Source organism: Cotesia glomerata, linkage group LG6 (assembly GCF_020080835.1).
Source record: "Cotesia glomerata isolate CgM1 linkage group LG6, MPM_Cglom_v2.3, whole genome shotgun sequence".
NCBI classification, from domain to species: Eukaryota; Metazoa; Arthropoda; class Insecta; order Hymenoptera; family Braconidae; genus Cotesia; species Cotesia glomerata.
In genome coordinates, this window is record NC_058163.1 from 18,585,191 (window position 1) to 18,692,807 (window position 107,617).

The 107,617-nt window shown below is 34.1% G+C and overlaps 4 protein-coding genes and 1 long non-coding RNA gene across 8 annotated transcripts; 1 reads left to right on the top strand and 4 right to left on the bottom strand.

The window, feature by feature from the left end:
- The first annotated feature begins 10,779 nt into the window (after positions 1–10,779).
- On the top strand, positions 10,780–13,181 carry LOC123268044. The gene is made up of 3 exons (XM_044732924.1): positions 10,780–10,858; positions 12,035–12,631; positions 12,952–13,181. Exons 1-3 carry the CDS (start codon positions 10,780–10,782, stop codon positions 13,179–13,181), a joined length of 906 nt encoding a protein of 301 aa, XP_044588859.1.
- A 3,852-nt stretch (positions 13,182–17,033) lies between these two features.
- LOC123266699 (putative odorant receptor 92a) lies at positions 17,034–51,731 on the bottom strand. Of its 4 annotated transcripts, XM_044731070.1 has the most exons (7): positions 29,354–29,794; positions 23,768–24,057; positions 20,518–21,158; positions 17,720–17,824; positions 17,477–17,635; positions 17,321–17,410; positions 17,034–17,220 (listed from the first exon to the last, which is right to left on the bottom strand). In XM_044731070.1, the coding sequence occupies exons 1-6, from the start codon at positions 29,392–29,394 to the stop codon at positions 17,354–17,356; spliced, it is 1,293 nt and encodes a 430-aa protein (XP_044587005.1). In that variant the 5' UTR covers positions 29,395–29,794; the 3' UTR covers positions 17,034–17,220; positions 17,321–17,353. The 4 variants fall into 4 exon arrangements, with proteins under 4 accessions (XP_044587005.1, XP_044587006.1, XP_044587004.1 ...); XM_044731071.1 differs by lacking the exon at positions 29,354–29,794 and adding an exon at positions 51,669–51,731 and having other exon boundaries at positions 17,034–17,410; XM_044731069.1 differs by having other exon boundaries at positions 17,034–17,410.
- Positions 45,790–47,718, bottom strand: LOC123266702. Its single transcript, XM_044731078.1, has 6 exons — positions 47,413–47,718; positions 47,177–47,329; positions 46,872–47,067; positions 46,716–46,792; positions 46,198–46,367; positions 45,790–46,043 (listed from the first exon to the last, which is right to left on the bottom strand). Exons 2-5 carry the CDS (start codon positions 47,324–47,326, stop codon positions 46,206–46,208), a joined length of 585 nt encoding a protein of 194 aa, XP_044587013.1. The 5' UTR covers positions 47,327–47,329; positions 47,413–47,718; the 3' UTR covers positions 45,790–46,043; positions 46,198–46,205.
- A 10,393-nt stretch (positions 51,732–62,124) lies between the features above and the next one.
- Positions 62,125–63,354, bottom strand: LOC123268045 (intracellular protein transport protein USO1-like). Its single transcript, XM_044732927.1, has one exon. The coding sequence runs from the start codon at positions 63,352–63,354 to the stop codon at positions 62,125–62,127; it is 1,230 nt and encodes a 409-aa protein (XP_044588862.1).
- A 9,861-nt stretch (positions 63,355–73,215) lies between these two features.
- On the bottom strand, positions 73,216–99,217 carry LOC123266703. The gene is made up of 3 exons (XR_006509840.1): positions 98,689–99,217; positions 76,867–76,872; positions 73,216–73,228 (listed from the first exon to the last, which is right to left on the bottom strand). It is a non-coding gene; the product is annotated as an uncharacterized LOC123266703 (long non-coding RNA).
- Positions 99,218–107,617: the final 8,400 nt, after the last annotated feature.

Genomic DNA, 107,617 nt, shown 5'->3' on the forward strand with positions numbered 1-107,617 from the left:
CAAGAGCTAAAGCGACAGAAGAAAGAGATGCTCTCAAAACAGACGTCAAAGGAGCCCCGACCTGAACCCAAGCGAAAGAAACCGCGGAAATGGATCAGATCGGATGCCCTCATCATTCGGCTGACAGAGAAAGCAAAGTACGCCGAGATCCTGCGTCGAATAAAACAGGACGTCCCTGACGACCAGGTCCGCAGTACGGTAGAGAAGATCCATAAGACCAATGCTGGAGATATGCTGATAACTCTTTCAAGGAAGAGCACCGACAAAGGCCAAACATTGAGAAAGACCATCGCAGACATTCTGAAAGAAGACGCAAAAGTAACCTGCAAAGGATCACAGGAGGTAATTGAGATCCGAGACGTCGATGATGACACAACTAAGGATCACATCCAGGGTGCCCTACAGGAGGAAGCTGGAGATGGCTGTGAGATACCACTAGAGGCAATCAAGATCCGTAAGGCCTATAGAGGTACTCAAATTGCCACAGTAATTCTACCAGCAGCAACAGCACAGAAACTACTGGATGGAAGTAGCAAAATCCGGATTGGTTGGGTTAATTGCCGAATAAGGACAACGAAGAGACCTATTCAATGCTTTAAATGCTGGAATTTCGGACATCATGGATCCCAGTGCAAAAGCAAGGTAGACCGGTCGAAGCTTTGCATCAGGTGCGGACAAGAAGGGCACAAGATTGCTGATTGTAAAAATCCCGCCAAATGTGCATTATGTGCTGAGATTGAAAGTGCAGAGAATGTTGCCCACCATGCCGGTACCCATAAGTGCCCGTTATTTCAGGATGCACTCCAGAAGTTGACGAACAAACAAGCATGAGGATACTGCAGCTCAATCTCAACCATTGTGAGGCAGTGCATGACCTGCTCATGTTATCCGTGCGAGAACTAGAGCTTGACTTGGTACTGATAGCAGAGCCATATAAACACCTGAGTACCCAACCCTGGGAATCTGACAGCATATCCAAAACTGTCATCTGGTCATGTGGCAAGCTCCCTTTCCAAAATGCAGTCGACAACAGCAATGCCGGCTTTGTAGCAGTATCAGTAGAGGGCATCCGCTTCTATAGCTGTTACGCACCACCTAGCCTCTCTACTGTCGAATTCACCGCATTTCTGGATCGACTTACCGAGGACGCGAAGCATTACCACCCAGTGGAAATAGCTGGGGACTTCAACGCCTGGGCAGTAGACTGGGGTAGCAAGAATACAAACGCGCGAGGAAAGGAATTACTAGAAGCCTTTTCTACATTAGATGTAGTACTGCTCAACAATGGTGACACACCAACCTACACCAAAGGAGACACAAGTTCTATTGTAGATCTCATTTTCGTCAGTGGCAGCCTCACCAGAGGTAATATCAACTGGAAGGTGATGGATACCTACACAGCCAGCGACCACAACGCGATTCTCTGGAAAATATTAAACGCCCAGAGCCCGAGAAGATCTAAAAAGCAACTTAACACCATTGGTTGGAAGGTAAAAACTCTTGACCCAAGGGCATTGTTAGTAGCTCTCAATAGTGACCAGATTATCGCGGGCTGCGCAGAAGAGAAGACCAAGGACCTGATGAAAAGAGTGACCCAGGCGTGTGACGCCAGTATGTCTCGTAGACGTGGCATAAACACAAGACCTTCCGTTCACTGGTGGAACGACCACATCAGCGCCCTTCGTAAAGAGTGTCATCAGAAGAGAAGAATATCTCAGCGTGGCTACCGACGACCTAACTCTGTGGAGCTGGTCGCAGAGTACAAAAAAGCCCGTCGATCCCTGAACAAAGCCATCAAAGATAGCAAAAGAAAATGCTGGAAGGAGCTCATCAACGAGGTGGACAGAGATCTGTGGGGTAGGCCGTATAAGGTGGTCATGACCCATCTTAAAAACCAGCTAATGCCATCACCCACGTGTCCTCAACTCCTACAGAAGATCGTAAACGCGTTGTTCCCCGAACAAAGCAAGTTTAACTACCTATTAGCGCAGAATGAAATGGATGACATTCCATCTGTCACGGAGGGAGAACTGATGGAGGCTTGTAATCGTGTAGGGGACAATAAAGCGCCGGGATTGGACGGGGTCCCCAATATTGCTTTAAAAACAACTATAAAAGCAGTGCCATCATTGTTCCTGGACGTCTACGACACATGCCTCAAGGAAGGGATTTTCCCTCGGAAGTGGAAGCAGCAACGACTAGTACTACTTCCAAAAGGGAAAAAGCCACCAGAAGAACCGTCATCTTATCGACCACTTTGTATGTTAGACACGGCAGGTAAGATACTTGAGCGTATAATCCACCAAAGAATAGAAGCAGTCGTCGATCCACTCCTGGCAGATAACCAGTATGGTTTTCGGAAAGGACGATCAACCCTGGACGCAATCAACTTGTTGCAACGGCCAAGGAGGCAATCGAAGGGATCAGATGGAAGGGAGGAGCGAAGAAGTACTGCCTGGTGGCCACTCTGGACATCAAAAATGCCTTCAACTCCGCCAACTGGGACTGCATTATGCAAGCTTTGGAAGAGGAAAACGTACCAGGATACCTACGTAGGATAGTGGCTAGCTACTTCACGGACAGAATCCTGAGATACGACACGAAAAATGGTCCAAAAGAGTACGGTATTACCGGAGGTGTACCCCAGGGTTCTGTTCCGGGTCCACTTCTGTGGAATGTCATGTATGATGGCCTGCTGAGACTGACTCTTCCAAGAAGTGTCAAGCTTGTTGCATATGCAGACGATGTAGCTGTCGTAATCGTTGTGAAACACCTAGATGAGATAAACCACATGTTCGGTATCACCTTTGAGAAAGTTAACCGGTGGATGGATTCAATGAATCTACAACTGGCTAAACAGAAGACTGAGGCTGTGCTTATTACCAGCAGAAAAGTGATAGAGACCATAAAACTGAAAGTCGGAGAACAAGAAATCACATCACAACCATATATCCGATATCTGGGAGTGATGCTTGATGCCCGACTCAACTTTAAGCAGCAAGTCGAACACGTGAGTGCAAAAGCATCAGCAGTGGTAGCTAGCTTAGCACGACTGATGCCAAACGTCGGAGGCCCAAAGCAGAGCAGAAGACTACTACTATCATCTGTAGTCACATCAGTGCTCACTTACGGAATATCTATCTGGGCGGACGCACTAGAAAAGCAAGAATCATGGAGAAAGGCTGGACCAGTCTACCGTCTGAGTGCCTTAAGAGTAGCAAGTGCCTTCCGCACAATATCTATGGAAGCAGTGTGTGTCATTTCCGGAACTTTGCCTCTCAGAGTCTTAGCTGAGGAAAGACGGATCCTTTACCAACGAAAGAAGTCGACCACACTAAGCGCTGAGGAGCTTGGAACAGAAGAGCGGCAGAGGAGCATAAGTAGATGGCAACTACAGTGGGATGCCACAGTGAAGGGTAGGTGGACGCATCGTCTCATACCAAGGATCAACGTTTGGCTAAACCGGAGTCACGGTGAGGTCAACTATTATCTTACACAGATGTTATCAGGACACGGCTGTTTCCGGGCATATCTCCACCGCTTCAAGCATGATGATTCCCCGGAGTGCCCGTCCTGCTCAGGAGTCAATGAAGATGCAGAGCACGTTTTCTTTGAGTGCCCACGTTTTTACCCACAGCGAGATGAGCTGGAGAATATCCTGAAGAGGAAAATCCAACCAGAGACAATAGTAGCAGCAATGCTGTCATCAGAAGCTGCCTGGAACGCCACAAGCACTTTTGCTACAAAAGTGCTTACCGAGTTGCGATCCATTGAGAGGAAAAGAGCGAAAGACAGAATCTAGAAGGAAGAAATAACATCTTAGCCAGCAGAAGGAAGAGCGGCAGCTAATTCCTCCCCCCGCGAAGAAATGCCTTACGGCGGTACCATGGGGGATCAGAGGATAGAAGAGAAAGGGGTTTTAGGGTTTAGTGGGTAGGGGCGTCAGCGTCGAGTTTTAGTATGACGCTGCGTCGAGTCACCACATATCCAGGCCAAACAGCTACGCCTGGAATCCGTAAAAAGGATTCCCCCCCCCCTAAAGAGAAAAACACACACACACACACACACACACACACACACACACACACACACGTGGCCGGATATCTCGGCGGGAATAGTCAGAATGGCTTCCTGGGACTTCAAAACTTCGTGGAAATCCGATGAAAACTTACCTCGTGTCAGGTTTGCTGGGTCCCACATCGGGCGCCTCCCCAGGTGGCGTATAGGGGAATGCCCGACATATCTGCCCGGCAGATATGTCGGGTACTGAGAAAATAGGGTACTCGGGGTGGACCAAAACCTAGCAAACAACGATATGGAAATGTTAGGACAATTTCAAACATCGTTTACCGCACAGGGGAGGGATACCACAGTGCCGGCGAGGGAAGACGTGCAAACGGGCCTGAACTCGTGGTCATCAAGCGATCGTTTGGACAGCGGGGTGGCCCCCATGGCTCTGCTGTCTAGTAATGCTACAGGGAGTAAGAAAACAGCCCAGATGGAAGTAGACGGGCAGTCAACAAACGTTCCTCCAGAAAGTGGAGGACCTACTGCTTCCATCACCACGTATGCTTACCGAGGAAGGATCAACTCTCTACCGACCGTCGCTAGCCAACAATCGCCAATGGAGCGGATTGGTAATAAAATCGAAGAGTTAGCCGACTTCATAAAAGACAAGAAGAATCTCCATCATGAGATCAGAAAATTGGTTACGTCCATTACTACGGCATATAGACTGGCCAACAAATCACCAGGCATGTCGGTGTCAGCGACCCAAACAACTCCGAGTCTGATCAAGAAACCACAGCCACTTTTGGTTACTCCAACCAAACCACCACGGCAAGAAAAGGACTACAGGAAGAGACAGCTGTTCTTGCCCAGCCCTTCTTCAGCAAACGACAAGCCAAAAAAGAAGAGGAAGGAAACAGAACAGGAGCCAGCGGCTCAATCTACTAAAGCTGAAAACCATCCAAGTAAGGGTGGCTCTAAGAAACCGAGCAGGAAGAAGATAATAACTAAGGTTGTTCTTGTCCAACCAGTAGAAGGCCAAACATATGCAAATATCCTGAAGAAAATCAAAGCCAAGGTAAACCTTGTCGAGACTGGCGTAGACATAAAGTCTATTAAAAAGACGAAACATGGAAGCGTTCTCCTTGAAATGACTCGAAAGCCGAAGACAGCAGGGCTTTCACCGACGCGGTAAAGTCAGCCACTGCTTATATTGGTACGGTCAAGACGCTCACACCAATAACAACGATCGAGATCCTCGACCTGGATGGAGTCTCCACAGAGGGTGACGTCCGTGAAGCACTCAAACGTGATTTCACCAACAGCCTGGAGATCAAACGCGTGAATTTGACAAAACCTACACCACAAGACAATCGGGCAGCCTTCTGCGAGATAGACGAGGCTAGCGCGATTAAGATCCTTGACAAGGCCCGTATAAAGATCGGATGGATTAACTGTCGCATACGCCCAGTTGCGAAAGTAACCTGTTGCTTTAAATGCCTTGGTTTTGGGCACTAAACGTGTTGCTGTACGGGACTCGATAGAGGCAAGTGTTGCTATAAATGTGGCGGAGAGAACCACACTGGGGCTTGTAAGGCATTCCGCGCTGTACTTGCCGAAGCTACGAGAAGGCAGAAATGACGCGCATACTACAAGGAAACCTGAATAGGTGTGCGTTGACGCAAAACTTACTCTGCCAGCGAGTCTTTGAAGAGAAAATCGACGTTTGCTTCATCTGCGAGCAGCATCTCAACCTCCAAGATAGAACATGGTTCGCAGACGAAACTGGCACGGCAGTGATTTGGATTGTGAACACAAAGAACGTTACCGCCAACAACAGCGGAAGTGGAGCAGGTTTTGTCTGGATTCAAACCCCCACAACCTACTTCATGAGCGTCTATCTCTTTCCTAACGAAGGGATTAATGTGTTCCGTCAGAAATTGGCAAAAATAGAAAATGCTATTACTAAGTTCAACGGTGAAGTCATCGTAGCTGGTGACTTTAACGCTAAATCGGCTGAACTTATCGCAACTAGACTCATAGTGTTGAATACCGGGAGCATCACGACCTTTAGAAGACCGGGGTATCAAGAATCCATCCTCGACATTTCGTTGGCGACTCCAAGGATTGCCAACATGATCGAAGACTGGATTGTATCAGAAGAATACAGTGGCAGTGATCACCAGTTTGCGACATTCAGCGTTGGACTGGCATCTGCTCCGGTTCCACAAAGCGAACTTTCTAAGAGGAAGTGAAACGCCAGAAAGCTTGACCTAGAGGCACTGCGAACGTCCTTAACACGAAGCTGGTCTACTCTACAGAACAACTTGATTCCAAATACCCGCAGCGAGACTGAAAAAACAGTACTAAATACGATGAAAGAAATTGCTGCCTCCTGTGACGCCTGTATGCCGCGGCTGAAAAATCGGGGTTTTCACAGGCCGGCGTACTGGTGGTCATCAGACATAGCAGAACTTCGCAAAAGATGCCATGAGCTACGTCGCCGCGCAACGAGAGCTGCGAAACGCTCCCTAAACCAAGACTTATATTCAAACGAGTACAAACAGGTGAAAAAGACGTTAAATCGTGCCATCAAAGCAAGTAAAGCGACGTTATGAAAAGAGATCTGTAATGATCTCGACAAGGACATCTGGGGTAAGTCTACCAAATTGTCACTAAACGACTCGGAAAGGCATCACCAGAAGCGCCAAAGTCTCCTGCCTTAACGAACAGCATCGTAGCGGAACTGTTCCCCCAACATCCGCCGCGGGAGAAAAAGCACTATGCTAAAAACGGCGCAGAAACACTCTTTACAACCAAATAACTATAAGACGCGGCTAAGACCCTCAAGACAGGAAAAGCACCTGGACCTGATGGCATCCCGACATCGGTGATCAAGATTATAGCCTTGGAATATCCAGATTTACTCCTGAACCCTTATAATGTATGCCTGAAAACTGGCACGTTCCCCACAGTCTGGAAGCGGCAGAGATTGGTCCTTTTAGACAAAGGCAAAGGAAACCCTGTAACACCTTCGTTTTTAAGACCACTCTACATGTTGGACATTGCTGGAAAACTGCTCGAGAAGCTCATACAAGGAAGAATTCGCAACGACATCGATCGTGCCGGAGGCTTTGCCACTAACCAATATGATTTTCGGAAAGAACGATCCACAGTCAGTGCGATCCAAAAAGTTATAGAGACAGCAACAGAAGCATGCTCTGGTAGCCTCAAAGCTCGCAAGGTGTGTTTCCTCCTCACACTAGATATCAAAAACGCTTTTAACAGCGCAAATTGGGGAGATATTTTAGATGCCCTGGAGCACAAATTTGACACAAAATCAGAAAATCTGGCAATAATCGATAACTATCTCGACGAAAGGACGTTGATCACAGAAACCACGAAAGGTCTACTGGAACACGTAATAACAGCGGGCGTTCCGCAAGGTTCAATTATGGGACCTGACCTATGGAACGCAGACTACGACGAGCTCCTAGAAATCCCGTTGCCGAAACAAGTAGAGCTCACGGGCTTTGCTGATGACTCGTTGCCACCATAGTAGTAGACAGCGCTAAGGAGGCAGAACTATTGGTTCGGGAAACTATTGATGCCGTCGAAACTTGGCTTGATAAACACCATCTGAAAGTCGCCAAGCACAAAACCGAGATGGTCGTTCTGACACGTCAAAAATGGTTCCCAAAATCATTCGCTGTGGACATGGAAGGAACAACACTGACGTCAACAAGGACCCTGCGCTACCTAGGGGTAATGATAGACGAGAAACTATCTTTCCGTGAACATTTCGATAGTGCATGCAGGAAAGCTAGCAAGATGGTATCTAGTCTATCAAGGGTCATGGCCAACACGATGGGACCACGAACCAAAAAGAAATATTCACTGCTTTATGAAATAGAGAAATGGGCAGACATATTAAAGCAGAAGACCTACCGGCAGAAAATGGCAGTAGTGTAGCGGCGAGGCGATCTCAGGGTTGCCTGCGCCTACCGTATGGTTTCCGAAGTGGCCGAATACCGAAGTGGCTATATTGGTCATTGCGGGAGCTGCGCCCATCGACCTACTAGCGTTCGAGAGAGCAAAACTCTATGATGCTAAAACCAGTGGCGAAAACATGAAGGAGGCAAGAACGAAGATAAAGGCGGAAATGCAGCAAGAGTGGCAGGACCGATGGACATCGGGAGAGACGTGCAGATGGACAGCGCGCCTGATCCTAAACATCAACGTATGGCTTTCTCGGAAGCACGGGGACACGTACTTCTTTCTCACCCAGCTATTGACAGGACACGGACAGTTCAAAGCCTATCTTTTTAAGATGGGACTGCAACTTACGACAACGTGCGAATACTGACCGGATTAAACAGACGACGCCAAACACACGTTCTTCGAGTGTGTACAGTGGAAGGACCACGAAAGCAGCACCGAAGAAACTATTGGCACCACGCTCTCCCCTGAGAGCTTGGTAACTTGCATGCTCAAAAAAGAAGATAACTGGTCAGTTGTCGCAGCCTACGCGCAGCGCCTTTTAAAAGGAAAAACCGCAGAAAGGGACCAGTAACCAGGAGTGGGCGTCGTTAGACGCAGCACGGACTGGATTGAAGTAATGCTAACGCGGTTCCGATCCTGTCTTCCTCATAACATCTATGGGGAAAGGAGAGAGAAGGTTTTTAGTAGATTTCATAGAAATCTAACTATTGCATTGGTCCTCATGACGGAACTTTTGAAAAATTTTGCTATACTTCGACTCAGCTTGTCAAGCTGATTCAGAAAATACATATGGTTCAAAAGTTTATATATATATATATATATATATATATATATATATATATATATATATATATATATATATATATATATACATATATATACTAGACTGGGCCAAAAACTGACTATTTTTTCTATCGATACTGTGAAAATATCATTCATGATGATAAAAAAAAAATTATTGTGCAAGTTTGAGTCCTTAATAATAATATTAAGGGGTGTATCGTTACGACTATTGATTTTTCAACAGTAATCGCATTTTTTACTCAAAATTCGTTAATTATCAATCTGAAAAATTTTAGCGATATGTATTCTTATAGGAAATTAAATTTCCTAAAAAAAAGTTATCTTTGTAAATTACTGTAAAACAAGCCGTTTCCTTGTAATCATGCCTTAAACAAAGATTTATTTTTTCAATTTTGCGTTTCAATTTTGGATTTTTGTAGCTACCAGAAATATCAATATTTTTACAATTTAAAATACTTATTTTCAAAGGAAATTTAATGCTCTACAAAAAAAGTCTTCTAACATTTTTGATTAAATTCACTCCTTTCAAAGTTATTCGACGTTGAAGTTAAATTCAAAAATAATTTATCGTTTTTTTCGCGTTACACATGATTTTTTCCTTTTGATTGAAAAATTTATGACTTTAATATTGAGAATAATTTTTTTTTTGTTGGAAGACTAAATTTTTTTATAAAATCATAATTTACCAATGTATTATTTTGCTTTTTAACGATTAATTATCGACATAAATTCATTTTACTGTATTTAACTAACTCCAATAGTAAAATAAATTCGGTCCCTTTATTATAAATTATTTATTTGTATAGGGATATATTTTTTCTATAAACTTACACTTTTAAACTTCCGTTTTAGCCCTCTTGTTGTTTTGTCCTTTTAATGTCAACGAGAATTTAATTTTACTCTCCCTCCACGATTACATTTGTAAGTGTTTATTAGCGAAGTCGACCACCTGAAAATGACCTTGAAAGTTTCACGTTACAGCGCTGCGAGTTATCGTGAGCTTTTCCGTAATCTGTTACCGAAGCTGAAAACATAGCCTTCCTTTCTCCCACCACCTTGCTTCTATTATTGCGCTTTTCAAAAAAGGGAATACTATCCGTGTATAATAACTTTGATTTCCTTTGATCGGAAAATGACCTTGATTGTTATACGCTACAGCGCTGCCTTTCTTCACGCCAAAGCGCTGCGAGGTATCGTGAGCTTTTCCGTAATCTATTACTGAAGCTGAAAATATAGCCTTTCTTCACTCCCACCCCTGCTTTTTATCATTGCATTGTTCAAAAATGAATACTCTTTGTGCATAATTACTTTGATTCTATTCTTCATTGTGCAAAAGTAACTTAAACGTTGTCAACGCAAATTTGAGTTTTCATTAAGTATTTATTTATTGTTTGGTATATAATTTTCTTCTTTATTTCTTTAGATTGTTTAATTGTAATTGATAGTTTGAATTTATTTATGGTATCTAATTGTTTCAGTATTACAAATTAAGCGTTTAGTTAATTCTGTGTTTGTGAATTGTTTCATTACGTTACTTTGTAACGTTTAAGTTCGATTTGATAAAAAACTCGCCACTATGTCATTGGAGAAAACTTATTTAATCGGTGTTCCTATTGAGAAAATTAATAACCGTAAGCTTCCGACTGTCAAAGAAGTTTTATCATTATTTTTATCAACATAAAGTTCTCAAATTAAAAATTTATGATAGTGCTTCAAAAACTGCTAGTGCCGTTCTAGTCTGCTGTAATAATTTGCAGATTTCCACTACTGGTTTTGCAACATTGTAAAGAAAATAATTAGTATTTTCAAAAGTGGAAATATTTACTGTGCAATCGCAAAAAATCACGTGCTCAAAAACAAAGAGAAAATAGCTTTGAAAAAAAACTCGAACAATTATTTGACATCGCTGGGAAGAATAGTTTAAAAGGTTTCGATAGAAATAATAATATTGATTTTCAACTTCCAATGTCTTCAAATCTGCAAGAAAATAATAATAATATCTCAGACGAAAAACACGAAGAAATAATGGAAATAGAGGCGATAGGTACGTATTCATTAATAATAGTTTAATAAAGTCAAAATAACTATTTTGTACCGTGCTAATAATAAGTTACTATGTTCTAATGAATAAATACTTATCTAAATTATTATATTCAATAAATTTTTAAGTTTTACACAAAGTAAGAAAAAAATTCTTCAATAAAGAATCAATTTTCTCAACTGATGAAAATATATCTAAGAAAACTAAAATAATTTGATTCAAATCGAATTGTTTTAGGCCAATGAAATTATTTCACGCTCGAAAAATCTCAGATTTTCCTAAAATTTATATGGCTGATGATATAATCTTTTTTTCTGTACAATTAACTTAAATTATGTTAAGATTGACAATTTTTATAACTTATTTTTTGCATATTTTCAACACAAAAATAATATTTTAGTAGTTAATTGCCTTGCAAACTTACACAATTGTGTAATTTTTATCATACTCTTACAAAAATTAAGGAAGTAAGAAAGAAATCCAAGTATTCGGAGGATTTCCAACAGGCTGTAACTTGTGAAAAAATTATCGTACAGTAAATAAAAAAAAAGGAAATTGCAGCAAATTTTGATTAGGCAATTGATTTTTTAAAAAACTACGAAAAGCCCTTTTTTGTTGCTTTTTAAATTCATGTAATGATTAAAAAAAAATTTTTTTTCAAAAAATCAATGGCTAATTCTTGTAGAAAATTCATCCAAGTTTTCAAAACCCATCTTGAATTTTCTTTACGATCATTGGTTGCTGAGGTATTGATAATCAAAGACAGAATGGTCTTTTTTCATTAAAACGCCGATATCTCAGCGAGAAATGCTCAAATCGAGGTTTTCAAACTAACAAATCGAAGCTCAATGAGCAAGATATCCAGTCCATATAGAGATTAAATCAAAAAAATTTTTTCCAAATCCATAAGCTAAGAATAAAAACCAAAAAAAATTTCAAAAATTTTTATCTCGGTAGATTTCTTAAGATTAGGAATAAAAAAATTTTTGGAACTCAGATCCAAAAATAAAATACTGAGAGCTGCAATTTGCTTTTGTTTTATTTGTTCTACGATAGTTTTTTTATAAGTTACAGACTGTTGAAAATACCCCAAATATTTTGATTTTTTTCTTGCTCCCTTATTTTTTGTAAGAAGTGTATTTTCTATTTAACAATGTCAAAATAATTTATATTTTTCAGAAAACACCTCTCGTGATTATAACAGTAATGATGATTGTGATGCTACAACATCTAGTCAGGAGTTGCAATCAAAGTCAGATTCATTTATGAGTCAAAATTCAAATGTGTCTAACTTTGAAACAGATTTTTTAACAGCAAAACGGACACCAAAAATTAATATTATGACGCCAGAATTAGCTGCTGCACTGGATCGTGGTAATGTAAGTAGCCGAAGCGCCACATATGTTTTGGCAGCTACTTTAAAAAGTGTGGGATTCGATACTCGGAATGTAAATTTGAGTTATAAAACTATTCAACGACAGCGTATAATTCATCGGAAAGAAATTGCTAAAGGCTTAAAAGAAGACTTAAAATTCAATGACAATTATGTGGTCCATTGGGATGGTAAACTGCTAAGTGATATTGTTGGGACAGAAACAGTAGATAGGCTTCCGGTGCTTTTAACATCGTCTGGCAGTGAACAGCTATTGGGTATTCCAAAAATGAATTCAGGATCTGGGATTGAGCAAGCTTTAGCTGTATACTCAACTATGGAGCAATGGGGTGTCAGTAATTACATAAAAGCGATATGCTTTGATACTGCAGCAACCAATACGGGTAAATTTTAATTATTAGTCTTATTTACTTGAAAAAAGCTCAGATTTGAAAAAGTAGAGAAAAATTATACTTAAGATCTTTTCACAATTATTTTTCAATATTCCAATTAAAAACCTCTAAAAACCGACAAGTTGATTTTTTTGCCAAAAATAAAGTTTTCTGTGGTCAGATGATAATATTTAAAAATAAACTTTATTACAAAAATTAACTCCACTGATTGTTATATTTTCAGAATTTATGGAAGTAATATAGTTCAAAATAAAAATCACTTGATTTGCCATTCATGTTTCTAATCAAATCTTTATCTTTCTAATCTATAGGAATTCATCATGGCGCTGGCGTAGAGCTTGAGAAAATTCTGAAACGAAAGCTTATATGGTTACCCTGTCGTCATCATGTAATTGAACTTGTCATAAAAGGCGTTTTTGAAGCTTACTGGCCAGTACAATCAGGTCCGAACGTTCCATTTTTTAATCGATTTAAAATCGGTTGGAATAAAATCAACACATCCAAATATAACGCTGGCATCAACGATAAGATGAGTGGCTAATATACTATTAAACAAAAAGATGAACTATTAAGTTTTATCGATAATTATTCGCAGGTATATTTTGAGTTGTTATTTGAGTTGTAAAAGTACACAGAAAAAACTTTTTGGTCAAAGAAAATTTTCATTTTAGGCAAGATAGTGTTCTTTTTAATAATTTTCTTAATTCAAGTTGACCACGTTTTGTGTACACAATTTAAAATCTCCAGTTCTCATGTAAAGATATTACCTTTCAATAATAACAGAAATGATCATATTTTTTTGCAGAAATTTCTTCCAAGAAATGACTATCGAGAATTTTTGGAGTTATCATCTATTTTCTTGGGAGCTACGCCAAAGGATAATTACACTTTTAAATGTCCGGGAGCAATGAGTCATGCTCGTTGGATGTCGAAGGCGATTTATTGTTTGAAAATATTTATTTTTCGAACAGAGTTTAAGATTACACCTAAAGAGTTAAATAATCTTCGTCATATTTGTATTTTCATAGTTACAACTTATATAAAAGCTTGGTTTACTTCATCCTCGGCAATTTTGGCTCCAAATAATGATTTGACTTTGATGCAACAATTGATATTATATAACAAAATAAACTCGACTGTATCGCAAGCTGCTCTCAAGAAAATGGTGAGACATTTATGGTATTTGAGTGATCAATTAGCCATAATGTCTCTATTTGATGATTCTATTGACCTGACTGTGAAGAAAAAAATGATTGAAAATCTAATAAATAATAAATCATCAAATACTAAAACCAGAAAATATGAAGTAGCAAGCGATTCAGATGAATTGCTAGAAAAAGATATCAGTGACTTCATTTCTGTAGAATCGCTCACCATATTCAAAAGAATTTGATTTGCCGTATGATTTTATCGATGAAGACATAAGCAATTGGTCCAATAATGATAGTTTTCAAGAGTGTAAGGAATTTTTTGGAAAATTAGCTGTCGTCAATGATGTTGCAGAACGTGGTGTATCATTAATTGAAGATTACAATAAGTGTCTCACTAAAAACGAAGAACAACTTCAGTATTTGTTGTTAGCCGTTAGTGAACACCGGAAAAAATACCCAAATTGTAATAAAAGTAATTTGATTGAATAATTATTTTTCAACTGATCATTTGCCATGATTTGATAACAATTAAAGAATTTTTTTTGTAAAATATAAATTATAAGTGAAAATAAAATGATTTTTTATCTCTTTTATTGATTTAATTTGTTTTGACTTATTATTCAATTTTTTTTCTGTAAGTAAAAGTATGTCACTAGGCAAATAAATAATTTATAATAAAGGGACCGAATTTATTTTACTATTGGAGTTAGTTAAATACAGTAAAAATGAATTTATGTCGATAATTAATCGTTAAAAAGCAAAATAATACATTGGTAAATTATGATTTTATAAAAAAAATTTAGTCTTCCAACAAAAAAAAATTATTCTCAATATTAAAGTCATAAATTTTTCAATCAAAAGGAAAAAATCATGTGTAACGCGAAAAAAACGATAAATTATTTTTGAATTTAACTTCAACGTCGAATAACTTTGAAAGGAGTGAATTTAATCAAAAATGTTAGAAGACTTTTTTTGTAGAGCATTAAATTTCCTTTGAAAATAAGTATTTTAAATTGTAAAAATATTGATATTTCTGGTAGCTACAAAAATCCAAAATTGAAACGCAAAATTGAAAAAATAAATCTTTGTTTAAGGCATGATTACAAGGAAACGGCTTGTTTTACAGTAATTTACAAAGATAACTTTTTTTTAGGAAATTTAATTTCCTATAAGAATACATATCGCTAAAATTTTTCAGATTGATAATTAACGAATTTTGAGTAAAAAATGCGATTACTGTTGAAAAATCAATAGTCGTAACGATACACCCCTTAATATTATTATTAAGGACTCAAACTTGCACAATAATTTTTTTTTATCATCATGAATGATATTTTCACAGTATCGATAGAAAAAAAAAATAGTCAGTTTTTTTGGCCCAGTCTAATATATACGATATAACCGGCCTTGTCTCTTCTCTAACTCCCGCAATTCTGTACGGATCTTAATAAAACGTAACATACTTATTCTTAGGACTATTTTCGAGGTTAAGTTCGAAGATGAGCGAAATCGGTCGATTAGTTTAAAAATGGGAGCGATTCAAAAATTTTCAAAAATTACAAAAATTTCCACTTTTACCGTATTTTCGTGCAATAACAATTAAATGAGATATCATATTTAATTTCTGCGAATTGCATCTGAAAGCTTATTAAGTAAGCTTTCATTTGCATACCTCATTATCAGTCTAGTCCAAAAATTACCTACTTTCTCAGACAGATTTAATGAAATTTTACTTTTGCATTTGTTTTGATGTCATTGTTTTTTTAACTTCCCGCTAAGAAAATCGAAGATTTTCAAAAATCGGGAAGTTATTGTTTTCACCCCGTTTTGCAGAAATCGAGTTTTCATCAGATCTCGACGTTTGAAGGTCACAGGAAGCTTCCCTGACTATCCCCGCGAGGTTGTCACGGTGTCTGTGTGTGTGTGTGTGTGTGTGTGTATGTGTGTGTGTGTGTGTGTGTGTGTGTGTGTGTGTGTGTGTGTGTGTGTGTGTGTGTGTGTGTGTGTGAACCGCTTATAACTTTTGAACGGCTCGATCGATTTCATCGCGGTTGGTGCCATTCAAAAGGGCTTGACTAAACTTAGATTTTGAAAACTATTTGGACCGATTCAGATCAATAGATTTTGAGAAATCTTAAAAAAACTGGAAAAAAAAATTTTTTCAAATGTGGTTTTTTTGGAATAACTTTTAAACGGCTTGATGGTTCAATTCCAAAAAATAATCAGCTTTTAACCTCAGAAAACCACGTCGATCGCCACCAGTCCGGTCAAAATTGGTTGATTCGTTCGAGACATATCGTGAACGAAAGAAAACCGAAAAAAGTGTTTTTTCGGAATAACTCCAAAATTCCTAGCGCGATCAATTCAAAATTTAAGATTCTTTGTGAAGCTTAAAAAACTGCGTCGAATGCTTCTAACCGCGTAAAAATCGGTTGATTAATTCAAAAGTTATTGCGGTTTAAAAATTCAAAAAATAGTGTCTTATCAAATCTCTATCAGACTTTTGAGCTCGAAGAGCTCAAAAGCATAGGAAAGCAATCTCTTTGAGCTCGGAGAGCTCAAAATAACCCATAAATTGTATTTTAGAGCTCGAAGAGCTCAAAAACGTCATTGGTGCAATTTTAAGCGCCTAAGTATGGAATTGGCGGGAAGTTGCAGGGATAGCCTTCCGGGTCAACCGTTTTCCTAATTTTTTTTGTATACCATCCTGCTAGTTTTTTTTATATTAATTATGAAGTCTACTTCCATTTCGGCTGCCGAATGGCCTTTTTTTTAGTCAGTATTGACATCTGAGTCCAACATACCAAGGCCGAACATCTAGCCCTGGCATACGTAAATGTATTTTTTCTAACCTCTATAAAACACACACACACACACACACACACACACACACACACACACACACACACACATACGCGCGCGCGCGCGCGCACACACACACATGCATGCATGCATGCATACAGGCATAGTGACAAAATCGCGGGGGTAGTCAGGGAAGCTTCCTGTGACCTTAAAACGTTGAGATCTGATTGAAACTCAATTTTCATAGGGGAAAGATTAAAATAGATATGATCTTGACTTAAATTTTAATTCAAAAGTAAATTTTGTTTTTGATTCGGGTTGATTCACTTGGGTGATAAGTGATTAATCATACATGAACAATATCAAATTGATATACCTAAAAAAATAAGTATCAAGGGAATTAGCACTATAGGGTACAAGGATTTTAAAAATGACAGAAAAATAAGCGTATATTGCTTCTGTTATAAATATTATTTCTTCATCCTACAAGCTATTAGTAATTTAAAACTACACCTGAATGGAAATATATTTATGCGAAAAATGTATGCGACATCTATGTGACATGTATAGTATAATATGTTAGCAAAAAAATACATGCAGCATCTTTGTGGCATCTAAGTGACATACCTATATAACATTTATATGGGGCTATAGAAGTTACAATATATTTTGTGCAAAAAAAATAAATGTCAACATATATGTTCGGATATGTTTTGAGCATATATACTTTTCCATGCGGGCAATTATTGCTTGAGTTCAATCAGTTTTCAACTACAGTGAGTAAAAGTATTAACACCGAGTATGACGTTTTCATAGCCTGTAAAAAAAAATATTTTTAATAAATAATCCAAAATTATGAATTTTGTTTGATAAATTTTTATACCGAAACAAATGTTTGCAGCGATAAAGGAACCAGGCCCATAGCTCGTAGTTCTAGTGATCGCAGTGATAGAATCATAGATGTAGTTACGGAATTGCTCACACCTCGTTTGAATTCATTTTCCCAACCGCACATCCATTGATTGTAAGTGAGTGCATCTGCCTAATTAACCATTGAATTGCAGTTTTATTGTAGCAGAATTATTTTACTCAAATTATTGTCTTTATTGATGAAAATAAAACTTACTACGGTGCTCATATTGTTTCCATACCAGCACCAGAAAAATAGTTGCAGTAAAACTATAAATATAGCCATAATTCGTCTTAAAAATAAATGAGTATCATTGTTAGCCTGTAGAATTTCAACAAAGATTTAGTTTAGTTTATTAACAATTATGCCAAGGCTAATGCCGAATGGCAAAGAGAAAATATATATAAGAATTTTTTACATTATTGTGCAGTTTAAACTACAAACATTTAGAATGTTTTACATAAGAATATTTTAGGATAGATAATATTGAATTTATATAAAATTATGAGTGAGTATAAAAATACTATTGTAATGAATTAACCAACAAATTTAAGAATCTTTGATGTAACGATAAAGACAGATAAGAAAATTTGAATTAGCTTTATTTTCTATCATTTTTATTATTATTAAAGTATGTTGAGGTTGGTTTTACTTGTATCACTGTAGAGTGTTTTACAAGGGAGCGTGGGGAATTATTGTCTCTCCACTTTTTTCTCCGCATTATAATCTCTCAACCCCGGCATTATAACTCTCAACCTTCTTTTTTCGTCCCCACTCCCCTGCATGTCGGGATTTTTTTCTTTCATGCCCGACACACATGTGCTGCGACTGTGGCCGACTTACGCGTTATAATCAGTACCCAGGTAGGGTTTGCCAATGCTGACAAATGGCCCAGCCTTGGACCATTTGTTACTTTGCCAAGCCTTGGTAAGTTACCAGTGGCCCAGGCCTGGCCCGAGGCTTGGCCCAATGGTTCAATATTTTGGAACCAAGCCTTGGGAGATCACGACTGGCCGAAGACTGGTCCGAGGCTCAGCCCAATGTTTCGACATTTTCAAGTCGAGCCTTGGGGTACACCACTGGCCCAAGCCTGGCCCGAAGCTTGGCCCAATAGTTCAATATTTTGGAACCAAGCTTTGGGAGATTACAACTGGCCGAGGCCTGCTCCGATGCTTGGCCCAATGTCTCGATACATTTCAACCAAGCCTTGAAAAATCACCACGGACTTAAACCCGGTTCGATACTTGGCCCAATGCTTCGAACACTGATAGAAGAATTTAATAAATGACTTGTCAACAAAAAAATTTTAATAAATATAGTTATTAATCGTTGACCAATTATTTCTAACTATCATTTCTTTGTTGCTGAAAAATGTATAAAACTCTCGAAGCTGCTCAAAAAATAGTTTTCATGTGAATAAAAAATGATAAATTAAATACTGATACATATTGTGAATATTTTAAAAATGTTTATTTTTCTCCACAAAAAAAATATTGAAAAAAATTGTTAACAAGTAAGTTTGCTTATCACTCTCTTACACATATAACAAATTACTTCTAATACAAATATATCTATCAGTGAAACTATAGTTTTGGGAAGTCACTGACACCCGAGGCTTGGCCCGGGTCTAGCTTGAGACTTGGCTCAATGGTTCGATATTTCCAAATTGAGCCTTGGGAAGTTATTACTATCGGACCAAATATAAATTCAGAACTAGCTTGGTGCTTTAATTGAATCATAGAAAAATTTTTTCAATGATAAAAAATATTAATTTTTTATGAAGAAAATCTAACGCTAAAAAATGCTTCAATTATTCATTATTTATAGTCACATTATCTTAAATAATAGTAAGAACATTTCGTAAAAAAAAATTATTGAATGAAATTATACTAAGTAGTTACTTTTCTATAAATTAAAAGTGACAATTTCTTAATTTAGATGTACTCAATTATGATCATGTATTTATTTTTGGTAATAGAAAATTTAATTATTTCGTTGAAATCAAATGAATTAAAAAAAAAACATTTCATAACTGTATTCTGTCAACAAATTATATTATCTGAACTATACAAAATTTTTAGCAGTTATAAGTTCAATTTTAATTATGGAACATCATGTAATAAAGCAAAATGACTGAGTGATGTTTAACTTAACTAAAACTAATCTGTTAGTGTTACTACGAAGTGCAGCGAAGTCAGTTCGAGACTTCAACGCGGGTGACCCAGGTTCGATTCCCATCGTGAGCAAAGATTTTTTCAAGGTAATCTGGTGTAATCGCGAGATACGATAATGTAAAGCTGATAATAAACCGTAAAATCGCGAATACAATTAAAATCAAATTTAATTTTTTAATAATGTTTGCATTTTTTTTAGTCCTGGTAAATTAGTTCCCCAAGGCTTGGTCCGAGCCCTGGGCCATTTGTTTCCCAAGACTCGGCCCAAGCCTTGTGTTTTTGTTTCCCAAGGCTTGGAACATGGCCATCATCCAAGGCTCGGACCATTGTCCGCCCAGTGGTCAGCCGAGGCTCACCCTAGCCTCATGCCAAGGCTTGGAACACTGGCATGACGGCTGGCCAAGATCTGGTCCAGGCCTTGCCCAATGGTTCCCTCCAACCAGGGTACCTGAATTTGCATTACGGCCTTAAATAATAACTATATGAGAAAACCACAGAAAACCCGGCCGGTACAGAGGCTGGCAACGTAACGCACATATTCTTTATTTATAATCACTGAAAAATATTGGTGCGTTCCGGAATCGAACCCTGGTCCCACTCTTTCGAAACGCAGGTACCGAGCCGATTAGGCTATTGCCAGCCTTATTAAAGTATGTTTTATTCTTTAAAAAAATTTCTTATAGTTAATTTATTAGCAAATTTAATAAAAAAGTTTGGAATATTTTCAAAGTGGACGCCTCATAACGGTCATTTAATTTTTACTAAAAATGAATTTTATAATGCATGAGGTATGAGGCGTGCAATTATCAAAAAAATTACAAGTTAAATATTATTACTTACTAACAAAATTTGAAATCCGTTCAGACATATTAATATAGTACTAGCCATAATTTGAATAACAACACAAAAACTGAAGCAGTCGTTAAGAATTGTCGTCATCTTTACTATTTTCTGATGATGCATGATGCATTGCTTCAATCTCCAATCGAAACTATTTATTTTATTTACATCTTCATTGTTAAGTTTAAAAAATACAAAGTTTTCAATATCTTCTTTTTGATCATCATCGTCTTCATTATTTGCATGCGTTATTGCGTCATATTTTCCAATCACTTTTAGGTCGGACGATAAATTGCCATCGATAGTTTCGATTGGTTTAACGTGGCAGTGTCTGTAATTAGCTAACAATATTTTCAAATGGAAGGTTAAGTACCTCATTATCACAACGATTACCATGTCGAATGCAAACAAAGAAAAGTCTATAAAAATAACACCGTAGGATACTGCAAGGTACAGTAATTGATAACGGGGGGATGTAGATGAGTCAAATGGAAAATAAGCACGGACTGGAAATTGTTTGGTTGTTCGGTCAGCGCCAAAAATACGAGCTATTACTAACAAAGTAACGAGACCAATCAATATAGAAGCTTGTTTGATTTCAAATCGGGCTAAGCTGTTAATTTGTGTCATCACTTCTAGATCTGTAAAAAATAAAATTACTCATGTTTAACAACATTTTACAAGCATTAATGTCACAATTATTTGAAAATGTCAAGTAAATATTTATAAATTAGTAACTTGCAGTCATTATGTGACTGCCGAAAATTACGAATTATGAATAAATACTCCTGAAAAGCATATAAAACGCCTTATATTTTTTAGTAGATTTCATAGAAATCTAACTATTGCATTTGTCCTCATGGCGCAACTTTTGAAAAATTTTGTTATTTTCTGACTCAATTCGTTAAGCTGGTTCAAAAAATACCATTAGTTCAAAAGTTTATATATGTATGTATGTATGTATGTATATATATATATATATATATATATATATATATATATATATATATATATATATATATATATATAGAGCAGTTGGCGCGATACCAAAAGATCCAGGTTCGATTCCTGGTCTGAGCATTTTCTGAGTTATTATTTTTTCGGTGGCCGAAAAAAGTCTCACTGAGTAAAGAATGTAACATCTTTGCTTAATCTTAAATTAAAAATAAAGATTTTTAATTGTTAGATATATTCACCCAAGGATGGTATGAGTGCTCATACCGACAATAATGTGTGGAAATAAATAATAAGTAAAAATTAAAATTTAAAGAATTTAATAAATAAAAATTTAATGTAAAAAATTAAAAATTAGTCTAACTTTTTAGACGAATACCAAGGCCAAGTTCAAAGATGAGCTTATAAGTTCAAAGATGAGATTATAATCGGTCAAGCAGTTCAGAAATTGCAAGGTTTCAAAATTTTCAAAATCATAAAAATTTATTTTTTGGCAGATTCTTTCGCGCATAACTTTTGAATGAAATAACTTATCGAATTTTTGTAAATTGCATTTTTAGCCCATTAAATGAGCTTCAATTTTCATACCATTTTATTCTCCTAAATTTAAAATAACCTATTCGTCTGTAGGTTTTCAATGAAATTTTACTCTTGCAGTCGTTTTTTTGATTAATTTGTCCAACATGTCTCATAAAAATCTATTTATATTTTTATCCTCATTCTCAATGATTTTTTTTTGTATACAATTTTAGTAGTTTTTTTTTTTTATTCATTATGAAATCTACTTCCATTTCGGCTGCCGAATGGCCTTTTTATAATTTATATATTTTGACTTTAGTCAAAATAGCAACATAATTTAATGTGAGTACCAAGTATTTCAATAATTCAAATTTTGTACCCTGAGACTTACAGGCTATTCCAATCACAAATTTTAAATTATTTGAAAAACCTATAAATTTATTGAAAAATTTACAAAATATTCGATTTAAGTGTTATTTGCACACGCATGATAGATAATAAAATAATATTCTGTCGAAAGAAACATCTAACAAACCATATTTTCGATTTAATGGAAATTATAGCTACATACTCGAGAAAAAATGTTTCTATATAATCATATATAATTGTATATAATCATATATGACTATACATGATTATATATGGAATTGTATATGAGGTTATACATAATCATATATAATTATATATGACTATATATGGAGCAATATACGACCAAGCAAGATTATATAGTTTCATATACAGTGTAACCTCAATATAACGAATTTCTCGATTTAACGAATTTTTCAAAATCCCCCAGAACTGCTCATAAGAGTCTATGTAAAATATACCTTTATATTACGAATATATTTTTCAAACAACCTCAATATAACGAAAATTCAATTATGACCTTTTTTCGAGTAAAGAATCAAAAAATGAAGATTAAGCTAATATCATTATTTTTAAATCGTGTTATTAATTTCTTACGCTTACATTTTATGTTTATATTCTATGCTTATGCATTGATAACGATTTCTATTTTGATTTTCAACTGATTTAAATGTTTTCAAATAATAAATTCTGTGTTTTGATTTAAATGAGTTGTTATTTCCTGATGAAAATGATCTATATATGATTGGATCCAAAAATTGTCCAGGTCTAATTATATATAATCATATATAACTATACATAACAATATTTAATTATATATTATAACTTCTAATTGATAATTTTATACATAATTTTACGGCTGTAACACCAGCAGTCACCCATCTAACTACTAACTTCGCTCAATGCTGCTTAACTTTGGTGATTAGTGATTGGGTTATTAATGGAAATTTTCTTACCTTGTTATAACGAATCGAGTTTAATCTAACCTCGATATAACAAACCTCACTGTTACGAATAACTCGATATAACGAATAATTTATATTTCCCTTGAGTTTCGTTATATCAAGGTTGCACTGTATAATTATACATAATTATATATGATTATATTTCGCCATTTTCATAAATAATCATATATAACTAATTTATATATAAATATATATAACTAATTTATATCTAAATATATATAACTAATTTATATATAAATATATATAAATATTTTTTCTCGGGTAAATTACTCATTATACTGTCGAGAAATTCGAAAGTCGTGGAAAAATTGTCAACTCATAAGTTTTCCGGTTCAAGCTTATTGATAATTTGCATAAACAGATAACTAGACATCGTGATAAGTCGGAATCAAGTGTAATATAAAAAGATTTATAAATTATTGTATTTTGATAATCGTCATACTTACTATCCATAGTTCTGAGCATATCAAATGGTTCATAAATATCTTTGATCAATAGCATAATATTTTTGTATTCAGTAGTGAACTTGAATGCCTTCGATGCAACTTCAAAGCAGCCGATTAAAAAACATAAGTTATCTGTGATGAGCGATAAGTCATCAAAATTAGAAATTGCGTCACCGATTATAATCGACGTCAAAAACAAAAATACAGTTAAATTAAAGATACGTAATAGATAATTTAATATTTTAAAAATTGTTTTGGTTGATGAAATCATTGGCCAATATCCACTGCATCTAAAAACAATTTATAATTAATTATTATATAGTAATTATCCCAGTTAGCAAATAAATACTGAAATATTTTTACAACTACAAAGGCAATTTCTCTCATTAAAAAATCTTTTTTTTTTAAGTTTTCATCTCAAGATCGTGAAAAGTACAGTTATGAGCTTTTGATGTATATCATATTTTTTTTTTAATTGTTTTATCTATTTTTACTATCAATCCTCGTATTTATCTTTCTCCATAATTTTCATGTAACTTGTAGTCCCGTAAAGTATAGTTTAGATTAATATTTCTTTTCGCTGAATATTCCTTAGTGAAGAAAAACATGTAAATTTAGCAACATGTCGTTTTCAGGTAAAGATTGAATAGATCATTGTAATGTATAATTTATTCTACACTGTGAAAAATTGGCCCGGAAAAAAAATCTATGATCATATAAAAAAGGTACTACATAAAATCATGTGTGATTCTGATAACAAGAAAATTGGTCCTATAACATCTGATATGATCACATAGAATCATGTATTGTCTTATAATTTATATTTGTCATTGTTATTTAATTCCGAAGATATATTATACAATGTGAACTTTTATTTGTAATTAAAATACGAAAAAAAAAAAACTTGAGAGGTGTCAAGGGACACCCGGATGGAACGAAGTTCCTTTCGATTAATTAGTGAAGAAATTGTCATAAAATTTTATTTTATTTAGAAAGAAGAAACGAAAATAACCCTGATAGCTATCCAATCGTAAAAGTTAACGTTAAAATGCAATCCAACTTATGCACAATCTAGTGCCGGAAATTCAGTTTAACTTTTCTCAATATCTTGTAGTACAAGTCTTAATATGAACTTTTAGTGAAGTTGAACAAAACACTTATTGATATGGCAGATTATCAGAATTTGTTTCTTTTTTACATCGGTAGGTAATTTATCGGTAAAAAAACGAAGCACAGTAAAAATTTTTTACTACCCCGCACGGAAAAAGTATATATTCTGAAATATATTCCAGAATATATCCGAGAATATATTCCGAATATAACCCGTTTTGCCCAAGGAATATATTCCGGAATATATGGGCATGCACTCACTTGTATTCCGTTTTACTCCAAATTTTTCTCTGGTCTATAGTCTGGTTTGTCGTCAAATCTATGGTCTGATCCATCGTATATATACTGAATATATTATATACTTTTGAAATATATTCCTTGGGCAAAACGGGCTATATCCGGAATATATTTAGAATATATACTAAAATTAAAATATATACTTTTTCCGTGGGGGACGTACATAACAAAAAAAACAATATTTTATAGTTCGACCGGGGAGTCGAACCCGGGTAGATTGGTTACGAGGCAAGCTCTCTAATTTTATTCTTTTGAAAACATCCAAAAATTTTATTCTTTTGAAAACATCCCTGAACTATAGCGAACATAACAAAAAGAAAATTTTTGAAATCGGTCCACCCGTTTTTGAGCTTTAGCGAGACTAACGCACAGCAATTTATTTTTATATTTTTTTATTATTTGATGATGATTAATGATAATGATTTTTTTAGCTGAACTGTCGAGTTTTCGAAAAAAAATTTTTTATTGAATCATCTCTGAACTATAGCGAACAAAAGGAAAAAAAAATTTTGAAAATCGGTCCAGCCGTTTTTAAGTTTTAGCGAGACTAACGCACAGCAATTTATTTTTATATATATAATATATAGATAAAATGTAAAATTGTATTTGCAGTTATGAATATAACGTATGTGAGTTAATTAAATTTAAAAGTTTTTTGTTTTTAGCTATGACATTAAAGTAAGCAGTCACTTGACTATTTTTTAATTTTTTTTAACAAATAAATTTGTTCCAAAAAATTATTTATAAAAAATTGCATTATTAATTTTTGTAAATTTCTACATGTCAATTCATTTTTCTAATTATTTTTTACCATAATTTACTTGTTAAAAAAAATTCTTAAAATTATCAAATGTCAGCTAGATTAATTTTCATTTTTAGCTTTAAAAATGTTAAAAAATGTTTTAATAATTTATTAATAAAAATAAATATCTGAAATTATAGGATGTTTAATTTTCTTAAATATAAAAATACTCTGAAACCTTTTATGAAATTATTTACAAAGCATTAAAATTTTTATTTATCGTCCTATTATTTTTCATTAATTTTTTATAAGAAGTGATTGACAATTAACTTGCAAAAAACTTTTTTAAATCATGGTTTTCTAATCAACTTGAAGGTCCAAATAAATATAACTTGAAGCAACATTGATTTTTCTATAAATTTTACAGTTAAAGTTACAGTAATTTTTCATTAAAAAATCTTCCGACGTTAAGTTACTATACAATTTCAACACAAATTGTATATAAGCTTTACTGTACAAGTCTTGGAGTAAAGTTAACGTTAACTTTGACTAAACTTCCTATACTACAAGTATTTTTATAGTAAGTGTGGCTATCAGGGAACTGGCTTGCTTTCTATAAGAGAGAGAGAGAGAGACAGACAGAGAAACATGCGCACGCCGCACGGCTTATAATAGCTTACTATATAGTCTACTGTCCCTACTACGAGGTGTTTGGCAACAAAATTCTAAACCGGACAAACTTAATTGATTTTTATGTAAAAAAATGTGAGGAATTCCATGGTGCTATTTGCCAAACTGCATGAGTAACAGCAAATTAGTTATTAGCAAAAAGGTGTGCAAATCGATGCTAGGTCATACTTTAATCGCTATTTATATTATAGTTAATAAAGATGATTGCCTGAAATATTTTTTTTTGGCAAGCCCCATTATTGGTTCATACGAACCAACCATTTTTATAAAATCAATTAATTATTAGTCCAAAATAATTAATAAACTTTTACAAGCGAATGCTAACAGCTGAGTGAGTTACCGACGCAGTCCGCGCAGCTCCGAGCGACTGGCGGTGATGCGCGCGCAACTGTTTCGTTCAAATCACTCTTCTAGGTGATGTCTCTGATAAAATAATTTAACGTGATAATAATTATTTAAGTATAAAAATAACTACGAAAACCATTTATACTAACTTATACTATAATTAACTATTTGCAATATTATAATTAGTTTTTAACGTCGTCATTAAAAACAAATTAAAATATATTGTAGCTTTGTCAAATTAAAATCAGAAATTTACTTTTACACTTATAATACTTTACTTAATTTCAGAATTTTTTAAATATTTATCGAGCTTTGTAATTATATAAAAGATTTTAGTAACTGTTCGTGGCTTAAAAATAGAATGATGTCTAAGTTTCCTGGTATTAGTAAGTATAAATGATTTTTTTGCAGTAATATTTACTGATAATTAATTAAAATTTTTATACTTAAATATTGAATGAGTATAATTTCAATATAAAAAGTAAAAATAGTAACAACTATCAGTTGAATTTAATATTAAATAATTATTATCACGTTAAATTATTTTTATCAGAGACATCACCTAGAAGGGTGATTTGAACGAAACAGTTGCGCGCGCATCACCGCCAGTCGCTCGGAGCTGCGCGGACTGCGTCGGTAACTCACTCAGCTGTTAGCATTCGCTTGTAAAAGTTTATTAATTATTTTGGACTAATAATTAATTGATTTTTATAAAAAAAAATGGTTGGTTCGTATGAACCAATAATGGGGCTTGCCAAAAAAAAATATTTCAGGCAATCATCTTTATTAACTATAATATAAATAGCGATTAAAGTATGACCTAGCATCGATTTGCACACCTTTTTGCTAATAACTAATTTGCTGTTACTCATGCAGTTTGGCAAATAGCACCATTGAATTCCTCACATTTTTTTACATAAAAATTAATTAAGTTTGTCCGGTTTAGAATTTTGTTGCCAAACACTTCGTAGTAGGGACAGTAGACTAATAGCCAAAAGTGTCGTGACAACTTTTCGTATGAATTTTTTCCGTCTAGCCCCCTTTCGCAACGCGGGATAAGGAACTTCGTTCCAAAAAAAAACAAGTCATGAAGATTGATATATAATTATACGACAAATTCCGACTGGTTGTCCATCTATACATGAACCTTCTTAAATGCTTTCTATAAATTAAGAGATTCGCGTTCGGCTCGGGAGGTAGTTTTAGACGGTGGTTGAATTGTCCTACTTTCCTTCCGAGATGCGTAAATTACTATTGCTCTAAAATGATAAAAATATAACGTTAAGAATTTTTTCCTAATTTTCGAATTATCAAAGAAAAAAATTTATTAAAATGTTTGCAATCTCAAGGTAATCGCGAAATTGAAGTAAGCTTGGAAAAAATAAAAGTCTTAGTGACAATTGAGTTGGAAAAATTCACTTCGAGCTTAATAATTGATTCTAAATGTTTTAAAAAATTTTCACTAACAATTTTTTTTTTTATTAAACAAAATGAAAATGTTTTATGGTTCAAGAGTTACTAAAGCTAATTTGGTCTTCAAAAGAATTTTCTGAAATCAAATTAACTTTTTTTTCGGGCTTACTTATTTTGAATCGTGTACGAAAAGTATTGTTTTTGAGATGAAGAGGAGTTCAGTTTGAATACATCGAATCGTTTTATATTGATAAATAAGTTAGCTTGACTCAAGAGAAAAATTTTGTAACTAGAAAATGATTTGTAAGCAAATCATGATCTTGTTGAGTAAAAACCTATTCTTGAAGCCAAAAATTTTTTCTTGATTTAAGATTATCAATTTCTTGGAAAGTCTTTCTTAGTTAGAGATTTTTTTTAGATCAAGCTGACTTTATCAGTGTAAATAATTCTTATATAAGTTCTTATTATATATTATAAAAGGTTATTAAAAAATTATTTCTTAAATGGAAAATGATAAGTACTTCAGTTCTCATTAAATTTTGGAGCAAGATGAAGTTAAAATTTATTTCTAACTATGTAAATAACAAGTTTAAAAAAAATCACTCCATAATGAAATGATATGAGGAGCTCAAATTTTCGGAGAATTCATTTTTTTTTTTTTTTTTATATATAAAAATCACTTCCACAGAATTTGAAAACAACCGGTGGAGGTCGCCGGGTAAAAATGATTTTATATTAAAGAATAACTTGTGTTCTAAATTATATTTACGATAAGAGGTGGTTCATACAAATACAAATCACGTAGTTCACAAAACAATTAAGTGATGGAAACTTGATTTTCGAAAAGTGGACCGAATACAATGACTTCTCTACTTAATAAAATTTTTGTTTTTCTCAGCAAAAATAAAAAATTATTATATTGTTTTGAACAAATACTATTACAAAGACTATGTCTCATATTTGATACTCTTTTACTTCTGAGTTTTCACCTTAGAACTATGGATAGTACATTTGTGAACTTCTGGTACATGTCGTTTATTTCAAATACAGTATCATCTATTTTTACGATCAACCCCCGTATTTTTTTTTCTCTATAGGTTCCATAAATATACTATTTCCGAGAAGTTTATTTTAGATTAATATTTCTTTCCTCGGAGAGTTTTGTTCACGCGAAAAGAGACTATAATTTAGTGAATAATTTTCAGAAAAATATTAAATGTAATTTCGTAAGGCGTTTAATGTATAATTTTCACTTTATTTATTATGCAAAATTCAATTTTAAACAACGGAAATAGATTTTTAAATTATAGTCTGTGAGTTTGAAGGCGACAAAGTAAAACTTTTGCTGAAAAAAGTAAATTTAAACATGACTTATACTGTCATTATCTAGCGCCGAGAGGGCGGAAAAAAAATTAAAGTCGAACACCTTTGTTACATATCAAAGGAGTTTGAACGATATTTTTAACGTTAATGTCTTATTTAGTATCCGAAAGTCATTTCGTCGACGTTTCCTCATCTTAAGACAACTCTATTGTCTATTTTTTGGAAATATTTACTATTATAAGATATTTTTCTGTACTTCGGCATTCAGTTGACTGATTTTCGATATCTAATAATCATCAAGCGACTGAAATAATAGCTTATTCTATTTTTTGTTCAATTATTGTAACAGTAAGTAAATAAAAATTGTACAAAATGAAAAAAAAAGGTCAATTGGTTTCTAACTTTTGCCTTATTATCTTAAGTGCTTTGTTTGGTCTGTATCAATCTGATTTATTTTACTAAAGTGAAATTTATAATAAAATTAAAATTTTTGTTCTAGCTCAAATTAAAAAAAATTTATAACCTGCAAGTCAATCATTTTTGAACAATGTTTTAATTTCATGTTTACAATGCATAGAGAGAAGTCTCTCGAAAATATCAGCGTTTACGATTCATAAATACATGAAGAGAAGATTCTTTGTAATTCCTCAGCTAAGCGAGCATAAATTCAAAATCTTGATCAAGGTAATACATTGTCTTTGTGAGATACGATCAAATTTTTTATCACAAAACACAATTTTATTAACCTATTTTTTTTTTTTTTTTTGTTATTAAAGTAATCTATTTTTCAGTCGATAAATAATCACAATAGTTTAGTCCAAATATAAATTATTTATTTAAAATTTGAGATCAAGGTCTAATATCGTAGCCAACAACAGGACTTAGTGTGCTATACATTTTTACATGAACGTCCTGTATAAAAGTTCTAAAAAACTATACAATATTTTAATACATCATCATAATTATAATTTAACATTAGTAGAACAAGAAAAAATAAGCTTTCTGGTTAATTTGTTTTAATTAAAATACTGAGGTAAGTTACAGTGCGCGTCATTGATTCGTACCGGTTGAAAAATTTTAAGGTAAAATAGAAAAATCCAAATTTCGACATCTGTAAATAAAAAAATCAATAAAAAGAAAATCTTTATAAGCATCGATAGTATATAGTAGAACAGAACGGACGTGTGTTTTTTGTGTTGAATTTGAGTTGAAATAATTATTGATATAGAGTTATTATTGATAAAATATTTTTGTACTGAATGTGAGTTAAGAACTTGGTTTTTTATTTGAAGTAATAATATTAAAGTTTACTGGATGAAATATTTATTAAAAACTATAAAATACCTCACATTATCAAAGTTAAGGTTATAGTGAAAATAGCGGAAAATATAGTTGTCGGTAGAAAATTTTGTAGGCGCCATCTAGTGAAAATTTCACGATGTCTATGTCATGTGCATTGTGCATGAAGTCGATAACTGAACAGGTAGGGGCAGTACAAACTGGTGCCGTGTGTAAACATTACTTTCATGACAATTGTGTTAAAATCCGATGTAATTTACCTTCTCGAGCACGCGCATCCGTGAAAATTGTAGACACCTGTCCAGCTTGCAATGTTGACATATCGGGGGTACTAATGGAAATTCATGCGAAACTCCAAAAAATGGATGCTATTGAGGGGAAACTTGATAATTTTGCGACAACGATGAATGCAATTGCTGCTCAGGTTAGCAAGCTGGTAACTGATTATGGCATTTTAGAAAAAAATGTTGATTCTTTGAAGGCTCGGATTGTAGAGGTTGAAAATAATGATAATAAGGTACCGGCGAATGTTGACACAAAGCTTATAGAAGAAATAAGGGAGGCTGCGAAAGGTATCTCTGATGGAAACTTGGAATTTAGGACACTACAACTTGAATCACAGATTCTAGCTGATGAAATTACAGTGGGAGGTTTCCCAGAATCAGATGATGAAAAATTATCTGATATTGTTCAACTGTTATCCAAAAAACTCAAAGTTCCTGTAACTGATAATGAAATCGTCAAAATGGAGCGTATTGTTACTAGAATCAGAAACAGAAACCGTGATATACGTGTAAAATTTAGCAGTCAGAAGTATGTTGACAGCTTTATGAGCAATATCAAGGGAAAAGGGATTAAAGTAAGTGACTTGTCACTGAACACGCACACATCCGATGCTCCTATCTACTTACATCGCAGACACCCAGCATCTCTATACAAACTTCGCCAGGATATACGAAAGAAGTATCCAAACCTTCAGCCTAAAAATATTTGGATCTCATTTGCGACAGTAAATGTAAGATATGATGTTGATAAGCCGCCAATTAAGCTACGACCATCTATCGGACTTGAGCAGCTTACAGATGTTCTTAAGTAGCATGTATTAGCTCCCTCATTGCCAGCACATTCCTCTTCTATAACTACAATTGCTCCATTACGTCGTTGTTTAAATAATTGTTTAAAAGTCTGTCACATTAATGCTCAATCGCTCAGAAATGAACAACACTTTGAACTTTTTAGAGAATATTTTAGATGTCATTGCTATGATATAATTGCTGTCTCTGAAACATGGCTAAATCATCTAGTTTCGGACGCTCTAGTTTCATTACCATCTTATACACTTTATCGGCATGATCGCAGTTTACGGAGTGGTGGTGGAGTTGCTCTTTATATTCGAAATGAATTGAGGTCTAAGTATGTTGCATCCTCTCCTAACAATGAAGATAAACATCCTGAATATCTATTTGTTGAAGTTTCAGCATTTCTGAAAGATAAAATCCTTATTGGAGTAATATACGAACCTCCAAACATAGGACATCTAGATGATCTAGAAGATGAACTTGAAGCTCTCATGGTCTCATATAATAACACCATATTGCTAGGAGATTTTAACTCTGATCTTAGCAAAAAGTGTTTCTATGGAAATCAGCTTCGTAGCTTTTGTACTAGACTCAACCTGAACCTTGTCGACTACCAGCCAACTTACCATCTACGTGAATCTGATTCATGGATTGACGTCTGTATAGTTGATGATCTTCATAAAGTTTTATAGTCTGATCAGTCATTGGAACATTTTCTGTCTAATCATGACATAATATCTATTACGTATAAGTATAGGGTTGATCAGCAGCAAATGAATAGCTACAAGTGTCGTAATTGGAATACAGTGGATGAAGATAAGCTTCGAGACCTATGTGATGGTATTGATGATCATATTAATAGAACGGTTGAAACGGTTGATGAAATGAATTGTATGTTAAATGAATATTTGGATAATGTTATTAACACTATTGCTCCTGAGAAAACATTTTATCCACGTCACACTCCAGCTCCATGGTTTACACCAGAAATTAGTGAACTTCAAAATCGAAGGGACAAGCTGTATCGTATCTTCAAAAGAACTGGTTATGCATATAAAGAATATTCAAATTTAAGGCGACTACTAAAGCAGAGGTTAACCAGGGAAAAGAAGCGATATTTCGATCAACAACTAAGTATGGCAAAAAATTCACGTGCCCTGTGGAACGATCTCAGAAGACTAGGCTTAATTAAAAGTAAAAAAACAGATTTAGTACTGAGAATTGATCTTGATGTGCTTAATAATTACTTCATAGAATCATCAGGTAATACTAATGATTCTCAGGTAATTACAGATGATATTACTTATACGTATAATCGAAATAACAATGAGTGCTTTAGATTCCGGGAACTCAGTTCAGAATCAGTGAAAAAATCGATAATGAGAATAATGTCCAATGCTGAGGGTCCTGATAACTTCTCAATTAAGGCTTACAAATGTGTATTACAATATTTTCTGCCATGGATTACGAAATTATTTAATAAATCCTTGTCTACGGGGGTGTTTCCTGCTAAATGGAAACAATCATATGTAGTACCAGTACCAAAAAAGGCTCATGCAACGAACAATGAAGATTTTCGGCCAATTTCTCTTCTACCGAGTTTGTCAAAGGCGATAGAAAGATGTGCACATGACCAAATCGTTGAGTACATTAACACTAACAACTATGCTAATGAGCGTCAAACAGCATTTAAGGAAGGCTTAAATACTCAGACGGCTGTGATCAAATTTTGTGATGATATTCGTCTGGGAATTGATGAATCAAAGGTGACAATAGCGGTACTCTTTGACCTAAGCAAAGCATTTGATTCAGTAAATCACCGGAGATTGCTAAAAAAACTACTGTTCATGAACTTCTCGGATGATGCTGTTGAATGGCTAAGGTCATACTTATCTCAGCGAACTCAATCGGTACGAAACAATGACAATATCTCGTCGTGGAGGCAGGTATTAAGTGGTGTTCCTCAAGGTAGTGTTCTTGGTCCGTTATTGTTTGCGTTATATATCTCAGATCTTCCAAAAATCTTAAATAGTCAATATCTTTTGTATGCTGATGATCTTGTGATATATTTATCTTGTCATTTATCGCAAATCAGTGAGTATGTTGCTTTGTTAAACAGTGAGATAGAAAAAATTGTTAAATGGTGCAAACTAAATTGCTTAAAGTTAAATACATTAAAAACCAAAGCGATTATCTTTGGGAGTAGAATAAAGGTTAATAATGATGCTTGTATAAATGCGGAGAATATTTTAGTTGATAATAGCGTTATTCCTTATGTTAACTCTGTAAAATATCTTGGAGTCATTCTAGATAATACTCTCTCTTGGGAACATCAAGTACTAAAGATTTGTAATCAGGCTATGAAAACGTTAGCTCAACTTAAGATTAACAATGAAGTATTTAATGAACAATTACGAATAAAATTAGTGACTACACTTATATTCCCCACTTTTGATTATTGCTGTGCTGCGTTTACTAATATGTCACAAAATCTTCTACTTAGATTGCAAAGAAAAATGAATTCTTGTGTGAGATTTATCTTTAAATTATCCAGATATGAACATGTTACCCTGTACTATAATAAATTACGATGGCTAAAATTGAGTAAGAGAAAAGATTACTTCATAGCATGTTTGTTTTTCAAAGAAATTCGGTTAAATTATCGGCAGCTGTTTGGCCCAGGACTTGAGTTCCTTAATGTTTCAATGCGTAGAGGTGACGTTAGGCAAGATTACTTGCACCTACCTAGAGCGAACAGTAACATGTATGAAAAATCTTTTATAATCCATGGCATACGTGTTTGGAACTCATTACCTCCTGGGCTTACAACTGTGGATGGTCTTCCTGAATTTCAAAATGCTGCCTTTTCATTTTTTCTTAAAAATGACAATTAAACTATTAAATTATTATCTTATTGTTTCATTAATTTAATCAATTTAATTAATTGTTACTACGGTTCAAAGTGCTTATTGATTTATTGATTTAATGTTTCATTAATTAATTAATGTATTGAGTTACTTGATAACTTTACCTTGTTATTATCATATTATATTATTATGTTATTATGGTATTATATTATTATGTTATTAACCTAAAACTATTATTGTAGCTATATTTTAATGCTGTATACTTGTATAAAAGTGTATTGGTTATTGATGGCCTTGAGGGAGCCTTGGCTCTAAGGTCAAATAAATATATTTATCTATCTATCTATCTATCAATTTGAACGAAATTGAAAAAATAATTCACTGAAAATAAATAACTCAAAATATCAATCACGATTAAAATAGAAATTAAAAATATTAGTAATTAAAATAATCACACACTTTATAAAATAAATAAAAATAAAATTATTGTAAGAAACGCGTTATTCGTTTACAAGACGTTTATTAACAATATTGAGATTATACAAATGGATATGACTCAAAGGGTACAATAATATACGGGACAATAGAATGACGATAATCGAAGTATACAAATTGGGGATCCTCTCGGAAGTGCCACCATCCTCCCTCGTTGCTGGGGTCCTAGAGTTACCCCAAGGGTGGGGGTAAGTACAAGGCCCGCCTGTACTCTCATCCCTCACTATCGGTCCTTGAGACTAGAGGGTGGACCTCCAATGTGGTTGAAGGGGGATGACGTCACTTTCAGTCGGCCAGCCTGACGTTATTCACGTCCTCGTGAAGGGGTGTCTACCTTCATGCTTGTGCCAGCCGCCGCCATGCTCCTTGTTACTCGTCTTTTACCTGTGCACAATAATAATGGGTGTTAATTTCGACAATAATACAACTGTGGTCATGCAAATAAACAGGTCGTATTCATGCTCATTCGTCTTCATTACATGCAATAAGCTGGGCCCAATGACATCGTCAGTGCTTACTGACGACCACATGCACGTGACATCCGTCACTAACCACTAGTAGTGCGCAGAAACCACCGCCACTGGCGCTTGATCGACTAGCAATCTTCGCAGTTTCTGAACGCAACTACCAGGACGTTGGAGTCGTCGTCCGGTCATTACATGACCGCCCGATCGTTCAACGATCACACGACTCATCTCAGCTACCACTCGGCCGTCCTTAGCCAGCCTCAGTTTCTCATTTGCTCCATCCACAACCTGATCCTTATTGATAATAGGTTGGTGCATACCCGGTGGACTAGCAGGTGGAGTGTCTTCGCCACTGCTGTGCTCGGAGTCGGCGTTGCTGACCCCAGTGACATACAGTTTCAGCTTCTCGTCCGGATGCACGCCGGTGTATGGTTTCTGTGACCTAGGGGCACCTGGCACGTCCTCGACAACGTAACGATCGTTGTCCAGAACTTTGGTAATTTTATATGGCCCAGCGTACTTAGGTAGTAACTTTTTACTTGACCCGTCATTACTACTAATTATTCGTCTAACTAGTACTAAATCGCCACAATTAAACAGCCGAGGAGGGGCCCTTTTGAGATTATAACGCTCCTGCTGCTCTTGCTGTGAGCGTCGGATCGCCTCAGCTGCCTCTTCTCGAGACTGCTCGCGATCAACAGGATCATCAGAATCGTTCCCTATCGCATTAAGAATGCGCGACTCAGCAGCGTTCCGCGGTCGAAACCCTAATAGTAATTCAGAGGGATATTTACCCGTGGCTTTATTGATAGTATTATTTATTCCCCAAACAACGTTCGGCAATTCCTGATCCCACCGTCGGTCATCCCTAGCGCTCGCTGATAACATGCTTAAAATTGTCCTATTATAACGTTCTACCTGACCATTTGCCCTTGGAGTTGCCACGGCAGTAGCCACATGTACTATACCATTTTCCCGACAGAAATCTTTAAATTTGTGACTCATAAATGCTGTACCTCGGTCGCTAATAATTCGCCGTGGGAACCCGAAAAACTCTTTAATGCTCTCCAGCATTCGTATTACGGGCCCAACCTGCGTATCCTTAACGGCCTTGGCAAATGTAAACTTAGTGAAGGAATCTGCTACTACAAGAATCTGTGTATTTTTATTTGTACTTAACACAAAGGGACCCAAATGGTCGATGTGTACAGTGTCCATTGCCTTGGCAACCTTTTCTATCGGGTACAAATGACCTGGCTGCTTCCCGCTGGGACCCTTATTATATAGACACTCTAAACACGAAGAAATGTACTCTTTAACGTAACGTTTGCTATACGGAAACCAATAATCTGCCCGCAATTTATTCAAAGTTTTCTCAACCCCTGGGTGACCTATATCGTCGTGACAAATTTTGACAATACGTTGTCTTGCCGCTCGCGGTACGGCCCACCTAAGTCCACCCGCTTCCTTTCGGAATACGCGATTTTCTTTTAATACATAATCATTATGAATCTGTCGGCACGCGTCATCAGAGTTGTTGTGACTTAGTGCCTCGTGAATACGTTTCAATTCCGGGTCTTGTAATTGCGTGCATAATAGCCAATCACCTAATTCGATGTGCAATAACCCAATGTCTTCGATGTAAGCGGACATCTCACCCGGTTCGTACGGGCTACGGCTAAGTACATCAGCATGAGGCATTTTTACTCCGGCTCGGTATTCAATGTAACAGTCATATTCTAACAATTGAATCCACCATCTGGCGACGCGCGGCAATAAGTCTCTTTTTAAGAAGGTGGCCCGCAGTGCGCTACAGTCACTAACAATTTTGAACCGGAAACCATATAAATAAACCCGATACCTCTGTAGACTGCTTATGACTGTAAGAGTTTCTAGTTCGTAAGAATGGTATTTTTGTTCGTCTTTGTTTGTTTGTCTACTAAAATAAGCAATAGGTTTTATGGCACCATCGCCTTGGTGTTGTAACAATATTCCGCTTAACCCAAGTTTACTAGCATCTGTATGTAATTCTGTTTCCGCGCCAGGCTTGTACAACGCTAGTACAGGCCTTGAAACTAATTTGTTTTTTAAAGTGTCGAAGGCCTCCTGTTGTTCATTTTCCCAACGCCAAGCCTCAGATTTCTTTGTCAACAGTGTAAGTGGTCTAGCTATTATGGCAAAGTTTTCGATAAATTTCCTAAAATAACTGGCTAGGCCAATAAATCTTCTCACACTGTGAACATCGTGAGGTACTTGAATTTTGGAAACAGCCTCGATTTTATGGCCACCCGGCCTAATTCCCTGACTCGTTACTTCGTAACCCAAGTAATCGACCTTCGACTGTAAAAACATGCATTTACTCAACTTGAGAGTTAAGTTCGCTTCCCGCAGCGCTTGTAACACAAGCTTCAACGCATGTAACCCAGACTCAACGTTCTTTGATGGAATCAAGATGTCGTCCATATATGCTAAGACGCAAATAGTTCCGCGTAAGGGATTTATGACCTGATTTATCATCCTCTGGAACACAGCGGGTGCATTGGCTAACCCAAACGGCATTCGAAGGAACTCGTATTGCCCATCGGGCGTGACAAACGCTGTTTTCTCGATGGAACTTTCCGCGACGGGTATTTGGTAATATCCCGAAAACAAGTCTAATATTGTAAAGAAAGAATTTCCCTGTAGCCTATCGAGTTGATCGTCAATTAACGGCAGCGGATGCCTGTCTTTCTTTGTTATAGCATTTAAGGCTCGATAATCAACGCACATTCTAACCTCATCTTTCTTTTTCCGGACTAAGAGAATGGGGCTGGCAAACGAAGAATTCGACTCTCGAATGATGTTATTTTCTTTTAGCTCGTCGACTATGCCGCGTACTTTCTCACGTTCCGCGTATGATAATCGGTAGGGCCTATAAGTTACTACAGAATTACTGTTCAATTCGATATTTATCTCCGCTGCCCGAGTGTGACCTAGTTCGGACACATTAGATGCAAAGCAATCGCGATATTTGTCTAACAAATCATACAACGCATCTTTTTCAGATGGAGATACTTCCGGACCGGTTAAGATTTGATCACGCGGTAAATCGTTTTGAGGTTCTGTTTTTACTGTACGCATCATTATTCTAATGTTACTCTCTTCTAAGGACTCCTCCCGAGCACGCTCAGCCCTGGCGATTATTTTATCTCGATAAATAATTAACGGTCTATCAGACAAATTAACGACTGGGAGCATCCCAATTTCTGTATTTAACATGCTTCTTGGGATACAATGTTCCCGACCTTCTTTACCACGTACGCTTAGCTCTACATATAAATCACCAATAATTTTACTTCTCACCTTAACCTCGATGTTAGCTGCATGCTTCGGTGGTATGACCGTCGTCTCTTTAGCCCACAGCGCTATTTTCTGCGGGGGAAGTTTCTCCATTTCTGGTAGATGAGCCACTGTTTTGTCAAACAGCCGCAAGCGCCCATCCTTCTGGACCATGGTGACTCCTGGTAGATCTAAAAATGGTTGTCCCACAATAAGTGGTACATTTTGGAGGTCGTTGGGTACGACATGGATCTCGACGATTCCTTCGGCCAAATCAATTTTCAATTTGGCTTCGGCAACTCCATACGGCCGGACAATACCTCCTCCGTAACCTCGCAGCACTACTTCCGTCGGCTGCAACTCCAGCTGCATGGTGTCAGTCTCTTCCTTCCTTAGGGTGACACACTGACTCCCGGCGTCCACGTACGCCTTGAGTGAGGTGCCGTTGACAACCGCCTCCTGGAATCTCCCGTCTTCCGTCGGTGGCTGAGTTGTTCCTTTACTCAGAACCTTTTTCTCCTTATTTACCGTTTTATTTTCTGGACAATACCTGGCGATATGTCCAGTTTTATGGCATCGGTAACATTCAACTGAATCCGCTGATTTTGTTGCCGGTGCCGCTGACCTTTGGGTCGATTCTCGTTTCTCCTGCTTGATTGAAACCTGACGTGATTTCTCTGCCGATTGATGGAAACGAGAGGAATTCCGCTGTTGTCCGGCGGAATGTCGCCGCTCGTGGTGGTTTTTGCTATGGTTCTTATCACCACGGTTATCCGGCAATTCCTCTGCTTTGCTCAAGAAGACTCTCAACTCTTCTGGTGTCTGGAAATCATTTCTTTTGATGGTCATCCTCAAGGAATAATTCGTTATTCCGTGTGCTATACATGCTGCTGCTTCTTTACCCTGGATATTGCACGATGTGACCATTGCCAGTTTTGCAAAGTAATACTGCATCATCGGTTCATCTTTGCCTTTTATTCTAGCTAGCATCGTAGTCAATCGCTCGGGTAATTCAGTGTGGTCCGTGAACGCTGACTTCAGCTGTTCTTTCCATTCGGTCCAGGTGAATGTAATACTTGGTAGACCTTCATACCAAGTCCTCGCGACGCCCTTTCGGTTGTCCATGGCAAGAGTTGCGACGGTCGTGTCGTCCCAGCCATGGATTTTCTGCAATTCCTCGACTTGGTGAATCCAAACATCGATTGTTTGATTTTTCTCCTGGGGATCGAACTTCGGGATAAGTGTCTTCCCCTCAGTATTTTTCGATGCTCGTGGTGCTGGTCGATCCACCACAATTTTCACCGTTTCGATCAATTGGTGAAGCGCCCGTTGCCTCTCTGGCGATCTTCGGTCACTCCGCGAGTGTCTGCGCTGTCTTCGCGAACTTCGCGATGATCTACTTCGATGCTCCACTCGCGGTGACGTATCTCGCGATCGACTGCGAGAACGTGAACGCACGCTTCTATCACGTGAACGAGCCATTATTAACACTGATTAATCTATTTCACTCAATAGTTATCCACTAATTTAATACTGTGTTAATCGCACTACACAATCACTATTCACAATAATATTTATTAATACTCGCGAATAATGACCGTTCTTTATCCCACTTCTGAAGCTGTAAGAAACGCGTTATTCGTTTACAAGACGTTTATTAACAATATTGAGATTATACAAATGGATATGACTCAAAGGGTACAATAATATACGGGACAATAGAATGACGATAACCGAAGTGTACGAATTGGGGATCCTCTCGGAAGTGCCACCATCCTCCCTCGTTGCTGGGGTCCTAGAGTTACCCCAAGGGTGAGGGTAAGTACAAGGCCCGCCTGTACTCTCATCCCTCACTATCGGTCCTTGAGACTAGAGGGTGGACCTCTAATGTGGTGGAAGGGGGATGACGTCACTTTCATTATAATATTAAAAAAAAAGACAACGATATAATTAGATAATTTTAAAATTTATCAAATATAAATATAGGCATTGGATAAAATAAAATGAACTAAATTCAGAGAAGTCAGTAAAAAGACATTAAATTTTTATTTATATTATATTAATTCATAAATTCAAATAAAAATACAATTAAATATATAATTGCTTGCAATTTACGAGCTAATAAAAAATTGAAACAGAATTTCTATAAGGCTCTAGAGCACTAGACCACAACCCTTGAATGTTTACGGAATCGGTTCTCCAGGAGGTTGCGGATTAGGGAGCGGCGGGGTTCCACGCGCTCCAAAAAAATAAAACCTAGACATTTTTAAAATAGCAAGTATCACATTTATCAGAGTTAGCTATTCATGGAGGTTTACGGAGTCGGTTCTCCAGGAGGTTGCGGATCAAGCAGCTGTGAGATGTCTCGCGCTCCAAATAATAACCTAGACATTTTTTAAATAATGAGTGTCGTATTTATCCTAGTTAACTACTTATGGAGGTTTACGGAGTCGGTTCTCCAGGAGATTGTGGATTAGACTGCCGCGGGATTCCCCGCGCTCCAAATAAATAACCTATACATTTTTAAAATAGTAAATGTCGTATTTATAAGAGTTAGCTACTCATGGAGGTTTACGGAGTCGGTTCTCCAGGAGGTTGCGGATTAGGCAGTGGCGGGATTACCCGCACTCCGAAAAAATAACCTAAACATTTTTAAAATAGCAAGTGTCGTATTTATCAGAGTTAGCTATTCATGGAGGTTTACGGAGGTTGCGGATCAGGCAGCGGTGAGATTCAACAGAAAATGACAATTTCACTGGTGAATCAGTGGATTTCCACTGATTTAACCAGTGGACATAAAAGCGCGCATGCGCGCAGATATTTTGTTCACTGATTCAACCAGTGAACTTCACTGATTCACCAGTGGAATTGCATTCACTGGTTGGAATCAGTGAAATTCCACTGGTGAACGAGTAAAATTCCACTGATTTCTTTTTAGAGAGTAGGTTATTATTTGGAGCGCAGGAAATCTCACCGCTACCTGATCCGCAACCTCCTTTAGAATGACTCCGTAAACCTCCATGAACAGCTAACTCTGATAAATACGATACTTGCTATTTTAAAAATGTTGAGGTTATTTTTTCGGAGTGCGGGTAATCCCGCCACTGCCTAATCCGCAATCTCCTGGAAAACCGACTCCGTAAACCTCCATGAGTAGCTAACTCTGATAAATACGACACTTACTATTTTAAAATTGTCTAGGTTATTTATTTGGAGCGCGGAGAATCCCGCAGCAGCCTAATCCACAACCTCCTGGAGAACCGACTCCGTAAACATCCATAAGTAGTTAACTAGGATAAATACGACACTCACTAATTTAAAAATGTCTAGGTTATTATTTGGAGCGCGGGGAACCTCACCGCTGCCTGATCCGCAACCTCCTGGATAACCGACTTCGTAAATCTCCATGAATAGCTAACTCTGATAAATATGATACTTGCTATTTTAAAAATGTCTAGGTTTTATTTTTTTGGAACGCGTGGAATCCCGCCGCTCCCTAATCCGCAACCTCCTGGAGAACCGACTCCGTAAACATTCAAAGGTTGAGGTCTAGTGCTCTAGAGCCTTATAGAAATTCTGTTTCAATTTTTTATTAGCTTGTAAATTGCAAGCAATTATATATTTAATTGTATATTTATTTGAATTTATGAATTAATATAAATAAAAATTTACAGATGTCTAAAATCACGGGTTTCTAAATTGTCTAGTCTATATTTATAGATGTCTATTGTTTAAGAATTTATATATTAATTAAGATAATATATAAGAAGGTATTCCAATCGTGCAATGCATGATGGGAAATGTGTCAAGCGGTCGCGCCGCCACGAGTGTGTCAGGAGTACTAGCACTTAGTTAAAGTACTTTCATGCTAACTCTTATAATAATAATAATAATAATAATAATAATAATAATAATAATAATAATAATGAATAAATAAATAAAAACACATAATCTGCTTTTGAAACCATTATTTTTATTTTTTAATATTATTAATTAATTGTAATTAATAGTTTACAAACCCTGTCTGCGTCAATTTCTTTTGTAAATTTTTTCAGAAGTTAAACCTGATTTTTCTAAATGCAGCTTATCAGCTACCTCCGTTCAATATTGTACATGTGCTGGTTTAGCGCGCCTTATTTTGATATACCTGCCAACTATCCAGACAGGGTTCGGATCCTGCAAATACTGATTTTTTTTTAATAAAATTTTCATTTTTAGTCCTAAAAATATTTTTTTTTTCAATTTAAATTAAATATCACTATATTACATTATAATTAATTTCATTTTCTTATTACCTTAATTAATTAATAAATACTAACTATTAATAATCATAGATAAAATTATTTATTTAATAACAGCTGCACAATTATGGAATCGATGTTATAAACAATTGTCTGTCGTAAATTTAATTCCTTAAAATAAATTTTATATTAATAAATACTTATACAATTACAATTACAAAAATGAAAACTATTGCAAATAAAAAGTCAAGTCGTGCAAAAGAAGTTTCAAATAATTACAAAAAAACATTGACAATTGTTGAATTTAAATGCATTTAAACTTAAAAATTAAAAACCTCTACAGTATCTATTATTTAAAGAAGATGTAACAAATATATAGTATCATAAACAATATTATTTGGCTCAGTACTTGCTACATTTTAAGTAGTAATTAACGTTAAACAATTTCACATATTAAAATCATCAAAATGCTTAGATTTCAATTACATTTATAGAAAAAAATAAATCTAGAGAAAAAGATAAATCAATTTAAGTTATGAACTCATTTGCGAACGGTTTTCGTTGAAGTACGCATATATGCGCTCCGAGAACTGAAGACAACAATATTTGGATTGTCTGGTCGTACCGTGATGTCTTTGGCGAGCACATGCAGTCTCAGGGAAATAAATTTTCCAAGAACTTTATTGCAAATATTATGACACGTTGGAAAGTTCAACGAATGATTTGCCAGGGCATTTTGAACACTCAAAATTAAGACTCGATGGACATCCTGCAGGTGTAATAGTGATTTTCCATAGGTATTAAAAATCTCTTCAGCTATCTTCAGAAGTTGATACACTGCTTCAGTCGGATGTTTTAAGTTCTCACGATTTATTGCATCCGTCCAAGCCGAGCACACATTGGACAATGGTTCTGAAGAAATAGTTGCTGTTTCACAAGCCTCGCAACCGTTGGCTGATACAAATACCGCCCATCCAGAAAGGTAATAAAGTCCGTGCTCCTGGATTGCTGACAGTACACAACTATCTGGCATTTCAATTGCATCGAGTGTTTTATCGTCATCAGTAGTACGAAGTTCATCCTTTTTCTGTTTTAAAAATTCCAAATAATAAGGCTCATCATCGTCTTCATAAGATGCAGATGACGGAACTCGTAAATACTGAGCAACAGCGACTAAGCGCATTCGGTACCGTAGTTGACGAGGTTTTGGGTGAATATCACCACCAGCTCGGATCTGAGAAAATAAGTTTTCCACAGAACTTGAAGTTAGACGTCTCGTAAGAAGATACTGAAATTTTCCTGATAAAACCAGATCTTCACGTAAATTTAACGCTGTCGTTGTAGCAAGAATTATCCCTCGTTGAATAGGTTTCCATTTGTTATTGGTTGTAAATTGTAGATCTTTGATAATCTCAATGAAGCTTTGAAGAAACTCAACACGTTCTAAAAAAGATTCACCACTTCCAAGAGAATGACTTTTATGGCGACAAACCATCAAATCATACCACTGGCTGCATAATAAAATAAACCAACCGGTTGTCATAGCTTCTTGCGGAAGATAACCAGTCTGAGCAGAAAACATCAATGCACGTCCCATTTCTTCACTCAAAATTTTTTTAGCCAGTCCAACATGCATTTTATCAAATTGCGATGGATCTAGAATTGCAGCAGTAACACCAGTAACTAACACAGGCCCACCGAGTGATTGCAATTCTACTAGTTGCCGAACATGCGCAATATCAACTTCAGACAATGGTAAATTGTTTGCTTGGACGATAGGCCCGCTAAGAATGAACTTCGTCTTCAACAATTGAGACCAAATGCGTTTCAGGATGTGCGGAACATCAGAAGTCCAATGAAGAAGTTCATCAGGGTTTGATGGATGCTGACTAGAAGAATTAATCAAATAACGGCTGGAGGTAATGCTGTTCAGAGTCCACATACCAACATTAGTAGGTCCTTCATCCGTTGAGATGCATTTGACAATAATGCCCTGTTGATACAGCTCTTTTATGATTTTTTGCACGTAATTCCAGAGACATTCAGAGGTCACTGATTTTCCAGTCAAAGCATAGCCAACTAATTGTTTCCAATGACTAGTTAAGCCACGAGTTACAAATGCAATCGCGTGAGAAGCCATTGAATCAGCCTCATTTGAGTCTCTCGCTAACTCCGGAGTTACTAATCCAATGAAATTACCGAGGGCGCGATCATACTCAACAGCTGGATGGATAGACATTTCATCCAAGGCCAGCACACAATAATGAGCAGTTTCATCTTGTTGCTGTTGAATCTTCATCCATAGCCATTCAATAATGTTATGGAAAGTTCCAGGAGCAAAGTTGAAACCTGATAGTCTACTGTAAAGTGTAGAAAACGCAGGCAAAGGAAATCCTTCGATATCCCTTAAGCTTTTATAAGCTTTAGTACCCATCAGTAATCGAATTCTTAAACCTTTTTTGATGGTTTCCTCTGACCAAGGTTTAGAATTCGTAGAAGCATTACTTTTTAAAAACAACAGCTGATCTGGATTCAAAAACTTTTTCAAGTTAGTATCTAGCGTAGTTGATTTTTCAGCCATGTGAGAAACCTGAAAGAAATATTGATTAGTTATTAATTATTACTAAAAATTTTGCTTCATAAAAACATAATTATATTAGATTGCTTCTGATAACATTTAATCACACCCAAAATAAAAAGTGTACTTAGATTTTAGATTAAATAATACTTAGATTTTATATTACCTTTTTTTTTAATGCTGTATTCTCCTTGAGAAGCTCGTTGATTTGTTGCTCCAAGAGTAATTCTCGCGGTGACTTTTCAAAATTATTACTTGGCTGGCTAGAATTGTATGAGGTTCCAGGAAAAACTTCTTCGCAGTCTTGAATATTCTCATTTGGTGAAATTTCCAATCCTACATTATCCAAAATATACATAAGTAGAATTAATAAGAAATAAAATATTATGTTAAAATGAAAATTAACACTCGACAGAATGATATCAATGCTGTAGCATTTAAGTTATAACTAAATAAATATTTAGTGGATATGATAGTATAACAACAATAGTACAATTTTTCTGAAAGCCCAAGTCACCATAAGTTATTGAGCGAACATAATTGTTAGATTTAATTTATTAAATCAATTATGATCATAATAATCAATTATGACATCATAATTAGAGTTTTCATGCTATAAAAAAGGAAAAGGAACACACAAAATAATACAGGAGTTAATAATTGTCCTTCAGACATTTCACTTACCCAAACATAAATTTTACACTCCATATCTTTATTTAACCATTTGAAATTATTATAAAACTTTATTGTCGAAATACTGACTTGCATGAAATAATAAATTTTTTTTATTGTATATCATTTAACAAAATGTAATGAATTAAAAAATTAATTCGAACTTACGTTCAGTTAGTTCTGAAACTCCGGACCTACGTCTCTTACTGCTGATTGAGTAGTCATCATCGTCATCATCATTATCATTATTAATATCAGCATCAAAAGGTTTATGAGGCGACGGTGTCAAAATATCAGGGATGACGTTTTTTCTTAATTTATAAAAATTATTTTCGTGATAAAATAATTCTTTACTAAAATGACCCTGTCAAAAATTAAATAAAACAGATTATAATTAACCAGTTCTACGAAAAAGTTACCTAAAAAGATTTCATGTAATTAAATGGGCAGATTATATTATTAAAATAATATACCTCACACAGCCGAGAATTTTCATTAATGGGTTTCAAAATTTTGCAAGCTGTTACCCACTTGTTCCTGATATCAATGCACCTAGGAAACCGCATAACTTTGAAACCTTTCTCGCTGCTGTTGTGACAATTCGGGAAGCTACATCCACCCATAATCTTTAATAAATAATATGTTATTATTAAACAAATACTAATCACTATCAAGATAACACTGAATAAAAATATTAATATCTACTTACTTTTTTTTAGATTGCCAATAAACAATTTCAACAACCAAGCGTCATTACAAACAAATCGATATTTTTAAATAAATGACGATCGCAAACTTTATACTACGTTTATCAATCAAATAAATCAAAAACTTCATTTTGCAAGTATACACACTTGTGAACTGAATTATTAATATATACAGATTTCATTTTTAATCGTATAATAATATCTGTATTCATTATAATTATAATGATAAACAATATATTGTTCAAAACATTTATAGTAAATAACAATGAGTAGCGTAGTATTCAATATTTGCCGCCATAAAAATTCGTATCACACACAGCTAAAATTATAAAATATTAATTTATGAGTAATAATATGATAATCGATCATAGAAAATTTACTTTTAGTAAGAAAAAAATTAGAATAAAATATACCATAATGATTTACCTATCATTCGATAAACTGTTCTGTATATAATTATTTTTTTACGACAGACAATTGTTTATAACATCGATTCCATAATTGTGCAGCTGTTATTAAATAAATAATTTTATCTATAATTATTAATAGTTAGTATTTATTAATTAATTAAGGTAATAAGAAAATGAAATTAATTATAATGTAATATAGTGATAGTTAATTTAAATTGAAAAAAAAAAATATTTTTAGGACTAAAAATGAAAATTTTATAAAAAAAAATCAGTATTTGCAGGGTCCGAACCCTGTCTGGATAGTTGGCAGGTATATCAAAATAAGGCGCGCTAAACCAACACATGTACAATACTGAACGGAGGTAGCTGATAAGCTGCATTTGGAAAAATCAGGTTTAACTTCTGAAAAAATTTACAACAGAAATTGACGCAGACAGGGTTTGTAAACTATTAATTACAATTAATTAATAATATTAAAAAATAAAAATAATGGTTTCAAAAGCAGATTATGTGTTTTTATTTATTTATTCATTATTATTATTATTATAAGAGTTAGCATGAAAGTACTTTAACTAAGTGCTAGTACTCCTGACACATTCGTGGCGGCGCGACCGCTTGACACATTTCCCATCATGCATTGCACGATTGGAATACCTTCTTATATATTATCTTAACTGCGACGATAATCACTAATTAATGTTTCTATTAATAAAAATATACAGACTAATAAAATTTTTTAATTTATGCTAAAAATTTTCTGATGCTGACAGTTTTTTGTAACTGTCAAATTATTCGTCTAATTTAGTGCGCATGCGCAAACGAAAATTTATCATATCATCGTCCGAGAAACGGCTGATGATCGTATTTTATTGCTATGAATATAGTTGGGCGGCCGATGGTGAGCCGGCCATAGGCTGATAATAGAGCACCGACGCTTGACCGAGCCTCGGGAGCCGAGCCTCGGACGATTGTAGATTTTTTTTGAGCATCGGTGACTTCGTATGGGGAAATGAAACTTTTGCTGAAAAAAGTAAATTTAAACATGACTTATACTATCATTATCTAGCGCCGAGGTGGCGGAAAAAAAATTAAAATCGAACACCTTTGTTACATATCAAAGGGGTTCGAGCGATATTTTTAACGTTAATTTCTTATTTAATATCCAACAGTCACTTGATTTACATCTCCTTATCTTTAAACAACTCAATTTTTTAAGGTTCTATTATTATTGTACGTCATTTTTATAGACTTCGACATTCAGTTGACTAATTTTTCACATTTAAAAACTATCTAGCAAGTAAACTTTTCTGTTGATATCTTAGTCGATTGATTTTATTTAATTGAAAGAATTTATTTTATTTTAACTTCCCGTTATGAAAATCAAGAATTTTCAAAAAAATCGGGAAGTTATTAGTTTCACCCCAGTTTTTGAAAATCGAGTTCTTATCAAATCTTCACGTTTTGAGGACCTAGGAAGCTATTCTGACTTTTTTTACGAGGACGTCCTTTCCATGTACGTATGTATGTGTATGAGTGTGTAAACTTCTCATAACTTTTGAATAGCAAGACCGATCGAAATAGGGTTTACGGCATTTGAAAGAGTTTTAATGCCATTAGATTTCATGTGAGCCATTATTTCAATCTCACAAATAAAATTTTCAAACAAATTTTTTTTACAATATCTTCTCAACTAGTGTAGGGATCGATCCCAAAATCTAATTAGTTCTTTAGGTCAGAAAACAACATTGATTGCCGCAAACCACATCAAAATCGGTTCATTTGTTCAAGAGAACTGGTCGAAAAATTTGGAAAAAAGTATTTTTTTTATATAACTTCAAAATTTCTTCTCAGATCGTTTAGCGAGTGAGACGTAATCTTTGTGTGTTCAAAAAACTACCTCGGTTGTTGTAAACTGCATCAAAATCAGTTAATTCGTTCGGGAGATATTGCAGTTATAAATTTTTACAAAAAGACTCGACTAATATAATTACTAGTTTTTCTAGCTCGACAGTATTTAAAAGTTGGATTTTCAGCTCAAAACTTTATCGTACGAACCTTCTCGAGCGTTTTCAGTTGGAACATAGCGGGAAGTTTTAGGAATGGCTTGTAAGGTCAACACTTTTTCAGATTTCTTTTATTTGTAAATTTAACATTTATTCTGTTAAAATCAACACAAAACAGTGTTAAATATTTAACATAAAATTTTTCGACGCAATGACGTGAAATTTTTTACTGTGTAAGTAATTAAGAACAGTGCAAAATTAATATTTAGATATGATTCCGATGGTTGTTACAATAATTATAAATTATAATTATATGATAAAATTAATATCTTTGCTTTATTACTTTCAGTTCTTCAATTTGCCTTATCAATCATATCTTTTACTAAAATGAAATTGATTGTAAAATTAAAAATTTTTTCCCAGCCCAAGTATGAAAATATTTATAACCTGCAAGTCAGTCATATTTGATATTTTTATTCCATATTGACAATGAGGAGGGAGAAAGGTCTGTTGTAAATTTCATTGTATATTAACGTATAATATAATAAAATATTTTATGAAGAGAAGTCTTGTCTCAATTTTATACTTTCCCTTGTGTGCGCACACACACACACACACACACACACACACACACACACACACACACACACACACACACACACACACACACACACGCACACGCACACACACACACACACACACACACACACACACACACACACACATAGTGACAACATCGCGGGGGTAGTCAGGAAGCTTCCTGTGACCTTAAAACGTCGAGATCTGATGAAAACTCGATTTTGTCAAAACGGGGTAAGACCATAATAACTTTCCGATTTTTGAAAATCTTCGATTTTCTTAGCGGGAAGTTAAAAAAACTAACTCGAATCAAGAGAAAAATTCTTCAAACAAAAAAATAATTTTGAAGAGTTTAATTGTCTTGAATCAAGTAAAATTTGCTTAAACCAAAAAAAATTTCTTACTTTAAGAACTTTCTTACTCAAATGATGACGATGGAGTTCTTCAAAATTATTTTCTTGATTCAAGTTAATTTTTTTTCTATGTACTAACATTCGGTCTCCTTCGTAATAAACTGATGTAAGTAGAGAGAAAATGAGCGATTCTCGATAGTAACGAAATGGATAAACTATTCAAAATTTTAGGTAGTACGCTGGAATGTGACTTTTTTCTTACATCTAGGACGGAAAAACTACCTGATGAAGCAAAGTATCTAGAAATAAGATATTTTGCGTACGCCACCCAGTGCTCGAAAGGGGACCTTACTAAACGAGTATGACAAAAAAGACAACTCTTTTAAGCTAGTTATTTCTCTTCTGGTATGTAGTTTATTTTTCATTGGGTGAATAATGACAATAGTATTATTCAATTATATATTTTTTATTCAAAATTTGAGATCAATTTCTAATATCGTAGCCAACAACAGAACTGTACGCGTCATATATTTTTACATAAAACTCTAGTAAAAAGTTCTGAAAAGCTATAAAATATTTCAACACATCATCATGATTAGAATTTAATATTAGTTGAACAAGAAGAAGTAAGCTTTCTGGTTAATTTGTTTGAACTAAAATACTGAGGTAGGTAACTATAGTCCCAAGTATCTGAAAATTATCAAATTATCGAGTCAGCACTACGTTGAAAAAAAAATTAATTTGATTCAAAATAAAAAAATTATTTTGAAACTTTCATCTTACATCAAGTTGAAAATTTCATTAACTGAAAAATTTTTTGGTTTAAATAAATTTTACATGATTAAATTAATCTTTTAATTATTTTTCATCAATTGCAAGAAATAAGTATCAATTTTTGATAAAATCTACATACCACTTGTGAAAGAGAACTGTCTATTGACATGATGCCATAAGTAGTGAAATTAACATTTCGATGCAAAAGTTCTCTTGAAAATTCAATGAGCTACAATAAAAAAAATTACATTTGAAATTCTCTTCATACTATTTAAAATGATTGACAGCAATTAAATTTTCCAGCGAATTTGTTTATGTCTAACAACGATATTCAAGCAAGGCAGAATCTCGCGCTTATGACACTGAAGGACACTCATTCATACATAAATATGTTAATGTGCGCACACGAGAGAATCATTTTATTTTACTTATAGTGCAAAATTTTACAGTATCTTTCTAATTTCGATACATATTAATCCTTTATATAAATATTCCGTTTTATTAATTAAATTAAAAAGAAGCTATTATTTTTATTCAAGTATAAAACATGAAGGAATATTTTCAAATTTTGGTATAAACGAATTCGCTAATAGTATTTCATTATGAGTGATTACCGCTTCTTCAGTCTTTCTATCAACAGCATTTTGATCTAGTAGCAGGTGAAGATAGTATCCTATTTTCTTAAACTTAATAAACAAACAATTAAACAGAATTTCATTCAATTCTATTAACATATTGCACGCCTCATAGCGCGAAGCGCGTGAGGTTGTGCTTTATACTCGACTCGTGAAGGTCAAGCAATTTTGTGATCTTTAAATGCCTCTATCACAACCATATTACACTTATACAATGATATAAGTAAATATACACCGAAAAAACACTTAAATTAAACCATCTTTTAATTTCTAAAATCATTTCATGTTGCTATTTTGAAAAAAATATCGTTTTGAAAAAAATATTACGTGGACGTCCGGATGTCACCCCATTTTGGATGCACCAACGATTACTCCCGAACAAATTGATATTTCAAGACCGGACCTTTTTTATTAGTTTAAGAATTCAATGAACTGGGTCCGTATTTCATATCAGTGGCCTGGTTTACGTGTTTTTTTTTTTAATTGAATTTTTATTAAAATTCACTACGATACAACCGTACAAAGCCAAACGAACTTTTCTTATTTGTCACGTGAAAACTATGGCGCTACTTGATCAAGCTAGATTTTTTTAGACTGCGTGCACATATGACAAGAAAAAAGGGCGCCGATATTTAAAAAAAAATAAAAAATACTCTGTAAGAAATTACTTAATTATAATTTTTTTTTCTTAATCAATTACACAATTAATTTTTTTTTTTTTTAAATGAATGAGCGTTATGAGGCGTGCACTTTTGGATTTTCCAAACTTTTTCAATATATAATTTCAGTAATTACTTCTCTCTTAATTTTTGTTGCATACGTCGTCAGAAGTGCAAAAGTAAGAAGAATTTTCAAAGTGCCGAAACTGTGGAAAAAGCTAGCGGAAGAAAAAGTCATTCGATTGGTAATTATCAATTGCATTAACACAGAATATAAAAAAAATATAGATGAGGAAACGAAATAAATTGTAGCTAATAATGTTGGAATCGCGTAAAAATCTGCAAGCTCACTACAAACAGCACATAGTTTCATGTTGACATGATTAGCGTTTATAATATCTGACATAATTGACTCATCGAGATGATGTTTTACTGTGAATAAAGTATTAACTCCAATTTCCGTATTTAAGTTCCCAAGTTTTGCAATCATTGTATTCATACTTTTGAATCGTTGATAAATGGCATTTAGATTGAGTATATATTGCATTAACAACAAGTTATTAATAGTGTTTGAAACTATCCACAGTGGAGTTGTAATTGACGTGTTGATAAAAAATGAAAGAAACAAATTCAAAATAATAATTACGAACATGAATAAAAACATAGAATTCATACTATAATTGTTTGTAACTTCGTAATGTTTTGTTATTTTCAGGATGTTGTCAATAATTGATATTTCATTGATGATATTAGCAATCGTCCTTTCGCGACAAATATTCATCAGCCATGTCGTGATGACATTTACGCTTCCAAAAAGCACCAAGCTTTTGAAAACAATGCTGGTTACTATTAGTCTAGAATTAACTGTCCACAAGTTCAATGCCAGTATGACTATTATGTATGTTATTGTCATAAGTATTAATATAACATTAATAAAATATTTGTAATTGTAAGTAGCATTTGAATACACTGAATTGTTTGCATTACTAATAGGATCAAAAATTTTAAAAATGTTCACTTTCCACGAAGCCAGTCCACATATTTTGAAAATAGTTATATAACAGTTTAAAAGATAGCGTTTGAATTTTAAATCCATTTGATATTCAATAAGATAATCTTCTTAAATAGCTTACTATTTTATTCTACGTGCGTTGCTTAATTGATTCAACGGAGCATTCGATCAGCGGAAAAATTCTAACTGAATTATGTTTATTTTAAAAGAAACGATCATTATTATCAATGGAAGCAATTTTTCACGTTTGAATGTATTTTTTTTTTTGACAGTTATGATTATGGTCGTCAAAGATGATTAATTAATTTACGCATTTACAGTAAATAAAATTTATATTGAGGCTTTTACTTGGCTATAAACCAATTGAATTAATTGATTTTTTGCACTCTGCAACGTGGTTGTGCATTATTGTCGGTTGACAGCAAACATAAAGCATACTCAACTTTAATTATTCTTACCAATTACATAATATACTTATTTAATAAAGAAAGTATATACTATTACAAAGAGAAATTTTCAATTTCTTATCACTTGAAGCCAATTATGAGAAACATTTATTTATTTATTTCTTTATTGATAAAATCATAATCATATTTTGATGTTAAGTTGATTGAAAATAGACTAACGAATTAATTTACAATAATAATAGATGTTGAAGCTAGAGTAGTTTATGCTATTTGTCTCACGATTTAATAGAAGAGACGCAAGGGCATTGGCTAATGTGTGATGTGAAGTCAAATAAATCAATTCAACTGTCTCCATACACAATATAGTTATAATCATTAATTAGTTCACTGATAAGCGATGGAAGAGCAAAATTGTTTCTTTGACGTGGCGGATAAAAAGGCTGATCAGATCGTAAAAATCTCTGAGGCACTAAGATAGGGATTTGTGATAATAATCTGGGACAATCAATGCCAACACTTAATATACCTGAAAACAGGAGTACTGAGGCACAGATCCTTCTCTCTTCACGTGTTAGTAGGTTGACATCGACACACATGGCAAGATAATCAAATCCCCTAGGTGGATAATTTACAGATTTTTTGTACCAGATGTAGTTAATAAATTTACATTGGTCTTTTTCAATGTTGTTAATATATGATACGTGCACATATAGATATGACGGTATTATTAGCAAGAGAGTCACAGATGCCTTGAACTGTAGTAAGGTCATAAATTTGACGCTCAACAGGCGAAGCATTAAGTGGTTCATCAATGCCAAAAAATAATCCATTGTTTCTTCTAGCTAGTCTGTCCTCAACTTCACGCAGTATATCACTATTATCAGTAAAGACCTGGATTTCAGAAATTTTATTGCTAAGTTCCGTAATTTTATCTATATTTGATGTAATCGCCTCCTTAGTAGCAGAAATGCGAGCTTCGGTGTGGGTTATTTTATTTTCTACAGTGTTAATTTTTCTGTTAAATTTCTCAGAAAAATATTTAGCTGTAGATTTTAAACTATTAACACTGGAGATGACAGGTGCAAGTTCACTCTTAAAATCATTGCGCAGAAAATATATTTCTTGATTAAATATATAACGAATCTCATCAGCTGAGGTAGATCCACACCTGCCGTAGCATCTTTGAAAAAGCCCACCTGGTAATATTGGAGGGTTTAGTGCAAGGAAGTGTTACGGTTAGAAATTTTGGTTAAATTATTAAGCAATTATAAATATTCCCACTGCAAAATAAATGGATGAAAGGATCAGAATAGAAGAAAGCAGAAGAAGAAGAAGAAGAAGAAGAAGACTTGGTATTGATTTGGGAGTGTCAATAGCAAGGTGGACACAAGAGTCAAAGTGACACCCTCATGACTGAAAGGTAAAGCGCAGGTATAGGAGAACAAAAAACGCAGGGAGAAGAGGCTTTAATCCGAGGTGAAGGCCACCAGACGAGCCATGGCACCAGGTATCCTTGGTGCGGCGCCAGGAATCCTCGAAAAGAAGACACAATTTCTAAAGACCAAAGGGGAAGTTTTCATCACCCCTAGTGAGAGATGTCCCACCACCGGTAATCAAAGCTCGAATCCTCCACGAGAAACGCTGGTGGTCGCTGAGGGATGACCAAATACAGCTCGCCGCTTTGAGGTGAAGGCCATCGGCGGACTAGTGGTGACAGGAATTTTTAATATACAATTAAAGAAATTCTTAGAAAACAAAGGGGATGTGCCACCCCTACTAGCCTAAAAGTATGGAAACTGGGGATATGCCACCACCGCTATCCAAAAGCTTTACTCCTTCGTGAGTGTATAAAAATGCAAGCTCCTCGGGATAAGCAGTGCAGTCAATTATCAAATATTATTCCATACGGGGAACCTCTTGATGATTCTCACCAGTTCAGTCTTAAATAATATTGCATAAAATCAAATATCAAGCAACAGAAGTACTACTTCTGTTCAATATACATACATCTAAAATTCAACGATAAGCATTGATTTCAAATTCATAATTAAAAATTACTGTCAACGTTTTCAAAACTGTTATAATCAAATTTAACTACATCGATCATCAACCCAAGCATCGAGGTTGACGATCAGTCATTATCCGACAATTCAATAACTAAACCAACATCGTGAATTCAATTGCGGAGGATTCGCCATTCAGAGCTCAACGTCCAGAGATTTCAACGCCGAATCAATCCAAGAAGCCATCTTCAACGACGAGTCAACGCAAGATTTCAGCTCAACGCAACTGCTCAAAAACCCTTCAACGACCCAAATTCTAACCGTAACGATCCAATAAAGTAGTATTCAGTAAGTACAATACAATTCACCATTTAGTTTCCCAACTCCCTTAAAAATTTGCTTTAATATGGCTCTTTACCGTAAGATGGACGGTGGCGTTGTTTGCTCGGTGGGTCTTATATATGTGACTGAATAAAGTAGTCAGTACTTGTCTCGGATAGCTTAACTGGTAGAGTCCTTGGCGCGTAACCGAGAGATCTGGGTTCGATTCCCAGTCTGGGCTGTCTGATTATTTTTTCAATTACGGAAAAAATTCCCAGTGAGTAGGTCCCCCCCCCCTTTCCCCTATCCGTTCTTTCCCAACTCCCTTAAAAAATTTGCTTTAATATGGCTGAGTATATTGACAGAAGAATAAACGCCTGTTTGATATTCTTAAATCGTAAGTAAATTAATAATTTCTTTCTTTATTATTTCTTTCATATTTCTCCTTCTTCCTTTTCCAACCGGTTCTGATGGTCATCCCCTTAGAATTAATTAATCAATAAGTTCTTAAACCAACGAGATTCGCCAACAAGTGTGACTGCCACTCCCAGGGTAAAGGTATTTAGTTGTTTGACCGTAAAAACAAGCAATCGATTGCATTTGTGTCGTTCTAGGACGTAACAGAAGACTGGGTCGGAACCGCGTTAACATGACTTCAGCCTAGTCTGTGCTGCGTCTTAAGACGTCGTCTCCTGTTTTACTAATCCTTCTCTGAAATTTTTTCCATCAGGAGGCACCGCGCGTAAGCTGCAACTTCATTCTAGTTTTCTTCTCTTCTTATCATGTGGTTCACTAGGTTTGTAAGGTTGAGAGCCTTGCCTATAATTGCTTCGGTGTCCCACGATTTCCATCTATCTTCCCATTGTTTGAGTGTTTCCGCCTTCAATCTTGCTCTCGTTCAAGCTGTCAACTTTGGTTTTGAAGTTGTAGAGTTTTGTCCTTTCGAATGCTAGAAGGGAGCTACTTCAGAGACTATGCGGTAGGCACAGGTCACCTTGAGGACCCCTCGTAGTTGCACTGCCGCTATTTTGGGCCGAGCGATCTTCAGCTTCAGAATATCTGCCCATACTTCCGATCCATAAATTTTCTCCACGGAGAAAAAATATTGTTAAAATGACTATCCAACGTATCCTTAATTTAAATGACATTTCCTTAAAATAGCAATCCAGATTTCTGATTTAAGGATTTATTTGTTTCCCGTAAGCATTACAGAAAATAACTCTTGTAAATATATGTAGTTTCGTTAAAACAGGCAATTGTTTTGTTAACGTAAGGATCTGTATAGTTGAGTCAACTAAATGTTATGCCTAAAATAATGATACGGATCGTCATTTTGACTGTCCGCTGTATAGCTATATTGGCTATACAGAATATCTCTAAGAAAAATGAGTGTACGGCGTATAGTCAGAATAACGATACGTATTCTTATTGTGACGATATTTTTTTCTCCGTGTAGAGCAGGATTGAGTGAATTATTTCGAGAACGATTCTTCTCTTTTTGATTCGTGGGTCCATCGTGTTAGTCATTATCCTTGATGGGCTGGATGCCGTCTTACTGGCTTTTATGCATGCCCGATCTAGATGTTCGCGAAAGAACAGCTTTTCGTGACACCCAGGTAGTGCGCGCGCGTGTGTGTGTATTGCTCTACTCCTGACTTGCCGCTGTGTGACGATGTTGCAATATAAAATTGTTAGTATGTCCTAATTTCGACATTAAATCAATAAAAAAAGGGATGTTTTAAATACTAGATATTAGGGTGCTTCATTTGAGACGACAATTTTTTTTCCTCACTCCATTGACGAAATATTGTTCTTTACATAGAAAAAAAAATTCTCACCAAAGGATAGTTCTTAATTTCAATTTTAAGTACTCGCTGGATGAATTTAAAGTTTTCTCATATAATTAACCCGTTAAAATCATTTTTTTTGCTTAAATTATCTATAGCATAGCGACATTTCATGATATTCATTTGACCATGGGCGGAAGTTGTAGAGGGATTTATGAGCTATCTCGCCAGTAAAAAATTGTATATTCGATTTTTGCTCAAAACTCGTGGTTTTTTTATTTTTTCTCCTAAACTATTGATCTGACACCAAAATTGCAAAGGACCTTTTTTGTAAAGAATTTAATTTTCTACAAGATAGATTGATAGCTGAACCCTTTCAATAAATTGCCTTTGAGATAATAATAATAATTTATTTATTGTTTCTCAGACAGTTACATAGTCTATAACAATAGGTTAGATTTGGCAAAAATAACATAATATAATTTAATAATATAATATAAATATTGCAGCACTGTTGTAAAAAGTGATATACTGTTTTAATCGAGGATACGTCGTTGCGATTCAGAAGCTCGCATTGGAGTTGATTAGAGGAATCCAAGGATTTTAAGTAGAAGTCACGGTAGGGTTTGTAGATTGGGCAGTTGTTGAAAAGATGGTCAATTGTGTCCAGTTGATCCGAGTTGCAGATAGGGCAAGGTAGAGCAGGGTTAAATTTGTAGAAAGTTTGGTTAAAAGAAAGGTGAAAATAGTATTTGCTGGCAAGCCTCGTTTGTAAGAAAACTTTTAGAGCTTGAAAACCGACTCTTCTGTTCAGGAACATAGCTCTGTTGCCATCCATAGGTCTAGGTAGTTGTAATTGCAGGTAATGTGCATTCTTGGCTTTTCTCAGGTCTTCTTGATGTAGGTGCAGTTTATATTTTTCCAGGAAGTAGGTTTTAGATGCTTTCCAGCTATCAGGGTCAAGCTTTTCTAGCGTAGTCAGTAGCTCGGGTGTGATCTTTCCGATCAGATTAAATATATAGGCAAGCCAGTTATGCTTATCATTATTGTTATAATTTCTAAGGTCTAGTAAACGGCGAAGACATTTTTTTGGAAGTCTATTATCGTCCATTTCGAGGATTTTAATAATCCATTGCCAAGTAGCAGTGAGGACCTGGAAATCAAGTGGGAGTCTGCCTAGTTCAATTCTAAGTAGGGCTCCTTCTGTGTTTCTTGGCAGACAGAAAATTCTTTTAAAGAATTCTGTTTGTACTTGCTCAATTAATTCTAAATACTTGACAGCCCAGATTGGAGCGGCATATAGAAGTGTAGATACAATTATGCTGTCAAATAATTTATTTATGCAGTTGAAGGAGTCCGTCTTGGCTTTCATGAGTATAGGGTGGACTGAACTGAAAGCCATTTTGGCTTTGTTGATCGCTGCTAAGGCAGTTGGTCTGCTGAACCCTGATGAGGAGATTTTCAAGCCTAGGTATTCGTATGAGCTTGTTGCTGTGATTTCCTTTTCCCCATATAAGAATTGCCTATTGATAGAGTGTTTGCCTCCTCTTCTACAGATTAAGACCTTGGTTTTGTCTATATTCACGTTTAGTAAATTCTTGTCGCAGTACAACTTGAGTAGATCAATTTTACTTTGGAGGTCAATAGGTGAAGAGGCCAAAATCACAAGATCGTCAGCATACATCAACAGAAGAATGTCCAGCAAGCCATCAATATTCGTGCCTTCGCAGCCCTGATTCCTTAGAAATTCTTCAAGGTCGGCGATGAAAATAATGAAAAGAAGTGGGCTAAGTAGTTCTTCTTGGAGGACTCCTTCATTTATTTCAAAGTCACAGGACAGCGAGCCATTTATTTTTAGCTTCAGCTGAGCAGAGATATAAATATTTCTGAGGAGTCTAACCAGTTTGGCACTGCAGCCTGCATCGAAGAGTTTTTTCCAAAGCAGCTTATGGTTGACAGAATCGAACGCTCTCCTAAAGTCGACGAACAGTAAAAATTGAAGTGCTTTGCGTTGCCTTAGGCGGCAGTTGAGAGCAGATAATAGTGTGAACAGATTGTCAGAGCATCCTCTGCCGGCTCTGAATCCCGCTTGTGTTTCAGAGATAATTTTACTTTCTTCGGCCCATTTCGTTAGTCGACTGTTAATCATGCTCGTGAGAAGTTTAGCGATGTGATTTATTAGGGCAATGCCCCGATAATTTTGGGGATCTAATTTATCACCTTTTTTGTGTATCAATGTCACCAGAGCAGCGAACCATTGATTTGGCGGTATTTCTTCGCTCAGAATTTTGTTTATTAGGCACAGAGTATAGAGCTTCCAGTTGCATGGCAGATTCTTTAGGAATTCATTCTGTATGTTATCAGGGCCAGGTGATTTGTTATTTTTGCAGCGAGCAAATGCCTTATCAAGTTCTTCCAAGGTGAATTCTTTATCTAAGTCTGGATGATCTACTCCATAAAAAGTTGTGTCATCTGGATCAGCTGTCGGTGTGATTTTATGGTAGAAGTTCTCCCAGATGCCAATCGGGATTGGGTTGTGCTGGAATTATCTGGATCTAGACTCTTTTATTACCTTCCAGAACTCCGTCGAGTTTTTAGTGTTCGCAAGGCTGTCCAACTTCTTTTTTTGGAGTTCCTTTTTTTTGTGTTTGATCAATCTTCTGTATTCTTTCTTCGCCCTCCTGTATTTATCAAGTTCTGGTATATTGAAGGCAGCTGTTTTGCATTCAGTAAGTAACCTTTTAACCAATTTTAATCCTGTGCGACAATCTGTATCAAACCATTCTTGGTTCTGTTTTTTGACCTTCCTACGCTGAGGGTTATTTGTGATGACCATAGAAGCAGACTGAGCAGCATCCATAATAGCATCGGTGAGATTTGTGCAAATGTGATCTAGACTTTCATCAGCAAAATTAACAGTGATTTTACGCGAATATCTGAGATGGGATTTATAATTTTCTTTATTTTCGGCCTTCCAGGTGAGGAAGTTTCTCTTCATTTCAACAGTAGCTTTGTTAGAAAGATGTTCATACTTTGCAGCTAGGGTGACTAAAACCGGGAAGTGATCTGAGGGGTTATTTTCTTGAATGACTTCCAGGTCTATGATGTCTGGGAGTCTGTTGCTGCTAATCCAGCCCAAGTCCACTATGCTTCTTCCAATGTGTGTGCAGGTGAAGTGTGCCGGCGTATCACTCACTGTTCTACCGTTGATTAATACCATGCTATTGTTTTCCATGAATTCTACTAATCTTTTACCTCTGTAGTTAATTACTGTGTCCATAGATTTTCTTTCTGGGTTTAAGCTTGTTCCATCTGTTAATTCTTCTGCTAGTGTATTTAGATGACCTAATCTAGCATTAAAATCGCCTAGCAACAAAAATGGCAAATGTCCATGTGAACAGGCTATTTCCTCCAGAGAGTATTGAAATAACTCGAGGAGCATATTAATATCTCGTGCTGGCCGAAAATATACACAAGCTATGACGGCTTCAAAGTGTTGTGATTTGCAATGCAAAAAAATCCAGCTGTCAGAGGATTCGATAAGTATTGCCTGATAGTTCTTTTTGAGAATAATAGCCAGTCCTCCGCTAGCTCGGCCAGTGCTTTTTTCTTTGATTGCTACGGCACTAAACACTTGATAATTATCCCAGTCTGGTGGTAGATTTAATGGGTATGTTGTCCATGTTTCACTTATGCAAAAGATGTCGACGTCCGGTTGTATTTCATGATCAAAGAAATTTCTGATGCCACTTGAGTTCCATGCGATGATTTTTAGTTTTTTGGATTTCGTTTGCTAGGAGATTGATTATTGGGTACTACCCTTTGCTTCAGCGGCTGAGCTGTTTTTAAAGTGTTTAGATTGCTGTCCCAGTAATGCCAAGTATCACCAACTTTGATTTTGTTACCTCTTATCTCTGCTTTCTGGCCTTGTTCAGTTTTTTCCTTCATAATTTTGATGAGATTCGATCTTTGTTCCAGTTCTCGCGATGTAAGATCCCTGACGATGGAGATCTTGTTTCCTTTCAGCACCATAGCTTTGTCAGTCATTATTTTTTCTTTGGCTTTCTGGGTGCTAAGTTTGACGCGTATCAACTTACCTGCTTTATCTACAGGTTGTATATTGACTATTTCGGCCCTGGTATTAAACTTCTCCTCGAGAAATTTTGTGGTTTTCTCTTGGACCTGGGTAGGTTCCCAGTCATGGTTCTTAATAATAATATTCATTTTTTTGGCTTCTTTTTCTTGATCATATATTAATTGTTCCACCTTCTTTAGTTTTTTATCAGCTAGAAACAGTAAGTCATTTGACTTTTTATCCGCCGAATTTCCTGCTTCAGTAGTTTTATTTTTCAGCTGCTCTTTTAGATTTGTAATTTCGTTCTCGAGCTCCGACTGTTTCTTTTGGACATCTAACCACTTACTATTCCACGAAGATACGACCTTTTTAATGTCATTTTTAATCTCCAAGATAGCTTCAGCATTGTTCTTCTGAGAGTCTAAGATTTGGGTTTGGAGCTTATTGACGTTGGTTGTCGCTTCTGTCCTCATCATGCTGATTTGTGCAGTTAAGGATTGAAGTATTTTTAACATATCATCATCCATATTAAAAGTGATATTCTGATCTGTAACAATAGGTGATGGGGCAGTTGAGGGTTCAATGTGGGTGATTTGAGCGGTACTTATCTTATTTGTTTCGTTGTTGTTTTTAGAGCTGTCAACTTTTTTAGATGGCTGATAATTAAACTCCAATTCTGTCCCGGAAGTGTCTAGGTCCTTTTCTGCGTCCCTTTTACGCTTCAGATAGTCCCTGATGTCACTTTCGGATCCCGTTCGCTCTCTGTTATTAAGATGTGTTTTGGTTTTTTTTACAGTTTTATCCGCAACCGAGGATGTTGTTGTTGGTTGTTGGCTCAGGGCATCTGCACCTCGTTCCGTTTGATTGATGATAATCCTTGGTGGATTGCTTGCCAGCAGTTGTTTAATGTCCACGTTGCCAAACATTCTAACCTAAACGCATGCGATTTCCCTGTTTACTGTAAATTACTGGTTTAGCATTCTAGAAATTAAATAATTTATTGTCCAGATTATGTATCGGTATCAACTTCGAATAAACTTCACTAAAAATTATTTAAAAACACTGAATTAGTTATTATTTTTATAAAAATACTGAGAGCACTAAAATGTGCATGTTTATGTTATGGCACTACTTTCTAACCTCCTCAATTGCCTTTGAGATAAATTTAATTAATCACAAGAAAACAATAAATGACATTATTTTATCGTAATTTTTATACTTTTTAATAAAACAACAGTTGATAAAAAAAATTATAACATTGTATATTTTTATAATCAACCATTGTGATATCGTTATAATGCCTAAATTTTTAAAATTTTGAATCATCTTACAAATATTCTAATAAATATAGTTGTTACATAGAATATATCCAAAATATATAGTCATACATAACTCCGGCTGACAAAAAAAAAAGTGGTATGTACTTTGGACCGGACCTACCTATTGAAATGAATATTGATCCACTGAATCCGAATTTCAAGTCCGTTTGACCCGGTCACCCTCCAATTTTGAGCATAATGCAAAAAACCCCAAAAAATTGCAAAAAACTGCAGTTACAGCAATGAAAAAATTCTTGTGGACCCGGATCAAGTATGATTTTTATGTATCCCAATTTACTAAAACTAAATCTGAACGTTAATTAGCCTGGTGAGCCGACTAAATTTGCAAAAAAAAAAAAAAAAATGAAAAACCCAAAAAAATTGCAATAAATCATGAAAAATTGAAGTTATCGAGATAAAATTTTTTTTCGACTCAGATTGAGTATGATTTTCATGTATTTTGTTCCACTGAATTTGAATCTGAAGTTTTCTTGCCCCGTTAACGTTTTAAAATTAAAAAAATCTAAAAAACCCAAAAAATTGGGAAAATTGCAGCTATAAATATGAGAAAAAATCTATAAAACATGATTAAATACTTTTCTTGTATTTTTTCGCGCATAAAATACAAATTAAGAATCTGAAAATATAAAAAATTTTAATATCTATAAAAAATGACGTATAACTAGAATAAAGAGAACGATTTTCTCGAATTTCAAACTGTTCTTCATTGGTATCGAACTCTTTTGTTCTCAAACGATCTACGCAGTAAATTTTTCTTCCCTTTGTTATTATCTCTTGTATTTCATGTGTGAAAAAATATAAGAAAAGTATTTAATCATGTTTTATAGATTGTTTTTTCATATTTGTAACTGAAATTTTCCTGATTTTTTTGGTTTTTTGAGATTTTTTAAATTTTAAAACTTTAACGTGGCACTGGGCTAATTAACGTTCAGATTTAGATTCAGTAAAATGAAATACACAAGAATCATACTTGATCCGGGTCCACAAGAATTTTTTCATCGCTGTGACTGCAGTTTTTTACGATTTTTTGGGGTTTTTGCATTATGCTCAAAATTGGAGGGTGACCGGGTCAAACGGGCTTGAAATTCGGATTCAGTGGATGAATATTCATTTCAAAAGGTAGGTCCGGTCCAAAGTAAATACCACTTTTGTTTTTGTGTGCCGGAGTTCCCATACAAAGTTGCCGATGCTCAACAATTTCCGTTCATTGGCCAAGGCACGGCTACTAATACTCGGCCAAGTATCGGCGTTTTGTATCGGCCTAGCCTCGGTAAACCATCGGCTTTAATATTCGGCCAAGCATTGGCGATTTGTACTGGCCTAGTCTAGGTAAGCCATCGGCTACCGCACGATATTTATTATAGTATAATGGTATGTGATTTGATTATCAGCCATTGCTTGGCCGATGCTCTGGCTAATTCTTTATTACACTTGAAAACAATATTTATTGTTTTAATACATATTAGTCATTACTATGTTGTATTATTGTTTTCAATTTTTTTTAATTTAACGTTTGACCAAATTATAAACTAATATGTACTTAAAATTAGTAAATCAATTTTTTAAAAATTATCTTAAGAGATTTTTTTAGGAGAAAACACCAATTTAAATTATTAACAATGTTTTTTTTTTTATAAATATTATATTGATCATTTTTTAGTTTTTAATTAACATTTTTATTATTTAACAAACTCTATTAAAATTAAATCAACATTTTTTTTCACTAAAACAGACTTAATAAGTTAATGAATATTTTTTTGGAGGACTTTTTCAATAAATTCTTACATTACTCAATCAGTTGAACCTATTTCTTTTAGTATTAAAAAAAATATTTTAGCAAGAAACTAATGATTTTTAATGAATGATTTATTTACTCTCAATTAGATGGATGAATATAAATAAAAATATACAAATATAAATCTATATATTTATTTACTAATAAATCATTTATTTTTAATTAATTTTGAACTTCTTGCTTAAAAAATGAAGTTTTAAAAAACTAGGAAGTTTTTTTTTATTATTAAAATTCAGAAATTGTTCAATTATGAAATAAATAGAAAAATTCGTAACAACAAACAAGTTAACTCAATTATACTGAGAAAAATTGATTGTTGAACATTGAAATGATTAAACTAAGAACGTTACACTGAGATCAGTTAGCAGCGCCCGTGACACCGCTCGAGGCTTCCACGCAGACGGACCAGGTTCAAATCCCTTCGCATCCGGATTTTTTCATAATTAATTTCTATCAACCCGTAGTCCATCACCTCAGAACAATAATAATTCAAAAATAAACAACGAACAAAAATTTTTTTTAATTATTTTACCTAAAATTTGATTTTTTGCTTATGCTTGGCCGATGCTCGGCCAATGCTTGGTTACTATGTTCGGCCGATGCTCAGTCGCTTATATCGGCTGGGTGTTACCATCCGATGCTCGCCCAGTCTTGGCCCAACGATATTTCACGATACTCGGCCGATACTTAAAGATCGGTTACCAATCTTGGCCCAGTATCGGGCCGATCTTCATTTTTTGTATGGGTTATGTATGACTATATATTTTGGATATATTCTATGTAACAACTATATTTATTAGAATATTTGTAAGATGATTCAAAATTTTAAAAATTTAGGCATTATAACGATATCAAAATGATTGATTAAAAAAATATACAATGTTATAATTTTTTTTATCAACTGTTGTTTTATTAAAAAGTATAAAAATTACGATAAAATAGTGTCATTTATTGTTTTCTTGTAATTAATTAAATTTATCTCAGAGGCAATTTACTGAAAGGGTTCAGCTATCAATTTATCTTGTAGAAAATTAAATTCTTTACAAAAAAGGTCCTTTGAAATTTTGGTGTCAGATCAATAGTTTAGGAGAAAAAATAAAAAAACCACGAGTTTTGAGCAAAAATCGAATATACAATTTTTTACTGGCGAGATAGCTCATAAATCCCTCTACAACTTCCGCCCATGGTCAAATGAATATCATGAAATGTCGCTATGCTATAGATAATTGAAGCAAAAAAAATGATTTTAATGGGTTAATTATATGAGAAAACTTCAAATTCATCCAGCGAGTACTTAAAATTGAAATTAAGAACTATCCTTTGGTGAGAATTTTTTTTTCTATGTAAAGAACAATATTTCGTCAATGGAGTGAGAAAAAAAAATTGTCGTCTCAAATGAAGCACCCTACTAGATATATTAAATCATAAAGTGAGCGTATTTATTTTATTCAATTGACTAGTACCTTTACAAAAAATTTAGTTAAAAAATTATTAATACGGCTATCAGTTAGTCTATGCACTTAATTGTTTCTATCAGATTCATAGATGCTTAAAAGATATTAATGACAGTTAATTTTTTTTTATTCTTTTATATTCTAATTATATTCTAAAATTTTATCGTCAACACCACGAAGCCTAGTTAGAAGAAGAACGATCGGCATAGGCTTTCTCGCCGTATTTGCGTCCGTAATAATGAGGAAACATCGGGTACAATATTTGTCCGCAAGGCAGCGGTAGTGTTAGAAAGTTCTGATTTTTAAAACATGTTTTAATGTAAACATTAGATAGTGTTATTGAATGTTGTTGTTGTCATAGTTAACAAATAAGCGTTTTATAAAATTCAAAATGGTTAAAAATTGTGCTGTGGTGAATTGTAAAAACATTAAAAAATGTAAAAAAGATTTACAACAGGATAAAAACTCCTTATTTAAGCTGCCAACCCGAGTCAAAATTAAAACACTAATTTGAGCCTCAAAAGCCTACTTTCTTTTGATGTTGTGCCTACCGCTGAATGTGAAATACTATTTTGACCCTCAATATACTTAAAATAGGGTATGGAGGCTAAAATTAGTGTTTTAGAATAATATATTCAACCTCCAAAACCTAGGATCGCTTTGAACACCTTTTTTGCGGTACTTCAGCCTACTAAGAGCATAAGTAGGTTAATTTTACGATTTCATGGAACATAGAATTTCGTCAGTTGAAAACATTAAGGGGTTAGGGGTAGTCAGAATTTTTAAAAAATCAATAATTTTTTTTTTGCATTTTCGTTATGTGTAATATCTTAAAAATATTCTCTGAAAATTTCAAGTCGATCCGATAATTAGTTTTTGAGTTATTCGACAAATAACAAAGAGAGCTCGGGTACTTCAAAGCGCTCGGGAGCAGATAGCTAGCGGCAGCTTCAAGAAACCCCCTTTTAGGGTTTTATTGTCATCCTATTCTGGAATTATAAAAGCAGATCCTTACAAAAATACAACCATAAATAAAAAGGAATGTATAGACCATGTTCAAAAGCAGATGGGGACTCGACTGCGTACTCTGAAAACTAAACAAAAAGGTCTTGGTGGTAGAGGTAGGCTTACAGGAAAAGTAATAGACAAATTAACTGTGTACTATGGTTTATCAATACGTCGTCATTACGATTCTATTGAAGATATGAAATCTGCTATTATGGCAACTTTTTACCACTACGGTTCGACTGATGAAAATCCGAATCATGATATGTGTCCCAAAGGCGAAAATTCTTGGTGCTCTTACCAGCGCGCTGAAGCAAGTGTAGAGCTTGATACTTATACTCAAGATTATTCTCCCTTACCTCCTGATGTTTTAAAAGCTATTAAACCGATTTACGACGATCTCAGTAATGATAATTTACTTTCAAGATGTGTAGGTGGATTCAATCAGAATAATAATGAGAGCTTCAACCAACTAGTGTGGAAAATATGCCCAAAAACCGTGAATACTAGTTCTACTATCGCACAAATTGCTACATACATAGCTACTTGTATATTTAATGAAGGTACAAATTCATTATTAATGATTATGGATACCCTAGGACTTAATTGTGGGTCTAATTCCCATCGGTATGCTGAAAAATTGGATGCTGCACGTGTGAAAGTGGCAGATCAGCGCGCCAACGACACTCTGGAAGGCAGAATGCTTCGTAGGCAACAGCAAATTGATGTTTTGGAAGCTTCCACAATGGCTGAAGAACTATTATATGGCCCAGGAATAGATGACTCGATGTAAGTAATTTAATAATTCGTATTTCTGTACGTTAATCTAGTGTGAAACTTTAAACGCGTTTTTCTCAAAACTATGTTTTTTGAACTGGTGACAACTGTAACTCGAAAACCGCTCAGTAGATTTTAATAAAATTTATACAGCTTTTAGAATACATAATAAACTCGGGCCTGATCGAAGAATTTTTTTTTTTTCAAAAATTTCGATTTTTTAAGACCAATTAACTGTTGATTTTTTCTCAAAAATCTAGACAAAAATTTCCTGAGGCCGCCATTTTGTTAATTTTTGAAAAAAAAAAAATCCTTCGATCAGGCCCAGGATTATCTATTTATAAAACTAATTTTTTTCATCCGATTGATTTTAGATGAATCTCCAAGGACTTATGATTGTCACCGCAAGGACCTTTTTTTGGAACTGGGTCAACACAGACAGCTATAACTTTGGAAATAAAATTTTTTTTTTTTGAAATTTTCGTGACTTCAAGTCAAAACATTGTATAATAATGCCATATTACTACTTTTGTAAAATAACATGATTTAATAGTAAAAAAAAAATACTGAAAATTCTCATTTTTTCGTTCCTCTGACTACCCCTAACCCCTTAACTAAGCCCAGTTTTGGACTTAGAATTTTTCAACTTTATGCTCTCAATAAAATTTTTAAAGTTTTTACTTTAACTTTGAATGTGAAAAACTAAAGTTTAAAAATTTAGTTAAAATATTATATGTTAGTAGCAATAAGTATATGGACTTAGGGTAATATAAACATATGTCAGATAAATTTATTACACTGGTTCAAACTCAAAAGTTTATTAGTAGAGAAAGTTAAAAAAAAGTAAGAGTAATTTCAATACCACAAATAAACAGTACTTTTAATTATTTCATTCAATTTCACAACATTAAATTCAACTTATTATTCTTATTCTTTTGTATTTACTGGCTTAGCGATTAATAATCGATCATTTACTTTCATAGATCTATCGAAGTATATCGATATGCAAAAAGATTTTAAAATTTTAGCACATTATTTAATGATCAAAATTTCTTATTTGTCTTCTTAACTTTTAATAAAAATACATAATTGAATAAATAACAAAATCATTCTAATTTTTTGGATTTTTTATCCTTTATTATCTGAAACAATTATAATTCTCAAAAATCTGAATGGAAATTAATGAAGATATCTAATTTGTCCAAATAAAGTGTAATTGAGTCCTTGCCGTCGTTCACGATGAAAGATAAAATCATGAAGTATAAATTATATGTTGTAGTTGGAACAAAGTAAATTGTCAGTAATAAAATTGGAATTGCATAGAAATCGGCAATCTGATTACTAATTTCACACAAATTTATTAAGTTGAAATTGATATTGTAAATGTCTTTGATAAAAGAGTCTTCATGTATAATTTTAGAAATAAATGATACTTTAATTTTATTCTTCGAACTCAGGTTCCCGATCTTGAGGATTGTTTTGTTCATACTTTTAAGAAATTGAATAATAATACTTAGAAATATTGTGTATTGCGCGAAAACAGAAGTACCTACAATGAACGGTGCTGCCCACATTATGATGGTATACTTTGAGTCGACGATAATTTCAAGAATAGCTATACTAAAGCACAGAGCAAAATTGCAAAAACCGAAAATATAAACAAAACTATCGCTTTCTAATGTATATTTTTGACTTTTTATATAGTGCAGATTCAGTTCATAAAATAAAAAACTTTTAACTCATTTATATTTCATAAAAATTTTATCAATTTATCGAGATTTTATCAATGGTGATAGCACTAGATACTACAAATTAAAAGCATACTAAAAATATCGTATATCTTATTCATTTATTTAATTAATGTAAGAAGTGAAACCAACAGCAAAGCTATAAGGTTATAAGGTTCCATATACATACCATACACAGAAAAAAAAATTAACTTGAATCAATAGAAAACTTCTTAAACCAAGAAATATTTCTTAGTTTAAGAATTTTTCTACTCAAATCAAGAAGCTGATGTTCTTCAAAATTATTTACTTGATTCAAGTAAATTTTTAATTTCCCGCTAAGAAAATTGAAAATTTTCAAAAATCGGGAAATTATTGTTTTTACCCCGTTTTTCGAAAATCGAGTTTTCATCAGATCTCGACGTTTTGAGGTCCTACGAAGTTTCCCTGACGATTTGATCGCGGTTAGTGCCATTCGAAAGGGTTCGACTAAATTTAGATTTTGAATACAAGTTGGACCGATAGATTTTGAGAAATTTTAAAAAAACTGCGAAAAAAAATTTTCTAAATGTGTTTTTTTTTTAATAACTTTCAAACGGCTCGACTTATCAATTCCAAAAACTAATCAGCTCTTAACATCAAAAAACCACGTCGATCGCCACCAATCTGGTCAAAATCAGTTGATTCGTTCGTGAGTTATCGTTGACGAAAGAAATCGAAAAAAAGTGTTTTTTTCGAATTACACCAGAATTTTCGGTCTCATCAATTTTTGTTTGAAAATGTATCATAGAATTTAAAAAACTGCGTCGAATGCCGCCAACCGCGTGAAAATCGGTTCATTCATTCAAAAGTTATTGCGGTTTGAAAATTCAAAAAATAGTGTTTTATTAAACTTCTATCAGACTTTTAGCTCGGAGAGCTCAAAACTACACGAAAATTATATTTTTGAGCTCTTCGAGCTCAAGAACGTAATAGGTCCAATGTTGAGCGCTTAATTATGAAAGTAGCGGGAAGTTGCAGGGATGGCCTTCAGGGTCAACCGTTTTCCTAATTTTTTTTTTCTGATGTGCATGAAAATGTAACAAGAGAAATGGTATATAGCATAATTAATATCTTTAGAATAGATCGATAAGATGCTTAACACGGCGTTTAAAAAGGTTTTTTGAGAATGAGATCTGATTAGATTTTGAAATCAATTGGTTGAAATGTACCAAACATTTTTAAAAATTAAAAACCAAGAGCTTTCAGATGCAAATTTCGTGCATTCGATAATTTCATCAATCAACACCAATAAACAGTTATTGATAAATGTGAATATTGATATAATGTGGCATTACCAAATTAAAAATAGGACATGTCTATTCACACGGAAAAAAGTCCTTATAAATCCATGCCATAATAAAAAATACTTATAATAATTAATTAAACTTTTGAAGTTGGAAGGATCAGTTTTCAATGAGCTTAGCTGTCAGTGGACCAACTGGCTAGTACCGCTTTTCGTGATATCTGATATCTGGGATCAGTTAATGGTACAACATATTTTGAAAAATCATAAAAAATTTGTGAGTTGATAGGAAAATTTATATTTTTCAAAATAGATTTAAATAAATTAATTTTATTACTATTTGAAAATATTGTCACACTTAATTATGCTAATTAGATCATTCGTAATTATATCGTAATAATACATGGTAGTGTCGCTTTTATTGTGCTCTCTAATTTCCGTAAATAATAAAGTTCTTTAAATCTAATAAAAACTAGCGAAATTAAGTATTGTAGAGCAAAAATTGCTTTACATAGTGATATATAAAACCACATAATTCCTTAACATTTAATTGCGAAAATTGGTATAAATAAAATGTAAATTAAATAAGAAAAATAGTTAAGGTTAAGTTTTGTTGTGTCAGGCGCATCAGTTACGCGCATTTTCTCCAGACTTCATTATATTATAATTGTATTGGTGTTAACCAAGCAGTATACTTGTACTTTAAACCATAAATATTCTATGTGTGGGTATAGTGAAGCTTGTGTCATAGTGCTGTGTATTGTACTAGCTCCTGTCCTATATTTGAAACTGTAAACATTGAAGTCACTCATAAAACAAGTAATACTTATAGTCTACTGTCCCTACTACGAGGTGTTTGGCAACAAAATTCTAAACCGGACAAACTTAATTGATTTTTATGTAAAAAAATGTGAGGAATTCCATGGTGCTATTTGCCAAACTGCATGAGTAACAGCAAATTAGTTATTAGCAAAAAGGTGTGCAAATCGATGCTAGGTCATACTTTAATCGCTATTTATATTATAGTTAATAAAGATGATTGCCTGAAATATTTTTTTTTGGCAAGCCCCATTATTGGTTCATACGAACCAACCATTTTTTTTTATAAAAATCAATTAATTATTAGTCCAAAATAATTAATAAACTTTTACAAGCGAATGCTAACAGCTGAGTGAGTTACCGACGCAGTCCGCGCAGCTCCGAGCGACTGGCGGTGATGCGCGCGCAACTGTTTCGTTCAAATCACTCTTCTAGGTGATGTCTCTGATAAAAATAATTTAACGTGATAATAATTATTTAAGTATAAAAATAACTACGAAAAAACCATTTATACTAACTTATACTATAATTAACTATTTGCAATATTATAATTAGTTTTTAACGTCGTCATTAAAAACAAATTAAAATATATTGTAGCCTTTTGTCAAATTAAAATCAGAAATTTACTTTTACACTTATAATACTTTACTTAATTTCAGAATTTTTTAAATATTTATCGAGCTTTGTAATTATATAAAAGATTTTAGTAACTGTTCGTGGCTTAAAAATAGAATGATGTCTAAGTTTCCTGGTATTAGTAAGTATAAATGATTTTTTTGCAGTAATATTTACTGATAATTAATTAAAATTTTTATACTTAAATATTGAATGAGTATAATGTCAATATTAAAAGTAAAAAATAGTAACAACTATCAGTTGAATTTAATATTAAATAATTATTATCACGTTAAATTATTTTTATCAGAGACATCACCTAGAAGGGTGATTTGAACGAAACAGTTGCGCGCGCATCACCGCCAGTCGCTCGGAGCTGCGCGGACTGCGTCGGTAACTCACTCAGCTGTTAGCATTCGCTTGTAAAAGTTTATTAATTATTTTGGACTAATAATTAATTGATTTTTATAAAAAAAAATGGTTGGTTCGTATGAACCAATAATGGGGCTTGCCAAAAAAAAATATTTCAGGCAATCATCTTTATTAACTATAATATAAATAGCGATTAAAGTATGACCTAGCATCGATTTGCACACCTTTTTGCTAATAACTAATTTGCTGTTACTCATGCAGTTTGGCAAATAGCACCATTGAATTCCTCACATTTTTTTACATAAAAATTAATTAAGTTTGTCCGGTTTAGAATTTTGTTGCCAAACACTTCGTAGTAGGGACAGTAGACTATTATAATTTGACAGTTGATAAAATTTCTCTGTTTTCTAATTGTCATTGTGACGATATAGATAGTTTGTTATGACAGTGTAAAAGTGTTATGTCAGTGTCCGCTGAAACTTGCTACAGATGTAAAGCTGTCGTAAAGACTGCATTCACCTGTGAAAATTGTGTTAAATCATTTCATCAAAGTTGTGCTAGGGACTACATGAAAGGTCGGCCTCCAACTGATTGTTGTAGAACTCAGTTTGCATATCTTCCGAAAATTCTTGACTTAAAAACTCAGAATTCAAATAATCGTCTGAATTCACTGAGATCAGTAAAGTCCCAAAACTCTTCAACATCAAGTTTCAAATCAGCGAAGTCCTCATCAAATTCATCAAACAAATTAACCAACGAAAAGTCACAATCAGGTTATCCATCACCAATTACTCCAACGTTTCTATTATCACCGAGTCGTGATACTATTTTCTCACCTGCAACAATGAGCACTGCAACGACCAGTGACAATCAAAATGAGAAAGAGTCAACTACCACAAATTCAATCCCAATTGCTGATACAGAATCTCAAGACACGCTACCTGAGGGATGGTCTACTATGTCAAACTCTGAAATGCTAACAGCAGTAATGCGATCTTTATCTTCTCAAAAAGTAGTATTAGCTCAGATCCCTAGTTTAAATAGTAGCTTAAAAACTATGTTTGCTAAAATAGATAATCTTGGTAAGCGTATAGACAGCCTTCAAAATGAACAAACCAAGGCTAAAGAAAAATTAGCTGATTTGAGTAGTAGTATAATCACGAACTCACAAAAAATAAATGATGTCAACTTGGAATTTGAAGCTCTGAAGACAGAATCAACTGAAATGGCCAAAACTCTGGCGGGTGTTTTACAAAGTAAAACTTCAACATCTTCGTCTTCGTCTGAGTTAGTAATTTCCGGTATTCCAGAGTCAGTCTCAACAGGATCAACACCAATGGATATTGCTTCAAGTGTATTTAAAGAATTAAATATTTCAGAATTAATTCCTAATATACTCTCAATTAGGAAAATGGAGAAGAAATCGACTAATGTTGATAGTTCTACTAGAAATCGTAATATTAATTATGTCACTAATGTTACTAAATCTAGACCGGTTTTGCACACTTACATTCTTAAAATGAAATCACCCCAACTTCAAAATCTGGTTCTCATATTATACTATCAGTCATATATAGAAGACCGGGAGGAAATCTTTTAAATAATTTCTTTGATATCCATTCAAAATTAACTACAAATTGCAAAAATTTCATTATTACAGGTGACCTAAACTGTGACCTACTAGACTCAACTTATATCTCCAAGCACCTAAAAACATTTATCTCAGAACTATCAATTCATTGTGTACCTTATAACTCAACGCATCATATTAGGAATAAAGATTCTTGGTTGGATGTAGTATTATTAGATAATAAAAGTAAACTTGGGTCATTTTATAAATCGAATCAACCATTTATCAACGGCCATGATTTTTTATATTGTGAATAATTGCTCGAGGTTCCTAAGCAAAATAAAAAAATAGTTACATACCGGAGATTCTCTGACTTAAATTACACTGCGTTATTAAACTCTCTTATGCTGTCGTTAAATATAGGAAGAGACCCTCTGAATGATCTCGATCCAAATTCTCTACTTGATATTTTTCAAACCAATGTTTTAAATGTCCTCGATGAGTTTGCACCATTATACTCGCGTACAGTCTTTCGTTCGCTTAATCCATGGTTTACTAAAGAATTAAAAATTAAATGTAGAGAACGTGATGCTGTTTATAAAAGAGCAAAAAGATATAACGATACGGATCTTTTTCAACTTTTTAAAAGAATGAGGAAAGAGCTGAAACACGAAATAAGTCGTGCTCGTGAAAATTATTTAAAAAACTCTCTGTCCAATCTATCTTACGGAACTCAAATTTGGAGTAAGCTAAAACACCTAGGCCTTGTAAAACGTACTACATCTTCTCCTCTAAATCATTTCGAACCGTCTGACCTAAACGAACATTTTGCAGCTATGGTACGTCGACATCCAGCTTGCGACCATCAATTTGTAAATTCACTTTTCCAATTACATAAAAATAAAGTGAATTCTTCCTTTACTTGGACTGAAATAGATATAGTTGATGTGACTAAAGCTCTACACTTGACTCTTCAAAAATCTAAAGGGAATAGTCCAGATGGACTTGATCTTAGATGGTTAAAAAATCACGTTCCTCAAATTTCAATCTTTCTTACAGCATTTTTTAATCGGTCATTAGACACTGGAGTTTTCCCTCATGCATGGAAAGCAATATTTATAATACCCATCAATAAAGTAACTCCCCCAAAATCATTATCAGATACGCGCCCAATAGCCAATACATCCCATTTGAGCAAGATTTTTGAGAGAATTATTGCAAATCAGGTAATAAGCTACTTAGAAGATAATGAGCTGCTTGATAAATATCAATCAGGGTTTAGGAAACATCATAGCACTCAATCAGCCTTACTAAGACTTATAGATGATATTAGGCGTTCCATGGATGAAAACAAGCTAACTTTTATTGTCCTATTTGATCTAACAAAAGCTTTTGATTATGTTAATCCAAGAGTAATTTTGACTACACTAGTTGAACTCGGTTTTTCGAGTGAGACCATTTCTTGGTTTTTCTCGTACTTGACCAATCGAACCCAATTAGTTGTAAATGAAATGGGCTTACCTGTAAAATTCCTAGAAACTACCTCTGGAGTCCCACAAGGCTCAGTTTTTGGACCGATATTATTTTTAATAGTAATGAACTCGGTAGCTAAGCGATTAATTTATACAAATTATGGTCTGTTTACGGATGATCAATTCATTTACCTTCATTTCTATGACTATCAACTACAAGACGCTATTAGACAAATTACGATTGATGCTCAGGCTGTTGCTGATTGGACAAGAGAGAATGGCTTGCAATTGAATCTATCTAAAACTAAAACAATGATACTTGGCTCAAGTACTAAGCTGAAAAAGTTACAAGCAAATGGTATTCCACCAATTTTTATTGACGGATTCCCACTTCCTTACGTAGAGTCAACTAAGTGCTTAGGTCTTCATATCATAAATAACTTATCTTGGAGTTTGCATGTATCAAAGACTGTAAATAAAATTAATTCAGCGTTATATAGTTTAAAAATAAGAAAAAACATCTATACTAAAGACATTAGGAGGTTATTAGTCTCAGCAACTATATTACCACTTATTGACTATTGTTCTATAGTATTAACTAGTTGTACTGCTGATGAGAATTGCAAATTACAACGTTCATTAAATACAGCGATTCGTTTTATTTATAATTTGAAAAAGGATGAACATATTACACCATATAGACGAGAGCTTGGATGGCTATCAGTAAAAAGCCGCCGAATGTACTACTTAGCATGTTATTTTTATAAATTGTTGAATATAGGTAAACCTAGCTACTTACGAGAACTATTTATTGAAGATATTGATACTAGACATTCTGTAAGACTTGCAGCAAAAAAAAATTATGTAAATTTCAAGTTACCTAAATTTACGACAGCTATTTATGAGTTATCATTTGTAGTTACTTGCATTCGTCTTTGGGAAGATTTACCAATCGATATGATAAATGCTCCCAGTACAGAAATTTTTAAAAATAAGCTTTATGATTACCTTTTTAATCTAGACATCTAAATCCAAACTAAATTTTCAGTTAAATCTCTAAAATTATTAAAATCAGTAAAAGTTATTAAATCACTAAAATTATTAAAATTAAAATCTTTAAAATCATAATCATAAATATTGTAATCTATTAGTTCTAATTCTCACTTAAACAGTTTCTTACAAATTAGCATATAAGCAATATTACCTTTACTAATATTTTATTATGAATAATTATATATAAGTTCTAATTTATTATGTTTAAATTAAAAATTTAAAATGTATTGTATTCACAAAATGTATATTTTTCTTTTGCCATCTGGCCAGTGAAGGCTTTGGCATAAATCAATAAATTCAATTCAATTCAATTCAATAATTATATTTTAATAACGAATGGTTGCAAAGGTAATTAAACCGTGCGAAGAAAAAACAGATGATTATCAAAAGTCATTACGAAAATATGAGGCTCGTGTTTGATTTGAATCATCTTCAATCCTTTTATTGACACATCTTGGAGCTGTGAATGTACCATTGGAACTTCATCAAATTTTATATTTAATGAATCAAGTACATTCTTAAATTGGTGTACGTATATATCTCCGGCAAAATTACAAAATTTTGTAAGTAAAAATACGTTTAACAAATTTTTAAGAAAAAAATTATTTAATGTTTAAATGAAACAAAAAATGTTATGGGAATAAAAAAATTTTTATCGCAAACTATGATTTACGTAGATTTTGCTTCGTTATGTAATTGATGAGTTATTTTTTTAATATTTTCAGTTTGAGTTGAAAGAAGAAATGAACATGGTCGCCTCACATCAACACGGTTAATACACACATCAAAGGTGTTTAAACGTGTACTTAGCTCTATTCACTACAATGCTTCTGGGTGTGACAGAAAAGCATCAAATACTTCGATTAAAAATTAACATCTTAAATTTCATATTTGGTCATGGCAAAAATCTACATAAATACCATGAAAAATGTATAATTGATTAAAAATAAATCATAATTACCTTTATTTGTAGTAATATACAAAAAATTGGCAAAATAATTTACTGATGTTACTGTTCCTAAACGAGCGTAATTTGGCAGTTTGTAACTTTTTTCAATTGCGCTTAATCTCAGTTCGCCTTGAGAAACATTTATGTATGCAACATGAAGATCGTTATCTGTTATTGAAATTAATAATAACAATGTAAATAAAAAAATTTCTCTGCATCCCATGTTTCCTTAAAATTCAACTCTTGAAAAAAAAATGAAAAGTATATACTTAGGTTATTAAATGAAATCACGAGATTTGAAGTTGGAATTATGAATTGGCATTTAAAAACATTTGTATTTTCAAATAATTTCAGAGTATAATTTTCCTCATTAACATCAATATTCATTGGCACTTCTAAACATTCAGAAATTTCTACAATCGACACTGCTAAATGAGTTTTCAATTTATTGTCTTCGAGATTGTTGTTGATATCACTACTATCCCTGTTGAAAATATCCAATAGATTCCAATAAAAAAAAATCATATCGGAATCTAATGTGCTTTTGTCGCAGTAATTCCTGTTATATACCAATACCGAATATAATGTGGAATAATCCGATAGGGCGGATAAGTTCTATTGGAATGTATGCGTAAGATTATTTCTTATGTGGACATCCAGTTACGCCAATTGACAAAGTTTATTTTATGTCAATAGATGGGAGTGTCCAGATAAAGTCTGTTGTGTCTTTTACAAATTTCAACAGGATGATTCTTTCAGAATTTACGACTTACACATCTAGTCCTTATCAGGATTCCCACAATCAAATGACAATTTTTCTATCGGTACCTATTTGTCAACAGTTATTGAATAAGACAAGAATTGTGATTGGATTTCCAGATTGGGCATAGCTTGTAATCTAATGAATTTAATAAGGCAATTTTATTAAAGTTTACAATTCATATGTCTGGCTTTTATCAGGATTTCGACAACTTTTTCTATCGGTACCTATTTGTAAACACTTATTAAATGTGAAAAGAAGTGTGTTTGGACTTCCAGATTGGGCGTAGCTTATAATCTAATGAATTTAATGAGGCGATCCTTTTAAAGTTTACAATTCATATGCTTGGATTTTATCAGGATTTCGACAACTTTTTCTATAGGTACCTATTTGTAAACACTTATTAAATGTGGCAAGAAGTGTGTTTGGATTTCCAGATTGGGCGTAGCTTATAATCTAATGAATTTAATGAGGCGATCCTTTTAAAGTTTACAATTCATATGCTTGGATTTTATCAGGATTTCGACAACTTTTTCTATAGGTACCTATTTGTAAACACTTATTAAATGTGAAAAGAAGTGTGTTCGGACTTCCAGGTTGGGCGTAGCTTATAATCTAATGAATTTAATGAGGCGATCATTTTAAAGTTTACAATTCATATGCTTGGATTTTATCAGGATTTCGAAAATCAAATGATTTTGTGGCAAAGTATACAAAAATTGCTCAAAGTTTTAAATAACCATAATATTTCAAGGCCAAAAACTTTATTCAATCCTGATAATGTTCATGAGAATAGTAAGATGGAGTTCTTAAAGTATTATAACGTGAGCGGTATTTATAACGTTTGTAAATTTCTAAATTAGTCAGACGTCTCCAAGTCTACAATACTGACTTCACATATTCATTATATACACCACCTAAATACTTTTATCGATACATACAAATTCACATTATAATGTGATGGACAAGAAGAAAAAGTTACTATAAAAATTTTGCACGACTCATGATGCGAAGCATCCACCTCGTCTAATTAATTTGCGCATTATTCGATATATAATTTAACGGAGATTAATTCTGTCACTGGTAAAAATGTTATTAATGAAAAACTAAAATCAATAAAAATAATACACATGAGTATTTGTATACCTACATATATATATTTCCGTATCAGTAAATGTTCTACTGACGTCTATGACAGCTTGGAACATTAACTATTTTCAACTTCCCACAAAGAAAATCGAAGATTTTCAAAAATCGAAGATTTTCAAAAATCGGGAAGTGATTGGTTTTACCCCGTTCAACAAAAATCGAGATTTCAATAGATCTCGACGTTTCAAGGTCTCAGGAAGCTTTCCTGACTCCCCCCACGATGGTGTGCGTGTGTGTGTGTGTGTGTGTGTGTGTGTGTGTGTGTGTGTGTGTGTGTGTGTGTGTGTGTGTGTGGATGTATGTAAACCTCTCATAACTTCCGAACGGCTTGACCGATTTAATCACGGTTGGTGCCATTCGAAAGAGCTTGATTGAACATAGATTTTGAATACAATTTAGACCGATTCGGACCGGTAGATTTTGAGAAATTTCAAAAAAACTACGAAAAATGTTTTTTTGAAATGTGGTTTGTTGGAATAACTTTCAAACGACTCTACCAATCAATTCCAAAAACTAACCAGCTCGTAACATTGAAAAACTACGTCGATTGCCACCAAGCCAGTCAAAATCGGTTGATTCGTTCGTGAGTTGTCGTTGACGAAAGAATACCGAAAAAAGTGTTTTTGCGGAATTACTTCATAATTCCGAATTTGATCAATCTAAACTTTTAAATTCATTATGAGGCTCAAAAAACTGCGTCGAATGTCGCTAACCACGTACAAAGCGGTTCATTCATTCAAAAGTTATTGCGGTTTGAAAATTCAAAAAATAGTGTTCTATCAAACCTTTATCAGATTTTTGAGCTCGAAGAGCTCAAAAACATCGTGCGATTTTAAGCACCTAAGTATGGAATCAGCGGGGAGTTGCAGGGATGGCCTTCAGGGTCAACCGCTTTCCTAATTTATTTTTTTATTTATCCAACGAATGATCATTATGAGTCGTGCACTTTTGGATTCGCTACACTTTATTTAATTTATTTAAAATTTAACGTGTGTTACAATAAGATAAAAAAATAATTAGATTTAGTATTTTTTTTCCTGTTCCATGGAGTCTTCTTCACCAGCAGAGTTCGATTCCTCATCAGATTCTTCTGAGGAACTTTCTGAAGAGCTCACCTCTCCTACCGGCGATTTTTCCAAGCCAGTTAGTAGATTATCGTGGGTATTATCGATATTGGTTGATGTATAGAGTTCAGAAGTTTTTTTTATAACATGTTTTTGAATCGCTTTCTTTTCTATAACAAATATATTAAATAAATTTATGTAGAATGTATTTGAAAATTTTTTGAGATCGTTTTCAACTTTGTAACTACACTGTTTAAAAATATTGATTGAAAAGAATTAAAAATGATGAAATTCGAATTTTTTTCAATAATTTCAATTCTTTCCTTTGTATATATAGATATGCAGTTTGCATACAGAGACCGCTTCTCAATTCTTTTCAATCAGTATTTTTAACCAGGGTAATAAAATGTGTCTTAATAAGATTTTTTGAATACTTTTAAGATCTTTGTTTGCTTGTCTTGGTGGCCGGATGAGGTCAGATATTTTTTGACGAATGTATTCTTCATATGAATCGACTTCCATCATCAATGCCTGACCAGTCATGTTTTTTTCATTTTTCAAGTAGTATTCAAAAATATCTAAACAAAAATTTGAAATTTTTAATTTCAATAATGAGAAAACGATCAAATTCATTTTTTCTTACGCATAAATACTTCAAAATCAACTAATCCGTTAATAATCAGATTTTATAGAACTATGAACTCAAAAACAGTAGAAAATTGTTTAAAATGCACTAATAACAATAAATTTTTACTTAAAAATCAATAATATTGAACTGAGGGATTTATTTGGTAGAAAAGCATGATTTTTAATCAAGAAAAGTTCTGTAACTAAAGAATTTCGCTTGACTGAAGTACATTTTACCGGTTTTATATTTACTTTCTCATTCGATCAATTTCTTTTTATTAGTGAATTTTAAATAGATAAATGTTTTTTTGTTTTTTGTTTACTTCATCAATTACCTCGTATAGCGAGAGCTTTTGTGGGATCGATAGCTGGTCGTGGGATACTTTTGGTTTTGTTCGAAGCCTTGCCTTTAACACTATGGGATTTCAGGTACTCTACTCCGAATACAGATACTGCAATATTTTTTACCACCATTGCTAGGGATGACCCTGCAGTGTAAATATCATTATTAAAAGTCGCTTGTGGTAACCATATTCCACGCCCCAAGTGGATCTACAATAATAAATTTTATAAGAAATATGTTAAACAGAATATAAGAACTATCTTTGACTTCAAAATTGCTGGACAAGCGTCAAGGTTTAGTAGCCCTAAAATATTCAGAGTAATGCAAATGAATAAAAAGCAACATCTATGAATGTACTTAAATATTATTATAATTAAGAGATAAGAATATTCACTATCGTAATGAATTTAAATGATACTGTTTTCATTACATACAATAATATTTCAGCTTAGAGTTTTGACACAATAAATACAGCTACAATATTATAATACAACTATTATATTTATTACCATATCATTGTCAACTCGAACGTAGCCGACTGGAGGTGGTCGCCGAATGTCATTAACGTCAATTGGAGTTTTAGATAATTTAGATGTTTCGTTAGCAGCTAAAAAATTAAAAAAAAAAAAAAAAACATAAAGCCTTAATAGTACGAATGTAAGACACTCATTTAAACTAAATTTAATGTTTTTAGTAAATTACTGCGATTGTTTTGAGCATTAAGCGATTGTCCATTAATAAAGTTTGCGATTTTATGGCATTAAATCACATCTCGATTTCTTGATGCTCATACAAATAACAAAATCACATGTTATAAAAAAAAATTTACTATAAAAAGATTATGAACATTTTTGAATGAAGAAATAGTATATATATTTATATATGTAGAGATATAAAATCGAATTCGTTCATGGAGGCTTCTAGTATAGATTTTCTAAATTTCGAAAGAATGTTAATAAAATGAATGTTGTATAATAAATTTTCAACTCTAATTGAAAACACTAGAAGAACCTTCTATGTTTTGGAAAACTGTGATCGTCGTAGAATTCTATTATTATATCATCATCCCATCGCTAGATAAACTTAGTAGGGGTGTGCGAATATTCGAGTTTACGAATTATTCGCCTTGAATTCGAATCGAATTATTCGATTAGAATTTCGAATCGAATATTCGAATAGTTTGAATAATTCGAATTATTCGAATAGTTCGAATAATTCGAATAATCCGAATAATTCAAATAGTCGTTTTCTGTTGATAAACTAACTAATTTTTGTGTAAAAATTACTTCGTTTTATTTTATTTGACTATATAAAGTCTTCATAATTATTTGATAGTTAATAAGTCTGCTTATTCTTTGTAATAAATATTTCTTGGTGTATTCGGACCCCCTCGCTCAGGGGCACTCCACCATTTTGATATTTCTTTGAGAAAATTCCATTTTTTTTAAAATGAGATCTACGATACGATGTATCTCATTGACGGAGTATCAATATAGACTACATTTGGAAATTCTATGGCCTTATCTCTAGCTAGGATTATTTAAATTAATTTATTTTTCTTCACTGAATTAATTTGATTCTACTTGTGTGTTAATTTTATATTATACTAAAAATTAGTACTATAAAACTTCTATATAAAATCCTTTATTAAAAAGTTGATGAAAATGCATGTGGGTACTTAAATGAAAGCTCTTGATAAATGTAACATCGGGATGAGCTTATATCTTTTAAATGTCAATAATTAAGAAATGACCTTGTATCTTGTGAATTACTGACATTTTTAAAGATATAAGCTCACCCTGACATTACACTGATCGAGATCTTTCATTTGAATACCCACGCGAACTTTTCCATGTATTTTATACATATGTTATTTCTCTTATTTGTGAAATATATAAAATATATGAAAAAAATCGTGCGCGTACTCAAATGAAAGGTCTCGATGAGCATAACATCAGGATGAGCTTATATCTGAAAAAATGACAATAATTAAGATATGACGTTGTATTTTGTCCACTGATGATATTTTTAACGATATAAGCTCATCCTAGCTTATACTGTATACTTATATATATATATATACTAGCTGTTACCCGCCCGCTCCGCTGGGCACTTTATAGAATTGTATTTTGAGATCTAGACTTGAAATTCAATTGGAGTATTGTTCTGACTTGCACAGATTCAAAATTCTATCGGATTGGCCTGTACCTTTTATCCATGTCATAATTCTAGCGAATATCCATTGTAACTTTCAATGTGCAATCACTATAACATTCCCGTGGCTTTCTCCAAAAATGAATAATCATTTTTGGATTTACGATTTTAATTTTTGATTTTACGAAATCTCTTAAAATGAATAGCCAAATTTCTTTTCCACATCTCAAGTGTTTAGAAAATGTTTTCATTTTAATCTGTTATATTCCCGCGATCCCGTAATAAGAACAATTCATTGGTTATGTGATCAGCAAAAATAAAATGTATGCAAAATACTTAGTCCGTTGACTATATAGCTACATGTAAAGTTAAATTTTAGAAACCTTACAATGACTTTTTCGCCGCTGCCAAGGAGACGATTGTGGTAAGAAAATATAATTATTAAAAAAGGAAAATATTTTAATCCATTGACCTTGGAGGCCATCCCTGTAATTACCTGTTTCTCTTAAGATTCTATCAAATTTTATATCTCTAGGAAATATATTTGAAGAATATGAATTTTTTGACAACTATCACTCCCGCACTCTTATGTTAGAGAGAAATTTCGTAAGATCCTATTCGAGATGATTTTTACATTAAAAATAAAATATTCCAAGAAAACTTCGAGTCCATAGAAACTTGTTTTGAAAAGAAAGATTTTCATTGTTAACGCCTCCGCAGTCCCTTTGGAGTTGGAATTTGATAAAATTCATTCTTAGCTGAACTTGACATGATACATGAAGACTCCCACCAAATTTGAAGTCTGTCGAAGTTACAGTTTGGAAATTAAAATTTTAGATTTTAACACCCACCCCCGCAATTCCTATCGGAAGTAAAATTTATTGAAATCCATTTTGAGATGATCTCTACAGGAGAAATAAAAGATTTCTACCAAATTTAGAGTTTTCAGAAGCTATATTATGGAAATAAACATTTTTTATTGTCAACACCCACTCCCGCGATCCTTATTGGAGGTGATTCGTTGTAAAATCCGTTCTTAGATCATTTCTATATCACATATAGAAGACTCCTATCAAATTTGAAGTCTATAGGAGCTATAGCTTTGAAATTAAAAATTTTAATTGTAAATACCACCCCCGCAAACCCCTGTGGGTGAGCTATCGTAAAATTCGTTCCTATATTATTTCTACATCTCTTACAGAAAATTCCTACCCAGTTTGGAGTCTATTGGAGCTATAGTTTGAAAACGGAATTTTTTATTGTTAACGCCCCCGCAATCCTCTTTGGGGTAGGATATCGTAAAATTCGTTCATAAATTATTTTTACATCATGTACAGAAATTTCCTATAAAATTTGGAATCTGTAGGAGCTATAGCTTGAAAATTACAAATTTTTATTGTTAATACCCACCCTCGCAACCCTCTGTGGGGTGGGATATCATAAAATTCGTTCATAAATTATTTCTACATTACTTATAAAAAATTCCTACCAAATTTGGAGTCTGTAGGAGCTATAGCTTGAAAATTGAAAATTTTCATTGTTAATACGCACCCTCGCAACCCTCTGTGGGGTGTAATATCGTAAAGTTCGTTCATAGATTATTTCTAGATCTCTTACAGAAGATTCTTACTAAATTCGGAGTCGATAGGAGCTATAGTTTAAAAATGGGAATTTTTGATTGTTAACGCCCCCGCAACCCCCTTTGTGGGTGGAATTTCGTTAAATCCGTTCTTAGCTGACTTCTACTTGGTAAAAAGAATATTCCTACCAAATTTCAAGTCTCTAGGTCTTATGGTTCCAGAGATATCGTGATGAGTGACTATATACGTGGAAATCTCATATATACATAGATGTGGGTGAGTGCATGGATGGATGCGTGGGTGGATGTGTTGGAGTGCGTGGGAGTATGTGGGTGGATGCGTGGGAGTGGGGGGGTGGATGCGTGGGATGGTGTGGATGGAGAAGTATTGAAAGCGTAGAGTTGATGTTATACATTTTTCCGACTTCTTTATAAGCTAGAAAAAAAAAAAAGAATGACGAAAAAACGATCGTCTTTTGTTTTATTGATGGAAACAAAAAACAAATGACTACACACATAAATTAATAAAAAAAATGGGAATTTTCTATTGTTAACTCCCCCGCAAGACCCCTTGTGGGTGAAATTTCGTAAAATCCGTTCTTAGCTGACCTCTACTCGGCAAAAGGAATATATATATATATGAGGGTCGATTAAGAAAACCACCAGTAGTATTTAAAATAAAAACCTATGGCGACTAAGACCTGGAGTGAAGGTATCAATTAGGTAAGGTCATTGGTAGATTTAGGGTTGATTAAGAAATCCACCTGTAGTATTAAAAATCAAAACCTATGGAGACAAAGACCTGGAGTGGAGGTATCAATTTAGTAAGGTCATTGGTAGATTTAGGGTTGATTAAAAAATCCACCTGTAGTATTTAAAATAAAAACCTATGGAGGCAAAGACCTGGAATGGAGGTATCAATTCGGTAAGGTCATTGGTACATTTAGGGTTGATTAAGAAATCCACCTGTAGTATTAATAATTAAAACCTATGGAAACAAAGACCTGGAGTGGAGGTATCAATTTGGTAAGATCATTGGTAGATTTAGAGTTGATTAAAAAATCTACCTGTAGTATTTAAAATAAAAACCTATGGAGGCAAAGACCTGGAATGGAGATATCAATTCGGTAAGGTCGTTGGTACATTTAGGGTTGATTAATAAATCCAACTGTAGTATTTATAATAAAAACCTATGGAGGCAAAGATCTGGAGTAGAGGTATCAATTCAGTAAGGTCGTTGGTACATTTGGGGTTGATTAAGAAAGCCACTAGTAGTATTTAAAATAAAAACCTATGAAGGTAAGCACCTGGAGTTAACGTATTAACTCGGTAAGGTCGTTGGTACATTTAGGGTTGATTAAGAAATCCACCTGTAGTATTTAAAATAAAAACCTATGGAGACAAAGACCTGGAGTGGAGGTATCAATTAGGTAAGGTCATTGGTAGATTTAGGGTTGATTAAAAAATCTACCTGTAATATTTAAAATAAAAACCTATGGAGGCAAAGACCTGAAATGGAGGTATCAATTCGGTAAGGTCGTTGGTACATTTAGGGTTGATTAAGAAATCCACCTGTAGTATTTAGAATAAAAACCTATGGAGGCAAAGACCTGGAGTGGAGGTATCAATTTGGTAAGATCATTGGTACATTTAGGGTTGATTAACAAATCCACCTGTAGTATTAAAAATAAAAACCTATGGAAACAAAGACCTGGAGTGGAGGTATCAATTTAGTTAGGTCATTGGTAGATTTAGGGTTGATTAAAAAATCCACCTGTAGTATTTAAAATAAAAACCTATGGAGGCAAAGACCTGGAATGGAGGTATCAATTTAGTAAGGTCATTGGTAGATTTGGGGTTGATTAAAAAATCCACCTGTAGTATTTAAAATAAAAACCTATGGAGGCAAAGACCTGGAATGGAGGTATCAATTCGGTAAGGTCATTGGTACATTTAGGGTTGATTAAGAAATCCACCTGTAGTATTAATAATAAAAACCTATGGAGACAAAGACCTGGAGTGGAGGTATCAATTTGGTAAGATCATTGGTAGATTTAGGGTTGATTAAAAAATCTACCTGTAGTATTTAAAATAAAAACCTATGGAGGCAAAGACCTGGAATGGAGATATCAATTCGGTAAGGTCGTTGGTACATTTAGGGTTGATTAATAAATCCACCTGTAGTATTAAAAATAAAAACCTATGGAGACAAAGACCTGGAGTGGAGGTATCAATTCAGTAAGGTCGTTGGTACATTTGGGGTTGATTAAGAAAGCCACTAGTAGTATTTAAAATAAAAACCTATGAAGGTAAGCACCTGGAGTTAACGTATTAGCTCGGTAAGGTCGTTGGTACATTTAGGGTTGATTAAGAAATCCACCTGTAGTATTTAAAATAAAAACCTATGGAGGCAAAGACCTGGAATGGAGGTATCAATTCGGTAAGGTCATTGGTACATTTAGGGTTGATTAAGAAATCCACCTGTAGTATTAAAAATAAAAACCTATGGAGACAAAGACCTGGAGTGGAGGTATCAATTTAGTAAGGTCATTGGTAGATTTATGTTGATTAAAAAATCCACCTGTAGTATTTAAAATAAAAACCTATGGAGGCAAAGACCTGGAATGGAGGTATCAATTCGGTAAGATCATTGGTACATTTAGGGTTGATTAAGAAATCCACCTGTAGTATTAAAAATAAAAACCTATGGAGACAAAGACCTGGAGTGGAGGTATCAATTTGGTTAGATCATTGGTAGATTTAGGGTTGATTAAAAAATCCACCTGTAGTATTTAAAATAAAAACCTATGGAGGCAAAGACCTGGAATGGAGATATCAATTCGGTAAGGTCGTTGGTACATTTAGGGTTGATTAAGAAATCCACCTGTAGTATTTATAATAAAAACCTATGGAGGCAAAGATCTGGAGTGGAGGTATCAATTCAGTAAGGTCGTTGGTACATTTGGGGTTGATTAAGAAAGCCACTAGTAGTATTTAAAATAAAAACCTATGAAGGTAAGCACCTCGAGTTAACGTATTAACTCGGTAAGGTCGTTGGTACATTTAGGGTTGATTAAGAAATCCACCGGTAGTATTTAAAACAAAAACCCATGGAGGCAAGGACCTGGTGTAGAGGTATCAATTCGAAAAGGTCGTCGGTGCATTTAGGGTTGATTAAAAAATCCACTGGTAGTAATTACAATAAAAACCTATGGAGGGAAAGACCTGGAATAAACATTCGAAGTTCGTCCAAAGTACCAGTGTACTGTGGATACCTCTAAAAGTTTCAAGCACCAGTATTAAAAGTCAAAAGCTATGAAGAAAATCACTCAGATATATTTATTTCAATGTTTTCATTTTTCCGCAAATCAGCGCCATCTGTAAAAAAAATTTCTCCGATAACGAAAATTAAATTTTTATAGTTATTTTTTTAATTACCAGAGGCCGCTAGTTTGATTTTCGCTGACTGGGACAGTAAAAAATGGGACAATGATCAACTGGGACATTGCTCAGCTGGGACAATGACATATTCCCTATATATAGATTTATTGGCACCAGATGTACAGCTTGTCTAACAAACTCTGATACATCTTTCGCTTAAATCTACTTTTCTTACACTAATTTTATAATTTATTATTTTATTTTAGTATTCCAACTTGATAGTTAATCTATATTTCAATCTATAACGCTAGTAAATACTTTCTTCGACTTTGGGTCGTTTCCTTAGTTTCAGTTTATCGCATATGGGTCATTCCACGTCAAATCGACCAATAGTTGGACTCGACCCTTTTCGATTTGGATAAATTTTGGTAAGAAGTTTTTTTTTATCCTATAACGAAGTTCTGCCAAAGGAAAAAAATTAAAAAAATTTTTTTCAAAAGTTATGCAAAATCCAAAATTTCACTATTTTCCATATTTTTTAAATTTATGTTTCAAAAATCTCGAAAACTATTGCAATTAAAAAAATCGCTTATGGTAAACTTCAAAGGGGACACTTGGGGCTATTAAAAAAAAAAAATTTCCAAAAAAAAATTTTGAAAAATCTCCAATTTGTGAAATTTTGAATTTTTGAAAATTGTCAAAATTGACCGTCGACAATAAATTTTTGGCTCAAATTATTTATGTACTACCTTATACCAATCTTAAAAGATCCTGAAATTTTTTGAACTGTGTTTTTTGTTTTTTCAAAAATATGAATTTTTGAAATTTGTTAAAAAAATTTTTCTTAATTTTTTTTTTTTTTAATCAGTTTGGCAAATCGCGTAATTTTGATATTTTGAACAGTTGAAATTTCATTTAGTGGCATAATGATGAGAAAAAACATTAATGATATTTGTTTATTATTGGTTATTAATTTATTTAATAGGGCTTTTACGTGTAAGTTTACTTGACATTCTGTTACGAAAATTTTTTTTCTTCAATGCTTCAGTTACTGTTGTTGCTCCTTTTCTTTTTCTTAACCTGAAAAATGTTAATATGACTTAAATCTTTAAACCCAAACTTAAAATAGATAAAAGTACTAACACAGAAATTTCAGATTTTTACCTGCTTTTAATATCTGGTTCTTCAACGAACTCGTAGATATCTGTATTTTTTAACCGGAAATCCTTTCCTTCCTCAGATGAGGATGAGGTTTCTACTCTCATCACATCACTTGAAATGGGAATAGCGGCATGACAATTTCGGATTCCTTGTACTGGCAGAGCATTTTTAAATCTCTGGTTAAGTTTTTTTTGAGTACGCTGAATCTGCTCATTTGAAACAAAATCACAATTGATTCCGTGAACATTTTCTTTTGCCCATTGGAATAGCTCATCAGGTGTTTGAATTTGGTCGTCAGCTTTAGATTGAGGTTGGCTCTGTCAACCTTCCGTTTTAATGTTCCGCCTAAACCATCACTTGGACCTTTTCCATGTGAAGTTGCAAAATAATGCCATTCCGCTGGTATTTGAAAATCTTCCTCATGATGCAGCAAGTTCAGCAAATTGTACCGATTTTTATATTGAGATGCTGCACCATCCGAAAAATAAATTATTTTAGAAATGTCTGGGATTTTATTTTTCAGAAACGATGTCAGTACTTCCTGGAAACTATAAACTGCTGTTGTATTATGCGTCAAGTTGTCTGAAATGATTATCAAATTTAGAGGTACTATATTGTCGACATTTTCATCAATGGATCTATAATAGCAAGCAAATGGATGGATTGTCGCTTGACTATTATTCCAATAAGCTCCTTGGACACTGTTTTGAAGTAAAATGAGTAATTTTCTGAGAAGTCAGCAACAACAAGTACTTGTCCAACTTCGAGATTCTTTTTCGTAGTTTGAAAAAATTCAGCCTGTTGACGAGCAATAAAATCATGCTGAAGGAATTTTGGAATAGATTCTACCAAATTATCAACGAAATCATCAGTTGATTTCACAATCGTTTCCAAAGAACATCGATCTACTTGAGTCCATTGTTTATACGTTATTTCATCTACAAAGTTATCATTGAAAATATTTTCGATCGTTCTTCTTAATTTTGTCGAGCCAGGACAGTTACTACAGGTTCCCAAATAGCAGTCACTGTAGGCCGAGGACAAATAACCATTTTCAAGCAATCTCGATATGAAGAAAACGGTTGACTTTCATCGCTACATTTTAATTTGTCAAGTTTTGCACCATGAAATGACAGTTTAAAATTTTCGTGAATGAGACAGACACAAACTACGTGAGTGCCAGATGAACCTGCTAGAACACATTCAGGGGGTCTCAGACTAGCAAATTTTGAAAAACTGACTTTTTCAAATGGGTATTTCTGCTTGAACAATTGATAAATTTCATTTAAATTACCCAAAATCAGCTGCTTTTGTTTTGGAACCCGTTGACCATTCTCATGAACAGATTTAAATTCTTTTTACCTGGTAACTCTCTACTTACATCTTGATTTCGATAAAATTGTTGAATTTTCTCTTCAGTAGTTTTTAATAATGAATGACCTTTGTTTCTTTGTGGAGTGAATAGAATGCCATCTTCACTGACTTTTTGTTTTACTTTTTTTCACCATGTATGTAGATGCTTCAAAACATCAACAATTTTTTCTGTTGACCAACTTAAAGGCAAAACAGATAAAATCTGTAATTTTTCACTCACTTTGCTGCAGTTATTAAATTTTTCTTTTAGCTGATTTATTATTTCTTTTCCGGTTAATTCAGGAGTATCTTCAATGTTCAATTGTTTATTTTTAATTGTGTCAGAATCATTTTCCATAAGATGTTCAAAGCATGATTGCAGTTTCGATGTCATCTCATGATATTTCCGTTGAGCGTATGTTTTTGATCGATCTAAATCTTTTTTTTTTACAGGAGATAAATTAAAAATTTTGGCAATAGAATTAAGGCGATCTAGATGTATTTCAGTAGGTGTAAAAGTTTCACCGGTTGAGCTGCACATTTCAGATGTTGAAGTTGTCACATTTGACAACTGCAAGTTCTCAGATAAATTAGAGGACATTTTTTCGTCCACCAGGCTTTGAATTAATATTGGAGTTCCTACTTGGTCAGGTGTTTCGGATGGTTTTGATGATTTGGAAACGGAATCTTCAGAGACACTCTCAACTAGTTGACTTTCTTCGACATTCACAGTTTTTTCAAATATTTCAACTTCATTTTGATGTTCTGGTAATTCACTATAGACTCTTTTAGTACACGAAATGCATAGTTTACTTCCCGGTATAATGGAAGGTAACCTAATCTTACACTGTTCGAACAATTTTAAACTGACTGGTCTCAAAGATTTACGAACTATACTGTCATGAAGTTTAAAGGGATCAGCACAAGATTTTTGATTTGAAGTATATTTGATACGATACTGTTTGTCATGTTGAGAGCAAATAAAACTAACATCTGTACCACTTCTAGAATTCAGAGTAATCTGATCTTCGTCAGAAAAATCTTTGCAGTTAATAAATTTTTCTTCAGAGCATATTTCATTCTTAAATAATCCAATCGAACACTTTTTATTTTCCATCACTAATCTCTTATTTTTTCTGCACTCAAAATTTTAACTAGATAATGTCCTCAAATTAAACATTTGATAAGATAATTGTTATAAGTTTAGAATTTGAAGAAAGAGTTATTTCTAGACACTTACTTAGAATGATGACTGTCTTCGAAATAAAAATCAGAAAGGTTAACTTTATCTTACACGTAAAGATTCAAACGTCACGCCACAGATGTCACCACTTCTTCTACTTTAACATCAAATGATAATACAGGTGTCAGTATCATTTTTTTTACGAGTTTTATTTTGAAAATGATCCCAAAAAATGTCATTAATGTTTTTTTTCTCATCATTATGCCACTAAATGAAATTTCAACTGTTCAAAATATCAAAATTACGCGATTTGCCAAACTGAATAAAAAAAAAAAAAATTTAAGAAAAAATTTTTTTTTAACAAATTTCAAAAATTCATATTTTTGAAAAAACAAAAAACACAATTCCAAAAATTTCAGGATCTTTTAAGATTGGTACAAGGTAGTACACAAAAAAATTTGAGCCAAAAATTTATTGTCGACGGTCAATTTTGACAATTTTCAAAAATTCAAAATTTCACAAATTGGAGATTTTTCAAAATTTTTTTTTGGAAATTTTTTTCTTTAATAGCCCCAAGTATCCCCTTTGAAGTTTACCATAAGCGATTTTTTTAATTGCAATAGTTTTCGAGATTTTTGAAACATAAATTTAAAAAATATGGAAAATAGTGAAATTTTGGATTTTGCATAACTTTTGAAAAAAATTTTTTTAATTTTTTTCCTTTGGCAGAACTTCGTTATAGGATAAAAGAAAACTTCTGACCAAAATTTATCCAAATCGAAAGGGGTCGAGTCCAACTATTGGTCGATTTGACGTGGAATGACCCATATAGCAGATTCTTTTCAAATTTGGAGCTTATAGGAGCTACAGCTCGAAAATTTAAAATTTTAATTGTTAAAACCCACCCCCGCACCCCCCTGTGGGGAGGGATATCGTAAAATTCGTTCATAAATTATTTTTACATTACTTACAGAAAATTCATACAAAATTATGAGTCTGTCGGAGCTGTAGCTCCGAAATTTAAAATTTTCATTGTTAACGCCCACCCCCGCAATCCATATTGGGGGTAGGCTGTCATTAAATCCGCTCTTGAATCATTTCTACATCCCGTAGAACAGATTCTTACCAAATTTGGAGTCTATAGGAGCTACAGCTCGGAAATTTAAAATTTTCATTGTTAAGACCCTTCCCCGCACTCCTCTGTGGAGTGGGATATCGTAAAATTCGTTCATAAATTATTTTTACATCACTTACACAAAATTCATACAAAATTAGGAGTCTGTAGGAGCTAGAAGTCGGAAATTTTTAATTTTCATTTTTAACGTCCACCCTCGCAATCCATATTGGGAGTAGATTGTCGTAAAATCCGCTCTTAGATCCTTTCTACATCACATATAGGAGATTCCTACCAAATTTGAAGTCGATAGGAGCTATAGGTTAAAAATGGGAATTTTCTATTGTTAACGCCCCCGCAACCCCCCTTGTGGGTGGAATTTCGTAAAATCCGTTCTTAGCTAACCTCTACTCGGCGAAAGGAATATTCCTACCAAATTTCAAGTCGCTACGCCTTATGGTTCCAGAGATATCGTGATGAGTCAATATATAGGTGGGAATCTCATATATATATATATATATATATATAAAATGTATTGCTTATTGATGGCCTTGAGGGAGCTTCGGCTCTAAGGACAAATAAATATATATCTATCTATCTATCTAGAGTTACACTCATGGAGACTATTCATTCTAACCTCCAAAAATATTTTCGTCATAAAATTTACATCAATAAGTACTTATTTTTGTAAATTTTATGAGACGAAAATTTTGTTGGCGATTTTATTTTTTTACTAGTGAGGATTTAAGATAATCGTGCCGTCATTTATTCATGACTACTTCATGGCATTGAAAAGGACTCTATACGGAACTCCTGTTTCACCATTAGATTCTAGTAAGCTTCGTTACAAAAGTAATTTTGATTCTTAACATAGAACAGGATTCTATATGGACTTTCTGTTTTCCTATTAGATTTTAGTAAGCTCTGTTAAAAGATTAATAAATAATGTATTTGAGAATTTTTCTTTTTGTTTCTTAAATAATCAAATATTTTAAATAGTTAATTGCACTTACACCGAACTTAAAAATGAGTATACGCAACGTTCATATCCACGTTCATGAAAAATAAAGACAATTTCATTATTTCTTTTAATCTTAAACAAAAAATCTTTTGTTAAAGTGTTGTTTTAATCCGTCTCAACCTTCGAATAAAATATGACATTAAAGTTAGCAGTCACTTAACCATTTTTTTTAACAAACAAGTTTGTTTGAAAAATTTATCTTGAAAAAATTACATGTTTAATTTTTTTAAATTTCTACATGTCTATTTTTTTTTTCCTAATTTCTTTTGCAATAATTTATTTGTTGCCTAAATTCTTAAAATTATTAACTGTCTGCTAAATTAATTTTCATGAATAAAATTTTATTGTTTTTTTATATTTTTTGAGCTAGTTAAAACTTATTTATTGTTTAAATTATACGCTTAATTTTCAATCATTACGTTTCAGTGACTGCATGCTCAATAAAACAATTGCAAGACATAGGATTGAGCAGATTTCTATGTGAAGTTCCTGTTCTACCATTACAATACATTGGATCCCATTGAAAAGATTTACAAACTTCTTGTGCATTTTGAAATTTCCGAATATTTAATAATTAATTATACTGACTTTGCAATATAAAACGTTTTATAATGCAAAGTCAGTATAATTAAATATTATAATATTAAAATATCATTAAATATTCTGGAATTTCAAAATGCACATGAAGTTTGTAAATCTTTTCAATAGGATCCAATATATTGTAATGGTAGAACAGGAACTTCACATAGAAATCTGCTCAATCCGATATCTTGCAATTGTTTTATTGAGCATAAAGTCAATGAAACGTAATGATTGAAAATTAAGCGTATAATTTAAACAATAAATGAGTTTTTACTAGCTCAAAAAATAAAAAAAAAACAATAAAATTTTATTCATGAAAATTAATTTAGCAGACATTCAATAATTTTAAGAATTTAGATAACAAATAAATTATTGCAGAAAAAATTAAGAAAAAAAATCGACATGTAGAAATTTAAAATAATAAAAAATGTAATTTTTTTAAGATAATTTTTTCGAACAAATTTGTTTGTTAAAAAAAATAAAAAAATGGTAAAGTGACTGCTAACTTTAATGTCATATTTTATTCGAAGGTTGACACGGATTAAAACAACTTCAACAAAAAATTTTTTGTTTAAGATTAAAAGAAATTAATTATTAACAATATTTGATTACTTTAAACACAAAAAGAAAAATTCTCAAATACATAATTTATAACTCTTTTAACAGAGCTTACTAAAATCTAATAGGAAAACAGAAAGTCCATATAGAATCCTATTCTATGTTAAGAATCAAAATTATTTTTGTAACGAAGCTTACTAGAAACTAATGGTGAAACAGGAGTTCCGTATTATTTAAAAAATTGTACGTATAATTTTAAAAACTTATCAAGTACGAGCGAAATTTTTTTACTTCATTTTTTTAAATAATTTTTTCAACAAAAAAAATTCTAAAAATTTTTAGATGTCGGTTAACTTTATTGCCATTTCTTTTCAATGCCATAAAGAGTATACTACATTAAAATCAAAGGCAATAAATTTAAAGATTGAGAAAAATTGTACTTACATATTATAGTAATTCACTCTTTACTGAATTAATGCAGGTTTTCCAATAAACGGACTTGACGACACTTGTAAGATGAAAACCACATTCACTACAACAATAGCTCAGTCACTTGCACTTGCACCGGCCGGTGAACGACTGACTAAATTTTAGCGGGCAACTTCCAGGTTCTTTGTTCCCCCTTCCCCTCTTACCCAACCCGTAGCGACCAATTGTTTTAGTAATGCTTATTGGATTCTAATAGTTTAGCTGGAACCCCTCATAGAATCCCGCATCTAACACTTTTTTGATAACCGCTATTATTAATACTTGAAGATCGAAGAAGTTATGTATGACAAAGCTACAGTGCAAAATAAATTGTAACGGGGTGGTTAGCCCTGTTCAATTGGTCACCCCTTTCCTCTTTGAAAAGGGCGCCACTGGGATTTTATACTCGGTGTCCCAGAAACCGGGGAGCATGAGAAGGAAAGATCGGGTCGTGAGAAGTTGAGAAAGGCTGTAAAAGTAATGCTGAGAACCAATTATTAACAATTCAATTATTTATTCAATATAAACAATTTAATTCTAACAAAATTTCTTAAAATATTGCCCTTAAAATTAACCTATCAATCACTAAATTGTGAGAACCTCTCACCTACGCAGGCACTTGCCAAAACTTACAACTAAATATCATTAAATTCTTTTAAACATAGATCATTACGCATCTATCTTCTTAATTTCTTAACTCAATTTTAGACCATTACGCATCTATCTTCTTAATTTCTTAACTCAATTTTAGACCATTACGCATCTATCTTTAATTTCCTAATTTAATCATAGACCATTACGCATCTAGATTCTTAATTTCTTAAACCCTCGTCTAACTGACGGAATAACAAACAACATATTTTACCCAATAAAAACTTCTTAATTATTCAATTATCTGAACTAATTTCACATAAACAACCTCGTCTACCTGACGGAATACCATATAATACCATAATTACCTAACTTCCATATAAAATCGTCCACCGACGCTAACTTCATTCTATAGAGTTCTCTACTTTATTCATACATCTTAATTACCAATAAAACTGAATCTCAAAACTTCGCATTTTCCAAAATTACCAAAATTACGCCTAACAATTACTTAACACAAAATTCCGACCTTCGATTTTAATTCATTAAATATATTAATCCATAATAAATACATCTTCTTAACTAAATTCATTTCCAACTTACTTAACCAAATTTTCTACTAAAGTGTTATGTAAAAAATATTTAATTTAGGATAATTAATTAATTTTACATTTAAAATATTTAATGTGTTTAAGTATTTGGTCCTAGCGTGTTAGGCTAATAGACCGGGAACTTCCGAGTTTAATTTATTGAGAATGATAGGTTTGTTTGAATAAATTGATGTAGTTGAATAATTTTAATACATATATTGTTTAAGTCCAAAATTAATATCATTAGTTAAGTTTACAATTATTACACAGTGATTGAAGTTAACTTTTCTTTCATATAACGATTTTTCAATATTACTAAATTCACAAATATTAATAATTTAAAATATACCTGATAAAAATTGATGAACCTTGTTGATTTAATTTGATTTAGTTGGTTTCACTTTACGATTTTACTTTACCTTTACAAATGATTTACTTTCTATACAAAAGATTTACACGTGGTCTATTGAGACTTATTTAAACTATGTACGATGTTAACACTAGGACGTCAGGACAACGAGAGAGATTTTTTGGTGACAATTGCAAGGTGTCGAATTTTAGGGCGTTACTAATTTCCACTCATTGGGGGAAACAAATGTCCAATTATGTGTCTATTTTCTTGGGCCCTTACCCTCTCTCTTAAATTTGTCTAAAAATGTTGCATGAGTCCCTGTACTTGGATCAGAGTGCAACATGCTTTCTCACTTACTCTTATGTTCTATTATTCATCTATGTGTTTGTGTATACGTAAGCGCATTTACGCATAGACAAAGACATACATTTGTACTATCTACATTAATTTATTTATTAAAATCATATGAATAAATATGTACTCGAATCTAACATTTCTTTGAATTTAATTATTTATTTGTAGAAATATTTCTGTTTTATCGTTTTATAAATTTGTTGTATTATTTTAGAATTCAATTGTTTAAAATTTGTTTATTTTAAATTATTTAACTTTCAAGTTCTATTTTTTTTATTTGTTTCTCATTTCATATTTAATTTTTGTTGACTAAAAATTATTTTGGAAATTGCATTATTAAAATTTATTTCGATATTTGTCTCAACACTAAAATTTTGTAATTAAATTATTCTAAAATCTTTTGGTTTAAAATAAATCTTTTTATCTAGTGTTCTTTATCTTTAAGTATTTCTTATTTTGAGTTTAAGTGAGTTAGCTTACGTATAACAAAACTCCCATTCATCTATTTAATCTCTTAAATATACCTGGGCTCCAGACTAATTACGGAAATTTCCCTGGGCCTTTTGTAAAAATCGAACGAGACACTTAATGACCGCACTCGAATTATCTTTTACAATCGTTAAAATTTGAATAAAATCATACTCGATTTTTTTTTTTTAATTAATAAATATTATACTCGATTTTTATAGTTAATAAATATGTAAAGAAAAATTTCTTTACATAACACCACCGCCGTTAGACTGAAGCAAGAGTGAAATTTATCACATGAACGAGTGTGAAGTCAATTAAGCCTTTCGTTGGACCATATCTATCTTACGTTACAAATTATTTAAAAACTGTTAACTATTTCTATTTTCTTCTTGTCTTCTATCCATCGATGATTGTTGGTGGATCATTGATCAGAGGATCGACTATTTACACTGAGAGGTACATCGGTCCGGTGCCGCTGTTGAAGTTTCTTTTCCTAGATCCGTAAAAGTCTTGTCTTGGAACACTCTTCTTAATCCTTCGAATTATAATGGAAAATGTCTTAGAAGCTTCGGTACTCCCAGTCTTTCAATATTTCCTTGAACTTTATTAAACGCATATCGATGTTGCCTTGTTGTTATTTTTCTTCGCTGGTATTTTGAATCAAACTGTCCAATTCACTGGAACTCGATTCGTCATCGGATGTCGAGTCAGTTCTGGATTAACATCAGGACCTAATGATGGCATTACCTCGCTCGGGTCAATCCGTATTCCATCAGGTCGCTGGATGTCTAGGCGGTCTTCCCCTCTTTTTGGCTGGAGCGCCTATTGTTCCCTACAGAGGAGTCTTCGGTGTTCCTACTGTAGTTTCCTTTTCCTGCAGAGAAGTCTTCGGTGTTTCTGCTGCAGTCTTTTGTAGTGATCTCTTTTGATTGATTCTTCTTCAAGTTCTTCAAATTGCCTTTGTTTTGTCTTCAATTGAACGGCTTCTATAATTGTTGACATCAATATGCGAAGAAATGTTTTCTTCGCTTCCGGAAAAAGTTGATGTTGCTTGGATTCTTCGTAATCTCGTTTGAAGCAACTTCTTCAATTCAATCCTAATTTAAACTTCACAGGTTGACACTAGTCGATGTTTAGTACCTCTCCTCCAAGTACTGCTGTATAGTCCGATCCTGTCTTGAGTCGACACATGGACTCATCTAGCGGTGTTGACGTAATTGCTGTAATGTTCTCTTGAAGACCTATTCTAATTTAACAAGAATGATCTTACATCTAAATACAAGCATTTCTCCCGATAACAATTGTTGTGTTACCGTAATACATTTATTTTATTTCAATTGCTAGTCTAATTAATCAAAACTGTTTCCTTGTCTAATTTATCAAATGATCTCTTTTAGATCTATCAAAAAAAAATTTATTATTAACTCGAAGAGTGCCAGTGATGCGCCACCTTACACACTTTAAGTGAAATCAGTTGGTTAACTCCATCTGATATTGTCTCAAACGACAATCTCCAATATCCAGACGGGATATTGTGAAAACATACAAAATTTATTTAAAACTGTTAATTTTATAGTACCTGAAAAAAAAAATTATTGTTATTGATCATAATTTGTAGTCAGAATCATAATTTCCTTTTTCCTGATATCTTTCAAATTCAACACAGTTCAAATTTCTATAACTCTAATTCGTGACATTATTTTTTTTTTTTAATTAAAATTTATTGTTAGTTCGCGTATTTCTTTTACTAATTACTTTTATCGTTTTGAAGATCAATTCAATTTTTTGTTTAATATCTACTTTTACTGTCAATTCAATTTTTTTTGTTTCCAATTTATTTTTAGTGTTTCCTTAAAATTTTTCGTTTGCAAATTACTTTTATTATTTACTCAAAATTTACCTTAATTGTTTCATTCACAAATTAAATTTCTACTGAGTGATCAAAATTAACTCAAATTTTCCTTCCTCAAATTATTTTTATCGTTTTGAAGACCAATTCAATTTTTTTGTTTAATATTTACTTCTACTGTCAATTCAATTTTTTTTTGTTTACAATTTATTTTTAGTGTTTCCTTAAAAATTTTCGTTTGCAAAATTATTTTTACTATTTACTCAAAATTTACTTTAATTGTTTCGTTCACAAATTAATTTTTCTACATTCTCAAAATTAACTAAAGTTTTCTGTTCTAAAATTATTTTTGTCGTATTTTCACAACGGATTCAATTTTAATATTCAAAAATTTATTCTTCTGTACTCTCAAAATAAATTTCAAAATTTCTGTTCACAATTATTTTTACCATATTTTCACAATTGATTTAAATTTTTTCGCCCAAAAATTAATTTTATTGTATTCTCAAGACTCACTCAAAAATTATTTTAACTATTTCTTCAAAATTTTTCGTTTACAAATTGTCGTTACTATTCTTATTAAAATCGATTTAATTCTCGTTCACAAACTAAAATTTTTTTTTTTTTTTTTTTTTTCGTTTACAAATTATTTTAACCTTTTCCTCAAAAATTTTGTTCACAAATTATTTCTATTATCAAAAATAATTTAAAAAATTTGTGTCTCTAATTTTACTTTTCAATTGTTCGTTTATTCAAAATAAATTTAAATTTACGTTTATAAATTATTTCAGCTGTTTTCTCAAAATCATTTCAAAATTTTCTGTTCTCAAATTATTCTTACTGTATTTTCGAAGATTACCTTAAATTTTTCATTAACGATTTGTCTCGTTACTTTGTAAGAATTTATCTGAGTTTTAAGCTGCCATAGCAGCTGGAGCAAGTACCCTTTTGAACAGTCCTTTCAATTTTACCGTCGGTTTCTTGAGTTTCGATCTAGCTTTCCATTTGTGGATTTCTAAATCGAAATTATTCGTGTTCGTCTTTTGTGTCCAGTACACTTGTCTTGTGTCTGTGAATCTACTGTTAAGTCGGGTGTCGCTTAACTTCTGTATTCGTAAGCCTTCGTCGTCAGGCTGTCTGTTACTGTTCAAAACTTGTACTGTATTGTCTTTAGGAAATTGTATCGTATTGTCTTTATGCTGTAATAGATCTTTAATCGAGTCAACTGACTCGCTGGAGGTATCTTCTCCAACTGCGGAGTCAGGTTTCGAATTTGTATCGGGGTCCAATAAAGGGGTCACCTCGTGTGGGCTGAGTCTCCTTTCCTTGAATTTCACCCGATGCCTACGTGGTCTACCCCTCCTTGTTTTAGGGGCATCCACAACGTGGTTTTCCTGTATAGAAGTTTTCGGAACTTCTGTTACGTCCCGGTTTCCTCACAGGTTTGTAGGTAGCCGGTAGAACAACTAGAGCTGGAGATAAAGATGTTATGACCTCCAGAGTCGTAAGTAGAAGGTTCTCGAATTAACTCCGAAATAACTAACTTCGGTAAATTTAATTAACAAATAACTTTATTTAACTATTTAAAATACACGTTTAATTAATATGATTTGACAACTGCCGTGAAGTACGTAATGGTATTTCGTAACCGGAATTTATAGTCTCACGACAAGTATAAGTTATGAAGAGTCTTAAGTGCGTAACTTTAAGATTAAGAAGAGCCTCGAACTACCCGTGCACCCTGCTTATATGTCCTCGTCCAAGGGCCGCGCCCTAGGAGGAGTAGGGTTGCGTATCGGGCCCCGAATGTCCTGTTCTCCTGAGTTGATGCGCGTGGCGTTTCCGAGGCCCACTTGGATGACGCACGCTGACTCAACTCCAGAGTCCAGGACACGCAAGCGTTCTTTATCGTTTGTTTATTTAGAACATTCCTCGAATGTTCTCGAATATACCTGGCATACTCAACGCTAGTTGTCTTACAATGAATCATTCTGGCTTTTCCATTAACATTCTTCGAAAGAAAATGTTAATGTGAACTTAAAAATATTCTGTTTACTCAGGTGTTGGATGAGTTTCACTTTTCTTATCGTTTTCTATTTCTAATATTTTAGTATTTAATATTTAACATTTGGAATTCTTTACTTATCATTTTACAATATTATTTATAAAATAAGAATATTTATGAAATTATTAGAGTTTTGAATTAGCGCGCGTATTTGCTATAGAGACATCTGCGAATGCAGGTGGGGACGTAACACGACCCTCCCTCTAGACAAGCGTCCCGCTTGTTACTTAGGGGGCGTTGAATTTAATTTCTACTATGAATAATTGAAAATTATTTCGCGCGTTATGCATTGTCCTAAAAAAATTTTTCAGGTGTTTGCCCTCTCCCAGTAGACTCGCGTCCCTGTGAGTCAAGGTTTACTTCCGAAAAAAAAGTTTTTCAGGAGTTTGCTCTCTCTCAGTAGACTCGCGTCCCTGTGAGTCAAGGTTTACTTCCGAAAAAAAAGTTTTTCAAGAGTTTGCTCTCTCTCAGTAGACTCGCGTCCCTGTGAGTCAAGGTTTACTTCCGAAAAAAAAATTTTTCAGGAGTTTGCTCTCTCCCAGTAGACTCGCGTCCCTGTGAGTCAAGAGTTGCTTCACTGATTTCGGAATAACTATTTTACCTGTCATGGGATTCTTTTTGTAAATCTTTCTCAATTTTCTTTAAATGGTAAAATAGTTATCGAGCTTCGTAATTATTTTACGTTTATTTTTGTAACATCGAATTGTTCGCTATGTACTTATTTTTCTAACTAAGTATTTGTCTGCTTAAAATTTATTTTATGTTTTACTGGAATTCTAATAGCAGTACTCTTTTTATTTGTTGCTTTTATTTTATCATTGCATCTTTATTTTAGGGATTAAATGTATAATTTACTTTGAATATCTTCGGGCCTCTTAAAGGTCCTAATCTTTTTATTTTTGGAAAGGAAATAAATGTACTTATCTTTTATCTTTATAATCACTTAAGCTAGTATGTCTAAACGTCTATTGCTAAATTAGAAAAAAAAATTTTATGCTTATTTTTATAAAAATTGTTATAAACTATTTTATATGTTCTCTTTTATTTCTCGGGATATCCTAACCCTATAGACGGGTGCGGATATCATGGTTGAGTGCCGACCGGGCGCGTCCCCGGGTGGCGGATAGGGGGGCTGTGGGCTTGTTTGGAGAAACCTGGACCCCTTACAACAAAGGACAGGGATCTCTAATCAGATCCCGGTCAGCAGAGGCCGAAGGAAGCACAACCAGTGTAAAACCTGGCTTTGGGCGACCTCGACCCTGCCGCGGACCAACTCCCCTAAGCTAAGGTGGGAGCCATCGTGCCGATGGCTGTATGGTACTAGGGTTATAGTGCCGCAAACGATGCCCTTGGGGCAACAGGCGCAACCCCATTGTATTTATGCGCCTTCCGCTGGCATGCCAGGCTCTGTTAGCGGTGACCTTTAGTTCCTGGAGACTCGTGGGACCAAAAATGGACAACACAATAAAAAACCCCAACGGACTGGGGGACTCTGCGGAGAACCCCAGTCCTTCCATGAAAATGGACATCGTGGAGGAGGCACAGGGCTCAGCAAATGCCGGGCACAGTGACTCCTCCAAAGATATCATGAAGGAGGCACAGGGCTCGACAAATGCCGGGCACAGTGACTCCCCCAAAGATGATGAAGACTCCTCCAAAGATGATGGAAGGAAGAGGAACCGCAGTGGTGCTGCAAAGAGACGGGCCCGAAGAGCCAAACTGGCCCTAGGGACCCAGGCTCTGGAGCAAAACTGCGGGACTACTCCTCCCACCATCTCCGTGGCCAAAGTGGAGGAGGACCCCAAGGGAAAAAGCAATAAAAGGCCTAGACCCGAGGGGAACACTCCACCAGAGGCTAAGAGTTTGGCCAAAAAGGGCAAAATAGCCCACAGGTCGAGCGGCTTCAGTGACGCCGTACGGGCGAGCAGGAAGGTGGCAATAACACCTTCTGGCTACCCTGAGGTGCTACTGAGCCAAGAGACCAGCGACCTGGTAACGCAGGCACTCGTTGGAGCGCTGGATGCTGTCCCAACAGGACAAGCAGTCCCGTGCTTCGAGGGATGCCGGTGGGAACAGGGAGTGCTGTGGGTGACTTGCGCCGACGAAGACTCCAAAAAGTGGGTCCTAAGGACAGTCCCAGCTCTCAGGGCTAGGGAGGGTCTCGTTCTCCAAGTGTTGGAGAGGGAGGCTCTTCCTCGGCTCAGGAAGCTGACGGCGGTCCTGGGAACCAACGAAGAGAGCGGAGTCATTATGAGAAGACTCGCTCGCCAAAACCCTGGACTCAACACTGAATTGTGGAGAATCTGGGACAGACGAACGGTCGGCAAGACCGTTCACCTAGTTCTGGGGGTGGACCAGAAGTCACTGGCGACACTCTCGGGGTGCAATTACTCACCCCACTTCGGATTGGGTAGGGCTCGCTTTTACGAGGCCCAATCCAAATCCGGAGGGGGGAAAGAGAGTGCTGCCGGGGCTACTGAGCCCACACCCAAAACCGAGCCTCCCAAGGGAGGACTGTCGACGGGAGAGGTCGAGCCGGCCAAGGCTTCGGATGCCAAGGGCGGCTCGATCCCTCCAGAGGGACGAGGGACTTCGGTCGCTGCCACCCCGCTGGAGAGCCGAGAGGCCTCCCGTGGAGAGGCACAAGCGACGAAACCGGGTCCTTCTTCCCTAACGACGATGCAGGGCATAGGGTCCCTTCTGAAGCCTGCGCGTCTCCTAATTAGGAGTGCCTCCGAAGAAGATGGAACGATCCCCGAGGGACGTTCCAGCTCCAGAGGAAGGCCCACTAAAGCGGAGACGCTAGCTAAAGAAGGGGCCAAAGGGCTTAAGCTGGGTAAGCAATCTACCCTTGCTCAGGCCCTAGCCAAATGGGAGAAAGGGTCCGGCACATTGAAGGAACCAAACACCCAAGGCAAGAGAGATGAAGATGGGCATGAAAATGTCCCCATCCCCCTTGACACACCTTAACTCCAACCTTCCCCCACATTCCCACCTCCCTTCTTCCCGCAAATTCGCGAAGACCGTCAGCAATGCAGCAACTACAGCTGCAGGGCAGACGACGTTTTCGCAAATTAACTTACAGCACTGCAAAGCGGCATCTGCTTTACTTAGCAGAGACCTAGCAGTGAGGCACACAGATGTATCCCTGATACAAGAACCCTGGACGTACAAAGGGCAAGTATTAGGGATAGAACTGAAAGGTGGCAGTCTGGTCTATGGTGAATCAGAGCAGGGGCCTAGGGCCTGTATCTTCATAAACAGGAAGCATACAGCGCTCAAGTTGCACCAGTTCTGCACCAGAGACCTGGCTGTTGCCTCAATAAAAATTCCCATAGGAGAAACTAAGGCGGATATCATAATAGGATCTGCCTATCTCCCCTATGAAGATACGACAGTGCCCACTGAGGAGGTCATTAGACTGGTGGAGCACTGCAAAGTCAATGATCTGCCACTCATTGTGGGGTGTGACGCAAACGCACATCACATAGTGTGGGGCAGCTCAGACATTAATAGAAGAGGCTCAGCATTGCTGGAGTACCTCTCAACCACAGGCTTGGAAATCCTGAATGAAGGATCCAAACCTACCTTTGTCACTTCTCGAAGGCAAGAAGTGATCGATATAACACTGGGCTCTCGAAGGATAGCACAGGAAATCAGAGGCTGGGAAGTCAGCAAAGAGGATTCTCTTTCCGACCACAGACAGATAAACTTTTTAGTGAGAGGCAACAATAGCAACGGAACTCAGGACACTTACAGGAACCCCAAATCTGCGGACTGGCTCAAATATAAAAAAGAGCTAAGAAACAGATTGGGAAGACCTGTAAGAGGACTGAGGAACGTGCCAAGGATTGAGCAAGTGGCCGAACACTTGCAACAAGCCATTGTTCAGTCCTATGAGATTGCCTGCCCACTAAAAGTTAGGAAAAGCAACAAACGGGTGACATGGTGGAATGCAAAGCTGAATAAGCTTCGCACCCTGTCCAGAAAGTTGCTGAATAAGTCCATCAAGACAAAAACGGACCAAGACTGGGCAGACTATAAAGCTGCCCAAAAACTGTATAAAAAACATATCAAGGTCTCAAAACTAGACGCCTGGAGGAGATTCTGCGGAGAGCTGGAGGACTTACCACTGGTGGCCCGCCTACGCAGAATCTTTTACTTCAGGACCTAAAACAAAACTCGGT

Coding starts and splice junctions, on each gene's coding strand:
- LOC123266702 (XM_044731078.1), bottom strand. CDS start 47,326: ATGGGTGGATGTAGCTTCCCGAATTGTCACAACAGCAGCGAGAAAGGT. Junction 47,068..47,176: donor AAAATTCTCGGCTGTGTGAG/GTATATTATTTT, acceptor AATTTTTGACAG/GGTCATTTTAGTAAAGAATT. Junction 46,793..46,871: donor AGTTTCAGAACTAACTGAAC/GTAAGTTCGAAT, acceptor ATTTCATGCAAG/TCAGTATTTCGACAATAAAG.
- LOC123268045 (XM_044732927.1), bottom strand. CDS start 63,354: ATGTTTGGCAACGTGGACATTAAACAACTGCTGGCAAGCAATCCACCA.
- LOC123268044 (XM_044732924.1), top strand. CDS start 10,780: ATGTCTTCAAATCTGCAAGAAAATAATAATAATATCTCAGACGAAAAA. Junction 10,859..12,034: donor AATGGAAATAGAGGCGATAG/GTACGTATTCAT, acceptor TATATTTTTCAG/AAAACACCTCTCGTGATTAT. Junction 12,632..12,951: donor TACTGCAGCAACCAATACGG/GTAAATTTTAAT, acceptor TCTAATCTATAG/GAATTCATCATGGCGCTGGC.
- LOC123266699 (XM_044731070.1), bottom strand. CDS start 29,394: ATGTACCAGAAGTTCACAAATGTACTATCCATAGTTCTAAG. Junction 17,825..20,517: donor ACGGATTTCAAATTTTGTTA/GTAAGTAATAAT, acceptor GAAATTCTACAG/GCTAACAATGATACTCATTT. Junction 17,411..17,476: donor CGCTGCAAACATTTGTTTCG/GTATAAAAATTT, acceptor TTTTTTTTACAG/GCTATGAAAACGTCATACTC.